Source organism: Lithobates pipiens, unplaced genomic scaffold (genome assembly GCF_037356315.1).
Source record: "Lithobates pipiens isolate NorthernLeopardFrog02 unplaced genomic scaffold, aLitPip1_a1.2 Scaffold_19, whole genome shotgun sequence".
Lineage (NCBI taxonomy): Eukaryota > Metazoa > Chordata > Amphibia > Anura > Ranidae > Lithobates > Lithobates pipiens.
Window position 1 is genome coordinate 20004244 of NW_027507764.1, and position 144179 is coordinate 20148422.

Here is a 144179-nt window from a genome sequence, read left to right on the forward strand (position 1 = left end):
ATTATTTCAATTGTGGTTGGACCGGATGGACTTCTGTCTTTTCCGGCCTGGCTACCCACGAAGCCTACTGTAAATCCTTGCAATCGCTGCAGGCACGCGTCCTAGCATAACATCTTGCAAATCATGGCAAGCACGCATCCTGGGTAACATCTTGCAACCGTCGCAAGTACGCGTCCTAGCATAACATCTTGCAATCATGGTAAGCACGCATACTGAGTAACATCTTGCAACCGTCGCAAGCACGCGTCCTAACATACATGCAAGCATAACTCCCGCAGTCTTCGCAGTGCACATGCGGAACGCGAATTGCTCGCAGTCACCACGTACACATCTCCTCCGACAAACTCCCGGGCAATTGTCGCAAGCACACGTACAAACACAACCTTTACTCATGCCAAGGCTCGCGACTTAGCATAACTTCTTGCAATCGTTTGTTGCAAGCACGTTCTCAGTGGTACGCTAACTGGCTACACCTCATTTTCAGCAGCACTTAATTGGCCACTCGTCTCCTGTGGCCTTTCTTACAAGCCACTCACTGTCGCCTGTCCGGCTGTCTCTTCCTTGGGACAGTTGAGTTCAACCTCCGTCCGCACCAGGATCATGTTGTCACACGCAACTGGCTTCTTCCGTAGCACGCCCAGGCTATTTCTAGCCAGCGTTCAACATTTCTTATTCTTACATGCTCGGAGAACCATCTGTTGTTACAGCCCATACAGCAAGATCCCCACTACGATGCGTCCAGAGGCATCAGCCCATAATCTTCGGCCAATGCTCGCCCATTACAACTGCCATCTTTACGGACACATAATACCCTCGCAGATTCCCCAGTTTAGTCATCCAAGAGACACCTACAGTCCCTTCACGGTATGTCGAGCGTCCCTATGCACGTCATCCCTCAGGGGTCGCGCCTCTGTGTCACGCCGATTGGTCTTACTGTCTCTCTCACAGGATCCGGAGCAAGTCCTCAGCCGGGTCCCCGCGGCAATAGCAGTCCTTGCTATGCGGGAGGAATTCCTATCGTCTAGGAGTGACGTCTCTCTGTTCATTCCCTTCGCGTCTTCCCTTTCTCCCCAGGTGATGACTGACGCAGCGGCCTCCACGGGCTTGCCGCTGATTTTTTGGCCACCTCTGGCTCGCAGCTCCCTGGCCTCCCCAGTTACTGGCAATTCCTGGCTGCGCCAAGGCGCCCTCTCTGGTGGTATGTACTTCCTACGTCAACTGGTCCAGCTCTTGTTGTTGTTTCAGTTCAACATCCATTCTTCCTTTATCCCCGGTAAGTTCAATCAGGCAGCGGACGCCCTCTCCCGCTTTAACCTTGTCGCGTTTTCATTCAGGTACCCGGAGCCGGACCAACATCAGCAGCTATCCCGGACTGGTCTCAACTGACCCTGGGTTAGCCCCTCACTTCCTAGCGGCTACCCAACTCGTTTGATCACTCCCTTTCCCGCAATACCCTCAAGGCCTATCAATCAGCCTGGAGGGCCTTTAACCAACTTCGTCACGTGTCACAGTACAGAGACGTCCCGTGTCAAGCAAGTCACAGCCTTCATTTCCTACTGTCACTCGCAGTTGGCGTCATCCTTTAATACGATCCGGCTATACATGACCGGTGTACAACATCTTACGTCCCTCCAGGACCCTACCGTACCCTTCCTATTTTACCACGCCGTTCGGGCTGTTACGCGCGGTATCCAGGAAGCGCCAGCCGATGACCGGCACCAAAACGACCGCCTATCACAGGAGACGTTTAGAAATACGTCAGACTTCCTGGCTACTTCACCTTTTCGCTCTCCACGTTGGTGTCATTTACAAGCAGCCATACACCTCGCCTTCCCCGGCTTCTTACGGCCAAGCAAGTTTACTTGTTGTAGCCTCACGGCACGCATGCTGTACCAGCACCACCTGGTCCGATACAAAGACCATTTCGCCTTACACTTAGCAGTCTCCAACACGCAGCAGCTTGGCTCGGGTTCGGACATACACCGCTATAAGTCCAACAACCGTCGGTACCCGGTCGCCATTTTCACGCGCCTGTCGGCCCCTTTTGGCTGATCAACCAGGAGTTAGTCCTCTTCTGCCATTTCTCACTAAACCCCTGAACGCTGCCCGGTGCAACGTGTCAGGATACTCCCGGGTGTCCTTCACCTCTGTCCTACTCACATTATCAAGAAGTGGGGCAGATGGAGGTCCACCTGTTTCGCCCGCTACATACCCAATCCGCAAGCGGAGATGACCCAGGCCTTTGTCGAGCGCACCCAGTAACAAACTTGGATCAATAAAATACAACCCCTACCTGAATGATTTTGCCCCCTTATTTTGGTATACCGTACGTTAGACCAGGGCACACTTTCAGGTCCATTTCAAGTAAGCGAGTTTATGTTAACCTTGTTTGTCATCCTTAACCGTATCGGTCAGAGGGCTCCATACCATAAATAGAAAGGCCAGTATGCTGGCCTGAAATTATGGGAGGAGCCCGGTGGAATATATAACCAGCCCATTCGCCTGTCCTCCTCGTCGGTTCCGGTGCGCGATACCCACCCACCCATCCCCCTTTTCAGGGCATTTCTCAAGCATCATACTCCTCATGAGAGTACTCTTTTCTCCCCATTCATATTCATTTCATTTATCACCCACTTTCTATCTAGGGTATGCCCCCTTATTTTGGTATACCGTACGTTAGACCAGGGCACACTTTCAGGTCCATTTCAAGTAAGCGAGTTTATGTTAACCTTGTTTGTCATCCTTAACCGTATCGGTCAGAGGGCTCCATACCATAAATATATATATATATATATATATATATTTTTTTTTTTTTTTTTTTGGGGGTATATGTCTTTCATGACCCTAATGCCGCGTACACACGTAGCCAACTATCCGGCGGACTTAATCTGACGAACTTTCCGAACGAGCTACTTGCCCACCCACGGCACTTTTTCAGCGGACTAATACGGTGTACTAAGTCCGCCAGACTATCCGCCGTACTTTTGAAATGAACGGACTCGCCCACACACACGGAGGAAAGTCCGCTCATTTTGAGCGCGTCTCCAGGTAGCCGGGGCCAGCGAAGGAGGCGTCGCTGGCCCCGTCACCTGGTATGAACTAAAAGGGGAAACCCTACGCCGAAAAATCGGCGTGGGAGTTCCCCCCTGGGTTCACATCAGACCCTTGTTCGAGCACGCTACCCGGCCGGCCAGGAAAGGGGGTGGGGACGAGCGAGCGCCCCCCCCCTCCTGAGCCGTGCCAGGCCGCGTGCCCTGAACATGGTGGGTGCCTTGGGGAAGGGGGGCCGCGCGGCCCCCCCACCCCAAAGCACCTTGTTACCATGTTGATGAGGACAAGGGCCTCTTCCCGACAACCCTGGCCGTTGGTTGTCGGGGTCTGCGGGCGGGGGGCTTATCGGAATACGGGAGCCCCCTTTAATAAGGGGGCCCCCGGATACCGGCCCCCCACCCTATGCGAATGAGTATGGGGTACAACGTACCCCTACCCATTCACCTGTGGAAAAAAGTAAAAATAAAACACAACACACAAGGGTTAAAATAGTTTATTGCACAGCTCCGGGGGTCTTCTGTCCGTCTTCGGGGGTCTTCTCGCCGGACTCCTCCGCTATCTTCTGCTAGCTCTTTTGCTAGTGGAGGAGCCCGGCTTTCTTCTTCGCTGCCGCCCTCTTCTTCCGACTTCTGGGGTTCTTGTCCCCCTCTTCGGTTCTTCTTGCCGGGCCACCACGCCTTCTTCTAGCTCTTTTACAGGCGGTGGCCCGGTCTTCTGTCCCGGCTCCCGGCTACCTGGAGACGCGCTCAAAATGAGCGGACTTTTCTCCGGGCGGGAAAAGTCCGTTCATTTCAAAAGTACGGCGGACTGGCACACACATGGCGGTACTGTCCCCCGAAATGCGAGTCCGGCGGAAAGATTGGAGTGCAAAACTACTTTCTAAGTCCGCCGTACTTTTGGGTAAAAAAAGTCCGCCGGAGGCTACACACGGGCGGATTGTCCGGCGGACTTGAGTTTTTCCGGACTTTTCCACCGGATTGTTTGATCGTGTGTACGCGGGATAAGTGTTTGTCACATGAAAAGATAGAAGAAAATATTTACCAAAATTGTGAGGGGTGTACTCACTTTTGTGAGATACTGTATATGCGGCCCCACAAATAAAGACCCACTTTGGTGAGGCCGCATATAGGTATATGAATGCTTACCAGGAAGGGGTTAAACATAGCTCCCAACTGTCCCTGATTTGGAGCAATGTCCCTCTTTCCTCCTCATTTTGGTCTGATCTATATAGATGTATACAAAATGCACTTTTTATTTATCAAAAAGTGTTTTCCAGCGCTTCCAACTTGTGGGTTTAACCAATCTTTTTTTTTTTTTTTGCAATTCTCCTTTAAGGGGCGTGGCAGGGGGGGTGTGTCCAATGCCTGCATACTTTTGCTGATAGGTGTCCCTCATTCCCATCTCAAAAAGTTGGGAGGTATGGGTTAAATGATCATTTGTAAACCCAGCTGTTGAAAAGACAAATTTAAAAACACATTGAGAAATGAATTCCTGTTTACTTTTCATTAGCAGATAAAAAGTATCAGTTTACTTAAAAGGAAAAAAAAAAAAAAAAAAACATATAAAACTCTTTCCATTTCCATAGCAAAAGGGAACACAAACGATTGTAAAAAATATTCCTAAAGAAGAATTTTATCCTCTGCTTACGGCCTGTTGATATGTTTTTGGCATGGAGCGGCGCGCGGCGTTACATTGTGATCTCCGAGTTCTGATTGGTCCTGACATTTACAATAGAAGGTTACGCGAGCGGCTTGTTTGGGAAAACAGTGATGTTACTATAACTACTTTTGTGCGATTTGAGGCGATGTGGTAAGGGTTGCTGGCATGGGGCTGGTGCATTTTGTAGACATTAGACAAATATTTGCAAAGTTTTTTTTTTTCACTGTAGTTCCGGATCGGCAGCCAAAAAGGTCGATGTCATTTGTGAATCTAAAGTTTTTAGACCAGGAATTTGCCACACCTTTAAACATCAGGACTGTGTTTACTCATTTCGAGATTAAAAGCACGATTACCCTGATGGAGTCATTATTTGACATCAAAAAACTGAAAATATCGCTCTGTTAATCTTTGTTAATTTGGAAATTATATTTTATTCCAAATCTAGTCTAAGGGGTATTTCACATTTTTCAAAGAAAGTAGTGGGGGCTCCTTTTTTTTTTAATGGTGTCAGTGTACTAGATCAGGGGTCTTCAAACTATGACCCATGGGCCACATCCTAACCCCCTACAAGACTGTATCCAGCCCTCAGCTAGGGTCAGTGGCGTATCCTTAATGTGCACTTATAAAGGGTAGGGGTCTGCTGAGGTTGGCTATGGTCTCATCTTCTGATGTAAGGGGAGACTCTGATGAGGACCCTGATGTAAGGGGGGACTCCTTAGGCAGACATTCATGTAAGGGGACTCTGATGGGGACCCTGATGTAAAGGGGGACTCCTAAGGCAGACTTTCATGTAAGGGGACTCTGATGGGGACCCTGATGTAAAGGGGGACTCCTAAGTCAGACTTTCATGTAAGGGGGGCTCTGATGGGGACCACGATATAAGGGAGGGGCTCTAATGAGTACTCTGATGAGAACTCCTAAGGCAGACTTTCATGTAATGGGACTCTGATGGGGACACTGGTGTAAGGGGGGACTCCTAAGGCAGACTTTCATGTAAGGGGACTCTCATGGGGACCCTGATGTAAGAGGGAACTCTGATTGATGGGGACCCTGATGTAAAGGGGAACTCCTAAGTCAGACTTTCATGCAAGAGGGGCTCTGATGGGGACCCCGATATAAGGGGAGGCTCTAATGAGTACTCTGATGAGAGCTCCTAAAGCTGACTTTCATTTAGGGGGGGCTCAGATGGAGAGCCTGATGCAAGAGGAGACTCTAATGGGGACCCTGATGTAAGGGGGAACTCCTAAGGCAGACTTTCATGTAGGGGGGCTCTGATGGGGACCCCGGTATAAGGGGGGACTCTAATGAGTACTCTGATGAGAGCTCCTAAAGCTGACTTTCATTTAAGGGGGGCTCAGATGGAGAGCCTGATACAAGAGGAGACTCTAATGGGGACCCTGATGTAAGGGGGAACTCCTAAGGCAGACTTTCATGTAAAGGGGGGCTCTGATGGGGACCCTGATATAAGGGGAGACTCTCATGAGGACCCTGATGTAAGGGGAACTCCTAAGGCAGACTTTCACAAAAGGGGGGCTCTCATGGAGACCCTGATGTAAGGGGAGACTCTGATGGGGACCCTGATGTATGAGGAAACTTTGATGGGGACCCTTATGTAAGAGGGGACTCCTAAGGCAGATGTTCATGTAAGGGGGGCTCTGATGTAGACCCTGATGTAAGGAGAGACTTTGATGGGGACCTTGATGTAGGGGAGACACTGATAGGGACCCTGATGTAAGGGGGGACTCCTAAGGCAGACTTTCAAGAAGGTGGGCTTTGATGGAGACCCTAATGTAGAGGAGACTCTGATAGGAACCCTGATGTAAGGGAGAACTCCTAAGGCAGAGGTTCATGTAAGGGGGCTCTGATGGAGACCTTGATGCAAGGGGAGACTCTGATGGAGACCCTAATATAAGAGGGGGGGGTCTGATGGGGACCCTGATGTATGGGGGGACTCCTAAAGCAGACTTTCATGTAAGGGGGGCTCTGATGGAAACCCTGATGTAGGAGGAGACACTGATGGGGACCCTGATGTAATGGGGGCTCCAATGGGGACTCCTGGTATCTGGTTTTGACAGGTACCTGTGGCCATGCCCCCTTCCCCTTGCCTTTAGCCTTCTGGGACCCCCACCTCATGTAGGGGCACAGGTGTACAGACCTGGGAACACAGTGCAGGGAAGGTGGGAACCCCTCATAATGGGCACAGCAGGTGTACAGACCCAGGAACTCAGTGTACAAATGGTGGGACCCCCTATAATGGGCACAGCAGGTGGGCAGACCCAGTAAATTAGCACAGCAATAGTGGGAACCCATCATAATGGGCACAGCAGGTGTACAAATCTAAGAACAAAGTATAGGAATGGCGGGGACCCCTCATAATATGTACAGAAGGTGTGAAGATCCAGGAATTCTGTGCAGAGATGGTGGGGACCCCTCATAATGGACACAGCAGGTGGGCAGACCCAATAACTCAGCACAGGGAGAACCCCTTACTATGGACACAGCAGGTGAATAGACCAGGGAACCAGCTCGCTCGTCCCCACCCCCTTTCCTGGCCGGCCGGGTAGCATGCTCGAACAAGGGTCTGATGTGAACCTAGGGGGGAACTCCCACGCCGATTTTTCGGCGTAGGGTTTCTCCTTTTAGTTCATACCAGGTGACGGGGCCAGCGACGCCTCCTTTGCTGGCCCCGGCTAACTGGAGACGCGCTCAAAATGAGCGGACCAAAGAACTCAGCATGGGGATGGTGGGAACCCCTCATTATCGGCACAGCAGGTGTGTAGACCCAGGAACTCAGCACAGGGATGGTGAGACCCCCTATAATGGGCACAACAGGTGGGCAGACCAAAGAACTCAGCATGGGGATGGTGGGAACCCCTCATTATGGGCACAGCAGGTGTGTAGACCCAAGAACTCAGCACAGGAATGGTGAGAACCCCTATAATGGGCACAACAGGTGGGCAGATCCAAGATCTCAGCACAGGGATGGTGGGAACCCCTCATTATGGGCACAGCAGGTGAATAGACCTGGGAACTCAGGACAGAGATGGTGAGAACCCCTCATTATGGGCACAGCAGGTGTGTAGACCCAGGAACTCAGCACAGGAATGGTGAGACCCCCTATAATGGGCACAACAGGTGGGCAGACCAAAGAACTCAGCATGGGGATGGTGGGAACCCCTCATTATCGGCACAGCAGGTGTGTAGACCCAGGAACTCAGCACAGGAATGGTGAGACCCCCTATAATGGGCACAATAGGTGGGCAGACCAAAGAACTCAGCATGGGGATGGTGGGAACCCCTCATTATCGGCACAGCAGGTGTGTAGACCCAGGAACTCAGCACAGGGATGGTGAGACCCCCTATAATGGGCACACCAGCTGGGCAGACCAAAGAACTCAGCATGGGGATGGTGGAAACCCCTCTTTATGGGCACAGCAGGTGTGTAGATCCAGGAACTCAGCACAGGAATGGTGGGAACCCCTATAATGGGCACAACAGGTGGGCAGATCCAAGATCTCAGCACAGGAATGGTGGGAACCCCTATAATGGGCACAACAGGTGGGCAGATCCAAGCTCTCAGCACAGGGATGGTGGGTTCCCCCTCGAATTAGGCACAGCAGGTGAATAGACCAGGGAACTCAGGACAGAGATGGTGAGAACCCCTTATTATGGGCACAGCAGGTGAATAGACCCAAGAACTCAGTGCAAAGATCTCACCATGGAGTTCCCAAATGATAGGAATTACACTCTCAGGGGTTTTAACTCTCCAGAATTCACCAAACATTACATTTTTTTTTTGGTGAACCAACCCTTTTATAACACTTACCTGTCTTTCTCCCCCAATCTTCATGTACCAGCACAGCCAATATGGGTGACACCATCTACGCAACAAATGGAGAATTGAAAACCTCCAGAAAGCTGCGCCCCCCCCCCACCATCAATATTCCTATTTTATCTGAGCCCGGCGCACATTGGCGCTCTGGTTTCCTCGTAATGTAGACCATCCCATGGTAATCCTGTTCTTAGTTTAATTTCGGCAGCTCCCCAAAGTCCCTTTAGACAAAGGAGAGACGGATCAAAGGAAAAGCCACCGCATAGAAACTGGTTTGTTTGTGTTCTCCGACTTGGACACTGGGCTTTGTAATCATTTTTTAAACCAGTGCTTCAAACATTTTAATAAAAACTGGGGCCCGTGTTAGCGTACACAGAGCATTATAGCCCAGAGAGAAATTTAATTAGAAAATATCCAGGTTCCCATGGACACGGGGTCCCATACAAAGTCCTGGCCTCCTCTGGATTGTGTTTTGCATTAGGAGTATTTTATTATCTTGTTTAAAAAAAAAAAAAAAAAAAAAACGGACCTTTTCCCTTTTAGCTCTGGGAAATGCTGATGCTTTAAAGGCTTTTCTGTGAAATTTTATAAAATAACATTTTCACCCGCCTCGCGTTCTCGTGGTAAAAGACTTTATTACATCTGGAGTTTAATCCTCTGGAATCAATCATTTGCTTAAGGGAAAAGGCCCCCGCCATGTTAAATGTAGGGTTATTGTACTGCGTGTCTTAAAAACGGGGGGGGGGGGGTGTAATACTCACGGGAGCCTCTAGATGTCATGGTTGTACACTCAGCTGAGACAAAAGGGATCCGCCCCAGAATGAAAAAAAAAAGGGCAGGGCCTGCGCTGAGCATTGCAAAGTGAGGAGCACACCCTTTTTTTTTCGCTAGAGGCTTAACCACTTCAGCTATGGAAGATTTTACCCCCTTCTCGACCAGGCCATTTTTTTTCATGTAAGGGGGGACTCAAATGAGTACTCTGCTGAGAGCTCCTAAAGCTGACTTTCATTTAATGGGGGCCCTGATGGAGAGCCTGATGCAAGAGGAGACTCTAATGGGGACCCTGATGTAAGGGGGAACTCCTAAGGCAGACTTTCATGTAAAGGGGGCTCTGATGGGGACCCTGATATAAGGGGAGACTCTCATGAGGACCCTGTTGTAAGGGGGAAACTCTAATGGGGAGCCTGCTGTAAGGGGAACTCCTAAGGTAGACTTTCACAAAAGGGGGGCTCTGATGGAGACCCTGATGTAAGGGGAGACTCTGATGGGGACCCTGATGTAAGGGGGAAACTCTAATGGGGACCCTAATGTAAGAGGGGACTCCTAAGGCAGATGTTCTTGTAAGGGGGGCTCTGATGTAGACCCTGATGTAAGGAGAGACTTTGATGGGGACCTTGATGTAGGGGAGACACTGATAGGGACCCTGATGTAAGGGGGGACTCCTAAGGCAGACTTTCAAGTAAGGTGGGCTTTGATGGAGACCCTAATGTAGAGGAGACTCTGATAGGGACCCTGATGTAAGGGAGAAGTCCTAAGGCAGAGGTTCATGTAAGGGGGCTCTGATGGAGACCCTAATGTAATGGGGGGGTCTGTTGGGGACCCTGATGTATGGTGGGAAATCCTAAAGCAGACTATCATAAAAAAAAGGGCAGGGCCTGCGCTGAGCATTGCAAAGTGAGGAGCACACCCTTTTTTTTCGCTAGAGGCTTAACCACTTCAGCTATGGAAGCTTTTACCCCCTTTTCGACCAGGCTGTTTTTTTTTTCTTGCTATTCGGCAGTGATAATTGCGCGGTCATTCAACACTGTACCTAATCAAAATTATGAAGAAAAAAGGGACGCACTCACATAGCCACATCCGTAGTTCAAGGAGATATACAAAAAAGGTAGGGGTACTAAAATAGTAAAACCTAGGTCGGACTTTAAAGGCATAGCAAACAAAGAAGTATGAAACGCGTCGATGCACAAGGGCTCACCTTGTATATTATGTATTAGTATACATGATTTTTAATCCTTTTTGAATGTTTCATTCATGTTCTGTTCCTTTTTCAATAAAATATTGTTATTTTTTTCATACTTCTTTGTTGTTTCCTACGCCTTTAAAGTCCGACCTAGGTTTACTATTTTAGTACTCCTTCCTTTTTTGTACCTAATCAAAATTTATATAATTTTTTTCCCACAAATAAAGCTTTCTTTTGGTGGTATTTGATCACCACTGTTTTTTTTTTTTTTTGTTTTTTTTTTTTTTTTCACTATAAAGAAAAAAAAAACACATATTTTGATTAACCACTTTCAGCCCTCGGAAGATTTTACCCCCTTCCTGACCAGAGCACTTTTTGCGATTTGGAACTGCGTCGCTTTAACTGACACCGATGTGAGTGTGCAATGTACAGGGATAGGGATAATTGTAGACACTCACTCAGGTTGAACTGGATGGACTGGTGTCTTTATTCAACCTTACTAACTATGTAACTATTGCGCGGTCGTGCGATGTTGCACCCAAACAAAATTGACGTCCCTTTTTCCCCACAAATAGAGCTTTCTTTTGGGGGTATTTAATCACCTCAGCAGTTTTATTTTTTACGCCATAAAACAAAAAAAGAGCGACAATTTTGAAAAAAAAAAAACGCAATATTTTGTAACTTTTTTGCTATAATAAATATCCCCCAAAAATATATATATAAAAAAAAGATTTTTTTCCTCAGTTTAGGCCGATATGTATTCTACTACATATTTTTTGGTAAAAAAAATTGCAATAAGCATATATTGGTTGATTTGCGCAAAAGTTATAGTGTCTACAAAGTAGGGGATAGTTTTATGCCATTTTTATTATTAATTTTTTTATTAGTAATGGCAACGATCTGCGTTTTTTTTTTCGTGACTGCGACATTATGGCGGACACATACGACACTTTTGACACTATTTTGGGACAATTGTCATTTATACAGCGATCAGTGCTATAAAATTGCACTGATTACTGTGTAAATGACACTGGCAGGGAAGGGGTTAACCACTAGGGGGCGATCAAGGGGTTAAGTGTGTCCCAGGGAGTGATTCTAACTGTAGGGGGGAGGGGCTACCTAGGACATTATTATTATTATTCTACAGGATTTATATAGCGCCAACAGTTTACGCAGCGCTTTGGACATGACAGCGATCACTGCTCCCGATGACAGGGAGCAGTGGATCTCTGTCATAACACAAGGCAGAATGGGGAAATGCCTTGTTTACGAGGCATCTCCTCGTTCTACTTCTCCACACTGCAATCGAGTTCCTGGGACCGCGGGACCGCTCCTGCGGCGGGCAGAGGGCACACACGTGCACCCAAGGTGGCAAATTTAAAGGGACGTACAGGTACGCCCATTTGCCTGCCTGTGCCATTGTGCCGACGTACATCTGTGTGCAGCGGTCGGCAAGCGGTTAAAAAATATATATTTTTTACTTTCTGCTATAAAATATATCCAATTCATTTTTTTTTTTAAATCTAATTTCTTTATAAATTTTGGCCAACATGTATTCTATACATGTCTTTGTTAAAAAAAATAAAAATAAAAAATCCCATATATTGATTGGTTTGCGTGAAAGTTATAGTGTATACAAACAATGGGATATACAGTACAGTAATACCTTGGATTGTAATCCAAAGCACTCATATATCAAAGTGAGTTTCCCCGTAAGAAATAATGGAAACTCAGATGATTCGTTCCATAACCACTGCTGGTGTATGCAGTACTGTATGTGGCCAGAGGTGCGGGGGCGCTGGTGTATGCGGTACTGTATGTGGCCAGAGGTGCAGGGGCGCTGGTGTATGCAGTACTGTATGTGGCCAGAGGTGTGGGGGCGCTGGTGTATGCAGTACTGTATGTGGCCAGAGGTACGGGGGTGCTGGTGTATGCAGTACTGTTTGTGGCCAGAGGTGCGGGGGCGCTGGTGTATGCAGTACTGTATGTGGCCAGAGGTGCGGGGGCGCTGATTTATGCAGTGCTGTATGTGGCCAGAGGTGTGGGGGCACTGGTGTATGCAGTACTGTTTGTGGCCAGAGGTGTGGGGGTGCTGGTGTATGCAGTACTGTATGTGGTCAGAGGTGCGGGGGCGCTGGTGTATGCGGTACTGTATGTGGCCAGAGGTGCAGGGGCGCTGGTGTATGCAGTACTGTATGTGGCCAGAGGTGTGGGGGCGCTGGTGTATGCAGTACTGTATGTGGCCAGAGGTGCGGGGGCGCTGGTGTATGCGGTACTGTATGTGGCCAGTGGTGTGGGGGTGCTGGTGTATGCAGTACTGTTTGTGGCCAGAGGTGCGGGGGCGCTGGTGTATGCAGTACTGTATGTGGCCAGAGGTGCGGGGGCGCTGGTGTATGCGGTACTGAATGTGGCCAGAGGTGTGGGGCCGCTGGTGTTTGCAGTACTGTATGTGGCCAGAGGTGCGGGGGCGCTGGTGTATGCAGTACTGTATGTGGCCAGAGGTGTGGGGCCGCTGGTGTTTGCAGTACTGTATGTGGCCAGAGGTGCGGGGGCGCTGGTGTATGCAGTACTGTTTGTGGCCAGAGGTGCGGGGGCGCTGGTGTATGCAGTACTGTATGTGGCCAGAGGTGTGGGGGCACTGGTGTATGCAGTACTGTATGTGGCCAGAGGTGCGGGAGCGCTGGTGTATGCGGTACTGTTTGTGGCCAGAGGTGCGGGGGCGCTGGTGTATGCAGTACTGTTTGTGGCCAGAGGTGCGGGGGCGCTGGTGTATGCAGTACTGTTTGTGGCCAGAGGTGCGGGGGCGCTGGTGTATGCAGTACTGTTTGTGGCCAGAGGTGCGGGGGCGCTGGTGTATGCAGTACTGTATGTGGCCAGAGGTGTGGGGGCACTGGTGTATGCAGTACTGTATGTGGCCAGAGGTGCGGGAGCGCTGGTGTATGCGGTACTGTTTGTGGCCAGAGGTGCGGGGCGCTGGTGTATGCGGTACTGTTTGTGGCCAGAGGTGCGGGGGCACTGGTGTATGCAGCACTGTATGTGGCCAGAGGTGCGGGGGTGCTGGTGATGCTCGGAGACACTCGGGAACTGTTGATACTTTCGGGTGCTCCGACGCACGTTACGCTCGCCCCACCCAGCTGGGAGTATCTCTGAGTGTCTCTGAGCATCTCCAAGCGTCTCCGAGTTCTCCAGGAAGTGCTGGGAGCCACCAGCACCCTCGAACCTCTGGCCACATACGGTAATATTTACACCAGCGGCTTGAGTCCTGCTTGTCTTGTGACACATCGGTTGCAAATCAAGTCAGGATTTTTTTAAAAATATAGCTTGTCTTGAGAAACGCTTTTATACCGCGTTCCTCGCAAACCGAGATATCACTGTATATAGGTTTTTTTTTTTTCCTTTATATCTACTAGTAATGGTGGTGATCAGCAACTTATAAACGGGACTGTGATAATGCAATGAGCGATCTGACACTAACTGACGCTGGGGGAGGAACTGACTAACTGCCACTGATATCATCAGTGACATTAATAAAGTGATCAGTGATAATACTATACACTGTACTAATGACACTTTTGGAGGGGCACAAACAAATTGAAAATTTCAGAAATAAAACCATCAATTGCAGCCTCACTGTGCCATCAAACGCAGCCACTGTGCCCCATCAAATACAACCACTGGGCCATTAAACACAGCCACTGTGCCCATCCAGTGCAGTCACTGTGCCCATCAAATGCAGCCACTGTGCCCATCAAGCGCAGCCACTGTGCTCATCAATTGCAGCCAGTGTGCCCATTAAACGCAGCCACTGTGCCCATCAATTGCAGCCACTGTGCCCATCAATTGCAGCACCAGTGCCCATAAATTGCAGCGCCTGTGCCTATCATATGCCGCCTGTGTGCCCATCATATGCAGCTTGTGCCCATAATATGTAGCCTGTGTGCCCATCATATATAGCCTGTGTGACCTATCATATGTAGCCTCTGTGCCCATCATAAGTAGCCTGTGTGCCCATCATATGCAACCTCTGTGACCCATCATATGTAGCCTGTGGACCCATCAATTGCAGTGCCTGTGCCCATCATATGCAGCCTGTGTACCCATCATATGCAGCTTGTGCCCATCATATGTAGCTTGTGTGCCCATCATATGTAGCTTGTGTGCCCATCATATGTAGCCTGTGTGCCCATCATATGTAGCCTCTGTGACCCACCATATGTAGCCTGTGTGCCCATCATATGTAACCTGTGTGTCCATCATATGTAGCCTGTGTGTCCATCATATGTAGCCTGTGTGCCCATCATATGCAGCCTTGGTGCCCATCATATGTAGCCTGTGTGCCCATCATATGTAGCCTGTGTGTCCATCATATGCAGCCTTGGTGTCCATCATATGTAGCCTGTGTGCCCATCATATGCAGCCTTGGTGCCCATCATATGTAGCCTGTGTGCCCATCATATGTAGCCTGTGTGTCCATCATATGCAGCCTTGGTGTCCATCATATGTAGCCTGTGTGTCCATCATATGTCGCCTGTGTTCCCATCATATGCAGCCTCGGTGCCCATCATATGTAGCCTGTGTGCCCATCATATGTAGCCTGTGTGCCCATCATATGTAGCCTGTGTGTCCATCATATGTAACCTGTGTGTCCATCATATGCAGCCTTGGTGCCCATCATATGTAGCCTGTGTGCCCATCATATGCAGCCTCGGTGCCCATGATATGTAGCTTTGGTGCCCATCATAAGTAGCCCGTGTGCCCATCATAAGTAGCCTGTGTGTCCATCATATGTAGCCTGTGTGCCCATCATATGCAGCCTTGGTACCCATCATATGCAGCCTTGGTGCCCATCATATGTAACCTGTATGTCCATCATATGTAGCCTATGTGCCCATCATATGTTGCCTGTGTGCCCATCATATGTAGCCTGTGTGCCCATCATATGTAGCCTGTGTGCCCATCATATGTAGCCTGTGTGTCCATCATATGCAGCCTTGGTGTCCATCATATGTAGCCTGTGTGCCCATCATATGTAACCTGTGTGTCCCATCATATGTAACCTGTGTGTCCCATCATATGCAGCCTCGGTGCCCATCATATGTAGCTTCGGTGCCCATCATATGTAGCCTCTGTGCCCATCATAAGTAGCCTGTGACCCATCATATGTAGCCTCTGTGCCCATCATATGTAGCCTGTGTGCCCATCATATGTAACCTGTGTGCTCATCATAAGTAGCCTGTGTGCCCATCATGTGTAGCCTCTGTGCTCATCATAAGTAGCCTGTGTGCCCATCATATGTAGCCTCTGTGACCCATCATATGTGGCCTGTGTGCCCATTATATGCAGCCTCTGTGATCCCCCCTCCCCCCATGCTCGCCGTCTGACCAGCACACACTTACCCCATCCTGCTGGCGGGTGACGTAGGTGAGCTGTGGGACATGCAGCAGGTGATGGCAGCATGCTCCTGTGTCCTTCATGGCTCTCTGTCCTCTCCCGTTCCAATCCTCTTCTCTCTTTCTCCAATGAGAACGCTTGTGCCTTCAGCCAATCAGGTGACAGGTATTAGATCCGCACCTCCTGATTGGCTGAGAGGCGGTTCAGTGTTAGCCTATTAGATCCTATGGCTCTAATCAGGTGCATCAACCCCCCCCCCCCCCCCGCGCCCAGCGCCCGAAAAGAGACCAGACACCTGAATAGGGGGTGTCTACAGCGGCCATAAATAGATTCATGCAATGCATGAATCTATCCATTATACACAGAGCGGGGTGGCTGGAGAGAGGGAGCGGCGCCCATGCACCCTTCTGGACACACCACCACTGCATACCAGTATGTTCCTTTGCCAGCACGAGCCGTCCTTCCGCAGTACATTGGGGGCAGGCGAACCGCAAGTGAACATTGATTCATCAGGAGATTAGGAATGATATACACTATATTACCGAAAGTATTGGGACACCTGCCTTTACACACACATGAACTTTAACCACTTGACCACTGGGCACTTAAACCCCCTTAATAACCAGACCAATTTTCAGCTTTCGGTGCTCTCACATTTTGAATGACAGTTACTCAGTCATGCAACACTGTACCCATATGAAATTTTTGTCCTTTTATACACAAATAGAGCTTTCTTTTGGTGGTATTTTTTGCGCTATAAAAGAAAAAAAGACAGAAGATTCTGTAAAAAAAAAATGAATTTTTCTTCGTTTCTGTTATAAAATTTAGCAAATTAGTAATTTTTCTTGATAAATTTTGGCCAAAATTTATACTACTACATATCTTTGGTAAAAATAAGTACAAATTGGTGGATATTATTTGGTCTTTGTGAAAGTTATAGAGTCCACAAGCTATGGTGCCAATATCTGAAAATTGATCACACCTGAAGTACTGACGGCCTATCTCATTTCTTGAGACCCTAACATGCCAGAAAAGTACAAATACCCCCCAAATGACCCCTTTTTGGAAAGAAGACATTCCAATGTATTTAGGAAGAGGCATGGTGAGGTTTTTAAAGTTGTCATTTTTTTCCCACAATTCTTTGCAAATCAAGATTTATTTTTCTTTATTTTTTTCACAAAATTGTCATATTATCAGGTTATTTCTCACACACAGCATATGCATTCCACAAATTACACCCCAAAACACATTCTGCTATTACTCCCGAGTATGGCAATACCACATGTGTGAGACTTTTACACAGAGTGGCCACATACAGAGGCCCAACATGCAGGGAGCACCTTCAGGCATTCTGGAGCATCCAGGCCAATTCTGACATTTCTCTTCTACATGTAAAAATCATCATTTATTTGCTAGAAAATTACATAGAACCCCATGACCCCATGCATGGCCGAGTATGGCTGAGTATGGCTGAGCATGGCTGGTACAGCTGGGTATTGCCGAGTGTGGCTGGGTATTGTAGAGTATGGCTGGGTATCACCGAGTATTGCAGAGTATGGTTGGGTATTGCAGAGTATGGTTGGGTATGGCTGGGTATTGCAGATTATGGCTGGGTATTGCAGAGCATGGCAGGGTATGGCAGGGTATTGCAGAGTATTGCAGTGTATTGCAGGGTATGGCAGGGTATGGCAGGGTATGGCAGAGTATGGCAGAGTATGGCAGAGTATGGCAGAGTATGGCAGGGTATGGCAGGGTATGGCAGCGTATGGCAGAGTATGGCAGAGTATGGCAGAGTATGGCAGGGTATGGCAGAGTATGGCAGGGTATGGCAGGATATGGCAGAGTATTGCAGGATATGGCAGAGTATTGCAGGGTATTGCAGGGTATTGCAGAGTATGGCAGGGTATTGCAGAGTATGGCAGGGTATTGCAGGGTATGGCAGTGTATTGCAGAGTATGGCAGGGTATTGCAGAGTATGGCAGGATATTGCAGGGTATGGCAGGATATTGCAGGGTATGGCAGTGTATTGCAGAGTATGGCAGGATATTGCAGGTTATTGCAGTGTATTGCAGAGTATGGCAGGGTATGCAGAGTATGGCAGGATATTGCAGGGTATTGCAGGATATTGCAGGGTATGGCAGGGTATTGCAGGGTATTGTAGAGTATTGCAGGGTATGGCAGGATATTGCAGAGTATGGCAGGGTATTGCAGAGTATGGCAGGATATTGCAGGGTATGGCAGGATATTGCAGGGTATGGCAGGGTATTGCAGGGTATTGTAGAGTATTGCAGGGTGTGGCAGGGCATTGCAGAGTATGGCAGGGCATTGCAGAGTATGGCAGGGCATTGCAGAGTAAGGCAGGGTATGGCAGGGTATTGCAGAGTATGGCAGGGTATTGCAGAGTATGGCAGAACATTGCAGAGTATGGCAGGATATTGCAGGGTATGGCAGAGTATTGCAGGGTATTGTAGAGTATTGCAGGGTATGGCAGGGTATAGCAGGGTATGGCAGGGTATTGCAGAGTATGGCAGGATATTGTAGGGTATGGCAGGATATTGCAGGGTATTGCAGGGTATTGCAGGGTATTGTAGAGTATTGCAGGGTATGGCAGGGTATGGCAGGGTATTGCAGAGTATTGTAGAGTATAGCAGGGTATGGCTGAGCATGGAGGGATGGCTGAGCGTGGATGGATGGATGGCTAAATGTGACTGCAATTGTCACAGAGCAGTGCTGTGGGCACTACAGATCCAACCCAGAGCGCTGCTGCCATCCGCTCTCTCCCCCTCTCCTCTCACAATGTACCGATCGGTACACAGAGAGGAGAGAGGAACCGGCGTTGTCATGTTTACAAGTGAAATGCTCTGTCATTTGACGGAGCGATCACGTGGTAAACGCCCACGCATGTTCTCGGGTGCGTGCCCCAGGGGGCGCACAAGAGCGTAATTCTGGGAGGACGTCATAGTACGCTCCCCCCCCCCAGAGTTGAGCAACCGCCCTGTAGCCGCCATTCGGCTATGGGCCGGTTGCTAAGTGGTTAATGGCCTCCTAGTCTTAGTCTGTAGGGTTCAATGTTGAGTTGGCCCACCCTTTGCAGCTATAGCAGCTTCAAATCTTCTAGGAAGGCTGTCCACAAGGTTTAAGAGGGTGTCTATGGGAATGTTTGACCATTCTTCCAGAAGTGCACTGAGGTCAGGCACTGATGTTGGACGAGAAGGCCTGGCTCACAGTCTCCGCTCTAATTCATCCCAAAGGTGTTCTATCGGAGTGAGGTCAGCCCAGTCAAGTTCCTCCACTCCAAACTCACTCATCCATGTCTTTATGGACTTTGCTTTGTGCACTGGTGGGCAGTCATGTTGGAACAAGAAGGGGCCGTCCCCAAACTGTTCCCACGAAGTTGGGAGCATGAAATTGTCCAAAATGTCTTGGTATGCTGACGCCTTAAGAGTTCCCTTCACTGGAACTAAGGGGCCAAACCCAACCCCTGAAAAACAACCCCCACACCATAATCCCCCCTCCACCAAATGATTTGGACTAGTGTCCAAAAAACGGCCACTGGTTAAAAACGGGCGTTTTTTCGGGAGCAGTGATTTTAATAATGCTTAAAGTGAAACAATAAAAGTGTAATACTCCTTTAAATTTCATGCCTGGGGGGTTGTCTATAGTGTGCCTGTGAAGGGGCGCATGTTTCCCATGCTTAGAACTGTCCCTGCACAAAGTGTCATTTCTTCAGGAAAAAAAGTCATTTAAAATCACACTGGCTATAATGAATTGTCGGCTCCCGTAATACAGAGAACAGTCATTGAAAGTAATTGATAAAAAAAAAACAAGCATGGGGTTCCCCCAAATTCAATTACCAGGCCCTTCAGGTCTGGTATGGATATTAAGGGGATCCAGCGTCAAATAAAAAAAAATGATGTGGGGTTCAACCCAAATATCCATACCAGACCCTTCAGGTCTGGTATGGATTTTAGGGGGAACTCCACGCCAAATTTAAAAATAAATGGCGTGGAGTTCCCCCCAAAAATCCATACCTTTATCTGAGCACGCAACCTGGCAGACCACAGGAAAAGAGGGGGGACGAGAGAGTGCCCCCCCTCCTGAACCGTACCAGGCCACATGCCCTCAACATTGGGAGGATGCTTTGGGGGTCTGTGACCCCTCAAAGCACCTTGTCCCCATGTTGATGGTGACAAGGACCTCATCCCCACAACCCTGGCCGGTGGTTGTGGGGGTCTACGGGCGGGGGGCTTATCAGAATCTGGATGCCCCCTTTAACAAGGGGACCCCCAGATCCCGGCCCCCCTTGTTTGAAATGGTAAGGGGGTACAAAAGTACCCCTACCATTTCACAAAGAAAGTGTAAATTTTTTTTAAAAAAACACACACACACACACCGTTGGGAAAATACTTTTATTAAAAATAAAAAAAAATAAAAAAAGATTCCAGCGGTGGTAATCCACTCTTGCTATCCAGCGACGGATGATCATCTCTCCGGGGTCCAGCGATGGGTGATCTCTCCCTCCAGCGCAGCACATCCATCCTCTGTCTCCACTGGCGGAGACACTGTGGGAATCCCGGCAGCCTGACACTTCTTAGCTGAGGAGGACGGGGCCACCCGTCACCTGACTCGCCCCCCCCTTTGACGCAAGGGGAAAGCCGGGCTTCCCCAGTGACGTACGGGTGACCCTTCCCCCCTCTCAGGTAACGCAGGTTTGCGTTACATCAGAGGGGGCGGGGTTACCCGCACGTCACTGGGGAAGCCTGGCTTTCCCCTTGCGTCAGAGGGGGGCGTGGTCAGGTGACGGGTGGCCCCGCCCTCCTCAGCTAAGAAATGTCAGGCTGCCGGGATCCCCGCAGTGTCTCCGCCAGTGGAGACAGAGGATGGATGTGCTGTGCTGGAGGGAGAGATCACCCATCGCTGGATCAGATCAGCCATCGCTGGACCCCGGAGAGATGATCATCCATTGCTGGATAGCAAGAGTGGATTACCACCGCTGGAATCTTTTTTAAACTTTTTTTATTTTTAATAAAGGACATTTCCCAACGGTGTGTGTGTGTGTGTGTGTGTGTTTTTGAACATTTTTTTTACACTTTCTTTGTGAAATGGTAGGGGTACTTTTGTACCCCCTTACCATTTCAAACAAGGGGATCTGGGGGTCCCCTTGTTAAAGAGGGCTTCCAGATTCTGATGAGCCCCCCGCCCGCAGATCCCCACAACCACCGGCCAGGGTTTTGGGGATGAGGCCCTTGTCCCCATCAACATGGGGACAAGGTGCTTTGAGGGGTCACAGACCCCCAAAGCATCCTCCCAATGTTGAGGGCATGTGGCCTGGTACGGTTCAGGAGGGAGGGGGGCCGCTCTCTTGTCCCCCCATCTTTTCCTGTGTCCTGCCAGGTTGCGTGCTCGGATAAAGGGTCTGGTATGGATTATTGGGGGGAACTACACGCCTTTTTTTTTTTATTTGATGCGGGTTCCCCTTAATATCCATACCAGACCTGAAGGGCCTGGTAATTGAATTTGGGGGAACACCACGCTTTTTTTTTATCAATGACTTTCAATGAGTGTTCTCTGTATTACGGAGCCGACAATTCATTATAGACGAGTGATTTTAAATTACTTATTTTCCTGCAGAAATGACACTTTGTGCAGGGACAGTTCTAAGCACGGGAAACATGCGCCCCTTTACAGGCATACTATAGACACCCCCCAGGTACGAAATTTAAAGGAATATTACACTTTTATTGTTTCACTTTAAGCATTATTAAAATCACTGCTCCTGAAAAAACAGCCAATTTTAAAACTTAACCCAGGTCCCACTTTAGATTTCTCCCATAGACTTATACAGGGTGTCCCGCGGCTGTTCGAATTTGCAGCGAACACCCCAAATTGTTCGCTTTTCGGCGAACAGGCAATGTTCGAGTCGAACATGAGTTCGACTCGAACTCGAAGCTCATTCCTAGTAACCGGCTTGTGTAAAAGGGGACATCTACACTGATAATCAGTGTCCTGATTAGTGATGGACGAACTTCCGACGGGACGTTTCGCGAACGCGAAATGCGAACGGACCCAAACGTTCGCGAAACCGACCGTTCGCCGCGGGCCCCATTGACTTCAATGGGAGGCGAACTTTGCAAACCTTCATGTCGAATTTGCGGCCACGTGGTAATTATTAGGGGGTAAAACGTAGTCCCACCATCTGGACAATGACATAATACATGTATGAGGTGAATTTGGGATCGATAACTACAAGCATTTTTATTTTATTTGGGAAATTGTTCTAACAATTCAGGACTATGGAGCTAATGAAGGCAATGGAGGAGAGGGAAGGTCAGGGACCAGGGTAGGCAAAGAAGAGGGTGCAGGAGATGATCACCAGCAGCGTGACATACCGGAATGACACATGCACCGTGATAGAGGCATCTGACAGCAGCACCGTAATACAGAGCACTGACAGCAGCACCGTGACATACAGCGCTGACAGCAGCACCGTGACATACAGCGCTGACAGCAGCACCGTGACATACAGCGCTGACAGCAGCACCGTGACATACAGCGCTGACAGCAGCACCGTGACATACAGCGCTGACAGCAGCACCGTGACATACAGCGCTGACAGCAGCACCGTGACATACAGCGCTGACAGCAGCACCGTGACATACAGCGCTGACAGCAGCACCGTGACATACAGCGCTGACAGCAGCACCGTGACATACAGCGCTGACAGCAGCACCGTGACATACAGCGCTGACAGCAGCACCGTGACATACAGCGCTGACAGCAGCACCGTGACATACAGCACTGACAGCAGCACCGTAAGCAGCCCCAGGAGGAAGTCAGCACAGCACAGGGATGGTGTGATCCCCTCATAATAAGAACCCCCAGGAGGAAGTCAGCACAGCACAGGGATAGTGTGATCCCTTCATAATAAGAACCCCCAGGAGGAAGTCAGCACAGCACAGGGATATCATAAGCAGCCCCAGTAGAAATATGACACCGCTCAACCTCTTCAAAGAGGAGGGTAGGGGCATATAGTACGGTGTGCTTTTTTGGGTCAAGGAAGTGAGCCAAATGAATTAAGAAGGTCTGTGTGCTTGATTAAAAAAATAGTTTATAGACATATACATGGTCTACTGGTCACATGTGTTGAATTCCTCCGAGATCCATGCCTCATTCATTTTTAGAAATGTGAGGTAGTTAACACTGTGGTGAGCTAGGCGAGTACGCTTATCGGTCACAATCCCCCCTGCTGCGCTGAACGTCCTTTCGGACAGGACACTGGATGAGGGGCAAGCCAACAGTTCGATTGCAAATTGGGCAAGCTCTGGCCAGAGGTCAAGCCTGCCCACCCAGTAGTCTAGGGGTTCATCACTCCTCAGAGCGTCCACATCGGCCGTTAACCCAATGTAGTCGGACACCTGACGGTCTAGGCGTTCCCTGATGCTGGATCCGGATGACACCTGTCGATGGGTCGGCTGAAAGAATGACCTCATATCCGAAGTCACCAACACATCTTCAAACCGGCCTCTTCTTGCAGGCGCTGTTGGATTGGTACCCGCAAATCCTTCTCTGGGAGTGGGAATTGCTCCTCTGCCAGCGCACGCAAAAGCAGAATGCAGCATTTCTCGAAGCAAGGCCTGGAAGTGCTGCATTCTGACAGCCCTCTGCGACGGCGGTAACATTTCCGCCATTTTGTGTTTGTACCGGGGGTCTAAGTACGTTGCCACCCAGTACTGGTCCTTGACCCTCATGCTTTTTATACGGGGGTCCCTATTAAAACACTGGAGCATGAAGGCCCCCATTTGCACTAAAGTGGAAGCGGTGTGGTGGCCTGGCTCCTGCTCATCATCCAGGATAATGTCGTCCTCTTCATTCTCCTCTCCCCATCCTCGCACAACAGGGATCCCAGAAAGGTTTAAAGCATGCTCTTCTTGCTCCTGCTCATCCGCCCCGGCACCATCCTCCTCTGACTCCTCATCAGACTCCTGTTGTTGACTTGTCTCAGATAGAGTAGCCCCCCCTGGGAATTCATCCAGCATTGCGACTTCCTCATCTTCCCGCTCCTGCTCCTCCACAGCCTGATCAATGACACGACGCAATGCACGCTCCAGAAAGAAGGCATAAGGTACCATGTCACTGATGGCGCCATGGCTGCGACTGACCAGTTTGGTGATCTCCTCAAATGGCCGCAGAAGTCTGCATGTGTCGCGCATGAGCAGCCACTGGCGCGGTGAAAAAAAACCCAGCTCCCCAGAACCGTTTCTTTCGCAGAGTTCATACAGGTAGACGTTAACTGCACGTTTCTGCTGGAGCAGCCTATCAAGCATATAGAAGGTTGAGTTCCATCGCGTCGGGCAATCGCAAATAAGACGTCTGACCGGCAGATGGTGTCGCCGCTGAATGTCAGCAAGGCGAGCCATGGCCGTGTAAGATCTTCTGAAATGGGCCGAGATTTTCCTTGCCTGCCGCAAGATGTCCTGGACCCCAGGGTATTTGACAAGGAATCGCTGCACGACCAAGTTTAAGACGTGTGCCATGCACGGCACGTGCGTGATTTTGCCCTGTTTCAATGCGCTAAGCAGATTGGCACCGTTGTCACACACCACTTTACCAACTGTCAAATTGAGCGGTGTTAGCCACTCATCTGCCTGTGAACGCAAAGCTGAAAGGAGTGCCGGGCCAGTGTGGCTCTTTGCTTCCAGGCACAACAGACGCAGCACGGCATGGCAACGTCTCACCTGGCATGTGGAATAGGTTCTGGGGAGCTTGGGCGGTGCAGTGGAAGAGACGCTAGCAGCGGAAAAGGAGGAGGCAGCTGAGGAGGAGAGGGAGGAGGATGGAGTAGGAGGAGGAGAAGAAGAGTCAGGCCTGCATGCAATCCGTGGCGGTAAAACCAAATCTACACGGGTGCCACGGGTTACATGCTTGACGGCCGTCAGAAGGTTCACCCAGTGGGCAGTAAAACTGATATACCTTCCCTGCCCGTGTTTGCTAGACCACGTGTCTGTGGTCAGATGTATCTTGGCACCGACACTGTGTGCCAGAGATACATTCACTTGCCGCTGAACATGGCCATATAGCTCTGGGATGCCCTTCTCTGAGAAATACTTCCTTCCTGGGACCTTCCATTGTGGTGTTCCAATGGCCACAAATTTGCGAAAGGCCTCCGAGTCCACCAGTTTATATGGCAGTAGTTGGCGGGCTATGAGTTCTGACAAGCCAGCCGCCAACCGTTGGGCAAGAGGGTTATCCGGCATCATCATTTTTTTACGCTCAAACATTAGGCCCACGGAAGCCTGCCTTTTTGCAGAAAAATGTGAGCTTGGCGTGATGGAAGGTGGAGTGGAGGACAATTGTGAGGAGAGAGGAGAAGGAGAAGTAGAAGACGAGGCTGGACGGTGAGAGCCTGCAGTGTGGCTTTGTGTGTTCCGTTGCTCCCACTGGGCTCGGTGATGGCTGCTCATGTGCCTTCTTAAGGCGGTCGTCCCTAGGTGAGTATTGGGCTTACCGCGACTAACGCGTTGACTGCAAAGATTGCAGATGGCAACGCTATTGTCAGCAGCGGACACGTTAAAAAAAGCCCACACTGCGGAGCCATGTGCCGGTGTCCTGGGAGCGCCAGATGTGACCGTACATGGTCGATGACTCGCTCCTGATACATTTGCAGTCTGCTTTGTCCCTGCTGTGCAATGTAAGTCATTGCTGCTTCTCCTCCCTATCTGCTGGTCCATATCTCCCTCTGAACTCCCCTCCTCTTCCTCTCTTGTGGGCACCCACGTGACATCACTAGACACGTCATCATCAACGTCACCTTCCCCACCGCTATAAGTAGAGATCTCGGAGTAGGCAGCAACACCGGGGACCAACCTCCTCCTTGGGCTGATCTGGGTACTGGCGTCAGACTGCTGAGTAGCGCTTGTTGCTACCTCCTCTTCCTGATCCAATACCAAGAGTGGCTGCGCATCAGAAATGTCCTCTTGATATGGATCGGAAAATAATTCCAGTGACTCAAGCGGAAGGTATGTGGTGGTGGTGGTGGTGGTCGTGTTGTTGGTGGTAGTGTCTTTGGGGGTGCACATAGCAGAGAGTGAAGAAGAGGGTGCAGATCGAGAGGATGAGGAGGGTGCAGAAGAGTAAGGCTGAGCGAGCCACTCAACCAAGTCTGGTGCATCCTTTAAAGTAATTGAACGCACCTTCTGCAACTTCCCACTTTGGCTCAAGCCTGTTGCTCCTGCCCTACCCCTACCACCCCTGCGGAAGGGCCTGCCTCTTCCTCTGCATGTCATTTTTTAAATGACCCTGTGACAAAACTCTTAGTCCCTATACCGCTGAAGGACTGCTGCAGTATAGGTGAGCGGTCAGCAGTGGTGCACGTCAACCCTATCTATTGTGGACCTATAGCGGTCCTTACAGAACAGCAGACTGTACCGCACTCAAGCCTATGTACCGTAGCACCCTATACCAAGTTACCAGTCCTTATAAGAACTTTTGTGGACCAAGCAGGTTGTGTATTAGTGTTTAGCAGACTGTACGTCAGTCCCTATACCGCTGAAGGACTGCTGCAGTATAGGGCAGCGGTCAGCAGTGGTGCACGTCAACCCTATCTATTGTGGACCGATAGCGGTCCTTACAGAACAGCAGACTGTACCGCACTCAAGCCTATGTACCGTAGCACCCTATACCAAGTTACCAGTCCTTATAAGAACTTTTGTGGACCAAGCAGGTTGTGTATTAGTGTTTAGCAGACTGTACGTCAGTCCCTATACCGCTGAAGGACTGCTGCAGTATAGGGCAGCGGTCAGCAGTGGTGCACGTCAACCCTATCTATTGTGGACCGATAGCGGTCCTTACAGAACAGCAGACTGTACCGCACTCAAGCCTATGTACCGTAGCACCCTATACCAAGTTACCAGTCCTTATAAGAACTTTTGTGGACCAAGCAGGTTGTGTATTAGTGTTTAGCAGACTGTACGTCAGTCCCTATACCGCTGAAGGACTGCTGCAGTATAGGGCAGCGGTCAGCAGTGGTGCACGTCAACCCTATCTATTGTGGACCGATAGCGGTCCTTACAGAACAGCAGACTGTACCGCACTCAAGCCTATGTACCGTAGCACCCTATACCAAGTTACCAGTCCTTATAAGAACTTTTGTGGAACAAGCAGGTTGTGTGTTAGTGATTAGCAGACTGTACGTCAGTCCCTATACCGCTGAAGGACTGCTGCAGTATAGGTGAGCGGTCAGCAGTGGTGCACGTCAACCCTATCTATTGTGGACCGATAGCGGTCCTTACAGAACAGCAGACTGTACCGCACTCAAGCCTATGTACCGTAGCACCCTATACCAAGTTACCAGTCCTTATAAGAACTTTTGTGGACCAAGCAGGTTGTGTATTAGTGTTTAGCAGACTGTACGTCAGTCCCTATACCGCTGAAGGACTGCTGCAGTATAGGGCAGCGGTCAGCAGTGGTGCACGTCAACCCTATCTATTGTGGACCGATAGCGGTCCTTACAGAACAGCAGACTGTACCGCACTCAAGCCTATGTACCGTAGCACCCTATACCAAGTTACCAGTCCTTATAAGAACTTTTGTGGAACAAGCAGGTTGTGTATTAGTGTTTAGCAGACTGTACGTCAGTCCCTATACCGCTGAAGGACTGCTGCAGTATAGGTGAGCGGTCAGCAGTGGTGCACGTCAACCCTATCTATTGTGGACCGATAGCGGTCCTTACAGAACAGCAGACTGTACCGCACTCAAGCCTATGTACCGTAGCACCCTATACCAAGTTACCAGTCCTTATAAGAACTTTTGTGGAACAAGCAGGTTGTGTGTTAGTGATTAGCAGACTGTACGTCAGTCCCTATACCGCTGAAGGACTGCTGCAGTATAGGGCAGCGGTCAGCAGTGGTGCACGTCAACCCTATCTATTGTGGACCGATAGCGGTCCTTACAGAACAGCAGACTGTACCGCACTCAAGCCTATGTACCGTAGCACCCTATACCAAGTTACCAGTCCTTATAAGAACTTTTGTGGAACAAGCAGGTTGTGTGTTAGTGATTAGCAGACTGTACGTCAGTCCCTATACCGCTGAAGGACTGCTGCAGTATAGGTGAGCGGTCAGCAGTGGTGCACGTCAACCCTATCTATTGTGGACCGATAGCGGTCCTTACAGAACAGCAGACTGTACCGCACTCAAGCCTATGTACCGTAGCACCCTATACCAAGTTACCAGTCCTTATAAGAACTTTTGTGGAACAAGCAGGTTGTGTGTTAGTGTTTAGCAGACTGTACGTCAGTCCCTATACCGCTGAAGGACTGCTGCAGTATAGGTGAGCGGTCAGCAGTGGTGCACGTCAACCCTATCTATTGTGGACCGATAGCGGTCCTTACAGAACAGCAGACTGTACCGCACTCAAGCCTATGTACCGTAGCACCCTATACCAAGTTACCAGTCCTTATAAGAACTTTTGTGGACCAAGCAGGTTGTGTATTAGTTTTTAGCAGACTGTACGTCAGTCCCTATACCGCTGAAGGACTGCTGCAGTATAGGTGAGCGGTCAGCAGTGGTGCACGTCAACCCTATCTATTGTGGACCGATAGCGGTCCTTACAGAACAGCAGACTGTACCGCACTCAAGCCTATGTACCGTAGCACCCTATACCAAGTTACCAGTCCTTATAAGAACTTTTGTGGAACAAGCAGGTTGTGTATTAGTGTTTAGCAGACTGTACGTCAGTCCCTATACCGCTGAAGGACTGCTGCAGTATAGGTGAGCGGTCAGCAGTGGTGCACGTCAACCCTATCTATTGTGGACCGATAGCGGTCCTTACAGAACAGCAGACTGTACCGCACTCAAGCCTATGTACCGTAGCACCCTATACCAAGTTACCAGTCCTTATAAGAACTTTTGTGGAACAAGCAGGTTGTGTGTTAGTGTTTAGCAGACTGTACGTCAGTCCCTATACCGCTGAAGGACTGCTGCAGTATAGGTGAGCGGTCAGCAGTGGTGCACGTCAACCCTATCTATTGTGGACCGATAGCGGTCCTTACAGAACAGCAGACTGTACCGCACTCAAGCCTATGTACCGTAGCACCCTATACCAAGTTACCAGTCCTTATAAGAACTTTTGTGGAACAAGCAGGTTGTGTGTTAGTGTTTAGCAGACTGTACGTCAGTCCCTATACCGCTGAAGGACTGCTGCAGTATAGGTGAGCGGTCAGCAGTGGTGCACGTCAACCCTATCTATTGTGGACCGATAGCGGTCCTTACAGAACAGCAGACTGTACCGCACTCAAGCCTATGTACCGTAGCACCCTATACCAAGTTACCAGTCCTTATAAGAACTTTTGTGGAACAAGCAGGTTGTGTATTAGTGTTTAGCAGACTGTACGTCAGTCCCTATACCGCTGAAGGACTGCTGCAGTATAGGTGAGCGGTCAGCAGTGGTGCACGTCAACCCTATCTATTGTGGACCGATAGCGGTCCTTACAGAACAGCAGACTGTACCGCACTCAAGCCTATGTACCGTAGCACCCTATACCAAGTTACCAGTCCTTATAAGAACTTTTGTGGACCAAGCAGGTTGTGTATTAGTTTTTAGCAGACTGTACGTCAGTCCCTATACCGCTGAAGGACTGCTGCAGTATAGGGCAGCGGTCAGCAGTGGTGCACGTCAACCCTATCTATTGTGGACCGATAGCGGTCCTTACAGAACAGCAGACTGTACCGCACTCAAGCCTATGTACCGTAGCACCCTATACCAAGTTACCAGTCCTTATAAGAACTTTTGTGGAACAAGCAGGTTGTGTGTTAGTGATTAGCAGACTGTACGTCAGTCCCTATACCGCTGAAGGACTGCTGCAGTATAGGGCAGCGGTCAGCAGTGGTGCACGTCAACCCTATCTATTGTGGACCGATAGCGGTCCTTACAGAACAGCAGACTGTACCGCACTCAAGCCTATGTACCGTAGCACCCTATACCAAGTTACCAGTCCTTATAAGAACTTTTGTGGAACAAGTGAGTTGTGAATGTTTAGCAGACTGCAGCAGAAGGGCAGCAGTCAAGTATAATATCCTTTCTATATTTGGAAGAAAGAATATTATACATGTACAAGCCTATTACTGTACCACTGATACCAGTCCTGAAAAGAACCTTTGTGGAACTAATAATAACAGCAAGTCTTTAAAATTACCCTCACTGCCTGACAACACTGCTTCCTTCCTGTCCCTATACAAATTGGCAAAAAAAGAGAACGATTAGTGGTTACTGGAACAGCTCTTTTGTGGACCTTGATAGTAACAGCTAATGATGATGATGATGATGATGATGATGATGAAAGACTAATCTGGCTGTCCCTGTAGCATACACCGTCCTTTCCCTTTCTCTAAACTAACAAAAGACACTCAGGCTGCTGCAAGAATCAGCAGCACAGCAAACCTATCAACACCTAACACCTATACCAGTCCTGAAAAGAACTTTTGTGTACCAAATAGCTAGTGGTTTATCTCTCCCTACTCCACACAGGAACCTGTCCCTATCTTAACAGAAGAAAGAATGTAAAATGGCCACCGGATCGGGTGTATTTATAGGTTAGGGGGAATGTACAAGTGTCCATGTGCTGTCATGTCTCAATTGGCTGTCCTGTATCACATGATAAACGTGTCACCAAAGGTTAAAGTTCTTGTATACATTAAACACGTAAGTCCGCCGCGGCGAACGACGGAAAAAGGCGTTCGAACGTGCGGACCGCGAATGTCGGAAATTCGCCGCGAAACGACCGCCGGGCGAACCGTTCGGCCATCACTAGTCCTGATTATCAGTGCAGTCCTAACAGTGCCCACCAGTGCTGCCAATCAGTGCTCATTAGTGCCTCATTATCAGTGTCACCTATCAGTGCCACCTACTAGTTCCCATCAGTGCCGCCTATCAGTGCCCACCAGTGCTGCCAATCAGTGCCCATCAGTGTCTACTGGTGCTGCCAATCAGTGCCCATCAGTGCCCACCAGTGCCTCATCATCAGTGTCACCTATCAGTACAACCGACAAGTGTCCATCAGTGCCGCCTATCAGTGCCCACCAGTGCTGTCAATTAGTGCCCATCAGTGCCCACTAGTGCTGCCAATCAGTGCCCATCAGTGCCTCATCATCAGTGTCACCTATTACTTCCACCTACTAGTGCCGATCAGTGCTGCCTATCAGTGCCCATTAGTGCTGCCAATCAGTGCCCATCAGTGCCTCATCACCAGTGTCACCTATTAGTGCCATCTACTAGTGCCCATCAGTGCCACCCATCAGTGCCCACCAGTGCTGCCAATCAGTGCCCATCAGTGCCTCATCGTCAGTATCACCACCTAGTGCCTATCAGTGCTTTGAGATGTTTGTGGAGGAGGGGGTGGGAGGCTATCTGTGCTGGGAAGTGTAATGGGGATTGTAGGGGAGTTGTGCTAGTATAAGGAATGGGGGGGGGGTATGTGATAGGAAAAGGGTTTGGGGGGATTTGAGCTAAGAGGGGGGCTTGGGGGGAGTTTGTGCTGGGGGGCAGGATTTGGGTAGGGAGGGGGAATTTGTGCTCTGACGGGTAAAATGGAGGGGGCTGTGCCAGGGGGAGGGATTTATTTTTTCCTTAAGGGGGGGGGGGGGGGAATTGAAGGGAAAGGATTTGTGCTGGGAGGGGGGGTGGGTGGGATTTTTGTGCCAGGAGGGGGTGGAGGAATTTTGGCTAATAGAAGGTACTGGGGGGGAGGGATACTAGGAGGGGGATTGGGTGGGATTTGTGCTAGGAGAATGGATGGGGGTGGATTTGTGCTAGGAGAAGGGATTGTGGGGGCATATATGCTGGGAGGGGGGATTTGGGGGAGAGGATTTGTGCTAGGTAACTTGGAGAAGAAAGAGAATGTTTGCTAGGTTTGAGAGAGAATTGGGATGGGATTTGAGGTGGGTGGCAGGATTGGGGGCAAAGATTTGTGCTGAGAGGTGGGATTTGAACTGGAAGGAGGGGTCGTTTTTGCATTTTTGTTTGGGGAGAATTTTGGCATGCGGGTGGAAATTATGCTTAGGGGGTGAGTGCTGATTCGTGCATTTTTTTTTTTTTAGGGGGAGCGGTTTATGCTGAGACAGGATTCTCACACTTGGGTGGGGGGAGGGGGAGGGCACAGTTTGTCACCTTTACCCTGGGTGCTAGATGACCTTGTCCTGGCACTGCCTGCACTACCCACACAGCACAGAGCTGAGATAGGGCTCCCTTAGCGCAGCGTAGCTGCAGTAACCAGCTACACACTATGAAGATCGAGGCTGTGTCTGTAAGGGAATCCGATCTCAGCTATGTGTGGGGGGGAATAGATCGGCTGATTGCCCAGGCTATGGGCAGTGCGGAGATGGGAGGAGGAACTCTGCTGAGTTCTCTGCCACCCATAACCCTGTCCCATTCTCTGCTGAGTCTGACCCCGTACAATGCCTTATTGACCCCTATCCTTTACTCTACTGACCTGCCTGCACTACCCACACAGCACATAGCTGAGATAGGATTCCCTTACAGACACAGCCTCAATCTTTATAGTGTGAGTGTGTAGCCTCAATCTGCACAGTGCATAGCTAGTTGCAATGTTGCAGTTCTGACCTGTGAAATTGCCAAATTAGAATGGCAGCGCAGCTGCATTAGCGAGCTACACACTATGAAAATCAAGGTTGTGTCGTAAGGGAATCCGATCTCACTTATGCTCTGTGTGGGGAGGAGTAGATCGACCAAGTGCCCAGGCTATGTGCAGTGTGGGGATGGGAGGAGGAGCTCACCCCTGTACACTGACCCCTGTACACTGGCCCGCTGGCCCCTGTACACTGACCCCTGTACATTGAATTCCTGCTGAGGATGGTACACTGCCCCGCTGACCCCTGTACACTGCCCTCTGACCCATGTACGCTACCCCGTTGACTCCTGTACACTGCCCTGCTGACCCCTGTACACTGCCCTGTTGACTCCTGTACACTGCCCCACTGACCCCTGTATATTGCCTCGCTGACCCATGTACGCTGCCCCGCTGACCCCTGTACACTGCCTCGTTGACTCATGAACACTGTCCCGCTGACCCCTGTATACTGCCCCACTGACCCCTGTATACTGCCCCGCTGACCCCTGTACATTGCCAGGCTGACCCCTGTACATTGCCCTGCTGACCCATGTACACTGCCCCGCTGACCCCTGTACACTGCCCTCTGACCCATGTACGCTACCCCGTTGAGTCCTGTACACTGCCCTGCTGACCCCTGTACACTGCCCTGTTGACTCCTGTACACTGCCCCACTGACCCCTGTATATTGCCTCGCTGACCCATGTACGCTGCCCCGCTGACCCCTGTACACTGCCTCGTTGACTCATGAACACTGTCCCGCTGACCCCTGTATACTGCCCCACTGACCCCTGTATACTGCCCCGCTGACCCCTGTACATTGCCAGGCTGACCCCTGTACATTGCCCTGCTGACCCATGTACACTGCCCCACTGACCCCTGTTCTCCACCCTGCTGACCCCAGTATACTGCCCTTCTGACCACTATTTTTTGCCCTGCTGACCCCCTTTTTTCTGCCCTACTGATCCCTGTCTTCTACCCTGATAATCCCTGTTCTCCATCCTGCTGACCCCTGTCATCTGCACTGTTGACCCCTATCCTCTGCCCTACTGACCCCTGTACACTCCCCTGCTGGCCTCCCATCCTCTGCCCTGCTGACCCCTGTCCCCTGCCCTACTAACTGCCTGCACACTGCCCTACTGACTCTTGTACACTCCCCTGCTGGCCTCCCATCCTCTGCCCTGCTGACCCCTGTCCCCCTGCCCTAATAACTGTCTGCACACTGCCCTACTGACTCTTGTACACTCCCCTGCTGACCTCCCATCCTCTGCCCTGCTAAGCCCCTGCACACTGCCCTGCTGTCCCCTGTTCGCTGCCCTGCTAACCCCTGTACACTGCCCTGCTGTCCCCTGTTCGCTGCCCTGCTAACCCCTGTACACTGCCCTGCTGTCCCCTGTTCGCTGCCCTGCTAACCCCTGTACACTGCCCTGCTGACCTTGCATTCTCTGCCTCCCTGACATTTCATTCCCCCACATCAGACAGGCTAGATCTGGCCCTACTATTCTTAATGAATTTTAAGAATAATTGGACTTAGGCTGTTTTTCTTCTTCCTCTACCATTTGCAACCAAATAATGTTTTTTTTTTTTATAACTTTTATTACAGTTTTCATGTTAACAGATACAATAAGAAAGGTTACAGCGAACAAATAAGTAAGATACATCTTACAGTCGGAACAGAGAATGAATGTATACTCATCAACTGCTTACATTTCTCAAATGAGAATCTCATTAATACTGTGGTATCTCAACATATATACGGTCTTAATCAAGGTTAATTTGTTTATTGTTGGCGAGGCCGTGGTGTGTTCCTGAAAATTGTGTTTTTAGGGGGTTGGGGAAGAGTGAATAAGATTGAATGGGGCTCCGAGTGAAAGAGAAGGGTAAACCACGACATGCCACCACAGAACCCACTCACCCCTAAAGGGATCATGCCGTGAGTGGGCGGGGGCAATAATTTCCATTAGGAGTTTTTAGTCAGGTATGGTTCACTGAGAAGTTAAAGTGAGCCTCATTGTGTGTTGACTGAATGTACCCCATGTGTAGGTTGTTCAAGATCTTACGTGGTTTTCCAGGGATAGTCTTTCGCAGGGCTTTTTTTCAGCGGGAACGTGGGGGAACGCACACCTCCAGCACACCTTGCCATAGAATACATTCAGTGCTGGAGGGTCAATTGATGCTGACTGCTGGGGGATCTATTGTCACAAGGGGATCTCTTTTTTTTTTTGTGGGGAGGTCTATTGTTGCGGGGGTGGTATTTTATTGTGGGGGGGGTCCATTGTTGCTGGGGGGAGGTCTGTCGTTCTGTGTTGGGGCATCTATTGTTGCTGTGGTGGGGTCTGTTGCTACTTGGTTCTGTACTCTCCAAAAGGAGCGGTACTGGGAGGTGGGTAGGGGGCGGAGCCAAGAGACAGTGATCGGGGGTGGGTAGGGAGTTTTAGACGAAGGGTGACTCATAAGGGGGGGGGGGGGTTCCTGCACCTATTCTTTGAGAAAAAAAAAGCCCTGGTCTTTTGTATACCAGAACTAGTATTTCCCTAGGTTAGGGAGCGGTTATGGTTATCTGGACATTCATGTGTTGTAGGGTGAATTGGTCCTGTGAGGGGGGGATGTGGGGGGGTGGAGGAGGGAAGGCGGGGATGATGGAGAATTGATGGATCGTGGTAGTTCTCAGGTTGGTCTTCCCGATTCAGTTAGTTATGGATTAGGTTGGTTACCTTTCGTGGATTCCCTATAGTGTATCCAACAAGCCCAAGTCTTCCTAAACCTGGTCGGGTTATCTTTAGAATTAAGTTTTCCATCTCTGCTGTTTTCTCTATGCGATGGAGCCAACCAGAAATGGTTGGGGGGGGGGGGGGGGGGGTTAGTGCTTCTCCAGTGGGCTGTTATACAGTGATTGGCAGCATTAATGAGGTGTAAGCAGGGCAGTACTTAAGGTGGTGGGGGCCCCTGGGCTTGAGTCACTTTCGGACCCTACCTTCTATACATTATCGTATTTATCGGCATATAACACGAGCCGGCATATAACACGCACCCCAAGTTTAGGCAGGAATTTTAAGGAAAAAAACTTTTAGGAGGGAAGTTTGACAAAAACTTTCATTTAAATGCCCATCAAAGTAGCCTTATCAGCATCCATTTGTAGCCTTGCCCATCCATCTGTAGCCTTGTCAGTGTCATTTGCAGCCTTGTCATTGCAGTCTTGAAGTTTAAAAATGGCACCGCCGAGATACAGAGTCCTGTGTATTTCGGCAGCTGTTGGGTCCTCTCGGCAGCTCTTGGGTCCTCTCGGCGGCTCTTGGGTCCTCTCGGCGGCTCTTGGGTCCTCTCGGCGGCTCTTGGGTCCTCTCGGCGGCTCTTGGGTCCTCTCGGCAGCTCTTGGGTCCTCTCGGCGGCTCTTGGGTCCTCTCGGCAGCTCTTGGGTCCTCTCGGCGGCTCTTGGGTCCTCTCGGCGGCTCTTGGGTCCTCTTGGCGGCTCTTGGGTCCTCTCGGCAGCTCTCGGGTCCTCTCGGCAGCTCTCGGGTCCTCTCGGCAGCTCTCGGGTCCTCTCGCAGTCCCGAGCTGACCTGAGAGTAGTGTACTCGGCTCGGCTCACAGTCACGCCCAGTCCCTGTGTTATGTCCATCATAGGCCGGGACTGGGCGTGACTGTGAGCAGAGCTGAGCCGAGTACACTCGGCTATGTGTCTCGGAGGGGCCCCCTATTGGGCAGGGCCCATGGGCTTGAGCCCAGTCAAGCCCAATGGTAAGTCCTGCCCTGGGTGTAAGGTTAGGGATTTCTTGTAGGCCAAGAAAGGAAGTGATGTGTGATGCAGTAAATATTGTGCTGGAGTGACGTCTGAGATGTATGATGTGATTTGAGTAATCATGCTTTGGACTTCAGTCCAGAACGGTTGTATAAGCGGACATTCCCACCATATATGAAGTAAGGGGGCGTTGGGCTGCGCTGCATCTCCAGCATAGCGGGGAGACACTGGGTTGGAATTTGTGGAACTTGTCCGGGGTGCGGTACCATCTGGAGTAAATTTTGTATCTATTTTCTTGAGTAGAGACATTGATGGGTCCTTTATGGATGTGGCTAAGCATGCTACCTCGTTCCTCCTCCAACAAATTCAGGGCTAGCTCAGCCTCCCATTGTCGGGTGAGTTTATTATCTTTGGGGTTACACTTTGTGGACAGGAGTGCATATACAGCCGAGATCAAATGTCTCTGAGATCCTCTACCAGTGCAAAGTGCTTCGAAAGTGGTGTAGTCCCTGTGCCATTGGGTGTTGGGTTTGGCATTGTGAAAGAAATGTCTGATCTGGAGAAATGTAAAAAAATGGACGTGGTGGTCTGGAAATTTAGAAGATATTTCCTGGTATGAAAGGAGCTTGTCGTTGTGGAAAAATTGTTGTGCTGTGATTGGGGGTCCAGGTGGGGGATCAGTCAGTTTCTGAGACTGGTGGGAAATCGGGGGGGGGGGGTTCCGATCCAGTGGGGTCATGGGTCCAGGTGACGGAAGTTAGATTCAGGTTTTTGCATGCTGATCTGAAGTTTAGCATTGTAGGACCTATTAAAGGGTGGGTGGTGTATTCCTTAGGGGTAGATTTGTGGTCTATCCAGGGAAGATGAGAAATTGTTACCCGAGAAAAGGAATTCTCAATTTTTGGATCCAGTCTTTACTGTTCTCTATGATTTTTTTTTTTTTTAATGATACTGTCTTAGCCCTTGTACACACGTTTGGAGATTCCGACAACCAAATCCGTCAGATTTTGTCAGACGGATTTTGCCCGAAACTGTTGCATACACACGGTCGGACTAAGTTGTGGGAAAATCCGATCGTTCAGAACGTGATGACGTAATTTCGTTACGATGGGACTACCATCAGGCTAGTAGCCAATAGCTTTGATGTAGGAATTTTATCTGAGCATGCGTGGCACTTGGTCAGATCGGAATTCTCTACACATGATCGGAGTATGTCCGATCGGAGCATTTTGTCGGAAAATTTTACCAACAAGTTGGAAAACTTGGTCCGTCTGATACTCCGACAGAAACAGTCTGATGGAGACCACACACAGTCAGAATATCCGACAAAACGGTCCGATAGGACACATTCTCGGAATCTCCGACCGTGTGTACAAGGGCTAAGAAATTCAAAACAATAAAAAAAAAAAAATTATGTTACAGAAAGATCCACATTTAGCAGATTGGCATCTTGTAGTAATGTGTTATGTGACAAAAATTAAATGAACTTAAGTTACGCTAAACTGGTTTAAAAAGAAAACATTCTACAGCAGTATGTATAAGCCCTTGTACACACGGCCGGACATTCTGACAACATAATCCGTCGGATTTTGTCCGTCGGATTTTGTCCGAAACTGGTGTTGCATACACACGGTCGGACAAAGTTGTCGGAAAATCCAATTGTTCGGAACGTGATGACGTTATTTTGTTACGACGGGACTACGTTCAGCCTAGTAGCCAATAGCTTTGGTCTAGGAATCTGATCTGAGCATGCGTGGCACTTTGTCCGATCGGAATTCTCTACAAACGATCGGACAAAGTCCGATCGGATCATGTTGTATCGGAAAATTTTATAGCCCAGCTCTAAGCCCTTGTACACACGGTTGGACATACTGCCAATCAAATCTGTTGGATTTTGTCCGACGGATTTTGTCCGACGGATTGTGTCCGAAACTGTTGCATACACACAGTCGGACCAAGTTGTCGGAAAATCCGATCGTTCAGAACGTGATGACGTTATTTCGTTACGACGGGACTACGTTCAGGCTAGTAGCCAATAGCTTTGGTGTAGGAATTTGATCTGAGCATGTGTGGCACTTTGTCAGATCGGAATTCTCTACACATGATGGGAGTATATCCAATCGGACCAGTTTGTCGGAAAATATCTCCAGCAAGTTGGAAAATTGGGTCCGACGGATATTCCGATGGAAACAGTCCGATGCAGACCACACACAGTCGGATTATCCAACAAAACGGTCCGATAGGACACATTCCGACAGATTCTCCGACTGTGTGTACAAGGGCTAAAACTTTGTCGGTTGGATATTCCAACGGAAACAGTCCGATGTACACCACACACGGTCGGATTATCTGACAAAACGGTCCGATCAGACATTTTCCGAATGTCAGAATGTCCGACCGTGTGTACAAGGGCTTAGCCCTTGTACACACGGTCGGAGATTCAGACGGAATGTGTCCGATCGGAGCGTTTTGTCGGATATTCCGACTGTGTGTGGTGTACATCGGACTGTTTCCGTCGGAATATCCATCGGACCAAATTTTCCAACTTGCCGGAAATATTTTCGGACAAAATGCTCCGATCGGACATACTCCGATCATGTGTAGATAATTCCGATTGGACAAAGTGCCACGCATGCTCAGATCAAATTTCTACATGAAAGCTATTGGCTACTAGCCTGAACATAGCCCCGTCGTAACGAAATTACGTCATCACGTTCTGAAAGATCGGATTTTCCAACAACTTTGTCCGACCGTGTGTATGCAACAGTTTCGGACAAGATCCGTCAGACAAAATCCGACGGACAGAATCCGACGGATTTGGTTGTCTGAATCTCCGACCGTTTGTACAGGGGCTTAGACATGTGCGTTCAGACAAACGTTTTGTTATTCGGAAATTCAGATGTATCCGAGTATCTGAATTACAATAGTAACACATTTTAATTAATCTAAAATAATGAAATTTTAATTTTGGACAAAATTAGAATTCTAATCTAATCCAAATCATTTTCAAATTCAATTCGAATAGTTTTCAAATTGAATTTAAATTTCAGAATAGAAAATAATAGAATAGAAATAAGTGAATAAATATAATAGTGTAAAACAGAACAGAATACAAAATAAAAAAATTTTGAATAGCATATCAAAGGATAGAGTAGAAAATAAAAGAAGAGCATAGAATAGAAAATAAAAGAAGAGAATAGAATAGAAAATAAAAGAACAGAATAAAATAGAATAGAAAATAAAAGAATAGAATAAAAAAATAGAATAGAATAAAATAGAATATAACTATCTTCTGAAATTTTAATTTCAAATAGAATACATGTGAATTCAAATAGAATAGAAAAAAATAGAATAGAAAAAAAAAGAATAGAAAATAAATAAATAGAATATAATAGTGTAAAGCAGAACAGAATACAAAATAAAAGAATAAAAAGATTAAAAAAGAATATAAAGGGATAGAATAGAAAATAAAGGACTAGAATAGAAAATAAAATAGAATAGAATGAAATAGAATATAAAATAAAAGATCAGAATAAAATAGAATAGAAAATAGAGGAATAGCGTAGAAAAAGAAGAATAGAATAAAATATAATTTTATGGATTATGGATTATGGACTATGTGATATGGACTATGTATAATGGACTATGGATTATGGATTATGGACTATGTATAATGGACTATGGGTTATGGACTATGGGTTATGGACTATGGATTGTGGACTATGGATTATAGTCTATGGATTATGGACTATGTATAATGGACTATGGATTATGGATTATGGACTATGCAACATGGACTATGTATAATGGACTATGGATTATGCAATATGGACTATGTATAATGGACTATGGATTATGAACAATGCATAATGGATTTTGGATTATGGACTATGTAATATGGACTATGGAATATGGACTATGTAATATGGACTATGGATTATTGACTATGGAATATGGACTATGGATTATGGAATATGTAATATGGATTATAAACTATGTATAATGGACTATGGATTATGGACTATGGGTTATGGAATATGGATTATGGCCTATGGGTTATGGACTATGTATAGTGGACTATGGATTATGGATTATGTAATATGAACTATGTAATATGGACTATGTTATATGGATTATGTAATATGGACTATGAATTATGGACTATGGATTATGGACTATGTATAATGGACTATGGATTATGGATTATGGACTATGCAATATGGACTATGTATAATGGACTATGGATTATGAACAATGCATAATGGATTTTGGATTATGGACTATGGAATATGGACTATGGATTATTGACTATGGAATATGGACTATGGATTATGGAATATGTAATATGGATTATAGACCATGTATAATGGACTATGTATAATGGACTATGGGTTATGGAATATGGATTATGGCCTATGGGTTATGGACTATGTATAATGGACCATGGATTATGGACTATGTATAGTGGACTATGGATTATGGATTATGTAATATGAACTATGTAATATGGACTATGTTATATGGACTATGTAATATGGACTATGAATTATGGACTATGGATTATGGACTATGTAATATGGATTATGGATTACGGCCTATGGATTATGGACTATGGGTTACAGACTATGGATTATGGACTATGTAATATGGACCATGGACTATGGATTATGGACTATGTATAATGGACTATAGATTATGGACTATGGATTATGGATTTTGGACTATGTATAATGGACTATGGATTATAGACTATGTATTATGGACAATGGACTATGGATAATGGACTATGGATTATGGGCTATGGATTATGGATTTTGGACTATAGATTATGGACTATGGATTACGGACTATGGGATTTGTAGTGTGCATAGAGCAGTGCACATGCCATGCCTTGTATTTCCCCCACACTGAGCCGGCTCTGGTTGGGGTGATCCCCAGCAGGACACTATTATTATGATAGCTGACATCCCAGTAGACGGAGCAGAAATGAACGATTTACCAGCTGCTGCACTCTTCATTCATATACATTGTGTAACGAATTAGAAAAGGTCTCGGAGTACAAGGAGGAAATCAACATGTGCTTCATTAACCACTTCACCCCCTGGAATGTTTTAACCCCCCCCCCCCCCCATGACCATTTTTTGCGATACTGCACTGCGTTACTTTAACCGACAATTGCGCGGTCGTGCGACGTTGATGTCCAAAGTCACATGACAAGTTGCTCAATGTGAATGGGGGTGTTAGTCTTGCTTAATGGTGAAGGACTTTTGCCCCTTTGCTTATTCATACAAAGTCTACTGCTGTATAGACTTTACTTTAATTAACATTAATTAACATGTATTGAAGCCTCTTCTTTCTTGAATGAATCACAGCAACCAAAATTCTATTTTCATTCCATGTTGGGTGGTCTCTATCAAGAGTCCCATGAGGATTTAAAAGTCATGTAATGATGCAATATATATGACCGTATACCCTAACACCCCATGCATCTGGCTTAATGTACGCATTAACAAATACATAAGAGGAGAGAAAGCACAGATACCAGAGAAAAAAACAAAACAAAAATCTTGTACAAGCATTACATTATTAATTTTTACCAAGCCCCACGAACGTATTAAAGGCCAAACACCGTAGATATTACTCTACAGAGACCGGTTAAGCTTCTCCACTCGGAAAAAATAGGAGCCTCTGAAAACTTCTTCCACATATGTTTGAACAAACGCGAACGTATCATTTACGGTGAATGGGCCGTTACGGGAAACCTATACCTTCCCGATGACTACCAACAAGGGCGCAAAAGGAAGTAGCCTTTATAACAGCCGAAGACTTGTGATAAATCACGGTCTGGTAGTGGAATACAGAATTATCCGGATGGTGAGTCAGATTAGGCGTGGAAAGCCTCGCACTTGATGAACGATGGAAATTTCTCCAACATGAAAAGGGAACGCTAAGTGTGCCACTTAAAGGCCATTAAGAAAAGAAAATAATTTATAATGTAAATCAGGCCCGGATAATTTTAGTCCTCTTATTGGCTGCCAATTTGGAAGGAAGAATTTGGCACCGTTAGGCAAGACATGAAACTGTAATCAGAAAACACGCAGATGGCAGACATTGTACTGGGTAATGTGTCTCATTATCAGTGGTGGGTGATGGAGAGGAAGGCCAGCTTGGTGAGTCTAAATTATATTTACAGAATGCTAGAATTACAGATCGCTGTTCTTCTTCTTTTTTTTTTTTTTTTGCTGGAGCAAGTACGACCTGCTTTACCGAAGAAAACGTTTGTTTGGTTCAAGCGTTCAATCAAATTTTCAGGGTTAAAGCCGCCTTTCTCAACCTGTTCAACACCTAGGTACTCTTGAGTTGACTACCTGGTCTCAGGGAACCCTCTTCTAAAAATTGGTATAGCTACATCTCATGATACATTAAAGCGGAGCTCCACCTTAAAGTGGAGCTTCCGCTCATTGGAATCCTCCCCCCCTCCGGCGCCACAATTGGCACCTTTCAGGGGGGGAGGGGGGTGCAGGTACCTGTACAGTACAGGTATCTGCACCCACTTCCGGCATAGATATCTGCGGAAAGGGGTGTAGATTCTGCAGATATCTACGCCCCTTTCCGAAGGTTCCCCCGCTGCCTGCTGGGAAACGCACGGATCCCAGAGACAGCGGGGACCATCCTTATTGCGCAGCGCGACTCGCGCATGCGCAGTAGGGAACCGGGAAATGAAGCCGCAAAGGCTCCACTTCCTGATTCCCATACCCAAGATGGCGGCGGCAGCACCCGAGAGACGATCGAGAGATCGGCTTCGGGTGCCGACATCGCGGGCGCGCTGGGCGGGTAAGTGTCCTTATTTTAAAAGTCAGCAGCTGCAGTATTTGTAGCTGCTGGCTTTAAAAAAAAAAAAAAAAAAACGGCGTAACTCCCGCTTTAATGTGATGGTCAATGGGAAGAAGGCTCCTTACACTTGTGGTTATTGCGAAGAATTACCCCCGAAGCCCTTGTACACACGGGTCAGACATTCCGACAACAAAATCCATCGGATTTTGTCCGAAACTTGTGTTGCATACACACGGTCGGACAAAGTTAATGGATAATGGACTATGGATTATGGACTATGTAATATGGATTATGGATTACGGCCTATGGATTATGGACTATGGGTTACAGACTATGAATTATGGACTATGGGTTACAGACTATGGATTATGGACTATGGGTTACAGACTATGGATTATGGACTATGTAATATGGACTATGGATTATAGACTATGGCCGCGTACACACGGGCGGATTGTCTGTCCAACTTAGTCCGCTGAACCGTGTTTCAGCGGACAATCCGCTCGTGTGTGGGCTTCAGCGGACTTTTTCAGCGGACTGTCTGACGAACAAAGTCTTACGGAATTTCCGTAATTTTGTCCGTTCAAACTTGGTTTTGTCCGTTCAAACTTGGTTTCAGCGGACAGTCCGCTCGTGTGTAGGCAAGTTGGACGGACTAAGTATGGCGCATGCTCAGAAAGGATTTACACGGCCGAAGGTTGCATTGCAGTGTATAGGACGTCGTTTTTCTAGTCCCATCGTACGTGCTGTACACGTCATCACGCACGCTTTCAGCGGACTGTCTGCTCATCGTGTGTGGTCAAGTCCGTTCATTCAAATTTTGAACGGACTGTCTGCCGGATTGTCTGACGAACTTAGTTGGGCAGACAATCCGCCCGTGTGTACGCGGCCTAAGTATTATGGACAATGGACTATGGTTGTCTGAAAATCCGATCGTTCAGAACGTGATGACGTAATTTTGTTACGACGGGGCTACGTTCAGGCTAGTAGCCAATAGCTTTGGTGTAGGAATTTGATCTGAGCATGCGTAGCACTTTGTTCCGATCGGAATTCTCTACACATGATCGGAGTATGTCCGATCGGAGCATTTTTTTTTTGGAAAATTTTACCAACAAGTTGGAAAACTTGGTCCGTCGGATACTCCGACGGAAACAGTCCACACACAGTCGGAATATCTGACAAAACGGTCCGATCGGACACATTCCGTCGGAATCTCTGACCGTGTGTACAAGGGCTTAGAATTTTGTCCGAAACTTGTGTTGCATACACACGATCGGACAAAGTTGTCGGAAAATGCGATCGTTCAGAACGTGATGACATAATTTTGTTACGACAGGACTACCATCAGGCTAGTAGCCAATAGTGATGGCCGAACGGTTCGCCCGGCGGTCGTTTCGCGGCGAATTTCCGACATTCGCGGTCCGCACGTTCGAACGCCTTTTTCCGTCGTTCGCCGCGGCGGACTTACGTGTTTAATGTATACAAGAACTTTAACCTTTGGTGACACGTTTATCATGTGATACAGGACAGCCAATTGAGACATGACAGCACATGGACACTTGTACATTCCCCCTAACCTATAAATACACCCGATCCGGTGGCCATTTTACATTCTTTCTTCTGTTAAGATAGGGACAGGTTCCTGTGTGGAGTAGGGAGAGATAAACCACTAGCTATTTGGTACACAAAAGTTCTTTTCAGGACTGGTATAGGTGTTAGGTGTTGATAGGTTTGCTGTGCTGCTGATTCTTGCAGCAGCCTGAGTGTCTTTTGTTAGTTTAGAGAAAGGGAAAGGACGGTGTATGCTACAGGGACAGCCAGATTAGTCTTTCATCATCATCATCATCATCATCATCATTAGCTGTTACTATCAAGGTCCACAAAAGAGCTGTTCCAGTAACCACTAATCGTTCTCTTTTTTTGCCAATTTGTATAGGGACAGGAAGGAAGCAGTGTTGTCAGGCAGTGAGGGTAATTTTAAAGACTTGCTGTTATTATTAGTTCCACAAAGGTTCTTTTCAGGACTGGTATCAGTGGTACAGTAATAGGCTTGTACATGTATAATATTCTTTCTTCCAAATATAGAAAGGATATTATACTTGACTGCTGCCCTTCTGCTGCAGTCTGCTAAACATTCACAACTCACTTGTTCCACAAAAGTTCTTATAAGGACTGGTAACTTGGTATAGGGTGCTACGGTACATAGGCTTGAGTGCGGTACAGTCTGCTGTTCTGTAAGGACCGCTATCGGTCCACAATAGATAGGGTTGACGTGCACCACTGCTGACCGCTCACCTATACTGCAGCAGTCCTTCAGCGGTATAGGGACTGACGTACAGTCTGCTAATCACTAACACACAACCTGCTTGTTCCACAAAAGTTCTTATAAGGACTGGTAACTTGGTATAGGGTGCTACGGTACATAGGCTTGAGTGCGGTACAGTCTGCTGTTCTGTAAGGACCGCTATCGGTCCACAATAGATAGGGTTGACGTGCACCACTGCTGACCGCTGCCCTATACTGCAGCAGTCCTTCAGCGGTATAGGGACTGACGTACAGTCTGCTAAACACTAATACACAACCTGCTTGGTCCACAAAAGTTCTTATAAGGACTGGTAACTTGGTATAGGGTGCTACGGTACATAGGCTTGAGTGCGGTACAGTCTGCTGTTCTGTAAGGACCGCTATCGGTCCACAATAGATAGGGTTGACGTGCACCACTGCTGACCGCTGCCCTATACTGCAGCAGTCCTTCAGCGGTATAGGGACTGACGTACAGTCTGCTAATCACTAACACACAACCTGCTTGTTCCACAAAAGTTCTTATAAGGACTGGTAACTTGGTATAGGGTGCTACGGTACATAGGCTTGAGTGCGGTACAGTCTGCTGTTCTGTAAGGACCGCTATCGGTCCACAATAGATAGGGTTGACGTGCACCACTGCTGACCGCTGCCCTATACTGCAGCAGTCCTTCAGCGGTATAGGGACTGACGTACAGTCTGCTAAACACTAATACACAACCTGCTTGGTCCACAAAAGTTCTTATAAGGACTGGTAACTTGGTATAGGGTGCTACGGTACATAGGCTTGAGTGCGGTACAGTCTGCTGTTCTGTAAGGACCGCTATCGGTCCACAATAGATAGGGTTGACGTGCACCACTGCTGACCGCTCACCTATACTGCAGCAGTCCTTCAGCGGTATAGGGACTGACGTACAGTCTGCTAATCACTAACACACAACCTGCTTGTTCCACAAAAGTTCTTATAAGGACTGGTAACTTGGTATAGGGTGCTACGGTACATAGGCTTGAGTGCGGTACAGTCTGCTGTTCTGTAAGGACCGCTATAGGTCCACAATAGATAGGGTTGACGTGCACCACTGCTGACCGCTGCCCTATACTGCAGCAGTCCTTCAGCGGTATAGGGACTGACGTACAGTCTGCTAAACACTAATACACAACCTGCTTGGTCCACAAAAGTTCTTATAAGGACTGGTAACTTGGTATAGGGTGCTACGGTACATAGGCTTGAGTGCGGTACAGTCTGCTGTTCTGTAAGGACCGCTATCGGTCCACAATAGATAGGGTTGACGTGCACCACTGCTGACCGCTGCCCTATACTGCAGCAGTCCTTCAGCGGTATAGGGACTGACGTACAGTCTGCTAATCACTAACACACAACCTGCTTGTTCCACAAAAGTTCTTATAAGGACTGGTAACTTGGTATAGGGTGCTACGGTACATAGGCTTGAGTGCGGTACAGTCTGCTGTTCTGTAAGGACCGCTATCGGTCCACAATAGATAGGGTTGACGTGCACCACTGCTGACCGCTGCCCTATACTGCAGCAGTCCTTCAGCGGTATAGGGACTGACGTACAGTCTGCTAAACACTAATACACAACCTGCTTGGTCCACAAAAGTTCTTATAAGGACTGGTAACTTGGTATAGGGTGCTACGGTACATAGGCTTGAGTGCGGTACAGTCTGCTGTTCTGTAAGGACCGCTATAGGTCCACAATAGATAGGGTTGACGTGCACCACTGCTGACCGCTCACCTATACTGCAGCAGTCCTTCAGCGGTATAGGGACTGACGTACAGTCTGCTAATCACTAACACACAACCTGCTTGTTCCACAAAAGTTCTTATAAGGACTGGTAACTTGGTATAGGGTGCTACGGTACATAGGCTTGAGTGCGGTACAGTCTGCTGTTCTGTAAGGACCGCTATCGGTCCACAATAGATAGGGTTGACGTGCACCACTGCTGACCGCTGCCCTATACTGCAGCAGTCCTTCAGCGGTATAGGGACTGACGTACAGTCTGCTAATCACTAACACACAACCTGCTTGTTCCACAAAAGTTCTTATAAGGACTGGTAACTTGGTATAGGGTGCTACGGTACATAGGCTTGAGTGCGGTACAGTCTGCTGTTCTGTAAGGACCGCTATCGGTCCACAATAGATAGGGTTGACGTGCACCACTGCTGACCGCTGCCCTATACTGCAGCAGTCCTTCAGCGGTATAGGGACTGACGTACAGTCTGCTAAACACTAATACACAACCTGCTTGGTCCACAAAAGTTCTTATAAGGACTGGTAACTTGGTATAGGGTGCTACGGTACATAGGCTTGAGTGCGGTACAGTCTGCTGTTCTGTAAGGACCGCTATAGGTCCACAATAGATAGGGTTGACGTGCACCACTGCTGACCGCTCACCTATACTGCAGCAGTCCTTCAGCGGTATAGGGACTGACGTACAGTCTGCTAATCACTAACACACAACCTGCTTGTTCCACAAAAGTTCTTATAAGGACTGGTAACTTGGTATAGGGTGCTACGGTACATAGGCTTGAGTGCGGTACAGTCTGCTGTTCTGTAAGGACCGCTATCGGTCCACAATAGATAGGGTTGACGTGCACCACTGCTGACCGCTGCCCTATACTGCAGCAGTCCTTCAGCGGTATAGGGACTGACGTACAGTCTGCTAATCACTAACACACAACCTGCTTGTTCCACAAAAGTTCTTATAAGGACTGGTAACTTGGTATAGGGTGCTACGGTACATAGGCTTGAGTGCGGTACAGTCTGCTGTTCTGTAAGGACCGCTATCGGTCCACAATAGATAGGGTTGACGTGCACCACTGCTGACCGCTGCCCTATACTGCAGCAGTCCTTCAGCGGTATAGGGACTGACGTACAGTCTGCTAAACACTAACACACAACCTGCTTGGTCCACAAAAGTTCTTATAAGGACTGGTAACTTGGTATAGGGTGCTACGGTACATAGGCTTGAGTGCGGTACAGTCTGCTGTTCTGTAAGGACCGCTATCGGTCCACAATAGATAGGGTTGACGTGCACCACTGCTGACCGCTGCCCTATACTGCAGCAGTCCTTCAGCGGTATAGGGACTGACGTACAGTCTGCTAAACACTAATACACAACCTGCTTGGTCCACAAAAGTTCTTATAAGGACTGGTAACTTGGTATAGGGTGCTACGGTACATAGGCTTGAGTGCGGTACAGTCTGCTGTTCTGTAAGGACCGCTATCGGTCCACAATAGATAGGGTTGACGTGCACCACTGCTGACCGCTGCCCTATACTGCAGCAGTCCTTCAGCGGTATAGGGACTGACGTACAGTCTGCTAATCACTAACACACAACCTGCTTGTTCCACAAAAGTTCTTATAAGGACTGGTAACTTGGTATAGGGTGCTACGGTACATAGGCTTGAGTGCGGTACAGTCTGCTGTTCTGTAAGGACCGCTATCGGTCCACAATAGATAGGGTTGACGTGCACCACTGCTGACCGCTGCCCTATACTGCAGCAGTCCTTCAGCGGTATAGGGACTGACGTACAGTCTGCTAAACACTAATACACAACCTGCTTGGTCCACAAAAGTTCTTATAAGGACTGGTAACTTGGTATAGGGTGCTACGGTACATAGGCTTGAGTGCGGTACAGTCTGCTGTTCTGTAAGGACCGCTATCGGTCCACAATAGATAGGGTTGACGTGCACCACTGCTGACCGCTCACCTATACTGCAGCAGTCCTTCAGCGGTATAGGGACTGACGTACAGTCTGCTAATCACTAACACACAACCTGCTTGTTCCACAAAAGTTCTTATAAGGACTGGTAACTTGGTATAGGGTGCTACGGTACATAGGCTTGAGTGCGGTACAGTCTGCTGTTCTGTAAGGACCGCTATAGGTCCACAATAGATAGGGTTGACGTGCACCACTGCTGACCGCTCACCTATACTGCAGCAGTCCTTCAGCGGTATAGGGACTGACGTACAGTCTGCTAATCACTAACACACAACCTGCTTGTTCCACAAAAGTTCTTATAAGGACTGGTAACTTGGTATAGGGTGCTACGGTACATAGGCTTGAGTGCGGTACAGTCTGCTGTTCTGTAAGGACCGCTATCGGTCCACAATAGATAGGGTTGACGTGCACCACTGCTGACCGCTGCCCTATACTGCAGCAGTCCTTCAGCGGTATAGGGACTGACGTACAGTCTGCTAAACACTAATACACAACCTGCTTGGTCCACAAAAGTTCTTATAAGGACTGGTAACTTGGTATAGGGTGCTACGGTACATAGGCTTGAGTGCGGTACAGTCTGCTGTTCTGTAAGGACCGCTATCGGTCCACAATAGATAGGGTTGACGTGCACCACTGCTGACCGCTGCCCTATACTGCAGCAGTCCTTCATCGGTATAGGGACTAAGAGTTTTGTCACAGGGTCATTTAAAAAATGACAGGCAGAGGAAGAGGCAGGCCCTTCCGCAGGGGTGGTAGGGGTAGGGCAGGAGCAACAGGCTTGAGCCAAAGTGGGAAGTTGCAGAAGGTGCGTTCAATTACTTTAAAGGATGCACCAGACTTGGTTGAGTGGCTCGCTCAGCCTTACTCTTCTGCACCCTCCTCATCCTCTCGATCTGCACCCTCTTCTTCACTCTCTGCTATGTGCACCCCCAAAGACACTACCACCAACAACACGACCACCACCACCACCACCACATACCTTCCGCTTGAGTCACTGGAATTATTTTCCGATCCATATCAAGAGGACATTTCTGATGCGCAGCCACTCTTGGTATTGGATCAGGAAGAGGAGGTAGCAACAAGCGCTACTCAGCAGTCTGACGCCAGTACCCAGATCAGCCCAAGGAGGAGGTTGGTCCCCGGTGTTGCTGCCTACTCCGAGATCTCTACTTATAGCGGTGGGGAAGGTGACGTTGATGATGACGTGTCTAGTGATGTCACGTGGGTGCCCACAAGAGAGGAAGAGGAGGGGAGTTCAGAGGGAGATATGGACCAGCAGATAGGGAGGAGAAGCAGCAATGACTTACATTGCACAGCAGGGACAAAGCAGACTGCAAATGTATCAGGAGCGAGTCATCGACCATGTACGGTCACATCTGGCGCTCCCAGGACACCGGCACATGGCTCCGCAGTGTGGGCTTTTTTTAACGTGTCCGCTGCTGACAATAGCGTTGCCATCTGCAATCTTTGCAGTCAACGCGTTAGTCGCGGTAAGCCCAATACTCACCTAGGGACGACCGCCTTAAGAAGGCACATGAGCAGCCATCACCGAGCCCAGTGGGAGCAACGGAACACACAAAGCCACACTGCAGGCTCTCACCGTCCAGCCTCGTCTTCTACTTCTCCTTCTCCTCTCTCCTCACAATTGTCCTCCACTCCACCTTCCATCACGCCAAGCTCACATTTTTCTGCAAAAAGGCAGGCTTCCGTGGGCCTAATGTTTGAGCGTAAAAAAATGATGACGCCGGATAACCCTCTTGCCCAACGGTTGGCGGCTGGCTTGTCAGAACTCATAGCCCGCCAACTACTGCCATATAAACTGGTGGACTCGGAGGCCTTTCGCAAATTTGTGGCCATTGGAACACCACAATGGAAGGTCCCAGGAAGGAAGTATTTCTCAGAGAAGGGCATCCCAGAGCTATATGGCCATGTTCAGCGGCAAGTGAATGTATCTCTGGCACACAGTGTCGGTGCCAAGATACATCTGACCACAGACACGTGGTCTAGCAAACACGGGCAGGGAAGGTATATCAGTTTTACTGCCCACTGGGTGAACCTTCTGACGGCCGTCAAGCATGTAACCCGTGGCACCCGTGTAGATTTGGTTTTACCGCCACGGATTGCATGCAGGCCTGACTCTTCTTCTCCTCCTCCTACTCCATCCTCCTCCCTCTCCTCCTCAGCTGCCTCCTCCTTTTCCGCTGCTAGCGTCTCTTCCACTGCACCGCCCAAGCTCCCCAGAACCTATTCCACATGCCAGGTGAGACGTTGCCATGCCGTGCTGCGTCTGTTGTGCCTGGAAGCAAAGAGCCACACTGGCCCGGCACTCCTTTCAGCTTTGCGTTCACAGGCAGATGAGTGGCTAACACCGCTCAATTTGACAGTTGGTAAAGTGGTGTGTGACAACGGTGCCAATCTGCTTAGCGCATTGAAACAGGGCAAAATCACGCACGTGCCGTGCATGGCACACGTCTTAAACTTGGTCGTGCAGCGATTCCTTGTCAAATACCCTGGGGTCCAGGACATCTTGCGGCAGGCAAGGAAAATCTCGGCCCATTTCAGAAGATCTTACACGGCCATGGCTCGCCTTGCTGACATTCAGCGGCGACACCATCTGCCGGTCAGACGTCTTATTTGCGATTGCCCGACGCGATGGAACTCAACCTTCTATATGCTTGATAGGCTGCTCCAGCAGAAACGTGCAGTTAACGTCTACCTGTATGAACTCTGCGAAAGAAACGGTTCTGGGGAGCTGGGTTTTTTTTCACCGCGCCAGTGGCTGCTCATGCGCGACACATGCAGACTTCTGCGGCCATTTGAGGAGATCACCAAACTGGTCAGTCGCAGCCATGGCGCCATCAGTGACATGGTACCTTATGCCTTCTTTCTGGAGCGTGCATTGCGTCGTGTCATTGATCAGGCTGTGGAGGAGCAGGAGCGGGAAGATGAGGAAGTCGCAATGCTGGATGAATTCCCAGGGGGGGCTACTCTATCTGAGACAAGTCAACAACAGGAGTCTGATGAGGAGTCAGAGGAGGATGGTGCCGGGGCGGATGAGCAGGAGCAAGAAGAGCATGCTTTAAACCTTTCTGGGATCCCTGTTGTGCGAGGATGGGGAGAGGAGAATGAAGAGGACGACATTATCCTGGATGATGAGCAGGAGCCAGGCCACCACACCGCTTCCACTTTAGTGCAAATGGGGGCCTTCATGCTCCAGTGTTTTAATAGGGACCCCCGTATAAAAAGCATGAGGGTCAAGGACCAGTACTGGGTGGCAACGTACTTAGACCCCCGGTACAAACACAAAATGGCGGAAATGTTACCGCCGTCGCAGAGGGCTGTCAGAATGCAGCACTTCCAGGCCTTGCTTCGAGAAATGCTGCATTCTGCTTTTGCGTGCGCTGGCAGAGGAGCAATTCCCACTCCCAGAGAAGGATTTGCGGGTACCAATCCAACAGCGCCTGCAAGAAGAGGCCGGTTTGAAGATGTGTTGGTGACTTCGGATATGAGGTCATTCTTTCAGCCGACCCATCGACAGGTGTCATCCGGATCCAGCATCAGGGAACGCCTAGACCGTCAGGTGTCCGACTACATTGGGTTAACGGCCGATGTGGACGCTCTGAGGAGTGATGAACCCCTAGACTACTGGGTGGGCAGGCTTGACCTCTGGCCAGAGCTTGCCCAATTTGCAATCGAACTGTTGGCTTGCCCCTCATCCAGTGTCCTGTCCGAAAGGACGTTCAGCGCAGCAGGGGGGATTGTGACCGATAAGCGTACTCGCCTAGCTCACCACAGTGTTAACTACCTCACATTTCTAAAAATGAATGAGGCATGGATCTCGGAGGAATTCAACACATGTGACCAGTAGACCATGTATATGTCTATAAACTATTTTTTTAATCAAGCACACAGACCTTCTTAATTCATTTGGCTCACTTCCTTGACCCAAAAAAGCACACCGTACTATATGCCCCTACCCTCCTCTTTGAAGAGGTTGAGCGGTGTCATATTTCTACTGGGGCTGCTTATGATATCCCTGTGCTGTGCTGACTTCCTCCTGGGGGTTCTTATTATGAAGGGATCACACTATCCCTGTGCTGTGCTGACTTCCTCCTGGGGGTTCTTATTATGAGGGGATCACACCATCCCTGTGCTGTGCTGACTTCCTCCTGGGGCTGCTTACGGTGCTGCTGTCAGTGCTGTATGTCACGGTGCTGCTGTCAGCGCTGTATGTCACGGTGCTGCTGTCAGCGCTGTATGTCACGGTGCTGCTGTCAGCGCTGTATGTCACGGTGCTGCTGTCAGCGCTGTATGTCACGGTGCTGCTGTCAGCGCTGTATGTCACGGTGCTGCTGTCAGCGCTGTATGTCACGGTGCTGCTGTCAGCGCTGTATGTCACGGTGCTGCTGTCAGCGCTGTATGTCACGGTGCTGCTGTCAGCGCTGTATGTCACGGTGCTGCTGTCAGCGCTGTATGTCACGGTGCTGCTGTCAGCGCTGTATGTCACGGTGCTGCTGTCAGCGCTGTATGTCACGGTGCTGCTGTCAGTGCTCTGTATTACGGTGCTGCTGTCAGATGCCTCTATCACGGTGCATGTGTCATTCCGGTATGTCACGCTGCTGGTGATCATCTCCTGCACCCTCTTCTTTGCCTACCCTGGTCCCTGACCTTCCCTCTCCTCCATTGCCTTCATTAGCTCCATAGTCCTGAATTGTTAGAACAATTTCCCAAATAAAATAAAAATGCTTGTAGTTATCGATCCCAAATTCACCTCATACATGTATTATGTCATTGTCCAGATGGTGGGACTACGTTTTACCCCCTAATAATTACCACGTGGCCGCAAATTCGACATGAAGGTTTGCAAAGTTCGCCTCCCATTGAAGTCAATGGGGCCCGCGGCGAACGTTCGGTTTCGCGAACGTTTGGGTCCGTTCGCATTTCGCGTTCGCGAAACGTCCCGTCGGAAGTTCGTCCATCACTAGTAGCCAATAGCTTTGGTGTAGGAATTTGATCTGAGCATGCGTGGCACTTTGTTCCGATCGGAATTCTCTACACATGATCGGACAAAGTCCGATCGGATCATGTTGTCGGAAAGTTTTATAGCCCAGCTCTCAAACTTGGTCCGTTGGATATTCCGACGGAAACAGTCTGATGAAGCCCACACACGGTCGGATTATCCGACAACACGGTCCGATCAGACATTTTCCATTGGAATGTCTGACCGTGTGTACAAGGGCTTACAGATAGCTAAAACGGTCAATGGTGTCAGTGGGAACCCCTAGCAACCTCTGGAGGAACCCTGGTTGAGAAACCCTGGGTTAAAGTGTATCAATGTGTATCCATGTCATTTTATTTTTTTTTATTTTTAGTTTAAAGGGAAGATTGGAAAAGAGTTACAACAAAATCCCTTCTGATCAACAATAACGTTTGATCAGTGAAAGCTTTTATTGTTATTTTTTCAAAATTGATTGAACTTACAGTACCTTACAAAAGTCAGTATACCCCTCACATTTTTGTAAATCTTTTCTTCTATGTTTTCATGTGACAACACTGAAGAAATGACACTTGTCTACAATGTAAAGTAGTGAGTGTACAGCTTGTATAACAGTGTAAATTTGCTGTCCACTCAAAATAACTCAACACACAGCCATTAATGTCTGAACCACTGGCAACAAAAGTGAGTACACCCCTAAGTGAAAATGTCCAATTTGGGCCCAAAGTGTCAATATTGTGTGTGGCCACCATTATTTTCCAGCACTGCCTTCACCCTCTTGGGCATGGAGGTCACCAGAGCTTCACAGGTCCACCGGAGTCCTCTTCCCCTCCTCCATGACCACATCACGGAGCTGGTGGATGTTGGAGACCTTGCGCTCCTCCACCTTCCGTTTGAGGATGTCCCACAGATGATCAATAGGGTTTAGGTCTGGAGACATGCTTGGCCAGTCCATCACCTTTACCCTCAGCTTCTTTAGCAAGGCAGTGGTCATCTTGGAGGTGTGTTTGGGGTGGTTATCCTGTTGGAATACTGCCCTGCGGCCCAGTCTCTGAAGGGAGGGGATCATGCTCTGCTTCAGTATGTCACAGTACATGTTGCCATTCATGGTCCCCTCAATGATCTGTAGCCCCCCAGTGCCGGCAGCACTCATGCAGCCCCAGACTATGACACTCCCACCACCATGCTTGACTGTAGACAAGACAAACTTGTCTTTGTCCTCCTCACCTGGTTGCCCCCACACACGCTTGTCACCATCTGAACCAAATAAGTTTATCTTGGTCTCCTCAGACCACAGGACATGGTTCCAGTAATCCATGTCCTTAGTCTGCTTGTCTTCAGCAAACTGTTTGTGGGCTTTCTTGTGCATCATCTTTAGAAGAGGCTTCCTTCTGGGACAAAAGCCATGCAGACCAATTTGATGCAGTGTGTGGCGTATGGTCAAAGCACTGAAAGGCTGACCCCCCCCCCCCCCCCCCCCACCCCTTCAACCTCTGCAGCAATGCTGGCAGCACTCATACTCAGTCTATTTCCCAAAGACAACCTCTGGATATGACGCTGAGCACGTGACCTCAACTTCTTTTGTTGACCATGGCGAGGCCTGTTCTGAGCGGAACCTTTCCTGCTGCAGCTGCTGTATGTACAGTGCATCTAGAAAGTATTCACAGCGCTTCGCTTTTTCCACATTTTGTTATGTTACAGCCTTATTCCAAAATGGATTAAATTCATTATTTTACGCAAAATTCTGCAAACAATACCCCATAATGACAACGTGAAAGAAGTTTGTTTAAAATCTTTGCAAATTTATTAAAAATAAAAAAAGGAAAAGAAATCCCATGGACATAAGTATCACAGCCTTTGCTCAATACTTTAGTGAAGCCCCTTTGGCACCAATTACAGCCTCAAGTCTTCTTGAGCATGATGCTACAAGCTTGGCACAACTTTTTTTTTGGGCAGTTTCTCCCATTCTTCTTTGCAGGACCTTTCAAGCTCCATCAGGTTGGATGGGGAGCGTCGGTGCACAGCCATTTTCAGATCTCTCCAGAGATGTTCAATTGGGTTCCAGTCTGAGCTCTGGCTGGGCCACTCAAGGACATTCACAGAGTCGTCCCATAGCCACTCCTTTGTTATCTTTGCTGTGTGCTTAGGGTCATTGTCCTATTGGAAGATGAACCTTCCCCCCAGTCTGAGGTCCAGAGCAGTCAGGAGTAGGTTTTCATCAAAGATGTCTCTGTACATTGCCGCATTCATCTTTCCCTCGATTATGACTAGTCTTCCAGTTCCTACCACTAAAAAACATCCCCACAGCATGATGCTGCCACCACCATGCTTCACTGTAGGGATGGTTTTGGCCAGGTGATGAGAGGTGCCTGGTTTCCTCCAGACATGACGCTTGCCATTCAGGCCAAAGAGTTCAATCAGATATAGGGAATGCAGGGTCCCGGGGAGACCAGATATAGCGAATGCAGGCTCCTGGGGAGTCCAAATATAGTGATTGCAGGCTCCTGGGGAGACCCGTTATAGTGACTGTAGGCTCCTGGGTAGACCAGGTATAGTGACTGCAGGCTCCTGGGTTTAGTAACACTTTAAAGCTTTAGAACCACTAAACTTTACACTTTTTTCAGTTGATTGGTTGTAAACCTCTGCACCCCGAATCCACCCTTTTTTTAGAAGCCAATGAGAGCCTCGTGCGTCTGGCACCCTGCATTAAAATTAGGGGCCGGGTTCACGGATTAGGGGGGGCGGGCCCTGCACCCCATATGAACAGGCCACCGTTGATTGTATCCATTCAGCAAGCCAAAAAGCCCAGTCCTGACCCCATCAGTGGCCCTATTCCAAATAAATCACTTCTATTGATTGTGTCACCGCGTTTTCTCTTGACTTCTTCTAAATTAAACACACCGAAGGGCGCGCCTTACAAGAAGATGGATAATCCGAGGACAAAGAACATTTGTCTAATGGCCAATGGATTCCACTGAGCCTGAAAAAAGCTTCTCAGAATCCTAACACTTCAACTTCGATTATATCATTCCCATCATTGAACAATGTCCTCAACGACCATAACGTTTGCCTGGGTCTTATTATCCTTCAAAATTACGATAATTAAAGGTCGTATTCCAAGTTATGCCGAAGTAAACCTTTCTTTTTTTTTTACGTTTCTGCTGATGTTCAAAGATAGCATGTGATGTCAAGTAAATAAAAGAGTTTTAAATAGTGAAAGTGATATAAGCCAGGACTAATAGTGACGGAGTAATGAATCCATCATGTCCACAATGGTTAGCCGTGGAATATTGGCCAGCCGCTTTGGAAATGACTGCATTATAAACAAGGGGAGAACGACGTCTCGGGAAGATATAAAATGTCAGATACAATCAGACTTGTTGGGTGACGTGTAATGAGCGACCCGCATGTCTTTGATTAGCGCGGCTCGATCATTCAGGGCAGGAATTTAATGAGACCCAATCAATGGAGAGAGAGAGAGAGCGGAGCGCACACCAAAGACTTGGAACAAAACCGACGTGAACTTTCCACTCCTTCCGTTGTTAATAGGAGGAAGAGTGAAGAGATTAAAAGTAACATTCTGACCTTTTTTTATGTCAACTAAGAAGGTAATGAGAGCGTGTATGTCGAGAAGTATTTATTTCAGGTATTTACACACACTTTATTAGGTACACCTTGCTAGTACCGGGGTTGGACCCCCTTTTGCCTTCATTCTTGGTGGCATAGATACAACAAGGTGTTGGAAACGTTCCTCAGAGATTTTGCTCCATAGTGACATCATAACATCACACAGTTGCTGTAGATTTGTTGGCTGCACATCCATGATGGGAATCTTCCACCACACCCCAAAGGTCTTCTATTGGATGAGATGTGGTAGGTGTGGAGGCCATTGGAGTACAGTAACCTCATTGTCCAGTGGTCCACCACACCCCAAAGGTCTTCTATTGGATGAGATGTGGTAAGTAAGGAGGCCATTGGAGTACAGTAACCTCATTGTCCAGTGGTCCACCACACCCCAAAGGTCTTCTATTGGATGAGATGTGGTGAGTGTGGAGGCCATTGGAGTACAGTGACCTCATTGTCCAGTGGTCCACCACACACCAAAGGTCTTCTATTGGATGAGATGTGGTGAGTGTGGAGGCCATTGGAGTACAGTAACCTCATTGTCCAGTGGTCCACCACACCCCAAAGGTCTTCTATTGGATGAGATGTGGTGAGTGTGGAGGCCATTGGAGTACAGTGACCTCATTGTCCAGTGGTCCACCACACCCCAAAGGTCTTCTATTGGATGAGATGTGGTGAGTGTGGAGGCCATTGGAGTACAGTGACCTCATTGTCCAGTGGTCCACCACACCCCAAAGGTCTTCAATTGGATGAGATGTGGTGAGTGTGGAGGCCATTGGAGTACAGTGACCTCATTGTCCAGTGGTCCACCACACCCCAAAGGTCTTCTATTGGATGAGATGTGGTAAGTGTGGAGGCCATTGGAGTACAGTGACCTCATTGTCCAGTGGTCCACCACACCCCAAAGGTCTTCTATTGGATGAGATGTGGTAAGTGTGGAGGCCATTGGAGTACAGTAACCTCATTGTCCAGTGGTCCACCACACCCCAAAGGTCTTCTATTGGATGAGATGTGGTAAGTGTGGAGGCCATTGGAGTACAGTAACCTCATTGTCCAGTGGTTCACCACACCCCAAAGTTCTTCTATTGGATGAGATGTGGTGAGTGTGGAGGCCATTGGAGGACAGGGACCTCATTGTTCGGTGGTAAGATGATTGGAGCTTTGTGACATGGTGCATTATCCTGCTGGAAGGAGCCATCAGAAGATGGGGACACTGTAGTCATAAAGGGATGGACATGGTCACCAACAATACTCAGGTAGGCCGTGGTGTTTAAACGATGCTCAATTGGTACTGAGGGGCCCAAAGTGTGTCAAGAAAATATCCTCCCCCCCACACCACAACACCACCACCACCAGCCTGAACCGGTGATACAAGGCAGGATGAATCCATGCTCCAAATTCTGACCCTACCATCTGAATGTCGCAGCTTAAATCGAGACTCATCAGACCAGGCAACGTTTTTCCAATCTTCTATTGTCCAATTTTGGTGATCCTGTGCCAATTGTAGCCTCAGTTTCCTGTTCTTAGCTGACAGGAGTGGCACCCGGTGTGGTCTTCTGCTGCTGTCGCCCATATGCTTCAAGGTTGGATGTGTTGTGCGTTCAGAGATGGTATTCTGCATACCTTGGATGTAACAAGGGATTATTTGAGTTCCTGTTGCCTTTCTATCATCTTTAACCAGTCAGCCCATTCTCCTCTGACATCAACAAGGCATTTTCCTCCACACAACTTCTGCTCACTGAATATTTTCTCTTTTTCCCACCATTCTCTGTAAACCCAGAGAGATGGTTGTGTGTGAAGATCCCAGAAATACTCAGACCAGCCCGTTGTGGCACCTACAACCACGCCACGTTCAAAGTCACTTAAATCCACCACGTCTAGATGCCTAAATGCATTGAGTTGCTGCCATGTGATTGGCTGATTAGCAATTCGTGTTACCTAGCAAATGAACAGGTGTACCTAATAAAGTGGCCGGTAAGTGTATATTGTGCCAACAGTTTATATATCGTACATGAGCATCAGTCCGTTGCTTCAAGGAGCATACAATCTAAGGTCCCTACCCCACATATTGGGTTCATTTAGGCAGGCGCTGATTAACCTACCAGCATGTCTTTGGAGTACCCCAAGCTAATCCCAGGGAGAAAAATGCCAATGGTCCCAAAAATGTGTCAAAATTGTCCGACGTGTCCGTCATAATGTCGCAGTCCCGATAAAAATCGCAGATCGCCGCCATTACTAGTAAAAATCACTATACGCTTATTGCGATTTTTTTTTTAACAATAATATGTAGAAGAATACGTATCGGTCTAAACTGAGGAAAAAATGTGTTTTTAAATATATTTTTGGGGGATATTTATTATAGCAAAAAGTAAAAAAAAATTGAGTTTTTTTCAAAATTGACACTCTTTTTTTGTTTATAGCGCACAAAAATAAAAACCGCAGAGGCGATCATATACCACCAAAAGAAAGCTCTATTTGTGGGAAAAAAAGGACGTCAATTTTGTTTGGGTGTAACGTCGCACGACCGCGCAATTGTCAGTTAAAGCGACGCAGTGCCGAATCGCAAAAAGTGCTCTGGTCAGGAAGGGGGTAAAATCTTGCGGGGCTGAAGCGGTTAACTACCTGCAGACCGCTCACAGGAAATATATTGCGGGCGGCAAGACCAAGCACGATCGTGTACATGACGGCCTTCTTCTGGGTTTTGGCGGTTCGCATGCGCACTTTTCCCCTGCTGGCCCATGTTGTCATTGTGCACAGCACAAGTTTATCAGCTGATTTCAGCCCATGATTTTGGCTGAAGTCAGATGATTAGCTGTGTCCAATCACACACACAGAGCTCTATGTTTACAAAACACACAGAGCTCTTTGTACAGGGAACAGCATCTGGCTGTTTCTTCTCCCTGAAAAGTAGAGCGAAAAAACAGCCATATCAGAAAGTAAAAGCATCACACATTACACATTGTTAGGCACACAGTTAACCCCTTGATTGCCCCCAGATCCTAACCCCTTTCCCAGCCAGTGTCATTAGTATAGTGACAGTGAATATTATCACTGATCTCTGTATTAGTGTCACTAGCGACGTCAGTGTCAGTTAGTGACCCTCCCAGATAGTGTCTGTTACCACCAGATTGCCCGCCACTAGACATGTGCACTACCGAAAAATTTGTTCGTTTTCGTTTCATTCGTATTTTTTTTTACATTTATTGGGTCATTCGCTATGATCGCAATTCGTAAACTCATAAATACGGAGATGTATGAATTCAAAAATCTGAATGTAGTGCCGGCTCCTGAAGAGCACGTGCTATGTGTTTTGTCATTTACCCTTACCCTCTGATCTGCAGTTTGGGTTTTGGGCTCAATTATTCAAAATTTAGACCTCAGCACCAGTCTAGCTGGTGTTCTGCCTGACCATAGGTGGCGCTGTCATCACGGCAGGGTCTAGAACGCAGTCTAGTTGGGTATATTAAGGTTATTCTCTCTCTGAGCCAGCCCAGTGGGAGTGTCACTCTTGCTGTGCCTTCTGGGAGAGGGTACTTAAGGTGCGGATGTCACGTGTTTCGGGGGTTTCCGGTCCAGAAGTGTTTTCTGACTGTTTGGTCCTGGTCCTCCTGACCAGCCCCCAGGGCTGCCATGGCCTGGGGTGCGGATCCACCCGACTTCAAACCTCAGGGCTGGCTAGCCCGAGGTAAAGAAACTGAAGGAAAGAATTCGGAGGGGCTCTGGTGCCATCTCGGTTAGTGGAGAGGCTCAGCAACTGTGAAGGTTTCCAGGGGAGGACTCTTCGGGAGAAGGCCACGTAAGGGTTGGCTTCTCAACAAGAACCTGGACAAGTTGGAAGACCCCAGGTGAGTCCAATCTCGTGTGGTATCGCCAGACCGGCTGCAAGACACTGGTACCATACGAGGGTTCTACAAGTTGTCTACAACCTTTCAGTTTTACCAAAGTGTTCTGCACCAAGTCTGTGGCAGAGACTTGTTGGCTGCTAGACCCGGTGAGAGAAGGACTATCCAATAAGGGTGAGGATTCAGCTGTGAGTGGCTATTCTCTGGATTTCCTGATATGAGAGATGTGTTTTCTTTCATACTGACTTAGCACTAATGCCGCGTACACACGACCGGATTTTTCGAGGGACTAGGTCCGACAGAGTTTCGACGGAGTTCTGACGGAGTTCTGACGGACTTTCCGAATGAACGGACTTGGCCACACACTCTGTCCAAAAAGATATCTACAATAACCTTAAACCACTCTACGGAAGAAACACTCAACTCCCTGAACAAGGCATTACTGCAATCAGCAGACTCGGTAGCACCAAAATGCAGGGCACTCATCAGGAAGAAAAATGCTGGATGGTTTAATAGCTCCCTCTCCGTACTAAAGCAAGAACGCAGAAGAGCGGAAAGAACATGGAGAAGAAATCCCACCGAGGAAAACCTATTTAACTACAAAGGTCTCACAGAGAATTATCGGAAAGCAATCTTCAAAGCCAAAAAGGACCACTTCTCATATACAATCTCAACGGCCGCAAACCAACCACGGGAACTGTTTAAACTGGTTAATCAATCAATGAATCCGGTGTGCCTAGAACCCCCAGAAAGCGAATCCCAGGATTACTGTGACAAACTGTCGGATTTTTTCATCGATAAAGTCAAAACCATCAGGGAAACAATTTGTCAGAAGAAAACATCCAACCTCAGCCAGCAAAAACATAAAGCGGATGTCCAACATACCGCAACCGCCAAAATTTTCACTATCCCCAATTACCGTAGACACCGCAAAAAACATCATTAATAAACTGCGTGACAGTACCTCACCTATTGACATCATCCCCACAAAACTACTGAAAGAATGCTCCGACATCGTGGCTCCAACCATAACCCACCTCATAAACCGATCATTCCACAAAGGGATTGTTCCCAGCATCCTCAAACAAGGCATCGTCACACCTCTACTCAAGAAACCAAACCTGGACCCTCAGGATCCAAACAACCGTAGGCCAATTACAAGCCTCAACACCATTTCTAAGATCATGGAGAAAGCTGTAGTACATCAGCTACAACTTCACCTGGATACTCACAAACTCCTGGACCCGCTGCAATCAGGCTTCCGCCCGGGTCATGGAACAGAAACAGCTCTCCTCAAGATTTGGGATGACGCCCACGAAGCAGCAGATGACGGAGAGCCGTGTCTCCTCGTACTGCTAGACCTAAGTGCAGCGTTTTATACAGTAGATCACAATACTCTACTCATCCGCCTCACAGAAGTAGCCGGAGTCCAAGACATAGATCTCCAATGGTTCGCGTCCTTCCTAGGAAATCGGTCACAGACAGTGAAACTAGGAAAATTCCTCTCCGAAACTCGGGCAGTCACCTGCGGAGTCCCTCAAGGCTCTCCGTTGTCACCCGTTCTCTTCAACATTTACATTCGCCCACTCCTTCAAATCATCAGATGCTCAGATCTCTGCTTCCACTCTTACACTGACGACACGCAACTTTATTTCCGGATCAATGGAAAAAAAGATCACCAACAACAACTTGAAAACTGCCTCAAATCAATAGAGGACTGGATGACCACCAACTCCCTCCAGCTGAACCAATCAAAGACAGAGCTTTTTATCTTACACCCAAATCATAAGCCCGCAACCAAAACCTCCTGGTCTCCACCAACCGTCTTTGGGCAGACTATCTCCCCAAAGACCAAAGCCAAGAGTCTCGGGGTTATTTTAGACGCACAAATGTCAATGGATGCACAAATAGGATCTGTAGTCAGTCGATCTCACCATCTGCTGCGCATGCTTCGCAGACTCATCCCTTTTATCCCAAAGAATGACAAAGCAGTGGTAGTTGGAACAATCATTAATTCACGACTGGACTACGCAAACTCGCTTTACATAGGATTACCACAATATCAACTTGCGCGATTACAACTGATCCAAAACACGGCGGCAAGGCTGATAACAGGAAAAAAACCCTGGGAATCCATTTCTCCTTCGCTGAGGAGTTTACATTGGCTAACCGTAAAAAATCGGATCACGTTCAAGACCCTTTGCCTCACCCACAAATGCGTGCATAGAGAAGCTCCGCAATACCTAATGGAGAAAATGAATCATTACACACCAAACCGCAGTCTTCGATCAGCCAACAAAAACCTCCTCCTCGTGCTCAAAGCCCGGTATAAATCCAAGGGTGATCGGAGATTCGCTGTCCAAGGGCCTCGGCTATGGAATGCTCTACCAATCAACATCCGCCTGGAAGAAAATCACCTGGCTTTTAGGAAAAAACTCAAGACCTTCCTCTTTTAGCAGATGATCAAAGCTCGCCACAGCGCCTAGAGGCGATTCAGTTCGCATTGTGCGCTATACAAGTATTTCATTCATTCATTCATTCACACACAATCACACTAAAGTACGACGGATTTGAACGTGATGACGTACGACCGGACTAGAATAAGGAAGTTCATAGCCAGTAGCCAATAGCTGCCCTCGCATCGGTTTTTGTCCGTCGGACTAGTATACACACGAACGGATTTTTCTATAGGAACTGGGTCCGGCGGAGTTCCGGCGGAAAAATTTGAAACATGTTCCATTTCTAAAGTCTGTCGGATGTTTGCAAATCAAAAGTCCGCTGCAGCCCACACACGATCGAATGGTCTGCCGGAATCGTTCCGTCGGACCTTTGATGTTGAAAAGTCCGGTCGTGTGTACGGGGCATAAGAGTACCTGGACTTTTCCTACCTAAAGCCTCTGACCCTACGTTGAGAGACTGTGTTCATTAACTATTTTTTGCAAATAAAAATCCCTTTGAGTGGATCTGGTGTCAGTCTCTGCAGTTCTTGGGCCATCTACCTCGGGAAACCCCTAGACACGCACGAGGTGAAGAAGTTAACGGTAAGCCCAATTAAATCAGCTGCTCCTTCGGGGGGTCAGTGCTACACTCAGATCAGGTCCGCCTGTCCGTTTTTAAGGTCAACCTGATCAGATGATCCATGCGTTCTCCTGGACTGGTGGGTGTAAACGGACCCCCAGACCTACCTCCAGATCCAATCAAATCCTCTAAAAAAAAATTGAAGAGGACTCAATCCTATTCTGTTTGGGCGGTCCGGAACTTCGGAGTCTATTCCCGGGCTGCTCATAGATCAGGGCGGAATCTGTCCATGTCCGTTTTGCATAAACTGAGCGGATCTGTCACCCCCCGCTCTGCTCTGATCAGCAGACAGATCCCCTGCTGATCGGAACGGAAGGCACTGGTTTGAAAGGACCCTTGGGGTAAAGATCTGCTTTAACGTTCTTCCAAGAGTCTAGGCCAGTGATGGTGAACCTTGGCACCCCAGATGTTTTGGAACTACATTTCCCATGATGCTCATGCACTCTGCAGTGTAGTGGAGCATCATGGGAAATGTAGTTCCAAAACATCTGGGGTGCCAAGGTTCGCCATCACTGGTCTAGGCTTATGGACATAATTCAAGGTGCTGGTGCTGGTGCTGGTGGTGGTGGTGGTGGGGGAGCGAAGGTGTAGGGGGTGATGTGTTGACCATTTGTCCTCCAGGAGGTTTTACCACCTTCATGACCAGGCCATTTTTTGTTATTCAGCACTGTGCTTTACTTTAGCAATTGCGCAGTCATGCAACACAGTACCCAAAATTAAATGTATATGATTTTTTTCAGACAAGTAGAGCTTTCTTTTGGTGGTTTTTGATCACCACTGGATTTATTTTTTTATTATATGTACAAAGACCAAAAATATTGAAAAAAAAAAATATATATATATTTTCTACTTTCTGTTATAAAACATCCAATAAAAAAAATTTAAAAGTCAATCATTTTTCTTCATAAATTTAAGCCAATATGTATTCTGTTATATGTATTATGTAAAAAAAAAAAAAATCCCAATAAGCGTTTGTTTGGTTTGTACGAAAGTTATAGCGTCTACAAACTGGGATATATACTGAAATTTATGCAGCTATAGACACCATATTGTAATGGCGGCGATCAGTCCCTTAAAGTGGAACTGTGATAGAGTGGCGGGTAGACATGTGCAATTCGCTTCGTTCTGAATTAGTTTTTTAACGGATTCCGACAAATTCATTAATTTAAAAATATCTAAAATTCACGAAAACCCGCTTGACAATTTTTTTAAAATATTCGTAAATTCAAATATTCGAAAATTCATAAATTAAATTTTTTTTAATTTTTTAATTCGTAAATTCATAAATCTGTACATTTTAAATTCGTAAATTCATAAATTTGTAAATTTGTAAATTCAAATTAACAAATTTCTGGACACGGACAGATCCCGCCCTGATCTATGAGCGGCCCGGGAATAGACAGACTCCGAAGTTCCGGACCGCCCAAACAGAATAGGATTGAGTTCTCTTCAATTTTTTTTAGAGGACTTGATTGGATCTGGAGGTAGGTCTGGGGGTCCGTTTACTCCCGCCAGTCCAGGAGAACGCATGGACCATCTGATCAGGTCCACCTTAAAAACGGACAGGCGGACCTGATCTGATTGCTTGTGTTTAAAGAACCCATTCACACCTGCGCTTCCGGGAAGCACATTTAGAAAGCACATTTCTGCACCCATTCCCAAAATGCACAAAAAAAAAAAATGTACATGGCCATTGCGGTGCCATTAACCGCTTGCCGACCAGCCGCCATCATTATACTGCGGCAGGTTGGCGCGGCTGCGCAAATCGGCGTAGGTGCACAACTGCAGGGCCGTCTTTATTATTGATTGGACCCCGGGCAAAACTTTTCTTGCCCCCCCCCCCCCCCCCCCCATGCAGTTTTTCTCTCCACCTGCTCTGAGTCACACAATAAATAGCAACTAGAATCAAAATCAGATCAGGCAGCGATTGCGGTTGGTTTCCAGAGGTTACAGTGTATCATTATTGCTCACTGACTGGTTGCTAGAGACTACAGCACACATTACAGCTCACTGATTAGTTGCTAGAGGTTACAGCACATGATTTCTGCTTGTTGATTGGTTGCTAGAGATTACTGTGGATAAGTCCTCAGGGGGGCATGATATGCATATTAATGCCATCAGCTGCCCCTATTTACATATGAATGCTGTTGCTATTTACATATGAATGCCGGTAATTTACATGTAAACACAGGGTCTGCAGGTGAGTCATCTTTACACAACAATAGGGCAGAGCTGGGCAGCATTAGTAGCAGCACTTCACACTGAGATATTGGGACACAGCACAGGACTTAAACCTCAAGGGACAAGGGAATTTAAACCAGGATAGTTGGCAATTATGAGGCAGCTGCTTTGGGCCCCACAACCATGACAGGGCCCAGGGCAGCTGCCCCTTTTGCCCTGCCTTAAAAACGGCCCTATAAACAGATTTCCATTCTGACAGGGGAGGAGAGAGAAAGATCTGCTGTTCCTAGTGATCAGGAACAGCGATCTCTCTCCTCCTCCAGTCAGTCCCCACACAGTTAGAAACATCTCCCTAGGGAGCACTTAACCTCTTGATCGCCCCCCTAGTGTTAACCCCTTCCCTGCCAGTGACATTTATACAGTAATCAGTGGCTATCTTTAGCTCTGATCGCTGTATAAATGTCAATGGTCCCAAAGTGTGTTGGATGTATGCAGAGAGTCCACTGCTTCCACACAGGAGACAGACTCTGCTTTGGATGTTGCTAATTTCTAAAGAAAACTAATAATTTTTTTGTATACTTTTTGTTTTGATGCGCCTGGAAAGTATTTTGCTGATTTACACTGAAAGTCTACATAAAGGAAAAAAAAGAAGAAAAAAAAGGCCTGAAAAATGAAAACAAATTCAGCCCCCACATCTAAGGACTGGTGAGCTGCAATATATTAAATTTTTTTTTTGTTCCTCGGTTTAGATACACTTTAGGCATGACAGTTTTGCTGAGCATAGTGGAAAGCTTCCAAATAAAATATGATTCCTGCCATTGCGCTGGTCAAAATTCTTAAGTGTACAACCCGGGGGTGCAACGCATGGGATTTAATGAAGCTTAAAAACCACTCCCACCCCATGTCAGCCAGTAATGAGGGAAGATGGGGATGGGCAAAGCTTCGGTGGTCTGTATCCAGCTGATGTAACCCCCTGATGTAAGAAACATGGAAAGGAAATAGAGAAATTGAAAGAGGGAGAAAAGGAGAAAAAAAAAAGAGGAAAAAAGGGAAAGAAGAAAAGAAGAGAGATGAGGATCAGGGTTGCTAACCGCCCATAAATTTACAGACAGTTTGTAAAAATGTTAAAATACAATATAAAAACTGTCCATAAATGTCCATTACTGACAGCGGCTGTCTGTAAAAAAAATATGGGCACGGGATGACTTTTGAACTGTGCATGCAGTCAGACATGGTCTTCCAGGTGGCTCGTCGGCTCTTCTGGTTTCCTCATCACCACCTTACTAATCACTACGTTTGTGGCCTAAATATTGATATTTGCACTGAAAATTTTCATCTTGGCTACGTTTTTGAACTGTCAGTAAAAAAAATTGGCTTTGTCAGTAATTTTTGTGTCGTGTCAGTAAATTTCACTTAGGAGGTTGGCAACCCTGTTGAGGATGGCGATAGAGTGAGAAAGAAAAAAGGGAAGGAGAATAAGAGAAAGGAAGGATTGAAGGAACAAAGAAAGGAAGGTAGGAAGGAAGGAACAGAGAAAATATCAAAAAAATGAGCGCAAGGAAGGAAGGAAGACAGACCGGTATTGATTTAGGACGCTGTCCCAAGTTGGCTCCAGAGTCCCAAGTCGGCTACAGTGACCCATATCTGTTTCAGTGTCCCAAGTTGGCTCCAGTGACTTACTATATGTCTGTATGCCAAGTCTGCTCCAATGTCTCAAGTCAGTTGCAGTAACCCAAGTCTGCTCCATTGACCCAAGTTTGCTCCAGTGTCCCAAGCCAGCTTCACTCCCTAGTCTGTTTGAATGTCCCAAGTCCATTCCAGTGTCCCAAGTCGTCTATGGTGTCACTAGTCTGTTCCAGTGTCTCAAGTCACCTCCAGTGCCCTATGTAGACTCCAGTGGGCCAAGTCTGCATCAGTATTCCAAGTCTGTTCCAGTGTCCCAAGTCTGTTCCAGTGTCCCAAGTCTGCTCCAGTGTCCCAAGTCTGCTCCAGTGTCCCAAGTCTGCTCCAGTGTCCTAGGCCTGTTCAATTGCCCCAAGTTGGTTCCAGGGTCTCAAGTCAATTCCAGTGTCCCACGTCAGCTGCAGTGTCTGAAGACACCTGCAGTGACCCAAGTGTGCTCCAGTGTTCCAAGAATGCTCCAGTTTTTCAAGTTGGTTTCAGTGACCCGAGTCTGCTCCAGTATCCCAAGTTGTTTTCAGTGTCCTGGCTCTGGTCCAGTAGCCCAGGTCTGTTCCAGTGTCCCAAGTCTGCTCCAGTGTCCCAAGCTGGTTTCAGTGACCAGAGTCTGCTCCAGTAGCCCAAGTCGGTTCCAGTGTCCCAAGTAGTGATGGCCGAACAGTTCGCCCGGCGGTCGTTTCGCGGCGAATTTCGGCTGTTCGCGATTTGCCCGATCGGCGGACTATTGCCGCCGTTCGCCCGGCGGACTTCCGTGTTTTGTGTAAAAGAACTTTGACCTATGATGACACATCCATCATGGGGTACAGGACAGCCAATTGAGACATTACAGCACATGGACACTTGGACATTCCCCCTAACTTATAAATACACCTGATCCGGCGACCATTTTACATTCTTTCTTCTGTCACTATAGAGAGAGGTTGCTGTGTGGAGCAGGGAGAGATTCCAGTGACCCAAATCGCTAGCTATTTGGTACACAAAAGTTCTTTTCAGGACTGGTATAGGTGTTAGGTTTATATAGGTTTGCTGTGCTACTGATTGTTGCAGCAGCCTGAGTGTCTTTTGTCAGTTTAGAGAAAGGGACAGGACGGTGTGTGCTGCAGGGACAGTCAGTTTAATCATCATCATTAGCTGTTACTATCAGGTCCACAAAAGTGCTATTCCAGTTATTGTTCCAGCAGCCTCTGTTTTGTCAGTTTATATAGGGACAGGCAGGAAGCAGTGTGTCAGGCAGTAAGGGTCAGTTTAATCAGTAGCTGTTACTATTAGTTCCACAAAGGTTCTTTTCAGGACTGGTATGGTAATAGGCTTGTACACGTATAATATTCTTTCTTCCAAATATAGAAAGAATATTATACTTGACTGCTGCCCTTCTGCTGCAGTCTGCTAATCAGTCACAACCCACTTGTTCCACAAACCTCCTTATAAGGACTGGTAACTTGGTCTGTCTAGGGTGCTACAGTACATAGGGTTGAGTGAGGTACAGTCTGCCATTCTATAAGGACTGATATCGGTCCACAATACATAGGGTTGAGGTGCACTACTGCTGACCGCTGCCCTATACTGCAGCAGTCCTTCATTGGTATAGGGACTGACGTACAGTCTGCTAATCACTCACACACAACCTACTTGGTCCACAAAAGTCCTTATAAGGACTGGTAAGGTATAGGGTACTACAGTACATAGGGTTGAGTGAGATACAGTCTGCCATTCTATAAGGACTGGTATCGGTCCACAATACATAGGGTTGAGGTGCACTACTGCTGACCGCTGCCCTATACTGCAGCAGTCCTTCATCGGTATAGGGACTGACGTACAGTCTGCTAATCACTCACACACAACCTACTTGGTCCACAAAAGTCCTTATAAGGACTGGTAACTTGGTCTGTCTAGGGTGCTACAGTACATAGGGTTGAGTGAGGTACAGTCTGCTACTCTATAAGGACTGGAATAGGTACACAATACATAGGGTTGAGGTGCACTACTGCTGACCGCTGCCAGATACTGCAGCAGTCCTTCAGGGTCATTTAAAAAATGACAGGCAGAGGAAGAGGCAGGCCCTTCCGCAGGGGCGGTAGGGGTAGGGCAGGCGAAACAGGCTTGAGCCAATGTGGGAAGTTGCAGAAGGTGCGTTCAATTACTTTAAAGGACGCACCAGACTTGGTTGAGTGGCTCGCTCAGCCTTACTCTTCTGCACCCTCCTCATCCTCTCGATCTGCACCCTCTTCTTCACTCTCTGCTATGTGCACCCCCAAAGACACTACCACCAACAACACTACCACCACATACCTTCCGCTTGAGTCACAGGAATTATTTTCCAATCCATATCAAGAGGACATTTCTGATGCGCAGCCATTCTTGGTATTGGATCAGGAAGAGGAGGTAGCAACAACCGCTACTCAGCAGTCTGACGACAGTACCCAGATCAGCCCAAGGAGGAGGTTGGTCCCCGGTGTTGCTGCCTACTCCGAGATCTCTACTTATAGCGGTGGGGAAAGTGACGTTGATGATGATGTGTCTAGTGATGTCACGTGGGTGCCCACAAGAGAGGAAGAGGAGGGGAGTTCAGAGGGAGATATGGACCAGCAGATAGGGAGGAGAAGCAGGAATAACTTACATTGCACAGGAGGGACAAAGCAGACTGCAAATGTATCAGGAGCGAGTCATCGACCATGTACGGTCACATCTGGCGCTCCCAGGACACCGGCACATGGCTCTGCAGTGTGGGCTTTTTTTAACGTGTCTGCTGCTGACAATAGCGTTGCCAGTCTGCAATCTTTGCAGTCAACGCATTAGTCGCGGTAAGCCCAACACTCACCTAGGGACGACCGCCTTAAGAAGGCACATGAGCAGCCATCACCGAGCCCAGTGGGAGCAACGGAACACACAAAGCCACACTCCAGGCTCTCACCGTCCAGCCTCGTCTTCTACTTCTCCTTCTCCTCTCTCCTCACAATTGTCCTCCACTCCACCTTCCATCACGCCAAGCTCACGTTTTTCTGCAAAAAGGCAGGCTTCCGTGGGCCTAATGTTTGAGCATAAAAAAATGATGACGCCGGATAACCCTCTTGCCCAACGGTTGACGGCTGGCTTGTCAGAACTCATAGCCCGCCAACTACTGCCATATAAACTGGTGGACTCCGAGGCCTTTCGCAAATTTGTGGCCATTGGAACACCACAATGGAAGGTCCCAGGAAGGAAGTATTTCTCAGAGAAGGGCATCCCAGAGCTATATGGCCATGTTCAGCGGCAAGTGAATGTATCTCTGGCACACAGTGTCGGTGCCAAGATACATCTGACCACAGACACGTGGTCTAGCAAACACGGGCAGGGAAGGTATATCACTTTTACTGCCCACTGGGTGAACCTTCTGACGGCCGTCAAGCATGTAACCCGTGGCACCCGTGTAGATTTGGTTTTACCGCCACGGATTGCATGAAGGGCTGACTCTTCTTCTCCTCCTCCTCCTACTCCATCCTCCTCCCTCTCCTCCTCAGCTGACTCCTCCTTTTCCGCTGCTAGCGTCTCTTCCGCTGCGCCGCCCAAGCTCCCCAGAACCTATTCAACATGCCAGGTGAGACGTTGCCATGCCGTGCTGCGTCTGTTGTGCCTGGAAGCCAAGAGCCACACTGGCCCGGCACTCCTTTCAGCTTTGCGTTCACAGGCAGATCAATGGCTAACACCGCTCAATATGACAGTTGGTAAAGTGATTTGTGACAACGGTGCCAATCTGCTTAGCGCATTGAAACAGGGCAAAATCACGCACGTGCCATGCATGGCACACGTCTTAAACTTGGTCGTGCAGCGATTCCTTGTCAAATACCCTGGGGTCCAGGACATCTTGCGGCAGGCAAGGAAAATCTCGGCCCATTTCAGAAGATCTTACACGGCCATGGCTCGCCTTGCTGACATTCAGCGGCGACACAATCTGCCGGTCAGACGTCTTATTTGCGATTGCCCGACGCGATGGAACTCAACCTTCTATATGCTTGATAGGCTGCTCCAGCAGAAACGTGCAGTTAACGTCTACCTGTATGAACTTTGCGGCAGAACCGGTTCTGGGGAGCTGGGTTTTTTTCACCGCGCCAGTGGCTGCTCATGCGCGACGCATGCAGACTTCTGCGCCCATTTGAGGAGATCACCAAACTGGTCAGTCGCAGCCATGGCACCATCAGTGACATGGTACCTTATGCCTTCTTTATGGAGGGTGCATTGCGTCGTGTCATTGATCAAGCTGTGGAGGAGAAGGAGCGGGAAGATGAGGAAGTCGCAATGCTGGATGAATTCCCAGGGGGGGCTACTCTATCTGAGACAAGTGAACAACAGGAGTCTGAAGAGGAGTCAGAGGAGGATGGTGCCGGGCGGATGAGGAGGAGCAAGAAGAGCATGCTTTAAACCTCTCTGGGATCCCTGTTGTGCGTGGATGGGGAGAGGAGAATGAAGAGGACGACATTATCCTGGATGATGAGCAGGAGCCAGGCCACCACACCGCTTCCACTTTAGTGCAAATGGGGGCCTTCATGCTCCAGTGTTTTAATAGGGACCCCCGTATAAAAAGCATAAGGGTCAAGGACCAGTACTGGGTGGCAACGTACTTAGACCCCCGGTACAAATACAAAATGGCGGAAATGTTACCGCCGTCACAGAGGGCTGTCAGAATGCAGCACTTCCAGGCCTTGCTTCGAGAAATGCTGCATTCTGCTTTTGCGTGCGCTGGCAGAGGAGCAATTCCCACTCCCAGAGAAGGAGTTACCAATCCAACAGCGCCTGCAAGAAGAGGCCGGTTTGAAGATGTGTTGGTGACTTCGGATATGAGGTCATTCTTTCAGCTGACCCATTGACAGGTGTCATCCGGATCCAGCATCAGGGAACGCCTAGACCGTCAGGTGTCCGACTACATCGGGTTAACGGCCGATGTGGACGCTCTGAGGAGTGATGAACCCCTGGACTACTGGGTGGGCAGGCTTGACCTCTGGCCAGAGCTTGCCCAATTTGCAATTGAACTGTTCGCTTGCCCCTCATCCAGTGTCCTGTCCGAAAGGACGTTCAGCGCAGCAGGGGGGATCGTGACCGATAAGTATACTCGCCTAGCTCACGACAGTGTTAACTACCTCACATTTCTAAAAATGAATGAGGCATGGATCTCGGAGGAATTCAACACATGTGACCAGTAGACCATGTATATGTCTATAAACAATTTTTTTAATCGAGCACAGAGACCTTCTTTCTTCATTTGGCTCACTTCCTTGTCCAAAAAAAGCACACCGTACTATATGCCAGTACCTTCCTCTTTGAAGAGGTTGAGCGGTGTCATATTTCTACTGGGGCTGCTTATTATGAGGGGCTCCCACCATCCCTGTGCTGTGCTGACATCCTCCCGGGGCTGTACCTCTGCTGTGCATATTATGAGGGGCTCCCACCATCCCTGTGCTGTGCTGACTTCCTCCTGGGGCTGTACCTCTGCTGTGCATATTTTGAGGTGCTCCCACCATCCCTGTGCTATGCTCATTATGAGGGGCTCCCACCATCCCTGTGCTGTGCTGACTTACTCCTGGGGCTGCTTATTATGAGGGGCTCCCACCATCCCTGTGCTATGCTGACTTCCTCCTGGGGCTGCTTACGGTGCAGGTGTCAGTGCTGTATATCACGCTGCTGATGTCAGTGCTCTCTGTCACGGTGCAGCTGTCAGTGCTGTATATCACGGTGCTGGTGTGAGTGCTTTATGTCACACTGCTGATGTCAGTGCTCTCTATCACGGTGCTGCTGTCAGTTCTGTATATCACGGTGCTGGTGTGAGTGCTTTATGTCACGCTGCTGATGTCAGTGCTCTCTATCACGGTGCTGTTGTCAGATGACTCTATCACGGTGCAGATGTCATTGCTGTATGTCACGCTGCTAGTGATCATCTCCTGCACCCTCTTTTTTGCCTACCCTGGTCCCTGACCTTCCCTCTCCTCCATTGCCTTCATGCGCTCCACAGTCCTGAATTGTCACAACAATTTCCCATATAAAAAAAGAATGCTTGTAGTTGTCGATCCCAGATTCACCTCATACATGTGTTATGTCATTGGCCATGTGGTGGGACTATGTTTGCACAGCTATTAATTATTTTGTGGCTGCAAATTTGTAGGTTTGCAAAGTTCGCCTCCCATTGAAGTCACGGTTCACGAACTATCGGCCGCGTTCGCGGTCCGCGCTCGCGAAACGTCCCGTCGGAAGTTCGTCCATCACTAGTCCCAAGTTGGCTGCAGTGACCTGAGTCTGATCCAGTGTCTCAAGTCGGCTCAAGTAACCCAAATCATTGCTTCATTGACCCAAATCAATTTCAGTGTCCCAAGTCAGTTCCAGTGTCTCAAGTCAATTCCAGTGTCTCAAATCAGCTCCAGTGTCTCAAGTCACCTCCAGTGCCCTAAGTAGACTCCAGTGTGCCAAGTCTGCATCAGTATTCCAAGCCTGTTCCATTGCCCCAAGTTGGTTCCAGTGTCTCAAGTCGATTCCAGTGTCCCACGTCAGCTCCAGTGTCTGAAGTCACCTGCAATGACCCAAGTTGGCTCCAGTATCCCAAGTGTGCTCCAGTGTTCCAAGATTGCTCCAGTTTTTCAAGTTGGTTTCAGTGACCCGAGTCTGCTCCAGTATCCCAAGTTGGTTTCAGTGACCGGAGTCTGCTCCAGTAGCCCAAGTCGGTTCCAGTGTCCCAAGTTGGCTGCAGTGACTCGAGTCTGATCCAGTGTCTCAAGTCGGCTCAAGTAACCAAAGTCTGCTTCATTGACCCAAATCAATTCCAATGTCCCAAGTCAGTTCCAGTGTCTCAAATCAATTCCAGTGTCTCAAATCAGCTCCAGTGTCTCAAATCAATTCCAGTGTTTTAAATCAGCTCCAGTGTCTCAAGTCACCTCCAGTGCCCTAAGTAGACTCCAGTGTGCCAAGTCTGCATCAGTATTCCAAGTCTGTTCCAGTGTCCCAAGTCTGCCAAGTTTGTTCCAGTGTCTATAGTGTGCTCCAGTGTTCCAAGAATGCTCCAGTTTTTCAAGTTGGTTTCAGTGACCTGAGTCTGCTCCAGTATCCCAAGCTGTTTTCAGTGACCCTGGTCTTCTCCAGTAGCCCACGTCTGTTCCGGTGTCCCAAGTCCGCTTCAGTGACCTGAGTCCGTTCCAGTGTCCCAAGTTGGATCCAGTGTCTCAAATTGATCCCAGTGTCCTACATTAGCTCCAGTGTCTCAAATCACTTCCAGTGATCCAATTTGTCTTCAGTGTCCCAAGTCTGCTCCAGTGTCCCAGGACTGTTCCAGTTTACCAAGTTGACATAAATGATCCAAGTCTGTTCCAGATCCCCAAGTCTAACATGTTTCAGTCACTCAAGATCCCCAAGTCTAACATGTTTCAGTCACTGTCACAGCTTAGATATGGAGGAGATGACAGGGAAGACCTCAATAGTCTGATGATGATGATGATAGTGCAAAAAGCAATCTAGTGACGCACTAATTTGAGACAGATGGCCAGGGCCATCTTTAATATTGATTGGACCCTGGGCAAACATTTTCTTGGGCCCTCCCCCCAGGCAATTTCACTCTCCACCTGCTCTGAGACATACAATAAATAGCAGCTGGACTTAAAATCTGTTTACTGTATCAGATCAGGCAGCTATTGTGATTAGTTGCCAGCAGTTACAACATATCATTACTTCTTACTGACTGGTTGCTAGAGGTTACAGCACACATTGCAGCTCACTGATTAGTTGCTAGAGGTTACAGCACATCATCTCCTCACTGCAGGGGAGCATGATATACATAGGAATGTCACCTTTATTTACATATCAATGCCGCTGGCCGCAGCTATTTACTTAGTATTGCAGCCGCTATTTACACATGAATGCCGGTAATGCCGCGTACACACGATCGAATTGTCTGGTGTACTTAGTCCGACATACAATCCAGCGGATAGTCCGGCGGACTTTCTACCGAATGGACTTGGCCACACACGGACACACAGAAAGTCTGGCGTTTGCTAGCGCGATGACGTACAGCACGTACGACGGGACTAGAAAAAGGAAGTTCAATAGCCAGTAGCCAATAGCTTCCTTTTTCGTACTTGCTTCTGAGCATGCGTCATTCTTAGTCCGCCGGACTAGCATACTGACGAACGTATTGTGCGCTGAAACCCAAGTCCGATGAGGGAAGATTGGACTGCAAAAATTCTTTCTTAGTCCGCCGGACTTCACGCTGGAAAAGTCCGCTGAAACCCACACACGATCGGATTGTCCGGTGAAATGGGTTTCATCGGACTAAGTACGCCAGACAATTCGATCGTGTGTACGTGGCATTATTTACATGTAAACACAGGGTCTGCAGGTGAGTCATCTGTACACATCAACAGGGCAGAGCTGGGCAGCATTAGGACCAGCACTTCACACTGAGATATAGGGACACAGCAAGGGACTAAAACTTCAAGGGACAAGGGAATTTAAACCAGGATAGTTGGCAAGTATGAGGCAGCTGTTTTGGGCCCCACAACAATGGCCCAGGCCCAGGGCAGCTGCCCCTTTTTGCCCTACCTTAAAGACGGCCCTGCAGATGGCAACAGTGTAATTCCCTGGTTATGCAGTGTGGCAGGGCACGTGTGAATCATGAGGGTGTCTGAACAGAAATGGAAATCTTTTGGCAGATAAAAAAGATCACATATGTGTAGGTCAACTGTGCATTCTGCTTTTGGCTGGAATTCCAGTTTAGCGATGTTATAGACTGCCTTGTAACTGTAGCATGTAATAAATGATTTTATGAGCTGTGTTCTCCAGGTATTTACTCACTTTGTGGGTAAGAAGATACTGTGCTGTGTTCTGGATTGTACATTAGGACACTCGATGGTTTGATGTCCAGAGCCTTTCCCAGCAGAGCTGCCGTAACATCTCCCCGTCATTCTGCTAACGCCTCTACCTGTAAACCCTGTCTATGGGTCTCTGCGAAGATTGGCTTTTCTTGAAGGCGTTTCCCCCTCAAACATATGTGTGTTTAATAGGGAACATGGGTGTCGGATTTGGCCAGAACAGAAATTTATAATCAATAAAATCACTTATTACTGGAGACAGGGTCTGCAGACATCGCTAGATCCTTCCATGAGCCATTCTCTAATGTAACAACAATATCCTCGTAATTTAAAAAACCTGTACGCTCCCAGGGGTGTTGGGTCAATATTGATAGTAGGTCTGCACAGTAATGCCTCGTACACACACAATCGGATTTTCCGAATTGTGTGATGTCAGGCTGTTGGCAGAAAATCCGACCGTGCGTACGCTCCATCGGACAATTTGTCGGGTTTTTTGCGGACAAATGTTGGATGGCAGGCTTTAAAATTTTCTGTGGACAAAAGTCTAAAAGTACAAACACACATGCTCGGAAGCAAGGACGAGCCGGAAGCGGTCGGTCTTGTAAACTAGCGTTCGTAATGGAGAATTAACATTCGTGACGCGGCAAATGATGAAATATCGAAATGCAGCGCACAATTCTCTTCTTCTTTAACCTCTTGAGATCCGCGCTATAGCCGAATGACGGCTACAGCGCGGACCTGCTTTGCCGGGACGACGTCTATTGACGTCGCCCCGTGCACGAGCGGCCTGCGGCGCGCTCTGTGATCGGCGAGTCAATGAGACTCACCTTATCACGGATCCGAGCAAGGGGTCGATCCCGACCCCTTACCACATGATCAGCTGTCAGCCAATGACAGCTGATCATGTGACAAAACAGAGCCGATAATCGGCTATTTTTCCTCCTCGCGCAGAGAAAAAAAAAGCCGATCACCGGCGGCCGTGATCGGGACATCAGTCCCGATCACGGCCAGCATATCAGCGCCCACCTGCCCCCTGCCAGTAACCCCCAGATAATTTAAAAAGTGCCACCCATCAGTGCCCATAATGCCACCCAGCAGTGCCCTACATCAGTGCCCACAGTGTCATACATCAGTACCCACAGTGTCACCTATCAGTGCCCACAGTGCCACCTATCAGTGCCCACAATCTGCCTCAACAACATTGCTGCACCTCAGTGCCACATATCCGTGCCCATCAGTGTCATCTACCAGTGCCCATCAGTGCCCATCAGTGCCGCCCATCAGTGCCCAGCAGTGCCACCCATCAGTGCCACCTATCAGTGCCATCTATCAGTGCCCATCTTTGCCCATCAGTGCCGCCTTATCTGTGCCCATGAGTACTGCCTTATCTGTGCCTATCGGTGCCACCTTATCTGTGCCTATTAGTGTCACCTTAACTGTGCCTATCAGTGCCCACCAGTGCCGCCTATCAGTGCCCACCAGTGCCGCCTCATCAGCGCATTTCAATGAAGGAGAAAAATTACCTGTTTGCAAAATTTTATAACAAACTATTAAACATGATTTTTTTTTTTTTTGCATCTTTTTTTGTTTGTTTAGCAAAAAATAAAACTCCCAACTGTAATTAAATACCACCAAAAGAAAGCTCTATTTGTGGGGAAAAAATGATAAAAATGTGCTTTTGCTACAGTGTTGTATGACCGCGTAATTGTCATTCAAAGTGCATCAGCGCTGAAAGCTGAAAATTGGTCTGGGCAGGAGGGGGGTTTAAGTGCCCAGTAAGCAAGTGGTTAATGGGATAATAATGAAGCTGCTTTGCTGGGGATACTGATGGAGTTATTGCAAACGTATTTAAAAAAGCTTTTTTTTTCTAGTGATATCAAGAAGAATATTATTATGTTGTTTTATTTTTTTGGTCAAGTTACCACAACACCATTATCCTGTAGTTTTTAAGATCAAAGATACAACTATGTTGGGGTCCCTTGTCAATTTTACATTGTATTTTTTTAAATGTACCTGCCTACTCCCCAACTGTCATTTGAAGTAAAACGCATAGCCAAGTATTATTCTCCACAATTTTTTTATTGTGCATTAAAAAAAGAAAACAAATAAAAGTACACATGCTATCTGCCGATAGAACTTTACCAAAAATTGCGTTCTATGCATCCAAAAATATAGTAAATATAACAAATCAAATAATTATTCAACCAAAAAATAAGATAAAAGCCTCATGAATGTGTCCCGCTTCTTAATACAGGGGGTCATGCCAAGAGTTGATGAAAGCAGGGGGTCCGTCATCCGGGGGTAATTCCAAAAATCATCGGGATTATTCTACTGGAGCTCCTGCAGCAAAGGCATATGACATCATTGGTCACCATTAATAAAGCAAAAATTTTTGGTCCAAGAAATCCTCCTCCTCCTGTTCCTGGACTGGACTTGGGTCAAAGCAATAACTCCAAGGCCGATAATAAATAACACGTTATCTCCCCCGATTCCGCAACATGTCTGGTTGAAGAACGACCGTTCAGAAACAAACTGAAAAGCTCGTAATGAAAAGCGCAAATTAACACTCGCCAAATTTCTACTAACACGAAATTAGCAGAAGGAGCCCAAAGGGTGGTGCTAAAGAGCAGAAAAAACAGGTAGTACGTCACTACGTTCGTGATTGTTGGAGAAAAATTGTGTGCATGCATAGTTAGTAAGGATGATTAAGGACACCAGTCCATCCAGTTCAACCTGAGTGTCTACAATTGTCCCTATCTCTGTACATTGCACACTCACATCAGCCCCTACCTGCAAGGAGCCCACAATCCAAGGTCCCCATTCATATACTAGGCCTCTTAATACAGGGGGTCATGCCAAGAGTTGGTGTCACAAGGATCCTGGCAGCAGTGGTCAGTCCGGACCTTCCGCCGCGCGTCCGCGGGTGCGCGCCTGCGCGTGCGTGCGCGCGGTCGTGCGCGCGTGTGTGCGCTCGTTGGCGCCAGGCGGGCTATTTAACTCAGTTGATCACATCCAGTTCTTGCTGTCTGATCTACAGCGTGCGAGTACCCTGATTCCGAGAACCTGCCTTCTGTGACCTGTTGACCCGGCTTGTTTACTTACTGCTCCTGCTATCCGCCTGCATCTGACCCCGGCCTGCCTGACCTCCCCTCTGCTTGATCCTTCGGTGCCTTGCTGCCTGCCCGTTTACCGACCCAGCTCGTCCGACCATCCACCTGCTTGATCCTTGGTACCTTTGCTGACCGTCTGACCTCCGACCCGGCTTGTCTGACTGCTCTGTTTCCAGCCTCCTGTTCCGGTGCCGTCTGCTGCTCTACCTCCAGTAGTGGTTCCTGCACCTGCCTGAAGTCCTGCTTCTGCCAGAGTTCCTGCATTGGTGTCCTGGTCCAGCCTCTCTGCATGCCGCTCTGCTTCAGCTTCCTGCACCTGCCTGCTGATCCTGTTTCCCTCCGATTCCAGTCATTCCCTGATCCAGCCGTTGATCCTGCCAGACACTCGTGCCCCTCTTCACTCTTGTGTTACCTGTATACACTACCAGGGCCCTTGAGTCGGAGCCGCAAGAGAGGTCTCCTCCTGCAAGTCGGGCTCTACCACCAGGTACGTGACAGTTGGTGAAAGCAGGGGTCCGTCATCCGGGGATAATTCCAAAAATCATCGGGATTATTCTCCTGGAGCTCCCGCAGCAAAGGCATATGACATAAATGGTCACCATTAATAAAGCAAACAATTTTTGGTCCAAGAAATCCTCCTCCTCCGGTTCCTGGACTGGACTTGGGTCAAAGCAATAACTCCAAGGCCGATAATAAATAACACGTTATCTCCCCCGATTCCGCAACATGTCTGGTTGAAGAACGGCCGTTCAGAAACGAACTGACAAGCGCGTAATGAAAAGCACAAATTAACACTCGCCAAATTTCTACTAACACGAAATTAGCAGAAGGAGCCCAAAGGGTGGCGCTAAAGAGCCGAAAAACCAGGTAGTACATCACTACGTTTGTGATTGTTGGAGAAAAATTGTGTGCATGCATAGTTAGTCACCAGTTAGACACCAGTCCATCCAGTGTGTCTACAATTGTCCCTATCCCTGTACATTGCACACTCACATCAGCCCCTACCTGCAAGGAGCCCACAATCCAAGGTCCCCATTCATATACTAGGCCTGATTTTGGACAGAAGCCAATTAACCTACCTGTATGTCTTTGGAGTGTGGGAGGAAACCAGGATATCCGGAGGAAACTCACGCAGGCACATGGAGAACATGCCAACTCCAGGCAGGTAGTGTCGTGGTTGGGATTCAACCCAGCAACCCTTTTTACTGCTAGGTGAAAGAGCTAACCACTACACCACTGTGCCGCCTAAAAAGTTTAGACCAACGCCCTTCAGACAAACGTCCACGGCTTTGTTGACCAACAATCCGATCATGTGTACGAGGGTTAAGAGCTTAAAATGTGGAATAGACTATCTCTAGAGGTGGTTCTGGCCAGCTCAGTAGATTGCTTTAAGAAAGGCCTGGATTATTTCCTAAATGTACATAATATAACTGGGAACTAACATTTATAGGTTAAGTTGATCCGGGGAATATCCGATTGCCTCTCTGGGGATCAGGAAGGAATTTTTTTCCCCTACTGGAGCAAATTGGATCATACTTTGCTGGGGTTTTTTCGCCTTCCTCTGGATCAACTGTGGGTATAGGATTGGGTATATGGGATTTGTATGATATTATTTTTTATTCTATTTTTTTTTTATGGTTGAACTACTTTTCAACCTGAATAACTATGTAATGCTTGCTTCTAAACCCCTTGTGTGTAGATAACTAAACCAGACTGCTAGGAGAGACGGAGGGGGTGTTATTCACATCTGTGGCTCACGTTGTAGTGTTTGTGTGTGTGATCTGATCTCCCCACCCTTCAGGTTTGTCTGACAGGCCTGCTATAGTTTGAGACCAGCGGTAGGTGAGTGGTGCTCTATGAAGTGGCCTCATTAAAGCAGACTGTGTGAATTTTTCAAGCATTGCTTGGGAAAATCTAGCTGATTGGAAGGGCATTAGCCCACGTACACACGGTCGGAGATTTTGCCAACCAAATCCGTCGGATTTTGCCCGTCGGATTTTGTCCGTCGGATTTTGTCCGACAGATCTTGTCCGAAACTGTTGCATACACACGGTCGGGCCAAGTTGTCGAAAAATCCGATCTTTCAGAATGTGGTGACGTAATTTCATTACGATGGGACTACGTTCAGGCTAGTAGCCAATAGCTTTGATGTAGGAATTTGATCTGAGCATGCGTGGCATTTGGTCCGATCAAAATGCTCTACACATGATCGGATTAGGTCGGGAAATATTTCCAACATGTTGGAAAATTGGGTCGGACGGAGATTCGGACGGAATCAGTCCGATGCATACCACACACAGTCGGATTATCTGATGACACGGTCCGATAAGACTCATTCCGACAGATTCTCCGACCGTGTGTACAAGGGCTTAGGGCTTTTCCAAGCCCCAAAGGCATCGTTCACCATATAAAGGAAGTCCTTACAGTCAGTCCCCTCATGCGTTTGCCACCTACTGCCTGTCTCTTTTGCAAGCACTGGACAAACTTTCCATCTGGAGCCAGTTTGACGGAACCACCCAGCAGCCAGCTTGGTTGCCTGTGTCGAGATACAGTAATACCTTGGATTACGAGCATTATTTGTTCCAGAAGAATGCTTGTAATCCAAAGCACTCGTATATCAGCGAGTTTCCCCATAGGAAATAATGGAAACTCAGATAATCTGTTGTACAGCCCCTGCCTGTCTATGCAGTACCGCATGTGGCCAGACGTGCGGGGGTGCCGGAGACACTCGGAAACGCTCAGAGATCACTCGGAGATGCTCAGAGACACAGAGTGTTTCCAAGTGTTTCTGAGTGTCTCCAGGCATTTCCAAGTGTCTCCGAGCATCACCGGTGCCCCCGAACCTCCTAAATGCGGTACTGCACACCCCTTGAATCCTGCTCATCTTGCGAGACAACACTTGCAAAGTGAGTAACGATTTTTTTTTAAATAGCTTGTATTGGGAAAATGCTCGTAAACCGTGTTACTCGGAATTCGAGGTTCCACTGTACAGCTTCCTCCAGTCTGGACCCTGTATTATTGCTAAGCACCCAAGACTAGGTGGCACTATGCAAACTCACTTTATTGGAAAATCACAAAAAATATATAGCACACCATATCAGGTGAGCCTGATCACATTATCATATACAGTAAAACCTTGGATTGAGAGTAACTTGGTCTGTGAGTGTTTTGCAAGACAAACTATTTTTTGATCTACATTTTGAATTGATACACGAGCGATGTCTTGATATACAAGTAGCGTCAAATCACAACTGAGTAAAAAAGAGAAAAGAAGCACCTCTAATGCCGCGTACACACGATCGGACTATCCGGTGGACTTAGACCACCTTTCACACCGAGGGCATTCTGCAGGCGCTATAGCGTTAGAAATAGCGCCTGCAATCCGCCCGGTGACCCCGCCCCTTGTCCCTATATAAGTCGCCACACAACGCGTCCCTGTCATTGCGGCCAGAGAGAGCGTAGAGTCAACATCTCAAGGAGGAAGAAGAAGAGAAGAAACAGAAGACCGGGCCACCGCTAGTAAAAGAGCTGGAAGAAGAAAGCGGAGGCCCAGCAAGAAGAACTGAAGAGGGGGACAAGACCCCCGAAGTCAGAAGAAGACCCCCGGATGGCTGCAGCGATGATGAAGAAGAAAGCCTGGCTCCTCCGCTAGTAAAAGAGCTAGCAGAAGATAGCAGAGGAGTCCAGCGAGAAGACCCCCCAAGATGGAAGACCACCGGAGCTGTGCAATAAATTCATTATTTGAAAAACATGTGTGGGGGGCCGATATCTGGGGGGCCCCCTTATTAAAGGGGGCTCCCGGATTCCGATAAGCCCCCCGCCCGCAGACCCCATAAACCAATGGCCAGGGTTGTCGGGAAGAGGCCCCTGTCCTCATCAACATGGGGACAAGGTGCATTGGGGTGGGGGGGGCGCAGGGCCCCCCTTCCCCAAAGCACCCCCCATGTTGAGGGCACGCGGCCTGGTACAGCTCAGGAGTAGGGGGTGCTCGCTCGTCCCCACCCCCTTTCCTGACCGACCAGGCTGCGTGCTCGGATAAGTGTCTCGGATAAGTGTCTGTAAGCCCCATAAGAGCCATTTAAGGACAGCCTATCTAAGCATTGTGGGCCGTGCGCGCCACACGAATTTTGACGCGAACGGACCAAGAGTTCGGATTTTGCCGAACGGCCGAACAGCCAAGGTTCGAGTCGAACGTACGTTCGACTCGAACACGACGCTCATCCCTAATGCAGAAGCTACGTGATCGTACCACTGCTGTGGAGGGTAGACTGAGCAATGTGGAAGACGAGGTGGCGCCATTGCTGAGGAAAGTTCACCACCTGCAGTCTCACTCCTCTGGCCACACCGCTCGCTTAGAGGACATGGAAAATAGACTCAGGTGAAACAACGTAAGAGCGGTGGGGATCCCAGACAGAGTAGAAGGGAAGAACCCCATGGCTTTTATAGAACAATGGCTGACTACCACCTTTGGGGAACAATCATTCTCCAAAATGTTTGCAGTGGAAAGGGCTCAGAGTCCCAGCAAAACTGCCCAGACCTGGTGAACCTCCGCGTCCATTCCTCTTTAAACTGCTCAACTTTAAGGATAGAGATGCAATACTACACCATGCCAGAACCCAGGGTGATCTCATGAAAATTGATAATGCCAGTATATCCTTTTATCTGGATTTTTCTGCGGATGTGCAGCGCCGACGGGCTAAATTCACTGAAGTGAAAAAGCACCTCAGAAAATATGCTGTTACCTATGCCATGCTTTACCCCGCGAAACTGATGAGCCAATGATGAGACTCACTTTTTTGAAAATCCTGCCACTGCCTCAGCCTGGCTAGACAGAGTGGAACACTCTCTACATAAATAACCCTCTCCTGTATTTTTTCTGGCTGATCGGGATCGCTCAGTCAGGGCTTTGATCATGCCACCTTCATATTTACAAAATGGTAATACTTCTGTGAAGGCGGTCTGATGAGACTCTAGAAGACAACGCTATGCAGCCTCCTGATGAGAAAATTGTGAATTTACTCCATATTTCAGGTGTATGGTGTCCCATCTTGTTCCTGTTGCAAAAGGATGGTAGAAGGGGACTCTTGGCCAGCATGCCCTTTACTGGTGGTCAATAAGGGCCCTACAAGAGCCATGCAAGGCCTCTTTCCCAAGGAAACAAGGTCACCATACTGTCACTATGTTGCCTTAAGAAAGAAACACCGCAAGGTGGCTGGTTACTTTGCATTTTTTGCAATGGTAATCAATTACCCCCCCCCCCCCCCGTAGGTGGGGTGCAGCACAGTGTGATGACAGTAACACACATAGTCCAAGTGAATGAAAGAACTTGTATTGAAATAATGCAACGACAATTCATGATAAACCCAGTGAGAAGGCAACCCAGCTGTAAACACTCACAGGTCCAATAACATGCAGAGAGCAGGTTTCAGCTGAACTGATGGATCCTGTTAGGAGGGGCAGTGTGCAACCTGGCAGGAAGTTGTGCAGAGAAATTGCCACCCTATGCTTCCCATACTCGTTAGGAACTTTTCCCTGCCACTAGTTCTGTCCCTAACAGGTGGAGTACCTGTCCCTACTCAACTCACTCACAAAATGTGTGCCAAGCCTGGGAGCCAAGGCCTTAAACATAAACGCTGGCTGACCCAAGATGGCTGCTAGAGTCACATGGGGGCTGCAGCCTCCAATTGGATAGCTTCCCCAGTGACCCAGGAAATCATGGAGGAACCATGTTCCTCTAGACTTCTGCCTACAGTGAAGAAAGTGGACAGCACCTGTCTACACCCCCTCCCAACCTTTACTTACCTTGCTTTTCTATATATTCTTGATGTCTTATCAACCAAGCGCATTCATTTGTTGGGTAATATGGTGAGACATTTAGACATTTAAACAATTTTACATTTCAACACATTTTTTTATATGAGAATGTTCATTGGGAAATCTGCACCATTGATAGAAACCAAATCCCTTTGATGGTTCTGATTTGCATGCACGAACCTATAAAGACTGCAGTGAAATTATTTATGTGTTTCAGAAGTATGCATCCCTTGAAGATAATGAGACAAAAGGAAGTCACCTCCTTGGCTGCCATATGGTCTGAATTGCCAAGACCTTTCGAAGCTGGATCTGTCAGTGTGGATCTTGGAATGGAGAAAATGTAGCCTTTTAACACTCAATAAAGCTGGAATAATTGACAGAAGATGCTTGCTTTCAGTGCGTGAGTATATTCTTTATGGGCATTTGACACTTTCAGTACACCATAAAAGAAAAAGAATTTTGATCATGTGGAAACTCAATGCCCGATATTGCTTCCATGAAACACAGATCTAGAAGGGGCTGACCTCACCCCTTCATGCTGAGTCGTAAAGCTGCATGCACGCAATATTCCAGTTCTTTGAAAAAGTACAGATGAGCTCAAAGATGACATTTGAAGTATAAAGAAAAAAAAAATCTTGATTTAATTTTTATTTTTTATTTTTTTTATGGTTTTCGAGTACTTTTTTGTCAACGAGAACCCCAGGAAAAAATGCACAGGCAGAAGTTTACTTATTAGATGAGCCGACATTTTGGTCCAAAACTGAGTTTTGACTGAGCTATTGCTGTATGGGTGTTTTGGATGAATGCCCAAACTTTTGCCCATTAGCTCCCTGTTCAGAGGGAACTAAATATTTAATATAAAAGTGGCATTTCTACCTCTTCTATATATGACTGCTTCCCACTGTCACTGGTTCCTAAGGAAGTAGCGGGTGCCTAGGAACCACTGACGTCACCAGAAATCTCTGCCACGTAAGGGGTGGAGATACCCAAAAATGCCTACTGGCCATGCTTGGGCATTGACATATTTGGTCAATGAGAATCCCCGCACCTTCCCTTACATACATGGGTGTCCACAGGTAGGGGCAAGGGGAGGCAAGTGCCCCCCCCCCTGGAATCAGGGATCGGATCAGGAGTGATGACTCCTATCACCCCTCTCTGTCACTCCCTCTCTCTCACCCCTCTGTCTTTTTCACCCCCCCCCCTCTCTGTCACCCCCCCTCTGTCTCTCTCTGTCACACTCCTCTCTGTCACCCCCACCTTTTGGTCACCCCCCGTCTCTCTCTGTCACTCCCCACATGTATGCAGTTTCTGATCACCTCTGGTCAGTCTCTTGGGCTATGTATGCAGTCTCTGGTCACCTCTTGTGCCATGTCTGTAGTCTCTTACAGTCTCTTGGGCCATGTATGCCATCTCTGACAGTCTCTTGGGCCATGTCCGCAGTCTCTGAAAGTCTCTTGGGCCATGAATGCCATCTCTGACAGTCTTGTGTGCCATGTCCGCAGCCACTGACAGTCTCTTGGTCCATGTCCGCAGTCTCTGACAGTGTCTTGTGTCATGTCCGCAGTCTCTGACAGTGTCTTGTGTCATGTCCGCAGTCTCTGACAGTGTCTTGTGTCATGTCCGCAGCCTCTGACCATCACCTGTACTATGTCTGCAGTCTATGACAGTGATAATGTGATAATGACATTGTCGAAAAGGGACAGAGCATGGGTGACCTTAAAATGATGCCCCTCCCTGAAAAAAGTTCTGCGGACGCCCATGCTTACATAGCTGATGACAGCTGTCATTATCTACAGTATCATCGAGATGGATTGTGTGTACCGAGTCATTGGGTTCTATTGACAATAGGTTTACAATGAGGGACATTTTTGGGGGGATTTTATTTTTTTTAATACATATTATCTGTAGGTTAAATCAATTTTTTGTGAATTAATAAGGATACTATGTACTCATTCACACGGGAGAGGGGCAGTTAGGTATCTGTCCCCCCGCCCCCCATTATTAAAGGGCATTTTAATGTCCTACTTTAAGCATTAAAAAAAAAACAACACTATCCTGACCAAATACAATTTTTAAAAACTGTAAAAACAGTTTTTGCTTTTTTTTTTTTTTGCATTGGTATATGTTCCCCAGGGCACTGCCCAGCCCTCAGTACTATTTTATTACGCCCCTTTGCCTATTAGCCCAGAAAATTGTCATGTTTAATTTAATTGGTTGTGACAGATTCGGCTCCTATTGATTTCAATGAGGTTTGGCATCAGAACTTCTTTGAGGTTTGTGGAACCCTGCTCAAATTCAGGACTGATTGGGTACAGTAACATGTTACTAAAGAGCAGTGGCGTTGCTAGGGGGTGTTTTTTGGGGCTATAGCCCCGAATCTGGGGCCCATAGCCCAGAGTGTCTGCAGAGGTCCCCAAGGGGAGGGGAGGCTCTTTGGGGACCCTGATGTAAGTGGGGGGGACTCTCTGGGGACCCTGCTGCAAGGGGGGGCTCTCTGAGGACCCTGATTTTAAGGAAGAGGCTCTCTGGGGACCCTGATTTAAGGGGGAGGCTCTCTGGGGACCCTGATTTAAGGGGGGCTCTCTGGGTACCCTGATGTAAGTGGGGGGCTCTCTGGGGACCCTGATGTAAGGAGGAGGCTCTCTGGGGACCCCGATGTAAGGGGAGGCTCTCTGGGGACCCTGATGTAAGTGGGGGCTCTCTGGGGATATATTCTCACACACACACATATATTACTGTATATACATGTGTATGCCCGCCCAAGTGTATGACTTTCTTTACTACGCTGCTATGGGCTCTAGCCCCAGATCTTTTGTAGACCTAGCAACGCCCCTCCTAAAGAGTCTGTGTCAGGGAACCAACAGCAGGAGAAGGGCTCTAGGACCCAGCATCTCTACCAGCACTTATGGCAGGAGAAGGACTTTAGGACCCAAAATCTCTTACAGCAGGTCACATCGGCCTAAAAAAGGAAGTCTGCTAGTGGCTTTAGTTGCTGGTTGATTTACAGCTCCTCCAGTGCATTATCTCTGTGATATTGCTGTTCCTGTGTCTCCTGTTTACATCCTGTGTCCGACCCCGGCTATCCACCTGACCACGTCTGCTCTGCTACCCTCCTGGCTCATGACCTAGGCTTCCTTCTGACCAATGCTCCAGTCTCAGCATTATCCAAATCCTGCAACACCTCACGGGTGCCCCCTGTCTGCTGATTCTATGCCAGCACACCAGCTGTACTCTGGAACCTCTTGCATACAGTCCAACAGGCAACCTGTGCTACTTTGGGCCTGACCTCTCCGTTTCCACCCTCAGGGGGGTCTGGAACTTAGCTGCAAGGGAAGCCCTCTCTCTCCATTGGCCTCTAGAACCAGCTACGTGATAGTCTGTCAGTTTTCATATACAAGTGTCCATTCTAAACATTAAACATAGACATAATCCCTCCTTGATGACATTTTGGCTAAAGTACATGATGAACAATTGCCATTTTGCCAAAAACTAAACAATTTTATTCATCCGCCATCGTCCAATGGCCCCACACTCCATTGATGGGCCCATTTCTCAGAGCTGGTTTCCTGATGGTGACAACAGTGGTCCATGCCTGTGTGATGTGAATTGAAACAGACACTTGTAGTCCCCATCAAAATCCTGTGTGATAGGGTGACAAGGCAAGAGCATAATTGGGACATATTTCCATTTGTGAGTTCCATAAGCGAGTCATGGATATTGTGATGGAGTAGAGATGCTTAGTTGCATAGCCAGGTGAATATTTTACCTGAAGTGGTAAGAAGAAGTCCAAAAAAAAAAACATTTAACAGTTTGTTAAGTGCAATAGTACAGTTCCTTCCCCTGTAAAATGAAGCTTATGGCCAATGGGAACATCTGATTACCTGCTTCATGGAAGACCTCCTGTCACCCCACCAGGACTCAATAGGGGTCCAGTTTTTAAAGGAAGTAGCAGGCTTCCTTGTTAGGTGTGTAACCACATGTTGTGTATATCCATTTCTTTTCCGACTCAGTCAATCTCGAGGGCATGCTGCTGTTCCTTAGCATGGAGTTCACCAGGGTTCTGTGGTTTAGGGTTCAAGGTTCATTTTACAATTCCGTCTCCTGTAAAATTAAGCTTATGGGAACATCTGATTCCTTGCTCTATGAAAGACCTCCTGTCACCCCCACTAGGATCCAGTGAGGGTCCACTTTTTGAAGGAAGTACTGTAGTAGGCTTCCTTTTTAGGTAACGTAAAGGGACCACATGTTGTGTATATCAACTCCTTTTCTGGCAGGGCATGACGCAGTTCCCTTGCATGGCACTCACCAGGGTTTTTACAGATTAATGGATGGAATCCACTGAACATCTCCCCTCTGAGACACCTTGTAAGCAACCCAGGGTTCTCCTATCCAAACCTGCTGCACAGATATCTATCAAAGCCCATGTTCAAGAGCAGTCCCCTGCTGGAACAGAATAAATGAAGTCCAAACTAGGCTCATTAACAAAGTGTTTGTTTCATAGTTAGTAAGGTTGAATAAAGACACCAGTCCAACCTGAGTGTCTACAATTGTCCCAATCCCTGTACTTTAGGTGCCCATTTATATACTAGGGCCAATTTTGGACAGACACCAATTAACCTACCTGCATGTCTTTGGTTTGTGGGAGAAAACCGGAGTACCCGGAGGAAACCCATGCAGGCACAGAGAGAACATGCAAAATCCAGGCAGGTAGTGTCGTGGTTGGGATTTGAACCAGTGACCCTTCTTACTGCTAGGTGAGAGTGCTAACCACTACACCACTGTGCCGCTGTCTTTACAGAAGCATGCAAAATTAACAGTCCACCATGGAGACTAATCTAGAGTAATGGTGGCACCATTGTGGGTGTGTCCATCTCATTGTGTTTGTCAGTGCAGTGGAATAGGAAGTTTCTTCAGGTGCTTTACTTTGTCATCTTGGGTGAAGGTAACCCAGGGTTAACCACAGAAACCTGTTGTTAATAAGAAAAAAACAAGCTGAATTCCTTGTCTTCTGGACGTTACCCCAGCCCAAAAAAATGTCATTCTCTAAGGCTCGGTTCACACAGGGGCAACACGACTTTTGGAGGCAACTTGGACGTGACTTGGACGTGACTTGGACGTGACTTGGACGTGACTTGGAGACGTGACTTGGACGTAACTTGGACACGACTTACAACACTACTTTAAGTCGCCCCAGGCCCGGCGACTTGCCGTGGCCAATCAGAGAATGAGCTCTCAGGGGGGAACTCCTTTTGAGAGCTGATAATTCTCTGAGAGTCGCCTCCGTATAGACGGAGATCCGACTTGGAGGCGACCTCCATTGAAATCAACGGGTACCAGTCGCCTACAAGTCGGATTGAAGTAGTACAGGAACCTTTTCTGAAGTCGAAGCGACTTCAGTAGTGTGCATTAAGACGGCTCTCATTCACTTACATTGATTTCTACATGTTGTGCGACCTGAGGTGACTTGGGGCGACTTGAAGTTGGATCTGAGTCGCCCCTGTGTGAACCAGCACTTAAGTTGTATCTCCGACATGTGGAAGACCAAATCAAATTCCTGCATAATATTTTGGTGCACCTGAGAGGACCGTTATTGGTGTGAAGGAACTGAAAGTGGAGACAATAGCTACTATACTCCACAAGAGGTCTCTAGGTTCCCATCCGGTGGCTCGGTAGTGCATCATTCTTGTGAAGAGGTTTATGGTGTCCTTGGGTTTCCAGTGGACACTCTGGTGATACATGGGTTTACCAACAAGCGCTCTTTTTCAAGTCAATTATATCCAATTAGTGTGGAGTGTTATCTATGGTTGTGGTGGATTTGAGCACAAGTCTTGTTTATTTGGAATAGGCAGTGTTTCAGAAATATCTGTCACAATATTATTTTTGGAAAAAAGACTTTCATTGGACTTTATTTCACTTTTGTATATTATAAATTGGTGTAAGCACTGTTTTTTTTGCTTATTATTATAAAGGAGGCACCATGTCTAAACAACAGCAGTTCTTAAAGTGGAGGGCCACCCTGAAAAAAAAAAATTCCATAAAAAAATTAGAAAAAAATCTGAAAAAAAAAATGAAAAAAATTATAATTTTTTTACTTACCAGAAATGCCTGTTGCTAGGCACATCATCCTAATCTGCCTCTTCCTCCTCCGCGGAGATCTTCTGGTCTTCTCTCCTCCGTGCGGCATCTTCTGGGTAATGGGTCGCGCTGTGTTCTGGGAACTGTGTGTCCCAGAACACAGCGCGCCCCATTCACAAAGCGCTGCTTGACTCGCGCATGCGCAGTAGGAGACGGGCAGTGAAGCCGCAAGGCTCCACTGCCTGTTTCCAGCAGCCAAAATGGCGGCGCCGGGACCCGAGAGCCGAGGGATGGGTCAGCCTCGGGCAGGCCGACATCGCGGGCGCCCTGGACAGGTAAGTGTGCTTATTAAAAGTCAGCAGCTACAGTGTTTGCAATTTTTTTTTTATTTAAACCAGCCCTCCTCTTTAAGTACACAAAGGTCCTAACTAGGGGTGAGCTTAAGGTTCAGATACGAACACAAGTTTGGATCTAATCCTGGCTGTTCGGGAATTCGGACAAATGCCCAAACATTTACCTGTTTGCTGTTAAACATGGCAGCGTCCCACTGTCAATGGTTGTTAAGAATGCCTACAGGTGGCGGTGCAGGCTCCACCAAGTCCGTAACCAGCTGCCACGTGTATATATACGTGATCCTGCACTTCTGGGCAGCAGGCGCGAGTGAGCGTCGCTGCCGGTGGCTCGTTTCTGCTGTGATTCTATAAGGTGGGAGACAATTAGCAGGTCAGCTGATCATTCAGTACAGAGACGGAAAGGCAGTCTGCCTATGTTAACAAGGCAGATTGTCACTCTGTCAGTAAGGAAGGCATGGATCGTGTGTTTCTGTAAAGCAGGGATCTAGATCCATGCCTTCCCCTAGTAGGAGCACCTCCCACACTACAGTAAAACATTAGCTAGGCACACAGTTACCCCTTTAATTGCCCCTGATGTTAACCGCTTCCCAGCCCATGTCATTAGTGCAGTGACAGTGTATATTTTTAGCCCTGATCACATTTGTCTGCCACAATATTGTAGTCTATAACTTTTGCCCAAACCAATCAATATAGACATTGGATTTTTTTTCTTTTTTTTTTTTTTACAAAAAATATGTAGCAGAATACAAATTGGCCAAAATTCATGAAGAAATTATATTGTTTTACAATTTTTATTGGATATGTTTTATACCAGAATGTAAAATATTGTTGTGTTTTTTTTTTCAAATTTGTCGCTGATTTTTTGTTTCATAGCGCAAAAAAAATAAAAAACGTAGAGGTGATCAAATAGCACAAAAAAAAAAAAAGAAGCTCTGTATGTGGTTAAAAAAAAATGTTATTTGGGTACAGTGATGCCCGACCGTGCATTTGTCAGTTAAAGTAACGCAGTGCTGTATCGCAAAAAATGGCCTGGTCAGGGGAGGTAAAACTTCTGCGGCTGAAGAGGTTAACAACCTGTGATCCCCCCCTTGTCTATTATGAATGCTGCTGCTAGACTAATACACCTCACTAATCGTTCCGTGACTGCCGCCCCTCTCTGCCAATCCCTTCTCTGGCTTCCCCTCCCCCACCGTGTAAAATTCAAAATGCTAACCATAACATGCAAAGCCATCCACAACATCGCCCCCCCCCCCCCCCCCCCCCATCTACATCACCAACCTCATCTGCAGATATCGCCCAAATCATCCCCTCCGCTCCTCCGACGACCTCCTGCTCTCTAGCTCCCTTGTTACCTCCCCCCATGCTCGCCTTCAAGACTTCTCCAGAGCCTCTTCCATCCTCTGGAACTCCCTGCCCCAGTCTGTCGGCTCAGCCCCTACCCTGTCCACCTTTAGGAGATCCCTGAAAACTCATTTATTCAGGGAAGTCTATCCCACACCCACCTAACTGTCCCCGAGCCACCCCCATCAAATCATTCTCTGCAGATATTACCTTTTGCACCACCACCCCCTCCCTTTAGAATGTAAGCTCTATGAGCCGCGCCCTCCTGTACCTTTTGTATTGTACTGTAATTGTGTTGTCTCCCCTATACATTGTAAAGCACTACGTATACTGTTGGCGCTATATAAATCGTTATTATTATTATTATTATTATTAATGTCATTGGTTATTTGTCACTCTTAACATGGGTTGGGGGTTAGCTTCCTTGGCAAAGCGCTTTGTCTTTATATTTAGGATATATGCGGTCTATAAACCAGAGGCTCTGGATGGACAGTTGGATAAATGGTTCTATATTTAGGATTTATCCGGTCTATAACCAGTTCCTGACCAGCACGCGCCGATGTACGTCGGCAGAATGGTACGGGCAGGCATATTGGCGTACAGGTACGTCCAATCTTTAATGCCGCCCTGCCATCGCAAACGTGCCGCCGGTGCTGGTCCGGACCCCCGTGAGTCCGGTCGCGGGTCCTGCGGACTCGATCGCCATGGGCATACCCGCGATCGTCTCACGGGGCGGCTGAACTGGGAGATGCTGTTATAAACAGCATCTCCATGTTCTGCCTAGCAACAAGTTTCGCTGCTCTCTGCTCCATGTGATTGGAGCAGAGATCAGTGTTCACTAAAAGAAAGCCCAGCCCCCAACAGTTAGTAACACACCCCTACACTGCCACCCACTGGTTAACCCCTTCACTGCCAGTTTCATTTACACAGGAATCAGTGCATTTGTATAGCAGTGATTGTGGTATAAATGACAATGGTCCCAGAAATGTGTCAAAAATGTCCGATGTGTCCTCCATAATGTCGCAGTCACAATAAAAATCGCTGATCGCCGCCATTACTAGTAAAAAAAAATTATTAATAAAAATGCCATAAAACTATCCCCTATTTTGTAAACGCTATAACTTTTGCGCAAACCAATCAATATTCGCTTATTGTGATTTTTTTTTACCAAAAATATGTAGAAGAATACGTATCGGCCTAAACTGAGGGAAAAAAATGTTTTTTTTATATATTTTTGGGGGATATTTATTATAACAAAAAGTAAAAAATAATGCGCTTTTTTTTTTTCAAAATTGTTGCTCTATTTTTGTTTATAGCGCAAAAAATAAAAACTGCAGGGGTGATCAAATACCACCAAAAGAAAGCTCTATTTGTGGGAAAAAAAAGGACGTCTATTTTGTTTGGGAGCCACGTCGCACGACCGCGCAATTGTCAGTTAAAGCGACGCAGTGCCAAATCGCAAAAAGTGGTCTGGTCTTTGGCCAGCAAAATGGTCCGGGGCTGAAGTGTTTAAACCAGAGGCTCTGGTTGGACAGTTGTGTAAATGGTTCTATATTTAGGATTTATTCCGGTCTATAAACCAGAGGCTGTGGATGAAAGGTTGAATAAATGGCTCTATATTTAGGAATAACCCGGTCTATACACCAGAGGCTCTGGATGAAAGGTTGAATAAATGGCTCTATATTTAGGATGTATCCAGTGTATAAACCAGAGGCTCTGGATGGACAGTTGGATAAATGGTTCTATATTTAGGATGTATGCGGTCTATAAACCAGAGGCTCTGGATGGACAGTTGGATAAATGGTTCTATATTTAGGATGTATGCGGTCTATAAACCAGAGGCTCTGGATGGACAGTTGGATAAATGGTTCTATATTTAGGTTTTATCCAGTCTATAAACCAGAGGCTCTAGATTAGCCTTTCTCAACCTTTTCAACACAGAGAAACCCTTGAAATAGTTCTTTGGTCTCGAGGAACCCCTGCTAAAAATTAGATGCGGTCTATAAACCAGAGGCTCTGGATGGACAGTTGGATAAATGGTTCTATATTTAGGATGTATGCGGTCTATAAACCAGAGGCTCTGGATGGACAGTTGGATAAATGGTTCTATATTTAGTATTTATCCAGTCTATAAACCAGAGGCTCTAGATCAGCCTTTCTCAACCTTTTCAACACAGAGGAACCCTTGAAATAGTTCTCTTTTCTCGGGGGGAACCCCTGCTAAAAATTAGAGATCTACAACTCATGATACATTAGTGTGATGGTCAGTGGGAAGAATGGTCCTTACACTTGTGGTCATTGGGAAGAATTAACTCCTTACAGATAGATAAAAAGATCAATGGTGTCAGTGGGAACTTATCTGAGAGGCAAAAATCTCCCAATGCTGAAGGAACCCCTACAACCTCTGGAGGAACCCTGGTTGAGAATCACTGCTCTAGAAGAACAGTTGAATAAATAACTTTATATTTAGGATGTATCCAGTCTATAAACCAGAGGCTCTGGATGGACAGTTGGATAAATGGTTCTATATTTAGTATTTATCCAGTCTATAAACCAGAGGCTCTAGATCAGCCTTTCTCAACCTTTTCAACACAGAGGAACCCTTGAAATAGTTCTCCGGTCTCGGGGGGAACTCCTGCTAAAAATTAGAAATGTACAACTCATGATACATTAGTGTGATGGTCAGTGGGAAGAATGGTCCTTACACTTGTGGTCATTGGGAAGAATTAACTCCTTACAGAGAGCTAAAAAGATCAATGGTGTCGGTGGGAACTTATCTGAGAGGCAAAAATTTCCCAATGCTGAAGGAACCCCTACAACCTCTGGAGGAACCCTGGTTGAGAATCACTGCTCTAGATGAACAGTTGAATAAATAGCTTTATATTTAGGATGTATCCAGTCTATAAACCAGGGGCTGTGGAAGGACAGTTGGATACATGGATCTACATATGGGATGTATCCGGTCTATAAATTAGCAGCTTTGGATGGATACTTGGATAAATGGCTCTGAATTTAGGCCTCCACTGTGTTGTACACCATCGGTTTTAGATGTGCATTTGACCACAGCGGCATAAAAGAATACATTTCATAATTTTTTTTAAATTAGAGAGAAACTCCTTTTCTTTTTTTTTTTTTTGATGGAAGAGGTGGCGACGTGTAGATGTGTTCGGTGAAGACGATTCTGAATTTGATAGTGTTGAAGTCAAAGGTTCACCACATCATTCCCCCTACGTGTTGTTTTGTCTTTTATGAATTGGAAGTAAATTAGCCCCAGAGCGTACAGAACAGATCGGGGGCTCCCCGGCCAGCCGTTCACACATGTGCAGACACTCCAGTGTATCTAATTGGCTGTGGCGGAGAGAAAATCTGTCTGATTAGAGTCTGCCATGTTGTTTGCTGCATGCATTCCCAGACTCCTTTGAAGTGATGACCTTAATGTTCTCTGGTCTCTGGTCATCCCGAGTTGACTCACTTTGACTCGTTTCTCGCGTTCCTCACTTGTGCGGTCACTTCTGGGGATTACTGAGAACGCCGCAGCGATTTTCCATTCATGCCCATTGTCTCTCCTGATTACACGAGGCCGTTTACACATTTTACACATTTTCCGGCACTAATCCTCCTGTCTTGTCCCAGACTCTGCGGCTGGCTGCCGATCAAGGTTAGTTTGTCTTTCCCGAGAATGCAGATCATTAATGCAATACGCAGAGAGAAGAAGTCAACTTCAGGAGGACAGCAGCTCAATACTCTGGTCAGATTCATATGTTGCAACTATTTTACCTGCCTGAGAAGAACCTATATAATCACACACATAGGTTGGACTTGATGGACTTGTGTCTTTTTTCAACCTCACCTACTATGCAACCCCTACTAAAAGTTATTCATTGAGGGTCATTGGGAAATATGTCGCTTGAGTTGGTGGACAGAAAACCATTGCTAGGCTTCCTATACACGGGCAGTCAAGGGGAGATAAAAACTAATTTAGCTTTGGTTTTACCACCTCCCCGACCTCAGAACCACACGCTAATATAGTCAGAAGTCATATTAGTACATATTGCCGTGGTGAATTAATCATTTTGCCACCTGTCATAACAACCGCAGATTGCCCTTTAACACAAGATCTAACACAGGGATGTGATTGTATCTGGGGTGAACTATGTACAGAGTGTAGAGTTCAAGGGTGCGCCATGTATACAGTGTACAGTTCAGGGGTGTGCTGTGTACAGAGTGTAGAGTTCAGGGGTGCGCTGTGTACAGAGTATAGAGGTGTGCTGTGTACAGAGTGTAGAGTTTAGGGGTGTGAGCTGTGTACAGAGTGTAGAGTTCAGGAGTGCGCTGTGTACAGAGTGTAGAGTTCAGGGGGGCGCTATGTATACAGTGTACAGTTCAGGGGTGCGCTGTGTACAGAGTGTAGAGTTTAGAGGTGCACTGTGTACAGAGTGTGTAGAGTTTAGAGGTGCGCTGTGTACAGAGTGTAGAGTTTAGGGGTGTGCGCTGTGTACAGAGTGTAGAGTTCAAGGGTGCGCCATGTATACAGTGTACAGTTCAGGGGTGTGCTGTGTACAGAGTGTAGAGTTCAGGGGTGCACTATGTGTACAGTTCAGGGGTGCGCTGTGTACAGAGTATAGAGGTGTGCTGTGTACAGAGTGTAGAGTTCAGGAGTGCGCTGTGTACAGAGTGTAGAGTTCAGGGGGGCGCTATGTATACAGTGTACAGTTCAGGGGTGCGCTGTGTACAGAGTGTAGAGTTTAGAGGTGCACTGTGTACAGAGTGTGTAGAGTTTAGAGGTGCGCTGTGTACAGAGTGTAGAGTTTAGGGGTGTGCGCTGTGTACAGAGCGTAGAGTTCAGGGGTGCGCTATGTATACAGTGTACAGTTCAGGGGTGCGCTGTGTACAAAGTGTAGAGTTTAGAGGTGCGCTGTGTACAGAGTGTGTAGAGTTTAGAGGTGCGCGGTGTACAGAGTGTAGAGTTTAGGGGTGTGCGCTGTGTACAGAGCGTAGAGTTTGGGGGTGCACTATGTACCGGGCGTAGATTGCAGGGGTGCGCTATGTACAGAGTGTAGAGTTCAGGGGTGCACTGTGTACAGAGTGTAGAGCTCAGGGGTGTACTATGTAAAGAGTGTAGAGTTCAGGGGTGCATTACGTACAGAGTGCAGAGTTCACGGGTGTGCTATGTACAGAGTGCAGAGTTCAGGGGTGTGCTGTGTTCAAAGTGCAGGGTTTAGAGGCGTATCTTTACCACTTACCACTAATGCATACCTTTCAAATTTTTGATATGGGAATGAGGGACACCTATCAGCAAAAGTATGCAGGCATAGGATACACCCCTGGCCACACCCCCTTAAAGGAGAATTGTACAAAAAAAAAAGATTGGTTAAACCCACAAGTGCTTTTTTTTTACCACTATTATTCCTTTATATTGGCTTTTGGAATTTACAAATGCTGCAATTTAGAAATCAAATGAAAGGTTTAGTGCTGGAAGACACATTTTATATACAGCTTTATAGATCGGACCAAAATGAGGGACAGATGAGGAGGAATGAGGGACAGAGGGACATCGCCATTCCAAATCAGGGACATTCCCTCGAAATCAGGGACAGTTGGGAGCTATGGGAATGTGAGATCTGGGGACAAAAAGACCTCAGATCTCACATTTACACTTAAATGCAATATATAAAAAAAATAAAAATAAAAGGAAATGTCATTTTTATTTTTTTTGCAAAAAAAATTCCCCTTTAAGACCATTGGGCAGAAGTGAAGTTTGACGTCACTTCCACCATCCTATGTTGTGGAGCTGAGTGGAGGGGGGGGGGGTCATTCCCTCAGGCCTGTCAGGGGAGAGTACGAGATTGTCGACCAGAGCGCAGCGGGGCGGGGGGGGGGCCTGATCTTGAGGCAAAACCGCCGCAGAGACCACTTTTACTTGCCTAAAGGCAAGTAGACCGTATGCTTTGCAAAGTGCAGTTGCTACAGAGCCTAGTAAATGAGGTAAAGCTTCACTTTGCAAAGAATACTCAATCATGTGCAAATAAAAATATAAAAACTGCTTTTTTGCATGCACATGATTGGACGATGGAAGTCAGTAAGGCTTCTGTTCATTTATCGTCTCCGCCGCTACCGATGTCTGCGGGAAGTGGCAGAGTCAACCGTGGATCGGCGAGTGGTGGGAGGGGGGGGCCCTCTCCTGCCCCAGATAAAAGTAATCTTGCTGTGAATCTGCCACAGAGACCACTTTTATCTCAAAGAGAACCGCTTGCCATGGCTGAAAATAAAGGGGTTATGGCAGCTAGCTGCTGCCATAACGTTGGTATTTAGCGCCAAAGTACAAGACGTACAATGGCGGCGGTTTGCATTTAAGATAGTTGGGGAAGAGCAGCATTCTTCTATGAGCCTAGGACAGCTGGATAATCCTTGACGTCCTTGGCTCACATTCAACCCATAAGAGGACCAGTGCTGGCGAACGCGTTAGGAAGGGAGTGATGCTTGCCAATTTTTTTTTTATATATATACCCCCCCCCCAGTCTTCACTGATATTCACCCCTGTCGCTCCATTCGTCTGTCTGCACCCGCAAAAAAATACCTGCCTTTACCCTAAGCGCTGCGTTTTCACTTGTCAGCCGTTCGATCCAAAATGACAAATCCTCAAAAAATAAACATGGAAAACGAGACGACGCAGATTCGTGTCATTTCCGCGCGTAATTCTGTTTGGAATCCAGTTTAGTGTTTTAAACAGAGCCGAGAATCCACCTGCACTTCATTATTCAGCTGAACTTTTCTTTTTTCTTTTTTTCCACAATGGAACAAAACCTTTTTCTTTTTTTGGCCCCGTAAAGACAATTAAATACGTCTGGGTCTCCACCCAAACCCTTTCCAAGTCATCCCCGACACCAGGAAGTCCAATGATTGAGATTGTTTGAATAGACGCCGTTTCATCTCAGAAATGTCATTGCGCTTTGCCATTGTTTAATAAAATCATGAAATGATAACAAATAGAAGAGTTCCTCGCCGGGAAAGCAGATGGCTCAGAACCAGGCATGAGAGCCCGTCCATGCCGGCCTGACGATTAAAAGCAGACGGTGGGGAACCCGGCGAGCCGCGATCCTTACGTTTTCTTTTTTTTTTTGTAATTTTTATTACCCGGAAAAAAAAATAAAAAAAATAACTTTATGAAGCAATTACAGCATACATAACATGTCAAGACGCGAAAAATAAAGGCTTATTATTGCATTCTCAGAACCTTTTCCATTGCTCTCCGATGAGTTCTGGCCGGCGTTTTTTTGGGAAAAGCCCTTTTCCTGCAATTGATTAATTTCTGCATAGCTGAGGCTGGTTTCCACCGTCCTGTGCAAAAAAAAAAGAATTTGAGAATTACGAGGTGGAAGTCGTGTTCTGCCCCGGACTTGGTCTATATCCCATGTAGGTGAATCGTTGGAGTCAAGAGGACGGGACAAGGGCCCATACTCTACATATCGCTCAATAAGAGGTGCAGGGGCGCCGCCGCTCTAATCCGTGTGCCTGGCCCCTAATCTACATGCAGGGCGCCTGACGCATGGATTTCAATGTTTTTTTTTTTTTTTTGAAGGACATAATTATAGACTGAGCTTAAATTGGCTTAAAAAAGGATGGGTTCGGGGGGGGGGGGGGGGGGGGGGGGGCGCTCGCTCGCCCCCCCTTTCCTGGCCGGCCGGGTAGCGTGCTCGGACAAGGGTCTGTTGTGGACTTGGGGGGGACCCCCACACCGATTTTTTTCGGCGTTGGGGTTACCCTTTAAGTCCATACCAGGTGGCGGGGCCAGCGGCGTCTCCTTAGCGGGCCCCGCCTACCTGGAGACCCGCTCTAAATAAGCGGACTTTTCTCCGGGCGGGAAAAGTCCGTTCATTTCAAAAGTACGGCGGACTGGCACACACACGGCCGGATTGTCCGTCGAAATGCGAGTCCGGCGGGAAGATTGGAGTGCAACACGGCATTCTAAGTCCGCCGTACTTTCGGGTCAAAAAAGTATGCCGGAGGCTACACACGGGGGGATTGTCCGGCGGACTTGAGTTTGCCGGACTTTTCCACCCGCTTGTTTGATCGTGTGTACGCGGCATAAGGATTTGCACATAAGTATCGGTAGTGATTCAAATGCTCCAATGCCTGAAGCCAACAGGCATTCCATTCTTTCAGCTGAAATGTAACCAAAAAAAATCTGGAAAATACCGGTTGTTAAAGTGGGGTGCCCCCTAAAAAAAAACAAAAAAACAAAAGTCAGCAGCTACAAATACTGCACCTGCTGACTTTTAATAATCGTACACTTTTCTGTCCCAGGGTCCAGCAATGCGGAGAACGAAGCCCCCCCTCATTCCCCGCTCTGCTCGCGGCTCCGGCATTCTTACTCTGGGCACCCGGCTGTGGCTTCACAGCCGGTCACCCACTGCGCATGCGCGAGTGGCGCCTCACGCCGTGATACGCCGCACAGTCATCTGGGACACGTGACAGGTCCCAGATAACTGTGCGGCGCCGAGGGGAAGTGATGTCGTCAGCCCGGGCAATGAAGGAGCCAGACTACGAGGGACCCTCTAGCAACAGGCATTTAGAGGTGAGTAAAAAAAAAAAATTCCAATTATTTATTTATTTTTTTATGAATTTTAAGCTATTTTTTTTTTTTTTTTTGGTGGCAACACCACTTTAAGTAACTGGGCCGGCGCGCCTTTACCAACCGACTCGTGTAGCTACAAAAAAAAAAGCAGCCTGACGATTTTTATCAACAACATTGATCAGCCGCTAAAACAGAAAGATAAAAATAAACTATTGTTTCATTTTGTATTTTTCTATTTATTCATCTACAGATCAAAGGGATGAACTTCGATCTGCAGATGAAGTCAGTTAAATGCAACCTGTCAAGTAAAAAACATTTTTTTGTTGTTTTAACTAATTATTTTACTGTTTAACCCCTTATTACCCTTAATTTACTCTAATCAACCTTAATTAACTCCTTATTCACCTTCTCCATTAAATTATTATTTTCCTGCTGACTTTTTTTTGTTTTGCCAGCAGGTATCAGTAATTGGTATCAGTGAGTACAAAAAAAAAGTATCGGTACCAGTACTCTCTGTAAAAAAAAATTGTATCAACCCCATTGTTTTATTTTATATCTTTCCTTTCATTCATCTACAGATCAAATGGATGAACTTTGATCTGAAGATAAAGACAGTTAAAAGCAACCTGACAAGTAAACCTTTTTTTTTATTTTTTATTATATATTATACTGTTTAACCCCATTTTAACCCTTAATTTACTCTAATTTAGTCTAATTAACTCCTTCTTCTCCTTCTCAAAGATTTGCGTTACTGTCCCTTCCCTCTCAGCTTCTTGGTTCTCCCCTTGTGACTGAGACGTGGAGAGCATGCGATCGAGCATGCGTGAGATTTTGAGTGGGGAAACGAGTAAGGGCGTAAAATGTCCACAGGGGAGGCAGAAATCATAACTAAAGATATCATAACTAAAGATAGCGCAGACTATTTCACAAAAAATATTTTATTCCAAAAATACAAAAATTTGTAAGTAATCAGCATTTTTACTAACATTGACCTGTGCAGTGATTGATAATACTTTGTAGATTGACATTATATAAAAAAAATTGAAATGGAATGCAATTATTATTTTCCTGCTGATTTTTAGGTATTGGTAATTGGTATCATGAGAACAAAAAAAAAAGTATTGGTACTTGTACTCGCTGTAAAAAAAAAAAATTGTATCAACCCCATTGTTTCATTTTGTATCTTTCTGTTTATTCATCTACAGATCAAAAGGATGAACTTCGATCTGCAGATGAAGTCAGTTAAAAGCAATCTGTCAATTTAAATAGTTTAACCCTTTTTTAACCCTTAATTTACTTTAATCAGCCCTAATCAACTCCTTATTCTCCTTCTCCATTAAATTATTATTTTCCTGCTAATTTTTTCTGCTGGTAGGTATGAGTACTAAAAAAAAGTATCAATACAAAAAAATTGGATGTGACGGGTGGCCCCGCCACCCCGCATATAAGAAACGTCAGGCCGCCGGGATACCGCAGTGTCTCCTCCGTGGAGACAGAAGATGGATGGATTCGCTGCGCTGGATCAGATCAGCCATCGCTGGACCCCGGAGAGATGATCATCCGTCGCTGGATAGCAAGAGTGGATTACCACCGCTGGAATCTTTTTTTATTTATTTTTTATTTTTAATAAAGGACTTTTCCAAAAGTGTGTTTGTCTTATTTAACTATTTTTTTACACTTTCTTTGTGAAATGGTAGGGGTACCTTACCATTTCAAACAGGGGGCTTCCAGATTCTGATAAGCCCCCCGCCCGCAGACCCCCACAACCACCGGCCAAGGTTGTGGGGATGAGGCCCTTTCCCCCATCAACATGGGGACATGGTGCTTTGGGGGGGACCCCAAAGCATCCTCCCAATGTTGAGGGCATGTGGCCTGGTATGGTTCAGGAGGGGGGGGCGCTCTCTCGTCCCTCCCTCTTTTCCTACAGCCTGCCAGGTTGCATGCTCGGATAAAGGGTGTGGTATGGATTTTTAGGGGGACCCCCACGTAAAAAAACTATTAAAATTTGACTCTGGGTTCCCCTTAATATCCATACCAGACCTGAAGGGTCTGGTATGGATATTTAGGGTGAACCCCACGTCAATTTTTTTTTATTTGAGGCAGGGTTCCCCTTAATATCCATACCAGACCTGAAGGGCCTGGTAATTGAATTTGGGGGAACCCCATGCTTTTTTTTTTTTTATCAATGACTTTCAATGAGTGTTCTCTGTATTACAGGAGCCGACAATTCAATTAGTGATTTTAAATGACTTTTTTTCCTGCAGAAATTACACTTTGTGCAGGGACAGCTCTAAGCACTGGAAACATGCGCCCCTTCACAGGCATACTATAGACACCCCCCCCGGTACGAAATTTAAAGGAATATTACACTTTTATTGTTTCACTTTAATCATTATTAAAATCACTACTCCCGAAAAAACTTATGTTTTTAAAACTTTTTTTTGCATTGATCCATGTCCCCTGGGGCAGGACCCAGGCCCCCAAACACTGTTTAGGACAGGAACTTGCATTTTAGCCTTTAAAATGAGCACTTTCGATTTCTCCCATAGACTTGTACAGGGTGGTCCTCGGCTTTTCGAATTTGCCGCCAACACCCCAAATTGTTCACTGTTCGAGTCGAACATGAGTTGGACTCGAACTCAAAGCTCATCCCTATAGAGGAATCCGGACCTCCTTCCTCCTGCTGGTGACCCCTATGGTGATATAAAGATCTATATAGAGGAATCAGGACCTCCTTCCTCCTACTGGTGACCCCTATGGTGATATAAAGATCTATATAGAGGAATCAGGACCTCCTTCCTCCTGCTGGTGATCCCTCTAGTGATATAAAGATCTATATAGAGGAATCAGGACCTCCTTCCTCCTACTGGTGATCCCTCTAGTCATATAAAGATCTATATAGAGGAATTTGGACCTCCTTCCTCCTGCTGGTGACCCCTCTAGTGATAAAGATCTATATAGAGGAATCAGGACCTCCTTCCTCCTGCTGGTGACCTCTCTAGTGATATAAATATCTATATAGAGGAATCAGGACCTCCTTCCTCCTGCTGGTGACCCCTCTAGTGATATAAAGATCTATATAGAGGAATCAGGACCTCCTTCCTCCTGCTGGTGACCCCTCTAGTGATATAAATATCTATATAGAGGAATCAGGACCTCCTTCCTCCTGCTGGTGACCCCTCTAGTGATATAAAGATCTATATAGAGGAATCAGGATCTCCTTCCTCCTACTGGTGACCCCTCTAGTGATATAAAGATCTATATAGAGGAATCAGGACCTCCTTCCTCCTGCTGGTGACCTCTCTAGTGATATAAATATCTATATAGAGGAATCAGGACCTCCTTCCTCCTGCTGGTGACCCCTCTAGTGATATAAAGATCTATATAGAGGAATCAGGATCTCCTTCCTCCTGCTGGTGACCCCTCTAGTGATATAAATATCTATATAGAGGAATCAGGACCTCCTTCCTCCTGCTGGTGACCCCTCTAGTGATATAAAGATCTATATAGAGGAATCAGGATCTCCTTCCTCCTACTGGTGACCCCTCTAGTGATATAAAGATCTATATAGAGGAATCAGGACCTCCTTCCTCCTGCTGGTGACCCCTCTAGTGATATAAATATCTATATAGAGGAATCAGGACCTCCTTCCTCCTGCTGGTGACCCCTCTAGTGATATAAATATCTATATAGAGGACCTGGACCTCCTTCCTCCTGCTGGTGACCCCTCTAGTGATATAAAGATCTATATAGAGGAATCAGGATCTCCTTCCTCCTACTGGTGATCCCTCTAGTCATATAAAGATCTATATAGAGGAATTTGGACCTCCTTCCTCCTGCTGGTGATCCCTCTAGTGATATCAAGATCTATATAGAGGAATCAGGACCTCCTTCCTCCTGCTGGTGACCCCTCTAGTGATATAAAGATCTATATAGAGGAATCAGGACCTCCTTCCTCCTACTGGTGATCCCTCTAGTCATATAAAGATCTATATAGAGGAATTTGGACCTCCTTCCTCCTGCTGGTGATCCCTCTAGTGATATAGAGATCTATATAGAGGAATCAGGGGCTCCTTCCTCCTGCTGGTGATCCCTCTAGTAATATAAATATCTATATAGAGGAATTGGGACCTCCTTCCTCCTGCTGGTGACCCCTCTAGTCATATAAAGATCTATATAGAGGAATTGGGACCTCCTTCCTCCTGCTGGTGATCCCTCTAGTGATATAGAGATCTATATAGAGGAATCAAGACCTCCTTCCTCCTACTAGTGATCCCTCTAGTGATATAGAGATCTACAGTATATAGAGGAATAAAAAGTTAATAAAAAAATAAACCCCCACTCAATAGTGACTGGTTCCAAAGGACTCCCATTTGCTTCTGCCCCAAACGCTAGACAGGGTAAAAATAGCGTGACAAAATGAATCACCAATGAGGTCCAGAGATTTTCTGTGACACCCGTGTCAGGATTCAATCAAAATAGTTTGACAATCACTGATCCTAATTGGGCAACAGCTCAGTTCCCCTTGGGTCCTTTTGTCTTTTCCAATACAACCGGGGGGGGGTGGTTTTACCACAGTGGCATCACAAGCCAAGATCAAGAGACTGTAGCATTACTGCAAACTCTCCAGCTGCAATAATAAATAATGGCTCATTTCCGTGAGGGAAACACACACAATTGTTAGCGAAGTACACCGCGGAGCTTAAATAACATGTCCATACTACCAGAACTGCTGCCGACGTAATTAAAATCATATTCTTACAGAAACACATACAAAACTCAGACAACATCAATAAAAGAGCCATTTAGAAAGAACAACAGAAAGTGCCTCCATACGGCCAGCAGATGTTCAGCCTTTTCCACCAGCCTTGTCAAAGCCTCTCCATTTTCCAGTTGGTGCCCTCCCCTCCCTACAACGCATTTCGCCCTGCTTTCGGGTGGGCTGTGAGGAGACAGGCTCTCTTGGAGTTATCAGAAGCAGTTTATTTTTTATTTCTTTCAAGCAATCTGTTCATGGGGAAAACCTGGGCAGTGCGATGCGCAAAACCCACATTCTTCCCTAATAGAGCCGACCTTCACCGCAGTTCCTGGAATGTTGAGTTCCTCAAGGATTCCAACAACGTGAATGAGGGTTCTAGGCACGAATCCCTTCCCTTTCCAGAGAATTATTGTGGGAAATAATGTATTGGCTGAAATCAACTCTAGTTCCCTTGATGTAAGCACAGCCATTCCGATATGAATTAGAGATAAATGTGAAAAAAAAAGTTCTGGCTTGTGAAAAAAAAAAAAAAAAAAGAAGAAGAAATTTGAAAGCAGAAACTAAAATACCGTCTATAAATGGACCTATCGCTCTACATTGCAGCCATAAACCTGGTAGAGTACTGTCCACCATCCTTTTTTATTGGCATGGTTATCAGAGCCAACTTAATAGCGTGATGTGCCCCTGGGCAAAGTAATGCCCTGGGGCCCCTACCAGCATGGCCCAAGAATTAAAGTATAAATAGTCAATAGAGTTAAACATATACAGTATTTATTAGCATTTTCAATAAAATCGATTTTAAAGTGGAGGTCCACCCTAAAATGGACCTTCCGCTCATCGGAACCCTCCCCCCCTCCGGCGCCACGATTGGCACCTTTCAGGGGGGAGGGGGGTGCAGTTACCTGGATAATCCAGGTAACTGCACCCACTTCCGGGATAGCTCTCTGCGGAAAGGGGCGTAGATTACGCCCCTTTCCGCAAGTGCCCGCCCCCTTCCGCAAGTGCCCCGCTGCCTGCTGGGAAACACACAGATCCCAGAGGCAGCGGGGACCGTCCTTATTGCGCAGCGCTACTCGCGCATGCGCAGTAGGGAACCGGGAAATGAAGCCGAAAGGCTCCATTTCCTGATTCCCATACCCAAGATGGCGGTGGCAGCACTCGAGTGTCGATCTAGAGATCGGCTTCGGGTGCCGACATCGCTGGCGCGCTGGACAGATAAGTGTCACTATTTTAAAAGTCAGCAGCTGCAGTTTTTGTAGCTGCTGGCTTTTAAAAAAAAAAAAAAAAAAGGGAGTACCGGCGGACTCCCGCTTTAAACAATAAGAAAACATGCCATAAATCAAAGACTAATTTAATGCAAAAGGCCCAGTACGGGGGGGGGGGGGGAGACAGAAGGGGAAAGTAGAGGGTGGGGATCAGGAGGGCAAGATACTGGAATCAGGGGGGCAAAGTACAGGTTCCTGGGATGCTGGCCATCCTAAGAAAGCTCAGTAAAAATCATGACTATCCCAGCAGATCCGGGACAGTTGGCAAGTATGATGTAATGCAAGATTAGCATGGGGCCCCCCCATGCACCCGGGGCCCTCGGGCAGTGCCCAAGGGTGCCCATGCTTTAAGACAGCCCTGATGGTTACAGTTTTAGGACAAGCTTTAGGGTGTCTGTCCCCTTCTTGGTCCAAGCCGTTTTACCAAATATTAACCCCTTGGCATCTGCCCTTTAACCCTTTCTCTGGCATAGAGCATGTGTGTACAGAAGTAGGGGGCAGGGGTGTACATACTGGCAGTGGTGACCACTCCATGCGCCTGGCCCCTAATCTACATGCAGGGCGCCTGACGCATGGAATGTAATGTTTTTTGTTTTTTTTTGAAGGACATGATTAGAGCCTGAGGCTGGGCTCTGTGCCTGAAGCCCACCCAGTTGTGTGACATTAGCGGATTAAAATTTGCTAATGTCTTCCTGGTTTTGAGTCCTAAGTCCTGATTGGTCAGGGGGGAGAAGCGACTGCCGGGACTTGGGAGGAGATGCAGGGGAGAAGCCACCGAAGCCACGACCTGAAAGTTCGGGGCTGGTGGTGGGACCTGGCGGGCGATGAGCAAGCGACGGGGGGGGGAAGCTGGCTGAGTAGGGGGTGGTTGGTTGGCTGGCTGGTGGGGGCTGGCTGGCTGGCCCCCACAAGAGAATTGAGCACCAGCTGCCACTGGTCATTAGTACAGTGACAGTGTATAGTATTAGCACTGAGCAATGTCACCTGTGATGTCAATATCAGTTAATCAGTTAGTGTCCCTCCCACTCAGTGTCAGTTAGTGTCATATTTCCTGTTGCACAGCCCCATTATAAGTTGCTGATTACCGCCATTGGTAGTGTTAAAAAAAAAAATACAATATACAGTGGAACCTTGGTTAACGAGTAACGTGGTTAACAAGGGAGTGTTGTCTCGCAAAATGAGCAAAATTCAAGCTAATGGGGTGTGCAGTACTGCATTTGGCCAGAGGTGTGGGGACACTCGGAACGGTTCAGAGACGCACTACTCAGAATCACTCGTAAATACTCGGAAGCATTCGGAAATACTCCATTCCCAAGTGTTTCCGAGCCTTTCCTAGGGTTTCCGAATTCAGCCGAGCTGTCCCCGAGTATTTCCGGGGCTCTCTGGCGCCCACCTCTGGCCACATGCGGTATTGCATGCAATAGAAGTCAATGCGGAACGAATTAACTTAGTTTCCATTGACTTCTTTGGGGAAACTCGCTTTGATATGCGAGCGCTTTGGATTACAAGCATTCTCCTGGATTATACTCGTAATCTAAGGTTCCACTGTACTGCATATACCAGTGATGGCGAACCTTGGCACCCCAGATGTTTTGGAACTAGATATCCCATGATGCTCATGCACTCTGCAGTGTATTTGAGCATCATGGGAAATGTAGTTCCAAAACATCTGGGGTGCCAAGGTTCGCCATCACTGGCATATACCATAGTTTGTAGACCCTATAACTTTCACACAAACCAATTAACCAGTTCCCGACCAGCGCACGACGATGTACGTCGGCAGAATGGCACGGGCAGGCATATTGGCGTACAGGTATGTCCAATCTTAAATGCCGCCCTGCCATCACGAGCCAGCGGCGCGCTCACGTGCTGGTCGGGACCCCCGTGAGTCCGGTCGCGGGTCCCATGGACTCGATTGCCGCGGGCATACCCGCGACCGTCTCACAGGGCGGCTGAACTGGGAGATGCCGTTGTAAACAGCATCTCCCCGTTCTGCCTAGCAACAAGTGATGCTGATCTCTGCTCCATGTGATTGGAGCAGAGATCAGTGTTCACTAAAAGAAAGCCCAGCCCCCAAAAGTTAGTAACACGCCCCTGGGAACACTTAACCCCTACACTGCCACCCACTGGTTAACCCCTTCACTGCCAGTGTCATTTACACAGGAATTACTGCATTTGTATAGCACTGATTGCTGTATAAATGACAATGGTCCCAAAAATGTGTCAAAAATGTCCGATGTGTCCGCCATAATGTCGCAGTCACAATAAAAATCGCTGATCGCCGCCATTACTAGTAAAAAAAAAATTATTAATAAAAATGCCATAAAACTATCCCCTATTTTGTAAACGCTATAACTTTTGGGAAAACCAATCAATAATCGCTTATTGCGATTTTTTTTTACCAAAAATATGTAGAAGAATACGTATCGGCCTAAACTGAGGGAAAAAAATGTTTTTTTATATATTTTTGGGGGATATTTATTATAACAAAAAGTAAAAAATAATGCGTTTTTTTCAAAATCGCCGCTCTATTTTTGTTTAAAGCGAAAAAAATAAAACCCGCAGGGATGATCAAATACCACCAAAAGAAAGCTCTATTTGTGGGGAAAAAAAGGACGTTGTTTGGGAGCCACGTCGCACGAGCAATTGTCAGTTAAAGCAACGCAGTGCCGAATCGCAAAAAGTGGTCTGGTCTTTGGCCAGCAAAATGGTCCGGGGCTGAAGTGGTTAATAAACATTTATTGGGATTTTATTTTTTTTATTTTTTTTACCAAAGACATGCAGCAGAATACATTTTGGCTTTGATTGATGAAGAAATTATTTATTTTTATTTTTTATTAAATATTTTAAAAGCAGAAAGTAGAAAATATTGCCTTTTTTTCTTTTTTTTTTTTAATTTTCTGTATTTTTCGTTTATATAATAAGAAATAAAAAAAAAAAAAAAAAAAAAAGCAGTGGCAATCAAATTCCACTACAGGAAAGCTCCATTTGTGAGAAAAAGATTATAGAACTTTTATTTGGATACATTGTTGCATGACCGAGCAATTACCAGTTGAAAGTAGCACAGTGCTGAATAGCAAAAAAAAATGTCCTTTTCATTAAGGGGGTGAAACCTTCTGGAGCCGAGGTGGTTAAAAGAAGGGGTATCAGCTTTTAGGGGTGAGTATGTCTTGGGTCTGTAGGACTAGGAAATACTCATCAAGCACCTGATACTATACAGGGGAAGGGGGGGGGGAGGGGTACGTCACATAATAAACTGAAGAAGCTGCAGATTTTTCAGACAAGCAAACAATATATTTTATTTTTATTTTTTTCTCTGCGAAGACAGATTTACGGCTTGGCTCGTGTGATTTAAAGAAGCCTTTACCTTTGCCGGGTCATCTGGTCATGTGACATGAAAAGGTCTCTGGGTAGTTAACGGGGTTTACGACACCCCTCGCATGTTTTGTGCCTGGGAGGTAGATCTGATATATGTCCTCGGTAAAAGCCCTGAGCTCTACGCCAAATGTTTTCAGAATCCTCATAAAAAATAAATAAAAAAAAGAGGAGCACGCGAAAATGCGTTACATGGCGGTCAATCCGCGCACGTGGAAAAACCTGGGTAGCTTTAACTACACCACCAGTGGCCCTGCAAAACATAAAGACACCTGCAGAGGGGTACAGCCATAGGGGCTTAAAGGAATACCCCACTTTTCAACCCTGAACAAGCAGTGGAATGAAGGATTGCCCCAAGAGCTTGCGCTCAGGTCATCAATTAAAAAAAAAAAAAACACTTGAAGACCAAGTTTTTTTTTGGCACTTTTTTGTTTAAAAGTTTAAATCTGTATTTATTTTTTTTGCTAGAAAACGATGTATAACCCCCAAAAACATAATATATATATATTTTTTTTAGCAGAGACCCCAGGGAATAAAATGGCGATCTCTGCAAATTTTGCACAACGGTTTTGCAAGCACAATTAAAAAAAAAAAAATACACTTTAATAAATAAATAATAAATAAAATAAAAAAACACAATATTTACCCCAATTTTTTTGCATAATGTAAAAGATGAAATAACACCGAATAAATAGATACCTAACATGTCACGCTTTAAAACTGCGCACGCTCGTGGAATAGCGACAAACTACGGTGTTTAAAAATCTCCATAGGTGACGCTTTAACCGCTTCCCGACCAGCGCACGGCGTTATACGTCGGTAGAATGGCGCTGGTGAGCAAAAGGGGCGTGCAGGTACGTCCCCTTTAAGGAGCGGCGTGGACGCTCGCCGCATTCTCTGTGACCGCGCGAGTCCCGCGGACTCGATGTCCGCCGGGTGCCTGTGATCGTGTCACGGAGCGGTAGAACGGGGAGGTGCTTTTGTAAACAAAGCATTTTCCCCGTTCTGCCTAGTGACAGGACAGAGATCACCGCTATCTGTCATCGGGAGCAGTGATCGCTGTCATGTGTGTTGTAGCCCCCCCCCCCCCACAGTCATTCCCTAGGACACACTTAACCCCTTCATCGCCCCCTAGTGTTTAACCCCTTCCCTGCCAGTGTCATTTACACAGTAATCAGTGCATTTTTATAGCACTGATCAAATGGTCCCAAAATGTGTCAAAAATGTCCGATGTGTCATAATGTCGCAGTCATGATAAAAATCATAGATCGCCGCCATTACTAATAAAAAAAAAAATAATAATAAAAATGCCATAAATCTATCCCCTATTTTGTAGACGCTATAACATTTGCGCAAACCAACCAATATACGGTTATTGCAATTTTTTTTTTTTTTTACCAAAAATATGTAGAAGAATACGTATCGGCCTAAACTGAGGAAAAATAAAAAATTATAGATTTTTGGGGGATATTTATTGTAGCAAAAAGTAAAAAATGTTGCTTTTTTTTTTCAAAATTTACGTTCTTTTTTTGTTTATAGCGCAAAAAATAAAAACTGCAGAGGTGATCAAATATCACCAAAAGAAAGCTTTGTTTGTGGGAAAAAAAGGACGTAAATTTTGTTTGGGAGCCACGTCGCGCGACCGCGCAATTGTCAGTTAAATCAATGCAGCGCCGTATTGCAAAAAGTGCCCTGGTCAGGAAGGGGGGGGGGGGTAAAATATTCTGCGGCTGAAGTGGTTAAACACCTTTACAGGTTACATGTTTTGAGTTACAAAGGAGGTCTAGCGCTAGAATTATCGCTCTCACTCTAACATTGGCGGCGATACCTCACATATGTGGTGCGAATACCGCTTACATATGCGCATGCGACTTACGTATGCATTCGCTTATACACACAATCACGTTGGGATTGGGGGGGGGGAGGTGAGGTGCTTTAAAAAAAAAATCTTATTTATTTCTTATTTCTCCTCAATTTAAAAAAAAAAATTGATCATTTTTACAAGAAATGTAAACATCCCTTGTAGTAGAAATTAGGGATGACAGGTCCTCTTTATGGAGAGATCTGGGGTCAAAAAGACCCCCAAATCTCTTCTTTGCCTTTAAAGGGGTTGTAAAGGTTAGTTTTTTTTATTTTCTAAATAGGTTCCTTTAAGCTAGTGCATTGTTGGTTCACTTACCTTTTCCTTCGATTTCCCTTCTAAATGTTTTTTTTTTTCTTTGTCTGAATTTCTCACTTCTTGTTTCTCCTCAGTAAACTTCACACCATCATCCGAGCGGTGTTTAGTCAGCCAGAACAGCTTACGGAGGAGGAACAGGAAGTGAGAAATTCAGACAAAGAAAAAAAAAAAACATTTAGAAGGGAAATCGAAGGAAAAGGTAAGTGAACCAACATTGCACTAGCTTAAAGGACCCTATTTAGAAAATAAAAAAGGAACCTTTACAACCCCTTTAAAAGCAAAAGATTAAAGAAAAAAAATGTATCTTTTGCTTTTAACCACTTAAAGGTTGTAAAGGTTCCTTTTTTATTTTCTAAATAGGGTCCTTTAAGCTAGTGCATTGTTGGTTCACTTACCTTTTCCTTCGATTTCACTTCTAAATGTTTTTTTTTTTCTTTGTGTTCTTTGTCTGAATTTCTCACTTCCTGTTCCTCCTCCGTAAGCTGTTCTGGCTGACTAAACACCGCTCAGATGATGGTGTGAAGTTTACTGAGGAGAAACAGAAAGTGAGAAATTCAGATAAAGAAAAAAAAAACATTTAGAAGTGAAATCGAAGGAAAAGGTAAGTGAACCAACAATGCACTAGCTTAAAGGACCCTATTTAGAAAATAAAAAAAGAACCTTTACAACCCCTTTAAAAGCAAAAGATTAACCACTTCAGGACCGCCGTATTGCCAATGTACGTCAACACAATGGCACAGGCAGGCATAATCACGTAAATGTACGTGAATGCCTTCTAGCGGGTGGGGGGTCCGATCGGACCCCCTCCCGCTAGATACGGCGGTCCCTTTCGGTGCCGGAGCGATCGGCGATGAGGGGATGGCCGTTGGTTTCCGCCCATCCCCTCTCGATCGCTCCTGGCCAGTGACGAACTTCCTCCCCTGTGAAAATGTAAACACAGGAGGAGGAAGTGATGTCACACTCCTCGTGGCGGTCTTTTTGAACCGGACAGCGAGGAGTGAAGACGCAAGTAAGTGCACCAACAGTCCACTGACACATAGGTACACACAGGCACACATTTCACCCCAGTCACCCCCCGATCACCCCCCCGATCGGCCCCCCGCCCCCCCCCAGTCACAGTGTCACTAATGCAGTGTTCATTTATTTATTGATCACTACATTTAGTGTCAGTTGTGACTGTAAAAAGTGTCAGGGCAGCTAGTGTTAGGCCCCTTTAGGTCCAGGGTAGCCCCCTACCCCCCCCCTAATAAAGGTTTAACCCCTTGATTGCCCTCCCAGTTAACCCTTTCACCCTCTTTTACCAGTGTCACTAAGCGATCGTTTTTCTGATCGCTGCAATAGTGTCACTGGTCCCGCTAGGAAGCTAGTTTTTTTTTAGGTTCAACGCCAGGTTTTTATACCGTTAGGTACCCCGATATATAACCTAATAAAGGTTTTAACCCTTTGATTGCCCCTAGAGTTAACCCTTTCACCAGCGATCGCTGCATAAGTGTCACTGGTGACGCTGGTTAGCCAGTTAGTTATTTAGTTATTTAGGTTCCCCGTCAGCTTTTTATAAAGCTTCAGGTACCCCCATATAAATACCCAATAAAGGTTTTAACCCCTGATTGCCCTTAGTTAACCCTTTCACCAGTGATCACCGTATAAGTGTTACGGGTGACGCTGGTTTGGTAGTTCGCTTTTTATAGCATCAGGGCACCCGCCATTTATTACCTAATAAAGGTTTAACCCCCTGATCACCCGGCGGGTGATATAAATTTGGTTTTAGGGTCAGAAAGGGTCTGCGTCGCCCCAGGCAGTGCTAGGTTAGTGCCAGCACCGCTAACACCCACGCGCAAAGCATACACCTCCCTTAGTGGTATAGTATCCGAACAGATCAATATCTGATCTGATCAGATCTATACTAGCGTGCCCAGCAATTTAGGGTTCTAAAAAAACGCATTGTTAGCAGGATCAGCCCAGATACCTGCTAGCACCTGCGTTTTGCCCCTCTGCCCAGCCCAGCCCAGCCCAGCCCACCCAAGTGCAGTATCGATCGATCACTGTCACTTACAAAACACAACACACATAACTGCAGCGTTCGCAGAGTCAGGCCTGATCCCTGCGATCGCTAACAGTTTTTTTTGTAGCGTTTTGATACAGTCGCTGACAGGCTAGGTGCTTTTTTACCTGTGAGTCTCACTACTGTACCCCTAAATTTAGAGCCCAAAATGGCAAAGCGAAGGTACACTAGTGAAGAGGCCTACACGTTTCTGAGCATGACAGATAGTGAAGAGGAAGACACTGATCTGTCAGAATCAGGCTCAGAATACGAACCTGTAGAGGACAGCGCCTCCATGTCAGATAGCTCTGACGACGAAGAAGAGGTCCCTGCTATTGTCAGGCGTACCCGACCCCGATTTTCTGATGTTGTTGAGGTGCAGGAACCGGAAGTCCCTCGTATGGAGTATAGAGCCAGTACTAGCGCCGCTCATCCTTTTGGTGAACTGGCAAGCACCAGCGGCCTAGTACACCCTGGGCGTACATCCAGCACTGCAGTATCACGTGGTGACGTGGCGAGTCCCATAAGTGCAGTTCAAGCTGGCGAGGTGGCAAGCACAAGTAGTGTCCCGCTGCCACCAAGAAGAAGAAGACAAAGACAGGCCCGTCGTACCCATAGTGCCCTTCCTGCAGAATTCGCCTATCCCAATTGGGTGCCCACCACTTCTGCAGAACCCGTACTTCCCCCATTCACTGCCCAACCCGGTATTCAGGTGGATACAGATGATTTTACGCCACTCGATTTTTATTCTCTGTATCTCACGGAAGATCTCTATAGATCTATTGTGGACCAAACCAATTTATATGCTGGTCAACGCATCGCCGCTAATCCCCAGTTGCCGTCTCTTGCCAGAGATTGGAAACCAGTTACGGTTTCCGAATTTAAGACGTTTTTGGGCCTTTCCCTCAACATGGGCACACACAAATTTATGCGGATGCGGGCTTATTGGTCCACGCATCCGGCTGACCACATGCCCGTGTTCTCTAACTCCATGTCCAGGAAACAATACGAGCAGATCTTGCGGTTCTTGCACTTCAGTGACAATGAACTTTGTCGTCCACGTGGAGACCCTGAATACGATCGGCTCTACAAAATTCGGCCCCTCATAAACCACTTCAACCAACGTTTTGCAGACTTGTTTATTCCCCAAAAAGTTGTCTGCGTTGATGAGTCCCTGGTTAAGTTTACTGGTCGCTTGTCATTCAAACAGTACATTCCCAACAAGCGTACCAGGTACGGGGTCAAGCTCTATAAGTGCTGTGACAGGGCCACAGGCTATGCATGGAGCTTTATGGTTTATGAGGGTAAAGATAGTTACGTAGAGCCGGAGAACTGCCCTGATTACATAGGAAGCGCTGGCAAGATAGTGTGGAAATTGGTGTCACCCTTATTCGGAAAGGGGTACCACTTGTACGTGGACAACTATTACACCAGCGTGCCACTGTTTAGTCATTTATTTGATAATCAGATTGGAGCATGTGGCACCGTGCGACCTAATCGCCGGGGCTTTCCCCAGCGGCTTGTAGATTCCCGTCTTAGGCTGGGGGAGAGAGCCTGCTATCGGTGTAATAATTTGCTCGCTATGAAGTGGAGGCATAATAAGAATGTTTTCGTTCTTACCTCCCTTCATGCAGACACGACGGTCCAAATTTCTACGGCGACTGGTATTGTGGAGAAACCCCTCTGTGTCCACGAATATAACAAAAATATGGGAGGGGTGGACCTCAATGACCAGATGTTAGCGCCGTATCTAACTTCCCGTAAGACCAGACGCTGGTACAAAAAAGTGTCTGCTTACTTATTTCAATTGGCTTTGCTGAATGCTTTTGTGCTATACAAAGCTTCAGGCGGAACATTAACCTTTCTTTTCTTCCAAAGAGAGGTTGTCACAGAGCTTCTGTTTCCAGACGGTTCTGTACCTCACCATTCCCAACCAAATGCAGTAAGCCGGCTGTATGAGAGGCATTATTCTTATGTCCTCCCGAGTACCCCTACCCAACGAGCCCCCCAAAAAAGATGTCGTGTCTGTAGCAAGCGCGGATATAGGCGTGACACCCGTTCTTATTGTCCACGCTGTCCTGGCCAGCCTGGTCTTTGTCAGGGTGAGTGTTTTGAACGCTACCATGAACGAGTGAAGTATTAGCGTAGGGTACAGCATTTCACAGGCTAGGCACACTAACACAGGGTCTCCCAAGATGCCATCGCATTTTGAGAGACCCGAACCGTTACAGTTACAGTTTACAGTTCAAAAAAAAGTGTATAAAAAAAAAAAAAAAAAAAAAAAAAAGTAAAATAAAAAAACCAAAAAAAATATAAAATATAAAAACCAAAAATAGTTGTCGTTTTATTGTTCTCTCTCTCTCTCTCTCTCTCTCTTCTCTCAAATTTTTTATACTTTACTGTTTACTGTGTTATTGTTAACCATTTTTCATGTTTTCAGGTACGCCATTCAGCTGCAGCGTGGATTTATTTATCTTGACAGCAACAGCGTTTGCTCCCACGATACATAAAGCCGCGACTCCAGTGCTGTAGGAGGTGATTTCACCACCACAGTTAAAAAAGAGCATATATGCCGAAGCATGGGGGCATAAGGGGTGGAGGAGCGATTTTGCTCCTAATGCCGCGTACATACGGTCAAAATTCCGACGGAGGGCTTGCCCGTGGAAAAGTTTGAACGTATGTACGCAGCATAACTTTTTTGCGGGAGGATGCCCCCATGCTTCGGCATATATATATTTTAGGCACAGGTTGTGTTAAAAAATGTTTTATTTTTTACTGTTTTTTTTGGCAATTGCTTTGCAGGGATGGTATGGTAAGGTTTTACTGGGATGTTACTTTGTTTTAACGTTAACCATAATTTGCTTAGCAGGTACGCCATTCAGCTGCAGCGCGGATTTATTTATCTTGACAGCAACAGCGTTTGCTCCCACGATACATAAAGCCGTGACTCCAGTGCTGTAGGCGGTGATTTCACCACCACAGTTAAAAAAGAGCATATATGCCGAAGCATGGGGGCATAAGGGGTGGAGGAGTGATTTTGCTCCTAATGCCGCGTACATACGGTCAAAATTCCGACAGGGGGCTTGCCCATGGAAAAGTTTGAACGTATGTACGCGGCATAACTTTTTTGCGGGAGGATGCCCCCATGCTTCGGCATATATAAATGGTGCATGTATGTCCATCATTAGAAGTGGGTGGATGAAGGGAGGTATCTAATGGTGGGCATACCCACCGATCAATCTCTTTTTTTTCGTTCAGACAACATGACTCTCAGTAAATAGCTTGGGGTGTCTACTTTCCAAAATGGGGTAATTTGGGGGGATTTTGTGCTATTTTGGCATTTTATGGCCTTTGCACCCTTAGAAATCCTGAAGGTGGTGATTGGTTTTCGGGGTGCCGTACGCGACTAGACTCCCAAAAAGTCCCACACATGTGGTATCCCCATACTCGGGAGAAGTAGCCGAATATATTTTGGGGTGCAATTCCACATATAACCATAGCATGTGTGAGCAATATATCATTTAGTGACAACTTTGTGCAAAAAAAAAAAAGTTTGTAATATTCCCGCAACTTGTGGCAAAATATAAAATATTCCATGGACTCAACATGCCTCTCAGTAAATAGCTTGGGGTGTCTACTTTCCAAAATGGGGTCATTTTGGGGGGTTTTGTGCTATTTTGGCTTTTTATGGCCTTCGAAACTGTGATAGGTAGTGAGGGGTAAAATCAAAAATTTGCACCCTTAGAAATCCTGAAGGTGGTGATTGGTTTTCGGGATGCCGTGCGCGACTATACTCCCAAAAAGTCCCACACATGTGGTATCCCCGTACTCGGGAGAAGTAGCGGAATATATTTTGGGGTGCAATTCCACATATAACCATGGCATGTGTGAGCAATATATCATTTAGTGACAACTTTTTGTACATTTTTTTTTTTTTTTAGTCATTATTCAATCCCTTAGGACAAAAAAAATAAATATTCAATGGGCTCAACATACCCATCAGCAGTTTCCTTGGGGTGTCTACTTTCCAAAATGGGGTCATTTGGGGGGGTTTTGTGCCATCTTGGCATTTTATGGCCGTCAAAACTGTGATAGGTAGTGATAGGTAGTGAGGAGTAAAATAAAAAAATTATGCCCTTAGAAATCCTGAAGGCGGTGCTTGGATTTCGGGGTCCCGTACGCGGCTAGGCTCCCAAAAAGTCCCACACATGTGGTATCCCTGTACTCAGGAGAAGCAGCAGAATGTATTTTGGGGTGTCATTTCACATATGCCCATAGCATGTGTGAGCAATATATCATTTAGTGACAACTTTGTGCAAAAAAAAAAAAGTTTGTAATATTCCCGCAACTTGTGGCAAAATATAAAATATTCCATGGACTCAACATGCCTCTCAGTAAATAGCTTGGGGTGTCTACTTTCCAAAATGGGGTCATTTTGGGGGGTTTTGTGCTATTTTGGCTTTTTATGGCCTTCGAAACTGTGATAGGTAGTGAGGGGTAAAATCTAAAATTTGCACCCTTAGAAATCCTGAAGGTGGTGATTGGTTTTCGGGATGCCGTGCGCGACTATACTCCCAAAAAGTCCCACACATGTGGTATCCCCGTACTCGGGAGAAGTAGCGGAATATATTTTGGGGTGCAATTCCACATATAACCATGGCATGTGTGAGCAATATATCATTTAGTGACAACTTTTTGTACTTTTTTTTTTTTTTTTGTCATTATTCAATCCCTTAGGACAAAAAAAATAAATATTCAATGGGCTCAACATACCCATCAGCAGTTTCCTTGGGGTGTCTACTTTCCAAAATGGGGTCATTTGGGGGGGGTTTGTACTGCCCTGCCATTTTAGCACCTCAAGAAATGAGATAGGCAGTCATAAATTAAAAGCTGTGTAAATTCCAGAAAATGTACTCTAGTTTGAAGACGCTATAACTTTTGCGCAAACCAAAAAATATACGCTTATTGACATTTTTTTTACTAAAGACATGTGGCTGAATAAATTTTGCCCTCAATGTATGACTAAAATTTAGTTTATTCGATTTTTCTTATAACAAAAAGAAGAAAATATCATTTTTTTTCAAAATTTTCGCTCTTTTTCCATTTATATCGCAAAAAATAAAAATCGCAGAGGCAATCAAATACCATCAAAAGAAAGCTCTATTTGTGGGAAGAAAAGGACGCAAATTTCGTTTGGGTGCAATATTGCATGACCGCGCAATTACCAGTTAAAGCAGCGCAGTGCGAAATTGCAAAAACACCTCTGGTCCTTAAGGTATTTATTGGTCCGAGGCTGAAGTGGTTAAAGAAAAAAATGTATATTTTGCTTTTAACCACTTAACCCCCTGGACCATTTTGCAGCTAAAGGACCAAGCCCCTTTTTGCGATTCGGCACTGCGTCGCTTTAACTGACAATTGCGCGGTTGTGCGACGTGGCTCCCAAACAAAATTGATGTCTTTTTTTCCCCACAAATAGAGCTTTCTTTTGGTGGTATTTGATCACCACTGCGGTTTTTATTTTTTGCGCTATAAACAAAAATAGAGCGACAATTTTGAAAAAAAAAAGCAATATTTTTTACTTTTTGCTATAATAAATATCCCCAAAAATGTATAAAAAAAAAAATTTTTCCCTTAGTTTAGGCCGATACGTATTCTTCTACATATTTTTGGTAAAAAAAAAAAAAAATCACAATAAGCGATTATTGATTGGTTTGCGCAAAAGTTATAGCGTCTACAAAATAGGGGGATAGTTTTATGGCATTTTTATTAATAATTTTTTTTTTTCTACTAGTAATGGCGGCGATCAGAGATTTTTATTGTGACTGCGACATTATGGCGGACACGTCGGACAATTTTGACACATTTTTTGGACCATTGCCATTAATACAGCGATCAGTGCGATTAAAAATGCACTGATTACTGTAAAAATGTCACTGGCAGTGAAGGGATTAACCACTAGGGGGCAGTGCAGGGGTTAAGTGTGTGTGTGTGTTTTTTTTTACTGTATGGGGGCGTGGCTTGGCATGTGACGTCACTGATTGTCTTTCCCTATAACAGAGAACAGACGATCGGTGACAGCCACACTAGGAAGCACAGGGGAGAGGTTTGTTTGCACAGACCTCTCCTCGTTCTTCAGCTCTGGGACCCGATCGCGGGACACTGGCGGCGATCGGGTCCGCGGGTCCCGCGGTCACGGAGCTCAGGACCGGGTCGCGGTTGTGCCCCGCCAACGGCACGCGCACGACCCACGGCTGGTCACTTAAAGGGCAACATACCTGTACGTGCCTGTGCCCAGCCGTGCCATTCTGCCGACGTATATCGCCGTGAGCCGGTCCTTAAGCGGTTAAAAAAATAAATAAATTGATGGTACAGTGAGGCTGCAAATGCTGTTTTTTTTTCAGAATTTTTCAGTTTGTTCGCGCCCCCCTCAAAAATCTTGAGCACCAGCCGCCACTGGAGACAAGGCTGTCTCGTTGCCTTCCTAATCCTTTCATGGTTTACCTGTACTTGAGGTGAGAGGGGTATGGAAGAGCCCTGGGGCCATCAAAAAAAAATAATTCAGAATTCTGAGTTTGAATTCTGAGTTTGAATCTCAGAATTCTGACTTTTAATCTCAGAATCCTGTAAAAAAAAAAAAAATTAATTTACAATTCTGACTTTGAAAGTCAGAATTCTGAGATTAAAAGTCAGAATTCTGAGATTCAAAGTCAGAATTCTGAGTTTTAAAGTCAGAATTCTGAGATTGAAAGTCAGAATTCTGACTTTCAAACTCAGAATTCTGAATTTATTTTTTTTGATGGCCCCAGGGCTCTTCCATAGAGGGGACTGTAAATAGAGAACATAAAAACAATAAAAAAAGATGCATTCCAAAAAAAAAATATTTCTTTTTCATTTTGTATTTACAAGTTTTAATTGCTGACTATTTCCTGCTGGGATTACTTTTTTTTTTTTTTAATGGCATTTCCAGCCATGGCCGCTGATGGATTGCCGCAGGACCCCGGCGATCCGTCTCTTTCACGTTCAGCAATGCGTTACCTTCGCAGCCTCAACATTTCACCATGACATATTTCTACTTCTATGACTTCCACCAAACAATGACATCATGGGGACTTTCATTCCGCCGTCACACAAAACACGAGGTAACGTGCGCTCCGGGGGAGAAAAAAAAGAAAAGAGCGCTGCACCTGAGCCCCGGACGCGAGATCACAAAAGACGAATGTGTTTCGTATGTTCTAATTGTCTGGGACAAGGGGAATATATCTTCCCGGGCTCCCCAGGGCGGGATGTATGAAACATGGAACAGATATGTTAAGTATGCACAAGTGATCACACACATGACTTTAATTAAAATAAGCAAAAAAAAACAAGTGCGATTAGTGGGCGTCCGGTACTATCGAGGGAACGCTAAGAGGATGAAAATCGACCCAATTAAAGGATCGCTGTACTTTTTTAAAACATGATACATCTTTTCATTTGCAAACGTTATTTCTATTTTCACACACACGGTCGGAAATTTCAGCCAGCAAAAGACCGATGAGAGCGCTTCGTCGGGAAAACGCGACCGCGTGCGCGCTCCATCGGAATTTAGCTGGCCGAATTTCCACCAGCGAAAAGACTGAGGGCGGGTTCTCGATTTTTCCGACGGAAAAAAGTTTCTATCGGAAATTCCGTTTGTGTGTATGCAATTCCGACGCGCAAAAACTCACGCACAGGGGCGGACTGACCATTCGGGCTCTCGGGCACTGCCCGAGGGCCCCATGCCACTAAGGGGCCCCATCAGGGTTGCCAGCCTCATTAAAAGCAGGGACAGTATGTAAAAATCTGTGTTTTTTAAAAAATCGCAAGATTATAGCTACCCTGCCTCTCCAGTACCTTTTCAGTGTGTGTATGTGTATTCTGTGTGTGTATATTGTGTGTCTGTGTGTGTATACTGTATGTGTGTGTGTATATACTGTGTGTGTATATTATGCGTGTGTGTGTATATATATTGTGTGTGTATATTGTGTGTCTGTGTGTGTATACTGTATTCTGTGTGTATACTGTGTGTGTATATTATGTGTCTGTGTGTGTATACTGTATGTGTGTGTGTATACTGTGTGGCCCCATAATCTATTGCCTGGGGTCCCATAATCTCCTATTGCCCGGGGGCCCCATAATCTTCTCCTATTGCCCGGGGGCCCCATAATCTCCTATTGCATGGGGGCCCCATAATCTTTTCCTATCTGCCGGGGGACCCATAATCTCCTATTGCCCAGGGGCCCCATAATCTTCTCCTATTGCCCGGGGGCCCCATAATCTTCTCCTATTGCCTGGGGGCCCCATAATCTTCTCCTATTGCCCGGGGGCCCCATAATCTTCTCCTATTGCCTGGGGGCCCCATAATCTTCTCCTATTGCCCGGGGGCCCCATAATCCCCTATTGCCTGGGGGCCCCATAATCTCCTATTGCCCGGGGGTCCCATAATCTCCTATTGCCCCAGGGCCCCATAATCTTCTCCTATTGCCCAGGGGCCCCATAATTTCCTATTGCACGGGGGCCCCATAATCTTCTCCTATTGCCGGGGGCCCCATAATCTCCTATTGCCCGGGGGCCCCATGAGTTGTCAGTCCACCCCTGGTCACGCATGCTCAGATTCAACTACGAGACAGAAGCTATAGGCTGCTGGGTGTTGAACTTACTTTTTCTAGTCCCGTCGTACGTGTTGTACGTCGCCGCATCCTTGGCGGTCGGAATTTGGTGTGACCGCGTGTAGGCAAGACAGCTTGAGCGAAATCCCGTCTGAATTCCATCGGGAAAACCATCAGAGCTTTTTCCGACCACAATTTCGATCGCGTGTACGCGGCATAAGGCCACATCTATGGAACTTTCCCGACGTGCATAGAAACGCGTTGCCATTTAGTCTAGACATGTGCATGGCAAAAAAATATATTTCATTTAGATTCGTTAACCGCTTGCCGACCAGATACTGCAGCAGGCTGGCACGGCTGCGCGATTCGCCGTAGGTGAACGTCGTGCGCTTTAAGAGCGATAGGGGGCGCGACGCTGGAGCCGATGCGCGTGGCTGGCAGGCCGAGATGTCCCACGATCGCTCCACAGAGAGCCGGAACAGAGATCTGTGAATGTAAACAAAGAAATCCCTGTTCTGACAGGGGGAGGAGAGAGAGAGATCTGCTGTTCCTGGTGATCAGGAACAGCAGATCTCTCTCCTCCTCCAGTCATTCCCCTCCCCCCCCACAGTTAGAAACACCTCCCTAGGGAACATTTAACCCTTTTGATCGCCCCCCCCCTAGTGTTAACATCTCCCCTGTCAGGGACATTTGTACAGTAATCAGTGGCTATTTTTAGCACTGATCGCTGTATAAATGTCAATGGTCCCAAAAAAGTGTCAAAAGTGTCCGATCTGTCCACCGCAATGTCGCAGTTCTGCTAAAAAAATCGCAGATCGCCGCCATTACTAGTAAAAAATAGATAAACAATAAAAACACCATCAATATATACTTATTGTGATTTTTTTACTGGGATTATGTAGAAGAATACAGATTGGCCTAAACTGAATTTTTTCATTTTTTTCGGGATATTTATTATAGCAATAAGAAAAAAAAATATTCATTCGCTTTTGTCACACAGGTGGTAGGGCTCCCTTTTTTAAAGCCTTTTAGAGCTCCTGGCTCTAATCATATGCTTAAAAAAAAAAAAAAAGAAACCCAGATTGAAATCCATGTGTCTGGCGACCTGCATGTAGATCAGTGGGCTGGACGCATGGATTGGGGGGGGTGGCGGCCGTGCACCCCCTAATGGGTGGGCCACCACTGTAATTGGCCCCTGTCTAAGGTGGCCCTAGTACGGGGGCATGCGAGATAATAACCTTAGATTGTAAGGTCATTAAGGGCAGGAACTGATGTGAATGTACAGTACAGTATGTAAAATGCTGCATAAATTGTTAGCAGGGACCTTGCCCTGGATCTAGAGCAGTGATCTCCAGACTTCATCTCTGGGGCCGGATGTGGCCCTTTGCTTGCATTTACCTAGCCAGGAGGCGCTATTTGACCAACTGACACCAATGCACCTGTAGTGCAGAAAACAGGCTGCACCTGCCTACTCTCCTGGCTTTATCCAGACTCAGGCTCTCTTCAGTAGGGATGAGCCGAACACCCCCCGGTTCGGTTCGCACCAGAACTTGCGAACGACCCCCGCGTTCGGTACGAACGTTAGAACCCCATTGAAGTCTATGGGACTCGAACGTTCGAAATGGAAAGTGCTAATTTTAACGGCTAATATGCAAGATACTGTCCTAAAAAGGGTTTGGGGACCTGGCTCCTGCCTCAGGGGACATGGGTCACTGCAAAAAAAAGTTTTAAAAACGGCCGTTTTGGCGGGAGCACTGATTTTAATGACGATTAAAGTGAAAAAAAAGGTGAAATATTCCTTTAAATATGGTGCCTGGGGGGTGTCTGTAGTATGCCTGTGAAGTGCCACGTGTTTCCCGTGTTTAGAACAGTCCCTGCACAAAATGACATTAAACGGAAATAACATCATTTAAAACTGCTTGCGGTTTTAATGTTATATCTGGTTCCTGCAATATGGTTGAAAATCATTGAGAAAAATGGCATGGGTAGCCCTCCCTGCCCATTACCAGCCTATTTGGGTCTTGTACGCATATTAAGGGGAACCCCGTACCCATATTAAAAAAAGGAAATGCGTGTGGCCCCCAGGCCCTATATACTCAGAACAGCAGTATACAGGCGGTGCAAACAACCTTAGGCACTGGTGCTGGTGCCACCACACTGCAACCTCTCCCATATACTCTTGTTTTGTCGTCCATCTTTTTTCATCTCACTTGCTGCTGTCTCCTTGCGTTTGCAAGTAGGAGATGTTTGTAAGTTGGATGTTTGAAAGTAGGGGCCTGCCCTATATTATAGCGGTATGTACTGGGTACAGAGCACGCAGACAGCACGCACTATCTCCTAACACTACTGACTGCAAGCTCTATTATTAACCACTTGACCACTGGGCACTTAAACACCCTTAATAACCAGACCAATTTTCAGCTTTTGGTGCTCTCACATTTTGAATGACAATTACTCAGTCATGCAACACTGGACCTATAGGAAATGTTTGTCCTTTTTTCACACAAATAGAGCTTTCTTTTGGTGGTATTTAATCACCTCTCAGTTTTTTATTTTTTGTGCTATAAAAGAAAAAAGACCGAAAATTCTGCGAAAAAATGAATTTTTCTTCGTTTCTGTTATAAAATTTAGCAGATTAGTCATTTTTTCCTCATAAATTTTGGCCAAAATTCATACTACTACATATCTTTGGTAAAAATAAGTACAAATTGGTGGATATTATTTGGTCTTTGTGAAAGTTATAGAGTCCACAAGCTATGGTGCCAATATCTGAAAATTGATCACACCTGAAGTACTGACGGCCTATTTCCTTTTTTTTTTTTTTTCACAAAATTGTCATATTATCAGGTTATTTCTCACACACAGCATATGCATACCACAAATTACACCCCAAAACACATTCTGCTATTACTCCCGAGTACGGCGATACCACATGTGTGAGACTTTTACACAGCGTGGCCACATACAGAGGCCCAACATGCAGGGAGCGCCATCAGGCGTTTTGGAGCACCCAGGCCAATTCTGACATTTCTCTCCTACATGTAAAAATCATCATTTATTTGCTAGAAAATTACAGAGAACCCCAAAACATTATATATTTTTTTTTAGCAAAAACCCTGGAGAATACAATGGTGGTCGTTGCAAATTTTTATCTCACACGGTATTTGCACAGCAATTTTTCAAACGCGTTTTTTTGGGGGAAAAAACAGTTTTGTGCTTAAAAAACAAACAAAAAAAACAGTAAAGTTAGCCCAATGTTTGCATAAAGTGAAAGATGAAGTTATGCTGAGTAAATAGATATCAAACATGTCACTCTTCAAAATTGCACATGCCCGTGGAATGGCGCCAAACGTCGCTACTTAAAAAATCCCCATAGGCGACGCTTTACATTTTTTTTTACTGGTTACATGTTTTGAGTTGTAGAGGAGGTCTAGGACTAGAATTATTGCTCTCGCTCTAACATTCTCGGCGATACCTCACATGTGTGGCACATGGGGACATGGGCGCTTTAATTTTAATTTTATTTTTTTATTGTTCATTTTACTTTATTTATTTTAGTTTGACATTTTTTTCCCCAAAAATATATTTTTGATCACTTTTATTCCTATTACAAGAAATGTAAACATCCCTTGTAATAGGAATATGGGGTGACAGGTCCTCTTTACAGTGAAATCTGGGGGGTCAATATGACCCCACATCTCACCTCTAGGCTGGGAAGCCTGAAATAAAAAATAAAAAAAAGATTCTGGCTTTGATCGTACTGGCGAGTTGGTAGAAGCACCGGAGGGCGGTGAGGGGTGGGGGGCGTCTATGGCTGGGTATTTCAGGGTATCACCGAGTATGGCTGGGTATCTCCGAGTATGGCTGGGTATCTCCGAGTATGGCTGGGTATGGCAATTTATGACAGGGTATTACAGAGTATTGGCGGTGTACTACAGAGTAATAGCAGGGTACTGCAGAGTATTGGGGGGTACTACAGAGTAATGGCAGGGTACTGCAGAGTATTGGGGGTACTGCAGAGTAATGGCAGGGTACTGCACTGCAGAGTAATGGCGGGGTACTGCAGAGTAATGGCAGGGTACTGCACTGCAGAGTAATGGCAGGGTACTGCAGAGTAATGGGGGGTACTGCAGAGTAATGGCAGGGTACTGCAGAGTAATGGGGGGTACTGCAGAGTAATGGGGAGTACTGCAGAGTAATGGCGGGTACTGCAGAGTATTGGGGGGTACTGCAGAGTATTGGGGGGTACTGCAGAGTAATGGCAGGGTACTGCACTGCAGAGTAATGGCAGGGTACTGCAGAGTAATGGGGGGTACTGCAGAGTAATGGCAGGGTACTGCAGAGTATTGGGGGGTACTGCAGAGTAATGGGGGGTACTGCAGAGTAATGGCGGGTACTGCAGAGTATTGGGGGGTACTGCAGAGTATTGGGGGGTACTGCAGAGTAATGGCAGGGTACTGCACTGCAGAGTAATGGCGGGGTACTGCAGAGTAATGGCGGGGTACTGCAGAGTAATGGCAGGGTACTGCAGAGTATGCACTGGTATTGCAGAGTATTGGCAGGGAATTGAGGGGTTAAATTCGGTGAGCAGCGATGTGGGCACTGCAGATGCAGCCCACATCGCTGCTGACACCGATCTCTTTCCCCTCCGCTGTACCGATCGGTACAGAGAGGGGAGGGAGGAACCGGCGTCATAACATGACGCCGGTTTGTTTACAAGTGATCACTCCGTCATTTGACGGAGCGATCACGTGGTAAACGGCCGCTATGACCCGGCGGTCACGGATGCTCTCGAGTGCGCGCCCCAGGGGGCGCGCGAGAGCAGAATTCTGGGAGCCCGTTAATTAACGGCCTCTCAGAGTTAAACAACCCCCCTGAAGCCGTTAATCGGCAATGGGCAATTGTTAAGTGGTTAAAGCTAGATCACTAGCTATATAGGTGAGGTGAATATAGTGGTGTATACTGCGGTCAGGGCACAGACAACAACCACTACACAGCAGCAAGATAGGAAATCAGCCAAAAACGATCGGTGTGTACTGTGTTGAAGGTACACAGAACACCCACTGCTTCAGATGCTAACTAACACACTACACGAGGCCGCCTCAAAGGCGGCCTTATATAGTGTGGGGTGTGCACTACACAGCCTGAGCTATGATTGGCCACAGGCAGGATGGCTGTGGCCAATCATGGCTCTCCTCGCTGCCGGCGCTGCGATTGGCCAAGCATGCGGGGTCACAGTGCATGCTTGGCCAATCATGGGGCAGCAATGCACTGCGCCACCGCAGTGCATTGTGGTCCGCGCGTGCGTCACTTTTTGACGCGAACGGCCCAAACGTTCGGAATTCGCCGAACGGCCGAACAGCCAATGTTCGAGTCGAACGTAGGTTCGACTCGAACACGAAGCTCATCCCTACTCTTCGGTAAGGACCCTCCCCCCCCCCCACAGCTAAAGCGAGCGCTGTTTTCACAGGACCCCTCAGCTTCTTCAGACCCCAGGACAGGGGTCTGCTCCAGAGGGCTGGACCCTGTAACTCTGCACCTTAGCTCCTAGGCCTCAGAATATTCATGGGTTCCCCCTCTACCTAAATGGCACTAGACATGGGCGCAGTAAAAAAAAAAAAAGTTTTGTTACGTTCCGTTTCGTACAAAAAAAAATCATAATTCGAGTACGCAATTCAATTCGGATTCATACGAAATACGAATTTTCTTTATATTCGTAAACTTTTCGTTAAAATAATGAAAGTTCATTATGATAAATGTATCATTATGAGGGGTTCCCACCATCCCTGTGCTGAGTTCCCAGGTCTGTACACCCGCTGTGCCCATTATGAGGGGTTCTCACCATCCCTGTGCTGAGTTCCCAGGTCTGTACACCTGCTGTGCCCATTATGAGGGGTTCCCACCATCCCTGTGCTGAGTTCCCGGGTCTGTACACCTGCTGTGCCCATTATGAGGGGTTCCCACCATCCCTGTGCTGAGTTCCCGGGTCTGTACACCTGCTGTGCCCATTATGAGGGACCCCCACCATCCCTGTGCTGAGTTCCCGGGTCTGTACACCCGCTGTGCCCATTATGAGGGGTTCCCACCATCTCTGTGCTGAGTTCCCGGGTCTGTACACCCGCTGTGCCCATTATAAGGGGCCCCCACCAACCCTGTGCTGAGCTGACTTCCTCTGATTGGTGAACAAAACACCAGTCACAATTCTGTTAATTTGGATCCAAAATTCCGAAATTTGTTAACGAAATTTCATATTTCGCATAAAATTCGTAAGCATCGAAATTCCCCATAGGGGTCCCACCATCCCTGTGCTGTGCTGACTTCCCGGGGTTTTTTAACTTTTAGGTTTATAACTTTTCGTAAAAATTGTGAATTTTCGTTCTGAATTTGGATCCGAACTTTCCTCTCTTAACATGGAAAATATGCATTGATTGGACTTAAAGCGGGACTGCACTGGGGAAAAAAATATTAAAAGCCAGAAGCTACAAATACTGCAGCTACTGACTTTTAATAAATGGACACTCACCTGTCCCGGGGTCCAGCGATGCCGGCAGCCGAGGCCGATCGATCGCTCGGCTCTCGGCTGCTACCGCCACCATTCTAGGTGAGGGAATCAGGAAGTGAAGAGTTGCGGCTTCACTTCCCGGCACCCTACTGCGCATGCACGAGTCGTGCAGCGCAATAGGAATTGTCCGCGCTGTCTCTGAGACCCGTGTGTGTCCCAGCAGACAGCGCGCCGGGACAGGAAGAGGCATAGACTCCCGTGGGAGTCTATGCCCGGAAGTGGGTGTAAATACCTGTCTTTGACAGGTATCTCCACCCCCCTCCCCCCCTGAAAGGTGCCAACTGTGACACCGGAGGGGGGGGGGAGGGTTCCGATCAGCGGAAGTTCCACTTTAGGGTGGAGCCCCGCTTTAAGAGCTTCGCTTAAATCAATTTCGATTTTTGTCAGCTCACATTTCATTTTTGGAAAATACTCTGAACCAGGAAGGTGCTACAAGTATTTTAAATATATATATATAAAATAATAATAACAGCTTAAAAAACATAGAAACATCTAATTGAGCGTTGAAAAAAGAATTGATTGTAACGTTATTCTGTCAATTTTTTGGCATTGAATACAGTGAGGGGGGAAAAAGTATTTGATCCCCGGCTGATTTTGTACATTTGCCCGCTGACAAAGAAACGATCGGTCTATAATTTTATTGGTCGGTTTATTTTAACAGTGAGAGACAAGAATAAGGGCTTTGCTTAAATGCGATTTTTGATTTTTTTTTTTTTTAAGTTCACGTTTCATTTTTGTAAAATTCTCAATACGCTATTCGGATGTTGGTTTGGCATCGCGTTAAACATGGAGAGGAAATAATATTTCATTTGGTCCCATTGCTATTTACTGCCATGCTGGCCTGCAATGCATTAAAAAAAATAAAAAAAATAAAAAACAGAAAAAAATTAAAGAGAGAAATGTGGGGGTGGGATCTATAATAGGCATCTAATTTGGGGGTCCAAAGATTTAAATGTCTTGCTTTGATCCCGGTCAGGTAAACATTCCATGTGCCATATGTGGGAGGCTCCCCGCCCCCCTCGCTGGATATCCGATACCTCCTCAATTTAAGGCTTTCCTTAATGTCTTACATTCTTTTTTTTTTTTTCATCCTTTATGTATATTTTTCGGCTACATTTTTGATGACTTTTGTCGTTTTTCTTTTTTTCAAATTTTGGCCATCGGTCTAGAAGTTGATTAAGATTTGGCAGATCGACGGATACGTTTTACTAATTACCAAAACAAGATTTGAGAAACAAAGAATTAAAAAAAAAAAAAAGAAAAAGAAAAAAAAGGTTGACGAGCCTCCAAGCATCTGACCGCCATACCTCGTAAAAAGCGCCTTTCTGCTTTATATCCTCCTTCTGAAACAGATTTACCGAAAAACGTTTTTTTTTTTTTTTCCATTTTTATTATTGCGGTAAAATTAGAAAGAAAAAAGGCTTTGCGCAGGAAGCGGAGGGCTAGCCTTTTTTTTTTTTCCATTGAAGGGGAATCATATGTTGGTTGGAGGAATTCCTGGATCAGGGTTTTGTCTCTTTGCCGCGGGATTGACATTCTTTTGGAGTGTGCTGGGGAACAAAAGAGCAATTTCTGGTGTTTGTTTTCCCGGCGTGTCAACCTTTGTATAATCAAAGCAGCGGAGGAGCCCTGTGTGTATCTTTCCTCCAGTGATCCCGAAATAAAATAACACGGTTTCCTATTGGTTGATGAGGCCGCAGAGGAAAAAAAAAATCAAAAAATCAAAACAGCTCTATAGAGGCAAGGTGTCATTCATTTAAATTAGATGCAAACGCAAGCGTCTTGGTGGTTAGCGCTCCTGCCTTGGAATGCTGGGGGGGTCCTTGGTTTCAATCGCAATAAGGGTGCTACCTGCATGGAGTTTGCATGTTCTCCCTGTGCTTGAATGGCATCAGAGACCTCAAAGACTTGCCGGTGTGTTAAGTGGCTCCTGCCTAAATTGGCTTAGATTGTAAGCTCTTTAGTCCAGTGGCCTATTCTCCATGGGTGTAATGTCTGCGGTGCACAGGGGCCCGCTGTGCCCGTACACATTGCACAATGTGAGGAAGCTCCTTGTTGCTCTTCATCTCCATCCATGAATTTTGTATGGGGAGAAGATTGGAAGGTGGTCTAATGTTGGTGGGGGAAAGACCTTTGATTCCAGTGGTGGGGGGGGGGGGCTATGATTGGTCACTGCTAGGGCCGATCACAGTCCTGCCAGCCCTGCTTATCGGACCTGGGCATGGAAGGAAGTGAGAGCCCAGTGCTGAGAACAGAAGGAACCACCATGAGTCCAGGGAGAATGGTGGTAAGTGGTGCAGGGGGGGGCTGTGTGGCTGCACTGTTGGATAAAGGGTTCATTTACTACAGATCTCTGAGATCTGCACTACTTACTACTGAAATTTGCATCACTTACTCCTGACCCCTGAACTCTGCGCCACTTACTCCTGACCCCTGAACTCTGCGCCACTTACTCATGACCCCTGAACTCTGTGTCTCTAACTTCTAACCCCTGAACACTGTGTCTCTAACTTCTAACCTCTGAACTCTGTGTCTCTAACTTCTGACCTTTGAAATTTGCATCACTTACTCCTGACCCCTGAACTCTGCGTCACTTATTCCCGAGTCCTGAACTCTGCATCACTTACTCCTGACCCCTGAACTCTGTGTCACTAACTTCTGACCTTTGAAATTTGCATCACTTACTCCTGACCCCTGAACTCTGTGTCACTTACTCCTGACCCCTGAGCTCTGCATCACTTACTGTTAACCTGTGACTTCTGCATCACTTACTCCTGACCCCTGAACTCTGTGTCACTAACTTCTGACCTTTGAAATTTGCATCACTTACTTCTGACCCCTGAACTCTGCATCACTCCTGACCCCGAACTCCGCGTCAATTACTCCTGACCCATGAACTCTCTGTCACTTACTCCTAACCCCTGAACTCTGCATCACTTACTGTTAACCTGTGAATTCTGCGTCACTTACTCCTGACCCCTGAACTCTGCGTCACTTACTCCTGACCCCTGAACTGTGTGTCACTTACTCCTGATCCCTGAACTCTGTGTCACTTACTCCTGACCCCTGAACTCTGCGTCACTTACTCCTGACCCCTGAACTCTGGGTCACTTACTCCTGACCCCTGAACTGTGTGTCCCTTACTCCTGACCGCTGAACTCTGTGTCACTTACTCCTGACCCCTGAACTCTACGTCACTTACTTCTGACCCCTGGACTCTGCGTCACTAACTTCTGACCTTTGAAATTTGCATCACTTACTCCTGACCCGTTGAACTCTGTGTCACTGCTGAGCTGTGAATTCTGTGTTGTTTGCTCCTGACCTCTAAACTCTGCATCATTTACTACTAACCCCTGAACTCTGCTTCACTTACTCACTGCATCACTTAGCGTCTTAATGGTTAGCGCTCCTGCCTTGGAATGCTGGGGGGTCCTTGGTTTCAATCGCAACAAAGGTGCTACCTTAGTTTGCATTGCATACACACAATCGGAATTCCGGCCAGAAAAAGACAGATGAGAGCTTTTCATCGGAAAATGCGACCGTGTGTACGCTCCATCGGTATTTAGCTGTCCGAATTTACACCAGCCAAAAATTGATAGCATGTTCTCAATTTTCCAGACGGAGAAAACTTTCTATCGGAAATTCCGATCGTGTGTATGCAATTCCGACACGCCAAAAATCACACATGCTCAGATTCAACTACGAGACGGAAGCTACTGCCTATTGAACTTCCTTTTTCTAGTCCCATCGTACGTGTTGTATGTCACCGCGTTCTAAACGATCAGAATTTGATGTGACCGTGTGTAGGCAAGACAGCTTGAGCGGAATTCCGTTGGAATTCCATCGGGAAAACCATCAGAGCTTTTTCAGACGAGAATTCCGATCGGCATCACATGTTTTCTTCTAAGATTGCCCTGTATTTGGCTTCATCCATCTTCCCATCAACTCTGACCAGCTTCCCTGTCCCTGCTGAAGAAAATAATCCCCACAACATGATGTTGCCACCACCATTTTTCACAGTGGGGATGGTGTGTTCAGGGTGATGTGCAGTGTTAGTTTTCCCCACACATAGCGTTTTGCTTTTAGACCAAAAAGCTAAATTTTGGTCTCAATCGACCAGATCACCTTCTTCCACATGTTTGCTGTGTCCCCCACATGGCTTCTCACAAACTACAAACAGGACTTCTTATGTCTTTCTTTCACCAATGTCTTTCTTCTTGTCACTCTTCCATAAAGGTCAGATTTGTGGAGAGACGACTAATAGTTGTCCTGTGGACAGATTCTCCCCCCTGAGCTGTGGATCTCTGCAGCTCCTCCAGAGTTACCATGGGCCTCTTGGCTCTTCTCTGATGAATTCTCTCCTTGCCCGGCCCGGTCAGTTTAGGTGGACGGCCATGTCTTGGTAGGTTTGCATTTGTGCCATACTCTTTCTATTTTCAGATGATGGATTGAACAGAGCTCCATGAGATGTTCAAAGCTTGGGAGATTTTATATAACCTAACCCTGCTTTAAACTTCTCCACAACTTTATCCCAGACCTGTCTGGTGTGTTCCTTGGCCTTCATGATGCTGTTTGTTCACTAAGGTTCTCTGCCAAAACTCTTAGGGCTTCAGAGAACAGCTGTATTTATACTAAGATTAAATTACACACAGGTGGACTCTATTTACTAGTAAGGTGACTTCTGAAGACAATTGGTTCCACAAGATTTTAGTTGGGGGTATCAGAGTAAAGGGGGCTGAATACAAATGTACCCCCCACACTTTTCACATATTTATTTGTAAAAAATTTGGAAAGCCATTTATCATTTTCCTTCCACTTCACAATTATGTGCCACTTTGTGTTGGTCTATCATGTAAAATCTCAATAAAATACATTTATGTTTTTGGTTGTAACATGACAAAATGTGGGAAATTTCAAGGGGTATGAATACTTTTTCAAGGCACTGTGTAATGTTTGGGGGTTCTGAGTAATTTTCTAGAAAAAAAATGATGATTTTTACATGTAGGAGAGAAATGTCAGAATCGGCCTGGTGGAAAGTGGTTAAAAGCCTTCAACTTCAGAGCAGTCATTTTGGGGGGGGGGGGGAGCAGTGGCCGCTGGTGCTCTATATTTTTTTTTTTGGGGGGGGGGGGGGTGGTGCAACAAACAAATCAGCCACCACCCCCCTCCCCCTGGTCGGTTGGTCCTTCTGTCTATCAGTCAGACCCCCCACTCCCCCGTCGTTCGGTAAACCAAACAACCCCCCGCTGCTCGCCCGTTCGCCCGCCAGCCTCGCACTTACCCCATCTAGGTCGTGAGCAGCTTCGCTTCCTCATTGATGGCCAATATGGTCGCTTCTCCACTCAGCCAATAGGGGCTTAAGACCCGCTTCCTGATTGGCTGAGAGGAGAATCGGTGTTGCAATAGCAAATATTCATTCACTATTGTTACACAAGTAGGTGGGCAAAAAAAAATCAAACACCTTGGTGCATGCATATTATTTCAATTATATTCTTATCACCACGTGCGTAAATCCCTTCACCAGGTTCCATGCGCTCTAATTTTACATTTTGACCTAATATAAGGTCTCATGCGCCTGCCACTTAAAGTGGGCTCTCCTTTGTCACGGTTGTTCACTGATGTTCTGAATTTGCCTCCATCCTCCACAATCCCACGATATAAGTATAAGATTCTATCAAAAAATAATACGATTTATATTGCTCTCCATATACTGTAGGTTGCTATACTCTTAATAAAAAATGTAATTCACTCAACTTATATTGTGCACTGATACTGATGCATATCAGTATTCAGGCATGTATTATGGATAACCTCCAAGAAAATGGTCACCGGTACACTTCCAGGTTAGCGGCGTGATGTCACTGGCTCCTCCCAATACGTTGCATCATTAAATCAGGTGACTTCATCAGGGGAACTTTTAGTGCCTCAGTTAATCTGGATATGACTTGCTTCTAATAATCGAGAATGAAGGGGCAGCTCCATGCCATATGATAAAAGGTGCCAGTGGCATTTAGACATATGTTACACAGCAAGAAAAGAATGGGGTTGATGCAGTGCAACCTCTAAGCCCCTGTACACATGGTCGGAGATTTCCACAACCAAATCCGTCGGATTTTGCCCATCGGATCTTGTCTGAAACTGTTGCATACACACGGTCGGACAAAGTTGGCGAAAAATCCGATCATTCAGAACGTGATGACGTAATTTCGTTACGATGGGACTACATTCAGGCTAGTAGCCAATAGCGACGACACGGTCCGATAGGACACATTCCGACGGATTCTCCGACCGTGTGTACAAGGGCTAAGAGGTAAAAATAGAAAACATTCAAATGAATACATTTATCCTTAGCATATATCATCAGTTTAATATATTGAGCTACCACATCTGCCCACTCCTAGGGTAGGACAATCAGTTTTCCCCTTCCGACACAATACAATAGAGAGGTCCTAGCCCCGTAATGAGTTATGGGGAAGGCGTAAAGTTGAAGAAATGGGCTTGTAAGATCAGAAGCCTGTAAAAGGGATTCTGACGAGTTCTGTTGGAGAATTGGAGCTGGAGGGAAGTGGGTCCTAACCAAATGGCGCGGGTGTAGATATCTGAAAAAATATCAGTTGTGAAGGGCAAACTCTTCTTTCGGTGAGTCGTAGAAAACAAGTTCTCCCGTTGGGAAGATATGCCTCAGAGCATGAATACCTACCCTTATCCAAATCAGGGGGTCCGGGAGAGTGGAAAAATGAGGGAGGATGGGATTTTCACAGAGAGGCATATTGGAAGACCGCTCTTCAGAAGAAGGGGACCATTTAATCCTTGTAAATCAAGTCCTCTCCGAAGTCTTTATGGGTTGGGCACAGGCTAGAGCGGACCTGGGTTCCCTGTGTATAAAAGATTGGTGCAGTTGGAGGGGAGCCAACTATGGTTGCTTCCAAGTCCATAGCTTGGTTCCCATCAGGGAGGGTAAGCCACCAATGTACACTAACTAAAACAGAAGCCAAATAGTAATAGTACAGGTGAGGCAGTGCAAGACTGGCTTCATTATATGGAGTTGTAGCTTAGCGATAGATAATCTAGGTGATTCGCCCGCCTACAGAAAGAATGTGAGAATGGAATCTAAAATACAAAAATGAGTTCTCCTGCTGGAAAGATATGCCAGAGGCCGCGTACACACGCGGGGACTGTTCGCTCAACTTTGTCCGCTGAACAGTGTTTCGGCGGACAGTCCGCTCGTGTGTGGGCTTCAGCGGACAGTTTCAGCGGATAGTCTGACGAACAAAGTTTTTTGGAAATTCCGAAAAACTGTCCGCTGAAACTTGGTTTGAGCGGACAGTCCGCCCGTGTGTAGGCTTGTTCGTCAAACTAAGTCTCGCGCATGCTCAGAAAGAATTTACACGCCGAAGGTTGCATTGCAGTGTATAGGACGTCGTTTTCTAGTCCCGTCGTACGTGCCGTTCACGTCATCGCGCACGGTTTCAGCGGACTGTTCGTTCGTCGTGTGTGGGCAAGTCCGTCCATGCTAATTTTGAGCGGACTGTCCGCTGAAACTGTTTGACGAACAAAGTTGAGCGAACAGTCCCCGCGTGTGTACGCGGCCTCAGAGTGTGAATACCTACTCTTATCCAGCTCAGAGAGTCCGGGAGAGTGGAAAGATGAGTGAGGGTGGGATTTTCCCAAAGAGGGGTATCAGCAGACCACATCCCAGGAGAAGAGGACCATTTAAGTACTGTAAACCAAGCTCCCACCCACTGTCGTCTTCATGGGTTTGGTACAGGCTAGGGCGGACTTGGGTTCCCTGTGTATAAAAGATTGGTGCAGTTGGGGGGAGTCATCTATAGCTGCCTCCAATTCCAAAACCGGGGGTCAGAGAGTGGAAGCCACCATTGTACAAAAAGTAAGAGAGAAGCCAAATAGTAATAGTACAGGTTAGGCCAGCCTTTCTCAACCTTTTCAACACAGAGGAACCCGTGGGATGAATGGTCCTTACACTTGTGGTCATTGGGAAGAATTACCTCCTTACAGATAGATAAAAAGATCAATGGTGTCGGTGGGAACTTATCTCAGAGGCAGAAATTGCCCAATGCTGAAGGAACCCCTACAACCTCTGGAGGAACCCTAGGGTTCCACAGAAACCTTGGTTGAAAATCACTGGGTTAGGCAGTACCAGACTGGTTTCATCTATGGGGAGTTGTAAATTAGCAATAGGATTTTGTGTCTGGAGTTTTGCTTTAGGAGATAAAGAGCACCCATGTGTTGGAGCCATGTGCATAAAATGTTGGCAAATTGTAACAATACGCACGGTTTTAATGGTTTCCATGATTTTTAGTGGTCACTCATAAAGAAAATCTGTCACTGGGCTCCCAGCTATGTGTTTGTACATGGGCCAGGGAATTGTGCCTTTCCACAAACAAGAAGAAAAATGCAGAGAACTGGCAGCGGCCTTCTGGAATCGATGTCAGCAGCTGCACTGAGGAATTCATAGTGAAATATAAGGGGAACGTGGGATGACCAGTGCGTATTCAATGTGGAAAAAAACTCAGGTGGAAATGTTGCGAAAAACTGAAAGGTCACCATGTATAATTGTTTGAGAAACTAAAAGAAGGAACTCCAGACTCATTTAAAGTTTGTGGGTGGGATATTGTGTAAACCCTTATGCCGCGTACACATGAAATTCAGCCAGCAAAAGACCGATGAGAGCTTTTCATCGGAAAATGCGACCGTGTGTACGCTCCATCTGACTTTTGCTATCAGAAATTTGGCCAGCAAAAGATTGAGAGCAGGTTATTCAATTTTTCAGACGGAAAAAGTTTTCGATCGGAAAATTCCGATCGTCTGTAGCAATTCTGATGCGCAAAATTCCTTTGCATGCTCGGAAACAATTCGACGCATGCTCCGAAGCATTGAACTTCATTTTCTCGGCTTGTTGTAGTGTTGTACATCATCGCATTCTTGATGATTGGAATTTGTCGTGACCGTGTGTAGGCAACACAAGCTTGAGCTGAATTCCGTCGGAAAAACCATCCAAGGCTTTTCCGACGAGAATTCCGATCGTGTGTACGCGGTATCAGTGTTCAACACATGGCCCACAACTCTTTGCAACACTGTAAGAGCACCTGTACAGTGATCTCCACCAAAGAGTCCAAGTCCAACCTGGATGGGGGAGAGAGAGCAGAGAGGCAGTGCAGGATCAGTTAATGACAACCAATGCAAGAGGGGGAGGTTTAACAGCACTGTCTTTGACCATCAATGCAAAAGGGGCTTACCAATACTGCCCGTGACCACCAGTTAAGGAGGTTATTGAGGCCACTGACACCAATGATGGGGGTTATTATTGGGGCCACTGACACCAAAATACTGGGGTTTTTTATTGCATCCATTGACACTAATGCTGGGGGTTATTATTGCGTCCACTGACACCAATGCCATGGGTTATTATTGGGGACACTGACACCAATGCTGGGGGTTATTATTGCATCCACTGACACCAATGCCGGGGGTTATTATTGCATCCACTGACACCAATGACGGGGGTTATTATTGGGGCCACTGACACCAATGCTGGGGGTTATTATGGCATCCACTGGCACCAATGACGGGGGTTATTATTGGGGCCACTGACACCAATGCCGTGGGTTATTATTGGGGACACTGACACCAATGCTGGGGGTTATTATTGCATCCACTGACACCAATGCCGGGGGTTATTATTGCATCCACTGACACCAATGACGGGGGTTATTATTGGGGCCACTGACACCAATGCTGGGGGTTATTATGGCATCCACTGGCACCAATGCCGGGGGTTATTATTGGGGCCACTAACAACAATGCTGGGGGTTATTATTGCGTCCACTGACACCAATCCCGGGTGTTATTATTATTATTATTATTATTAATATTATTATTATTATTGATTTATATAGCGCCAACAGTTTACGCAGCTCTTTACAATGTATAGGGGAGACAACACAATTACAGTACAATACAAAAGGTACAGGAGGGCCCGGCTCGTAGAGCTTACATTTTAAAGGGAGGGGGTGGTGGTACAAAAGGTAATAGCTGCAGAGAATGATTTGATAGGGGCGGCTCGGGGACAGTTAGGTGGGTGTGGGATTGGCATCCCTGAATAAATTAGTTTTCAGGGAACTCTTAAAGGTGGACAGGGTAGGGGCTGATCGGACAGACTGGGGCAGGGAGTTCCAGAGGATGGGAGAGGCTCTGGAGAAGTCTTGAAGGCGAACATGAGAGGAGGTAACAAGGGAGCTAGAAAGCAGGAGGTCCTGGGAGGAGCGGAGGGGACGATTTGGGCGATATCTGCAGATGAGGTTGGTGATGTAGATGGGAGCGAGGTTGGGAATGGCCTTGTATGTTATGGTTAGCATTTTGAATTTTACACGGTGGGGTAGGGGAAGCCAGTGAAGGGATTGGCAGAGAGGTGGAGTAGTCACGGAACTATTAGTGAGGTGTATTAGTCTAGCAGCAGCAGCAGCAGCATTCATAATAGACTGAAGGGGGAGGAGCCTGTGTAAGGGTCGGCCATTAGGAGAGAGTTGCAGTAGTCAAGGCGGGAAATAATCAAGGAGGGAACGAGTTGCTTTGTGGGGTCATTAGTCAGGAAGGTGGAATTCTGGAGATGTTGAGGAGGGGAAGGCGGCAGGATTTACCCAGTGATTGGATGTGGGGGATGAAGGAGAGGTCAGAGTCAAGGATTACACCCAGGACCCTGGCATGTGGGGAGGGACCAATGGTTGTGTTGTTGATATTAATGGTGAAGTCACGGGGTGGAGGGGGACCGGGAAGGAGGAAATATAACAAGATCAGTTTTAGAAAGATTGAGTTTAAGGAAGTGGTGTGACCTCCATACTGATATGTCATTCAGTAAGTTGTAGATCTGTGAGGAGATTGAGGGGGTGAGTTGAGGAGTCTAGAGATAGATCTGGGTGTCATCGGCATAGAGGTGGTATTGGAAACCATGGCAGGTTATCAACTGGCCCAAGGAAGAGGTATAGAGTGAGAATAGGAGGGGCCCAAGGACAGAACCTTGGGGTACCCCAACAGAAAGAGGAAGGGGAGCGGAGGAGATGGAGTTGTAAGCGACACTGAAAGTGCGCTGAGATAGGTAGGAGGAAACCAGGATAAAGCAGAATCACAGAGGCCAAGAGAGCATAATTTGCTGAGGAGGAGCAGGTGGTCAACTGTGCCAAAGGCAGCAGAGAGGTCTAAAAGTATGAGTATGGAGTAGTGGCCGTTGGTTTTAGCAGTTAGTAGGTCATTGGTGAGTTTTAGTAGTGGCCGTTTCAGTAGAATGTTGTGGGCGGAAGCCAGACTGTAAGGGGTCAAGAAGGTTGTTACATCCACTGACACCAATGCGGGGGGTAATTATTGAGGCCACTGACACCCAATGCTGGGGGTTATTATTGCATCAACTGACACCCAATGCTGGGGATTATTATTGAGGCCACTGACACCAATGTCGGGGTTATTATTGGGGCCACTAACACCAATGCCGGGGGTTATTATTGCATCCACTGACACCAATGTAGGGGGTTATTATTGCGTTCACTGACACCAATGCAGGGGGTTTTTATTGAGGCCACTGACACCCAATGCTGGGGGTTATTATTGCATCCACTGACACCCAACGTTGGGGGTTATTATTGCATCCACTGACACCAATACCGGGAGTTATTATTGCATCCATTGACTCCCAATGCTGGGGGTTATTATTGCATCCACTGACACCCAATGTTGGGGGTTATTATTGCATCCACTGACACCAATACTGGCGGTTATTATTGCGTCCACTGACACCAATGCTGGAGTTATTATTGAAGCCACTGACACCAATGCTGGGGGTTGTTTTTGCAGTCACTGACCCCAATTCTGGAGGTTATTTTTGCATTAATTGACACCAACTTTGTGGGTTGTTATTGAGCCTGTTAACACTAATGCTGAAGGTTATTATTGCATACACTGACACCAACATTGGGGATTATTTTTGCACCCACGTACACCAATGCTGTAAGTTGTGATTGCATCCACTGACAAAAATGCTGGGGGTTATTATGGAACCCAGTGACACCAATGCTAGGGTTATTATTGCACCCACTGACACCAATCTTGGAGTTATTATTACAACCACTGACATCATTGCCAGGGGTTAATATTGCAGTCAATGACACCTCTGCTGTTCTAAATCCAGAGTTATTCTCTGCTGGGCTTATGTTATGGTGATGAGGATAGGGGGGAGGTGTTCTGTGGTCCAGTGATGACAAGGGATGTTAGTGATTGGGATGACATATAATTAAACAGTATGGAGATCTCCTATTGCCTAACTATCTAAACCGCACCGGGCATCGAACAAACGGTGAAGAGAGAGGGACCAGACAGGAACACGTTTCCATAAAACAGTTGTTTTTTAATATTGAGAAGAGACATAGAATGTACTTGATTCAATTCCCGGACAAAAAAAAAAGTTTGCATTTCATTTTATGACCAGTCATGTTGCCAAATGGCGACTGATCTACCTATCGCCGCTGGTCTGGAAGCGCGTCTGCATTCTGTAAAGAAGATTTTACGATTACGATGAAGGGAAATAACACTTATGTGAAAATAATCCCCCACCCCCACAGGCCCCGGGGACACCGCTCTAAACACTGAATGGAAACTTCAAAAACGCAACAATGTTATTAACTCCCAGAATCCTCAGTGGGGCCCGTAGATTTACATAGGCCGCGGAGTGCTGACAACGGTAC